This window comes from Acomys russatus, chromosome 28 (genome assembly GCF_903995435.1).
Source record: "Acomys russatus chromosome 28, mAcoRus1.1, whole genome shotgun sequence".
Classification (NCBI taxonomy): domain Eukaryota; kingdom Metazoa; phylum Chordata; class Mammalia; order Rodentia; family Muridae; genus Acomys; species Acomys russatus.
In genome coordinates this window covers 13,077,636-13,221,814 of record NC_067164.1, presented here as the reverse complement: position 1 = coordinate 13,221,814, position 144,179 = coordinate 13,077,636, and the positions used below count along the sequence as shown (strand labels likewise).

Genomic DNA, 144,179 nt, shown 5'->3' with positions numbered 1-144,179 from the left:
ACCAGTCAGGAAGAACAGAAATGGATGGGAACAGCACAGGCAGTAAAAAATAGACTAGGCATGAAACAATCGATGTAATTTAGATTTAGTAGATCCAGCGCTGGTAACTCCACTAGTGGAAAAAGCACCCAAAAATGAGGTGCCTGCAATTCTAATGAAAACTGTGCAAGATATAGATAAAGATAGACTAATGGCAAAAGGCTAGCCATGAATATAGTGAGGAAACAGAAGGATCTGGCCAATCCAACTGAACCCTCATACTCTTTCCGGTTGTAACGACCAGTAAGAGGACTCCAATTAGAATATTGCCAATAGACTGAACCCCTTCAGTAATGGCAACCAGCCCCATTGGACACCGGGAACAGAAGTTAAAGAGTCCAGGCCATACTCCCCACAGGAGTTGGCAGAACTTAAGACGGGACTATGCCCAAAATGGTCAAAAAGATGCACAGTACATGGTCAGACTGTGGGAAAAAGGGGCTGACACAGTCATATTACATGAACAGGAGATGAGGAAAATTAAGGGGATCATAGAGAACCCGTCTATCTATGAAGCATTGGAACATGTGTTGGACACCACTAAAGGTGACACACACCCTCTCCTGGATTGGATTACTGCAGCCTGGCGACTGGCATTCCCAACCCTAGATTTAACACAGTTTGAACAGCAGGAAGGTGGAACACATATGCAGAGGCAATTAACGTATGCAGAAAATTGGTATCCTATGGTTTATATATAATGAGGCAGCAACCCCCCAAGCAGCACCTTTTCTTCCCTCCTTTAGACGCATCTTACTTAAAGGAGCTCCTCAACACCTCAAGATGAGTCTAACTGGAGGCTTGCAAAATTGCCAGACAGTGGCAGACAGTATAACCTGCTTCAAGGGTTTCAGAGAATTAGAACAGGAAAGAGTAATCTCTTTCCAAGCTAAAACTAGACCAAATCCCCCACAGAAGCAAGAGTTAGACCTTTTCAAAATATTAAAATTAGACCTTTCGGTAAAACAAATTTAAGAATGCCAATAAGATACAACAATCAAAGACCAGGAATCTTTAAAAGATTCATAGGTCAGAAGGTATCACCATTTAATAGACCAAGACCCATCAGTGGAACCAACAAAGACAACAGAGACAACAAAGACAACCTTTTTTAGGCCAACGGGGCCGCAGGGGCCCCGTCCCTCAAAACCAAGCCAGACGCTGGCGATCGAAACCAAGGTGGCAAATAGTAGAAGATACCAGACCATTTGTAAATTTTCCCATAGAAATTAATGGATTACTTAAACCAGTAAATGGCTTCTAGATACAGGTAGCCAGATAAGTATTATAAACTGTCACCCTAACCAAAATAAGGGATTTAAAGAAATAGAAATACAAGTGTGAATGCAGTTAAAAAAGTACCAGTAATTAAGGTACGTATAGATTTATTTGGCAAAAAGTATGATTTAGATATGGCAAGGTTTATGGCACCCTCCAGTGTTTTAGGGTATAGAACATATTAAAAAATTATTTCCAAATTTTACAGATAAAAACAATTAAAAAATATTTTAGTAATTTAGAGCAGAAGTAAAAATAGAACCAGTAAGATTACCAGATATTAAGCCATCCTTCACACCACAATACCCAATTAAAGGAGTATAGAGGATATTACAAAAACCTTACAGGAATTACTAAAGAGGGAATTGTTACACCCACCCAGAGTTTTAATTATAACTCCCCTGTGTGGCCTGTTTTGAAACCAAATGGAAAATGGAGATTTACAGTAGATTATAGAAAAATTAATGAACTTAGCCCAAAGATGCCAGGGACATTGCCGGATGTAGAGGATATATTCCTAAGAATTAGACAAGCCGCCCCTAAATGGATGGCGACTATAGACCTTTCAGATATGTTCTTTGGAATACCCTTGCACCCAGCTTCACAAGAAATAACAACCTTTACTTGGCAAACAAAACAATACAAATTCTTAAGATTACCCCAAGGTTATTTAAATAGTCCAATTATTGCACACACCACCCTGATGAAAACTTTAGAAGATTTTGAGTATCAGGGGGTGGAAATAGTATCCTATATAGATGATTTAATGATTTTTGGACAAGATGAAGATAAAATTCAAGAAACAGTAAAAAAATTTATACAACACCTGAGAGACAAAGGCTGGACCATAAATATGACAAAGGTCCAAGGGCCCCAGTAAACAAGTGAAATTTCTGGAGTACATTGGTCCACAGAAGGACCCAAGATCCCTGAAGAGGTAATAAATAAACTGGACAGATTAGAACAAGCCAAAAAATAAACAACAGGTACAGCATTTGATAGGATTATTTGGCTATTGGCGCCAACATATTCCCTATCAACAACTCCTGTTGCAACCCTTATATAAGATAATTAAAAAAGCACATGATTTTGAATGGACAGATGCTCAAGAAACAGCGGTCAGAACCATGATTGACCTGATCAGACAATATCAATCCCTTGGCTATATAATAAAGGAGACACAGTAATAATAGAAGTATTATATACTAAAGGATATGGCAATTGGAATATTTTTGCTAAAGGAAATAAGTTAACTCCAATCGGCTTCTATTGTAAAAAATTCCCATGGTCAGAAAATAAATACTCTCTGTTCGAGAGAACCATCTGGGCTACATATGAGGCATGCAGAACTACACATTCACTAATACAAAATAATCCAACAGTGATCCGAACTGAGATGCCTATTATAGACTGGATAAAGGCACCAGGAGAAGCATGGGCAGGACTACCAATGGAAGGCAAGGTCCTCCACTGGAAATGGTATCTGTCAGACTTCTTCAAACATAATAAGGTCTCAACCCAGGGCCGTATATCCCAAACCTCGGAAGATGTTCTAAGGTCAGGGAATACTGAGAACCCAACATGGTTGATACCACCCAGTTTAATCCCCAAAAATACTGAACCTGGCCCAGATCAGACCATTGGCCTGTGGGGCACTAAGGAGTTCAGTAGGGAAATACCAAATGCGTGGTTTACAGATGGATCATCAACAACAACAAACAGTATAGTGAGGTGGAAAGCTGCTGCCTATAGGCCAGAAGATGGTAAAATAATCACTGACCAAGGAACAGGAAAATCAGCACAGCATGCTGAAGTAATTGCAGCCTTATTAGCAGCTAGACAATCAAGACAGGAAAATAGAAGAAATTTGAATTTATACACCGATTCATGGTGTGTAGCAAATGGGATAGCAGTCTGGTCGGGCAAATGGAGAAGGACTGACTGGAAAATAAATGGTAAACCTTTATGGTCAGGAGATGCATGGAAGGGAGTTAGCAGAAATAGGACAGACTGTTAAAATTACAGTTTTCCATGTAGACGCACACACAAATAAACAGGATGAAATGCATAAAATAATGACGTTGTAGATAAACTAGCAGCACTGATGGCTGATGTAAAAATAAGGAAAACATATAGGATTAAGGACAGTGGTCCCACAAAAAAGATAATTAAAACTAAGTATGAGCTAGTTAAACCTAATACTCAACCTATTGGAATTACAAGTAATGAAATTGTTTCATTACATAAGGGAATGGGACACATTGGTGCCCACTCCCTCAAACATTGGTTTGACAAAAGAAATATTAAAGTATCATGGCACTGTATTAGACAAGCCTTAAGGAATTGTGAGCAATGCCCCAATGAGAAGTTATGTTTTAATCATAATTATCATGGAAACATTGGTTTCCGAGCAGGTTTTAATTACCTGGTCCAAATTGATTTTATAGGACCACTTAAGAATTTTAAAAATCGATATGCTTGTACCATGGTAGATGCAACAACAGGCCTAGGACTAGCAAAAGCAGGAACAAACCCGATCAACAAACATGCATACTACACTTTTACAATGGTGTGCACAGTATGGCGTACCACAAACCATTCAGTCAGATCAAGGCTCACATTTTACAGGAAAAATAACACAAAAAACAGCCAGACTACTAGGTATCATGTGGGATTTCCACCAACCATATAATCCCACGGCAGCTGGTGCAATAGAAAGATTTAATGGATTGTTAAAAACACAATTAATACATAGACATAAGGAACCATTACAAAAAGCATTAAATTCGTCCATTTTAGAATTAAATTCAAGACCAAGACTTAATAGGGACAGCCCATTACAAGAAGTAATAAAACTAAATATAGATATAAAATATCCACAGGAAGAAGACAGAAAAATCAATAGACCACATCTGTGCATCCACAAAAATAATAAGGACAACTCAATTGCCAAAGCAGAAATAGTGGGCCCAGGACCGGGAAACAACCTTTGGATTACACAAGGTAAGGGAGATTTACGTTTGGCAAAATTAGAAAATTTAGCATAAATTATGTGGTCATGGAACAAACTAATGAAAGCAATGATGTTATTCCTAATGTCCATGGCAATAACAATATGGATGATTTTCCCGATCCTGGATGCTCTACTAAACCTCTGCGAACAAAGTTGGCAATGGGAATACACAACAAACAAAACATTTGTAATGCATGGGGCTGCAAAAGCAGTAAATTATACAGTATGTTGGTTACATTTTTTAAATTGATACTTATATTGATCTGCATAACACCAGCATATGCTGATGGAGGTTCTTCTACTACTACTACTGCTGGCTCTACGGCTGCTACCATCACAATACCAATTAAATTTAAAACAAGAGAAACATACAATATAACAAATAGATTCCCAGAATACTGGAAGGATTTTAGGGACTGGACATGTCACCAATAGATTTAATAGTTTTTGGCAGAAATACTCTTACTGTATTGAATATCAATGGTATTCTGGCTGTGAACAATATTCAATGGCAGTGGGAGCATCATACCATCATAAAACCTTTATGATGGATATGACCATGAATGCCACAGATCTAGAGGAACAAAATCCCCTAAAATGTCACTGGATAGAATTTTGGGGAAACAAAACAGCCTATGGCAATATATTCCACAGCTTGGAAATCTGGACAAATTTAAAAAACCATTACACTTAAAGTTAATACAAATACAGAACAATGGCCATCCAGTATTATGACTTTTATGCAAGTGATAAACTATTTGAAACTTTCACTTGCGAATGGCCATGAACACAACTTATGCAAGAACTTGGTTTTCACCATTATTCTCAAGTACGTGGGCCAACCTACCTGGATATTGGTATAATAAAACAACAAAAGCATTGGAGGAACAAAATTATGAATATAATGATGAGGAATATGAGGTGGAAACCACCAGCACAGAACAAACAACAACAACAACATGCAATCCATCAAAAGAACTTAATAGAAATTGTGAAATAGTTTAAAGAAAAATTAGAACCAGAATTAGTTAAAAAGGGAATACCACCTCTCCCGAAACCATGGGAAATCGTTGTCCAATTCATTTATTAAACAAATTAACAACACAAATATACAAGCTCCAACATATTATGTGTAGCAGACTTTCCAAACTTACCATTTTATGGAAGTCTCTACCCTATAAATATGAATGGAGACAAATATGAATAAATCATACAGATCCAAAACGAATATACCATATAATTTAAAAATTCCACAGGTAACGGAGAAACTTTGAAATGGGAAGAATGGAAAAAAAATTTTACCACTAGGAGTAGATCATTGGAGAATGCCACTAATTTTGACTGAAATTCTTCCCCAACCATGGACAATAAATAGACAAAGAGTAAGAGACCACAATGTATTAGACCATCACATTTATGCAGTCCAACCATTCAAATTAATAATAATACATGTGATAATAATAAATGTCCATTAATATGGGCATGCATACCAGACATGCATGGTAAATCCATTTCAAAATCAGATAACAAACAAGAAGGAAGTGTAGAAATTAAAATACCAATGGTCAATATAACATCTTATTATACATCGACCCTTGCAAATTCTACAGTATTAATATTAAATAATACAGACAATTTTTATAATACTTCCTCAGTTTGGATATATAATGGTACAGAATTACCTTATCATATTACCTTTAACATGTCTAATACAGCTCATAGATATAAAGACCCATTAAATAATAATAAAGATTTTTATAAACATGAAAGATTTATACACCTTTGTGTATATCAGCTTCAGGATTAGATGAATATCCAATACCATATGATATAGAAACAATAAATGGGACAATTTTTAGGCCCAGTAAAAATATTACTGTATTTGGGAAAAGAAGCAAACAGCAATAATAAATATAACAGATGCCTACGAAAATATAACATACAAACTACCATTAATAGCAGAACTTCAGCCAATGCCAATATTACAAATGGTCCAAGGAAGATCAGAAGGAGGAATAAATTTTGATTATAATAACACCGTAGTAGTTTACAATACAGGAATTAACAAAACCCTTTTGTGGTTTAAAACTTTGTTTATGACCCCTACATCAAGATCAAAATTTTACCACACTGGCTTCCCATACTACTTTTCATCGTGGTCAATAAATCCACAATATGATGAATGGGAACAAGTAGAATGGATTGCACACAAACCAAAGGGAATGAATCAAACAGGATTAATTGATTGGGACGAAGTAACTTATTTACATTACACACATAATACTTGGCCTGACAGAAAACCTCATGAAGGTAAATTAATGTACAGAGGCTCAGTTAGAAAAGGAAATGATGAATTTAAATTATATTCAGCACACTTCCCCCAAGGCTATATATACCCACCACCCAGTACAATGCCTACAGTGGTAGAAGCCCCAATGATTGTGCCAGACCTAAGCAGCCCAGCCAAAGTAATACTTTTCCCAAAAGTAAGGAAGATAGCAATGAAAGTAGACTTGAATAAATTTCAACCACCAAAAATCTATTGTAGCTCTGTAATGACAGAGTTCACAGGACTACAATATACTACACCTATTAAAGCGGGCAGAAAACCTCTACAATTCTTGGTACTGGGAGCAGTACTGGCAGGAGCAATAATGGGAGGTATTATGGGTGGAGGTGTATCAGCAGCAATAGTAGAACCCATTAAAGCAGAAATCATGCACATACAACAGGTAAATAGGAAAACTTCGGAAGCCTTAGCAGCAATCTCCAATTCCATTGATGCCCTAAATGTATTAAACCAACAAATGAGAGCAGAATAGAGATAATCAAAAATGAATTTGCTGCAAAGGAAGACTGGCTAAACTTACAGGTAACACAAAATCACAACACAATGATGTGTTTACAATATAAAATGACAATTGACAGAATGACCAGGGAATTAGACACACTCTTCACCACAGGATCGGAAGAAGAACACCTGAGTTCCAAACTTTAATTAATCCAACAGAAGAATCATTCTGTGAAGAAGGAATATGCACCATACATGTATTACAAATATTTTTAGATAATGCATTCAATGCATACCACACCAGACCCATCCCACAAAGATGGGAACATAAATTAGACCCGTGGGAGTCAGCCAAAAGTAAATGGCTTACTCCACTGGATCATTTCTTGTTCACCCAAATGAATAATACGCCAGTATACATACCACAAGAAGAATGTTACAGTTTAGGGGCAAACACTTTTGTGTATCCACACTTGCCAATAACCAAATTAACTGAAACTCGATTAGCACCAACAACTATGACAGATACAATTCAGGATATGGTGATTGGACACATCTAGTATGTACAAATGACAACATACCAATATCATGTACAAACTTAGATGATGAAACTCTTACGATACAATAACAGAATACAAAATACAACCAGGGTGTTGGTTGGTGCATAATTGCTCTATTTTAACAGCTTGTAAATAGAACCCAGGTCACACAAATATCCATACAAACAACACATTTATATTCATCTCCTACAATTTTTCTAGAAGAACTAGAAAAAGAACATTATAGGCAATTTATAGCAAAAACACAAGAACTACAAAAATTATCAGAATATAACCAAAAACAATTAGATTCAATTCATAAAAAATAAAAACAGCACAAACTAGTCTAACCAGAAGTATGGCAGAAACCCATAATCTGGTAGGTCTGATAAGAACCAATACATATATTCATAAGGACTGGAATGCAAAAATGAATAAATGTAGTTTCTTTGATATAATGGCAAGAATGATACAATTAGACTTTGTGTGTTTACCTTTGTATGGATGGTGGAATGGTTTAAAGAAATAGTCTGTGTATCTGGAATAGCTATTGCAGTGATAATTGTCTTGAGAATCCTTATGTGTTTTAGAAGCAGAATAAATATGCCACGCTGCGGAAACGTCAGCGGAAGGAGGTGTGACCTCCTACAGAAAAATGGAACAAGAATCTTTATCACTTACTTCTATCACAGACACTTCGCTCCAATAAGAGACCTACTCTTTAGAATGGGACTATTATATGGACATATTGGCGAAGAGTCGTGCCACTTCTGTAAACACCGTTATTCCTCAAGATTCCTGGCAGGAACCCCGAACACAGACCGTCTCCTGCTATTAATGAACCATTTTCTACACCACAAAGAAGATTATATAAGTAGGCATCCTATAGACAGGATTTTACATGTATTAGCTAGCCTTATATCTTGTTTTATTTGTAAAGGAAATCACTGTCATTATGAAATGTGTAAAAATATGATAAGACATACACCAGAAAAATCAAGACAATTATTGAATGGTGATTGGTATTGTAAGTGTGTGGTAGAATGTATTTATCAACCAGGAAATTTAGAATCATGGTGTATTAGAATATTAATGAAACCAATGATAGATGAAATGCTTATAGAATTTTCAGCATATATTACCTGGTATGAAATGAATAGAAGATATAAAAGAATGAAAAGAATGACAATTAAGAATAACATGAGAAAACCAATTACTGAAATAACTCATAGCACGCGGCCATATGACTCTGGAAACCCTCGCCCTATGAGGCCAAATGAAGAGGATAATTAAAATTCCCTCTTCTAACAGTGACACCTTTTATGCTGACCACATTTCAGGTGTCAGGGGGTGGACTGTAATGAGCATGTAAGAGCAATGTCAACTGCTCAGTGTAGAAAACCATAATAAGTGTGTTATGAAGTGATAAGGACAGCTGTAGCCAGCTGAGCTAGTAAATATGAGTGGCGTATAGTAATAGATAAGCAGACCTGAGTGTGTGATGTGATAAAGAGTAAAGAAACTCAGTGAAAAGTATATAAACCGCGGTCGAAAGCCATTCAGTATCTCACTTCCACCATGGCTGCATAAATCCCGACTGCCTGGAACGAGATCTACCGAACAGACCGAGACTCTGCCCAAATACCCAAACACGAATGACGGCTCAAGCTCCTAGCACCCTACTGCTGTAATCAGAAGTCGCAGCTCTGGACCTGTCGTCGCTGACACGACTCTCCATCAGGTCGTATAACCCTGATTAGGAATGTTAGATGCTACTCCTATTAGAATTAAGATAGTTATGAATGCTTGAGTATAAGATAGAATAGTATGGAATGGTATTATTATATGATTTTGGCCATTTGTGTTTTTGGACTGATTTGGTGTTGTTTTTGTGTAGTGGTGACTGATATTCTTGAACCCGTTTATGTTAATAAACTTAGCAACTGCAAAACCACTGATCAGTCTCAGATTGAGTTCATTCGGGATCCTGAGTGCGAAGTACTCAGTGCTCGCGACACCACCAAGTTATGCCATGAACCTAAAGTTCTCCTTAAAATGGTGACTATTTTTAGAGAGGGATTTAGAGCTATGGTAGAAAATGAAGGGGAAAACAAACAGGGGTGAAAAATACAGTTTTAAGTGAAAAACTATTGGATATAAGTATAACAAAATAGATATTAGCAGAAAGCAGAAAACAAAAGCATTTTTCTCAAATAATTGAAATGTGTGTATGAAACAGCTTAAAGTCTGGTGGGTATGGAGAGTGGGTCTGTATAGAGACTCAGAATCTCATTAAAGCACGCTCATGTTATATCAATTAAGATAGTCAGAGAAACAACTAGATGTCAGGAGTTGAGGGTAAAGGGGGTAATTACTCAGGTTATCCTAATTTGCCTTTTGTCTTAAGGTATTAGAATAGAAGGCATAATATGCCATGCCAAGTCACCAGGTATATCTTCATAATATGTCAAATACTTCGCATTGGATCTAGGAACTGGTAAAGGTAACATCACAGGACAAGAAAACTAAAGTTGGCCACTGAGTTACATAGTCACTCTTTTCATAAATTAGAAAAAATTGAATTTTAGGCCTTCCAGGTTCATTACTACAGACTCTCTCAGCTTCTAACTCCTGTAGGAATTCTCCATCTTAAGTAGAATGGTATGTATTACTTGGCGACTGGGCGCTTGATAACCTCAAAATTGTCTTGAAAAAAGTTTCAAGAAACTTCTAACCAGTCTCCACAACCTTGGCTTCTGGCATGACAAGAGTTCTTTGGCCATTTTGACCATCAACTCTGAGTAAAACCAGGGAAAGAACAGAAAGCTCTCCCTGGTGGAAGCTAGCCTGCGACTCACGATGTGGCATCCACACAGTAATACTCACAAACTTAAAAGGTATGTTTCACTATGGGTAAGCAAAGTGTGTTTTCTTTTAGTCACCCTTCCCTAGAGAACAGATTGGCCATAACAGTGTCTTCCATTGGTTATTTTAGAGCTTTTATAATGCATTTTGTGGACCAACTTCAGATTATACAGCCCATTTGGTATACTTCATTCACTTCACATTGAAATGTCTCTGAAAGAACAGATTTTAAATATTCTACTTCACAACAATGTGATAATGCTGACTGGATTGCAGAGTAAGATGAATTGTTTCTCTTTGTTCCAAGGCTATAAACTGTTCCTTAATCCCAAACAATTAAAAACTAAAGAAGAACTCAAGTACACACTCTCCAACAGCAAGTTGGAGTGGGTAATTTTATGTGAGAGGGACACTGTAATTTTATGGTTTCACTTGGCCTCAATTGCTGCTTCTGGGTCTCTAGAGACACACATTTCACAATCTGATAAAACAGTAAAGTACCAGTGAAAAACATAATCACTGATGCTAATAGGAAGTAATTTCATTACTTAGTATGTGCTCAAAAATATTTTTGTAACATATGAAAAAGACGTACTAACCAAAGCACACATTTCCTGAATTAAGGAGATCTCATGTAAAGATAAAAGATATGGAGATAGGCAGATGGCTTGCAGCCGGTCTACAACATGCTAGGTTAGTGGATCTGTTGTTTGAATATTATGATCATTAATTTTCTTTCTCTTTCTCTCTTCCTTTTCTTTTCTTTCCTTTTTTTGTAGGATCTGACTGTATAACCAAGGCTAACTACCAGTTTGCTGCTGGGATTACAGAAATGATATACCAGAACCAATTTGTGATGGTTGACTTGAAGTGTCAGCTTGTCTGGCCCAAGATGCCCAGATACTAGTTTCAAATATTATCCTGTATGTTTCCATAGGGATCCTTGAACAAGATTCTCATCTGTCTTTAACTGTTACCAATTGCTAAAACAGAATACATGATATTGGATCATTTATTAAGGATGACTTCTTCTTATGAACTCATATGGGTGCGGGTGTAGAAATCAACTGTGACCCCTATATCTACTGGAGATCTTCATGAATCTTAGTAAAACTGCAGAGGGCATCATCTGGAAAGACAAACATGCTAATTCAGGTCTTCCTCTGTTAATGTGGTTACTAATACCATTGTGAGGGCCACACCCTCATGACATCATTGAATCTTAATTCTCTCTTATAGGTCCTATATACCATTAACCCAGGAATTTTAGGATTAAGTGGCCAGCACGTAGGTTCTGGGTGGCACACCAATGTCAGCCACATTTAAACATGTAGACTTTGAGTAAACAAATTTCTCTTTATAATATGATTGAGCCTTCATCCAGCCAGTTGAAGGCCAATCAGAACCAAAAGCAGATGTGCCACTACACCTTGAGAAAGAGGAAACTCTGCCAGCATGTAGCCTTCAGATGAATTTAATGTTGGTTCTTTCTTGGTCTCCAGTCTGCAATCCCACTCCACAGATTTTGAGTTTGCCATCCTCCATAATTACAGTTCCTTTTTTAAAAATCTCTCTCTCTCTCTCTCTCTCTCTCTCTCTCTCTCTCTCTCTCTCTCTCTCTCTCTCTCTCTCTCTCTCTCTCTCTCTCTCTCTCCCCATATGTGTGTGTATGTATGCATGTATTTATGTATAGTTGTTTGTACAGATGTATATACACACATTTATATGTGTGTGTGCATGTGGGTATGTGTATGCATATACATTGTAATATAATGCAAACAAACTTGTCAAAGGTTCTAGGAAAATGAGAAACTTCCTTAAAACTGACAGATACATTTTAAGTTTCTACTGAAAATGTATAACTTTATTCTTGATTTGTTCTTCTAGTATATCAACTACTGCTTCCTGGCTTGAGACAGAACAGTGGCAGTAAGTTTTTTGTTCACAAGAGTATGGTTGTTTTCTATAGGTAGAGCTATGGGGATCTATTCATGAGTTGGATGAAGATTGTGTGTGATAGAGGAGGTTATTATTCTCCTTGTTCTCCTTATTTCTTTTTTTAAATATTTTATTTTTTACTTTTTAAAATTAATTTATTCTTGTTACATCTCAATGGTTATCCCATCCCTTGTATCCTCCCATTATTCCCTCCCTCCCATTTTCCACTTACTCCCTTCCCCTATGACTGCGACTGGGGGGGGGGGCTTCCTCCCCCTTTAAAGAGGCAATGGAAAAATCAGTTCTCCTTATTTCTGCCCTTGTCAACTCTGGAACAGTCAGAGCCACTCTGCTCAATGCAATACTGTATCATTACTCTTCTCAGAAGTCCAGCTGACTTCATGTCCATCATAAACCCAAGGCATCTGGCTTCTGTTGTTGCCCTTCCCCATCCTTTCTCCTCGCCCTTATGTACACTGTGTTCTAGCATTTCTCACTCCTTCTTTTTCTCTGAATACATTGGTGCTTGCGTGACTTGAGATTTCTGTTCCTTCCAACTAGACCAAAATTTCTAGATGTCTACTGCTTTTCTTTCAGATCCTTCAGATACTTAGTATTTCTTAAAAACTTCCTTGACCATCAAATCTGAAATGTACATCTACCCACCCACTTTGGCCTTTGTGATGCTTTACTTTCCTTTACAATATTAATCCATGTGGTTAGGCAGAAGTCTTTCCCACGTCTTCACCGCCATTGCTTCAATGGTATTGTGCTTATAAACAGGTTGTATTTGCAGACATAATTAAGGTCATCAAGTATTTATACATAATTAAGATATTCCTGAATTATCTGAACGTGTCTATGGCAATAACATTAATACTTAAAAACGGAGAGCTAAACGGTTTTTCACCAGATTTGAAAGATGTTGTTGAGATTATTTGTTCTAGCATGTAGTGTACCTAGAATGCATGAAATTTGCTTTGACTACTCCCCAGGGCCAAAGTAGGGAAGCCCCAACTCAGTCAAAGATCTATGTAATCAAAGATCAAATAGAACATACCGTTTCACAATAGAAATGAAGGTGGGGTTTGCAAATAAAACCCTAAATTGAAGATTTGTCATGACAAACATTATGCATATATTTTCTTATTTTTTTATATCTCATTTTTTATATTTTATGTGTATATGGTCTGTATGTATAGACATAGGCATGCCTACTGTCCATGGAGGCCAGAAGAGGGCATCAGATCCCCTGCAAGTAGAGGTGTAGACAGTTGTGGGCCATGATGTGGGTACAGGGAATTGAACCCTGATCCTTTGGAAGAGCAGCTAGTGGTCTTAAGTGTTACAACATCTCTCCAGCCCTTATTTATTATTTTAAAAAACATTTATATTTTTATGTATTGTGTTGAGGGGCACATAAGTGTACCATAGCAGACACATAGAGGTCTTGTGGGGATTTGTTCTCTCATTCCAACATATGGATACTAATCAAGTCATGGGGATTGGGGCTAAGGTACCTTTACCTGCTAACCCCGTCAATTCTAAAATATATTTTTATATCATAATTTCTATCACCTTTTAATAATTTTTAAGGTTTTGGCAATTTCTGAAAGTTAAACGTTTAAACGAAGAAGGAGTACTAGGGTCCATTTGTTGATTTTTTAAAACAAGCTTTAAGCACAAAACTGGGCAGGTTTATACGATTTATGCTAATTGTCTAAGCTAATGTGACCACCTCCCAGCCGCATTCACTCCTTAAGTTACTTGCCAGTATTTGTCCTATCTACTAGATCTGCTTTATCAGGCCACATCCTCTCTCACCATCTTTCTCCTTTCCTCCTCCCTTTTCCTACTTGTGGTCTCTGCCTGAGACTCCAAGCTCAGAAACTGAAGCCCCACCTAGCTACAGGGTATCCAGCCTTTTACAATTAATCAATCGGAAATCACTGGGGAGCAAAGTTTACACAACAAACACCAGTGTACATGAGAATGCATTCTGGACTAACAACCAGATCTTGGGGCCCTTAGCATTTGTATACATAGCATGAGGCCAAACCCCAAGAAATTATTTCTCTTTTTTGATTTTGTGGGGGTCTTTATTGTTTGCTTCCTTGCTTGTTTGTTTATTTGTTTGGCTCTCTCTCTCTCTCTCTCTCTCTCTCTCTCTCTCTCTCTCTCTCTCTCTCTCTGTGTGTGTGTGTGTGTGTGTGTGTGTGTTGCCGCTTGTTTGTTTGAGACAAGCTCTTATCACGTAGCCCAGACTGGCTTCAAACTCACAACCACCTCCTGAGTACTGGGATTATATGTATTATCAACCATGCCTGACCCTAACACTTTTTCAAAACTGATCAATAATCATATCCAAGAGTTTATGAGTTTATATACTGTCTTTGAAATATCTAATATCATTTTAAAAGGCACTTTATTTTTTTAATCACTGATCAGAAAGGAGCTAGGCCCACTACAGGCTCATAGTCCCAGCTGCTTAAAACCCAAAGCAGGAATATGGCAAGCTCAAGGCCTGCTTGGGAAATTTTAAGTGTGACTTCTCAAAAGGACAAAGAAGTCTGGGATGTAGCTCAGTAGTAGAGAATTTACCTACTATCTGGGTCTCTGGTTTAATCCCCAGTTCTGTGTTGTGTGTGTATGGGGAGGGGAGCTTTTAAGTTAAATAACAAGGATAGCAAACAAATGATACAGAGAGAAAGTGAATTAATCTCATATCACACTGTTGGCTTTAGAACCTAAAAGGAAGACATTTCATAGAAAGAAAAAAAAACCATAGCTTATCTGGATTTTATTGCTATATGTCAAAAGACTCATAAGACATGGCTGATGGGATTGCCATCATTTTTCAAATTAGGAATATAATACAAAGTAATTGATAACTGTCTCAATGAAATGCATATTTAAAAAAGCATCAGGCTAAAGGAGACTACATGTTGATATAGGTGATTTACCTGGTGGTCACAATACCCCCAAATAGTGCTGTTTGTGAGGGCCTTTTGGGAGAGGTGAGGCAAACCTCTACCTGGAATACATGTTTTCATATGAGAGTAAAAACTCGTGCCTTTTTTTTTTTATTGTGAAAGATGCCCAATATAATCAACTTGCAGCTGAATGACCAGCTAGTACTTGAGCAATAGAGCTGTCTAGTGTGGGCTGTTTTTTTTTCCTCTGAGGATGGTGCATTGGCCATTTGGAAGAAGCAGTAATGGACTAATGTTTGTAAGTGAGCCTCTGTCTCTCCCACTATGGTCTTGTCTACCCATCACGGCAACACTTAGTGATAATGTTCTAAGTAACAGACTATGATAGTTTGCTCAGAGTTGTAGGTTTCCTGGATGCTAGCTTTTCCATTTTATAATGTAGTCAGGCCCAAGGAAAGTAGTGTAAGTTGGTTCCACACAAACACTCCTCTCCGGCATACGTCTAATGTTCTTCAGTTGCTTATCTGTAACTCCTCATGAAACATAATTTTCTGATGAGTCTTTTGGCTTCACGTAAAATATCCATTCCACTGTGTTCATTATTCTGAGCCTTTTAATCCCTTGCCTCTGCTAGGCCCAATAATAATGCTGGCATTCTGATCCTGTTCCGAAGGGACCATCATTAGTTCCAGGCTCCTAGGAGGCACTCCCACAGCACAAGTTTGCACTAGCTGCTTATGCTGTGACTTGACTTTGAAAATAGACATGACATTCAGAAGAGATGCTCATAGCTCCTGGAAAAGTTACCTATTATCGTTTACAGAAAAATGCTTCTGCAATGTCTTTTCAGAGTGCTCACTTTCAGTGAAAAGAGTGGGACCATATGCCCAAGGTCAGAAGACCCGAAATAAGCCTATAGGCTGAAGACCTCCAAAGACAGAGTCAGATGGCCACATGTCGGGTTCTTGGTGTTCCAATCAGTGCCCTGGCCTTGGGCAATGGAGTCATTGTGTTTAGTCTCTCTGTCCAGTTTTGTGTACACTCACATTTTCCTGCTCACCAAGCACGTACAATGAAGACTTCTCAATAGTCTAACCAAGATCACCTGTTTCCCACACTCAATTTTTAAATTGTGTTAATTGTCCTCAACTTACTATTTTCATAGCTCTTGTCAACTTGATATCTAAACACTTCATTTTAAATAATAATATTTTATTGAAGGTCCCCAGCCTTTCACATTTGTGTAAAATGTACTTAGTCAATCCCTAAAAATCTGCCAACCACTTTTTTGGACTGCCTATATAATCTTTTCATGGAGTTAGTCATGGGAGTCTGGTGGGATCAACAGTAGGTAGACAACTAAAGGCTAGAGCACCTCTAATCCCAGAATACTCCCATAGCTAATCACGGAGTTTATCATTGAACTGTGTGACTTTCTGTGTCCAATCCCCATCAATTCCTTACTCTTGTCAATTCCATTCTTGTGTAGACCCTGTGCAGGAAACCACAGCTGGTAATTTTGTAAACATAGTTCTTTTACCCTGCTCAGAAAATGGTGTTTTGTAGCCCTCTTTCTCATCTTCTGTGTTCTTTGTAGCCTGTCAACTGCAATGTTCCCTGAACCTTAGAAGGCATGTGTAATGTGTTGGTAGGGCTGAGCAGTCAACAGTCACTGTCAACACCGTAAACAACCTTAAATCTCGACATTCACTAGAAAGAGAAGCCTCTCTGATTAAGGCTAAGAGTAGCATTTGCCCATGAGTATGAACACATGTATTTTTATGCTTCTTATGCTATGTCTGTTTAGTTGAAAACAGTATTAAGTTCCCCTTGTAGTCTGGTGATCACCTCTGCCATGTTTTTGGCTCTTTGTCTGTTTGTTTGTTTTACTAGATTTACAGCATTATAAATATATTCCCTTTTGTGCAGCAGTCCTAAAATAAAATCAGAGAATAGTTGATTACTCTGATAGCAATCATGATGCTATTACACAATTGTGCAAATCTCCCTGGTTAAGTTGCTATTGTAGTTCTTATGTTTCAAAGCTGAGTAAAATTCATGATGTCTTTTCTCACCCATAGTAGTGTCTAGCACTATGAAATCCAGCCAGCAGGGAGAAAGTTTTCAGCTCAGTTCCAGATTGACTTCTTTGGTGTGTGGTTGCTTCAGCCACAATGTTTTCAGTTCTTAGGAGGAACTATGATGGTTTGAATAAAAATGTCCCCCACAGGGTCATGTGTTTGAATTTGTGATCCCCACTTGATAGAGATGTTTGGGGGAACCATTAGTAATGCAGACTTGTTTGGAGACGTGTGTCACTGGAGGCAGGACTTAAGAGTTTAAAGACTTCAACCAATTCCAGTTGCTCACTCTGCTTCATGCTTGTTGTTCAAGATGTGAATTCTCAGCTAACAGCACAAGCTATCATGCCTGTCTGCTGCCATACATCCCTCACTGTGATGGTTGATAAACTCTTATTTCCATGCAACCATAGGTCCAAATAAACCCTTCTATACATTGCTTGGTCTATTTTACCAAAGCAGTAGAAAAATAACTACCAATTAGGTCAACCAAGAGACATGACTAAACCTGTATTAGCTCATTATCCAACAACTCATAAGGAGGTATTCCATTGGGGTTCTTGTTCAAGTCACTTCTAGGAATGTTGTTACAGAGATTTACAGAGTCATGTCTTCTTGTTAAATTGTATACTTCTAATTAGGTTATAAGCTATTAGGTTTACCTATGACTTTCCCAAACGTCTTTTGATTTGGTTGACCCTCCCTCACCACTTTCGTCCCCCATCCTACTCCAATCCTACTTAAACCTATTCACTCCTAGTAGTCTCTGTCCATATTTTCATAGACTCTACATTCTACTGTTCTCTCCTACATAAGGCATCCTCCCAAAGGGCTTCAACAGGTACTCAGCATTGAACATACAAAATTAGAAAATCAAAATTAGGATCCATATATGAAGGAAAATGTGTGGTATTTCTCTTTCTCTTCTTGGGTCACTTTTCCCAGTATATTTTTCCCCAGTTCCATGCTTTCTTCTGCAAATTTCTTAATTCCATTTCACTTTATAGCTGAATAAGATTACTTCTCTCTCTCTCTCTCTCTCTCTCTCTCTCTCTCTCTCTCTATATATATATATATATATATATATATATATATATATATATATCACATTTTCATCACCCATTCATTAGTTGATGAACAGCTAGGCTGATTCCATCTTCTAGCTAGTGTGATAGGGTAATGATAAACACGGATGGTGTCTTTGTAGTAGGATATATAGTCCTTTGGATATGTGCAATTTGAGATTGGGTATGATAATGCCTCTAGCATTATTCTTTTTGTCCGGATTGCATTGGCTGTCCAAGGTCATTATAATTCCATACCAATTTTAAAGAATGTTTTTATAATTACTGTAAATAGTTTTACAGGAATTTTATTTGGGATTGCATGGAATCTGTATGTTACTTTTTTGACAGGATAGTTATCTTTCATGGTATTAACTTTACCACCTCAAGAAAATAGGATTTCTAAACTACTTTATTATTTTTGAAGCTAGTGTGAATATTATTTCCTGCATTTGTTTTTCAATGTGACTGTCATTGCTATGTGGAAAGACTGTTGATTTCTCTGTCTTAACTTTGTATCCTGCCACATTACATTATTGAAATTAATAATCAGTTCTAAGAATTTTCTTGGAGTTGGGGTTTCTTATATAAAACACCATATCATCTGCCAAAAGGAATGATTTGACTTTTCCTAATTGTAAATCTTTTATTTCCTTGTTTGTTTGACAGTGATCAACCCAGCCTTGTTGCTGAATTTTACAAAATTGCCTCAAGTTTTTCTTCATTTGAGATGATGTAGGCTACATTTTTATATATTACTTCTATTTTGGTAAAATATGTTCTCTCCAACCCTATTGTCTTCAGGACTTTATCATGAATGAATTTTGGATTTTGTAAAGGCATTTTCTGTATCTATTGTGATGATCATGTTTCTGTCTTTAAGTTCATTCATATGATGTATTTCACTTATCAGTTTGAATATATTGACCCAACCAGGTCATGGTATAAAGTCAATTTGAATAATATTTTTTATATTTTCAGGCTTGCAGGTATTTTTAATAATATGTCATTTACTCTTTGAAAATGGCATATATTTGTACAATATATTTTCACCATATCTACCCTTACTGTCCCGCAATTCTTTTTAAGTCTCTAACACACATGTCTCCAAACTTCATGTCATCTTTTTTATAACCCATCGAGTACACAGGCTGTCTACATGTGCATGGGTGTGGGGCTATCCCCTGAAGCTACCTATTAGTGTTCATCCTCCCAAAGAAAAACTGATTTCCCCTTTCCCAGCAGCATCAGTTAAGTGCTGATAGCTTCTAAGATAGCTGTGGGTCTTAAGAGTCCCTCTGTCATCCATGCTGGAATTTTGACTGGTTTGGTCTTGTGTGGTCTTACAGGAAATTACATTTTCTGCCAGTTCATGAGTCCTGTGGCTACATCATATCCAGAAGATAGCATTTCACAGCACCTCTCCCCATCTTCTAGCTCTTACACTCTTTCCACCTCTTCTGTTATGTTTTCTGAACCATGCTGGAGGGGGTGATATAGACAGAACACTCATGGCTGAGCTCTCATAAATACTTATTCTCACAACTTTCACAAGTTATGAAATTTAACATAACCACTACAGAAAAATGAAATGTCTCTGACCCTGGTTGAGAGCATTACAGTTCTACCGTTACAAATATGAGTATATTTAGAAATTGTTTAACAGCATGACCATTAAGCAAAACAATAGAATCCCCACTATGCTCAGTCAATGACTTCCCAGCTATGAGATTTGGACCATGTTTACCTTACCAAGCATTAAATTTTCTTCTGTGGAACAGGCCTTAAATCCAACCAGGAAACAATTAGTTACCCCCATAGCGGTCCTGCCACTGTTTTATCACTGGGTACATTTCTCTTGGTAGGTTGCTGTTGCAGCATACTGGGTTCAGGGCTGAGGTCTTGCAAGCACTTTGTAGAGAAATTTTACATCTACATCCATCAAAGATATTGATGCATAGTTTTCTTGTTGTTATTACGTCTTTATCTGTTTTACAACTAAATGCTAACTTCACAGTAGATCTTACACCTTTGATCTAGAACTCTTTTCCATTTTTTATGCACATGATTCATAGATATGGTTTTATCATGGTTTCCCAAAGATCCTGCATATTCTGTGGGATTTTTAATTAATCATTTTGTTTGATTGAATGACTCAATTTTTCTACTTCTTCAAATCTTAATATTCTATCTTCTACACAATCCATTCTGTTAGAAAGGCTGTCTAAGAGTTTTAACTGACTTATTGAAATTTTCATTTTAGTTGGGGTTCTCTTCAGTATTTCTATGCTATTATTCAATTATACTTTGATGTTATGAATTGTCCTCATTATTTCATTTTAACTGTTTGCATTTTCTTGGCCTTCCATCAGTTTCTTTCTGTTTTCTTTAAGTTTATTCAGGTGTTTGGGTCCTCTTTCAACTCTTCAACTCTTTCAGCAACTGTAAATGTTCTTTTGAATTTCAAGTTTTGAGTTTATTCTAAGTTATTCTTAATACTATGGAATTGGTATGTGTGGTGAGAAACAGCATATTTTATATTGACATTTTGTATTGCTAATGTTTTTGTGGTGGGACCTAGGCATGTAGAATTAGGTTGGTGGTTGCATATTTGATATGCAGCTTAGGGATGTGGAGGGCTGAGTGGAGTGGAGCTGTCTTGGGTGACTTCTAAGAGGGGGTGGAGGTGAGGTCTTGCTAGGGTCTCATAGGCTCACCGGAGATTTTGTGATAGTCAGTGGGGTGAGCTCTGGGAATTCTTCAGGATATCAGGGGAACTTTTACCAGGCCTTCAAGGGCTAGCTTGAGTTTCCCTAGTGTTTTTCAGAGGAGGGTTGCCTTAGGAGATTCCTGAGGGAGGGGGAGAAATCTCTTACCAGAGCCCCCAAAATCTAGCTAAAGCCTTTTGACAGAAAGCAAGGTGAGGTAATCTTGGGAGAGCTTTTACTTGGACTTGTGGGCTGTCTAGAGCTTTATAGGCAGTCAAGATGGTAGGCTGGGCTTCCACAAACTCTTTTAAAGGTGACAAATAGTTGAACCATGTTAAGTGCAGAGTCTAACATAATCTCTTAATTGTAAGTCTCTACCAAACAAAAGGTATGCTATTTAATCCTAATGTTCAATGGCACCACATACACATCCCAATTTCAAAAGGAAGGAAAAGAAACATAGCTAGGAAAGATGAGGCCAAATCAAATCCAGAAACCAGCAGGAAAGACAGCACATGTTGCAGTTCTCTGTTCTACAACTGGGGTTATTAATGGCATCATTAATGTGATGTCCCATAGACCTGGCATCTCCAGCATCTTAAAGTCGTCAGTGCAAGTCAGGCTTTCCTCTTACAGCTTCACACAGTGGCTTCTCTAGGCCTCCTTGCAGGGAACCTGGCCTTGCCATACATTGCCTAAAAATCTTAGTGTTAACCTCTTTGACCCCAGAACTCTTATCTCTGCATGTCTATAAAGCTACAACTATGTGGATATCATTACTAAGTTCCTCCACCTACTCAAGATGTAGCCTACCTTCATCCATCACAGCTGTAGTGACCTCTGTGGACTTTAGCAGATGAAATTTAGAACACTGTCCCAGGGTGGTTATTTCTGAGCAAGTAATCTCTCTATCTTCAGTAGGATTTTCAGTTCAGGATCCCTTGTTTTAGATGAGTGTATATTTCTATAAGTTAGAGACTATGACATGTGGAGTTTTGCATTTGGGGAACCTCTCCTGTTGTCTCAGCGCAGAGGATGAGTTGCTCTTTAAGAATGGAAGAGGCTATCAAGTCTCTTCTTGATAGCCTGCTATCCTTCCTCTGAGTGCCACCAGGCCTCCCCATCCAGGGGATGTGGTCAAATATGGGTCCCTATGAGCATATACAGGGAGAGGAGGTCCCCCTCAGTCATAGTCATAGGGGAGGGGAGTAAGGGGAAAATGGGATGGAGGGAGGAATGGGAGGATACAAGGGATGGGATAACAATTGAGATGTAATATGAATAAATTAATAAAATATATTTTTAAAAAAAGAATGGAAGAAACTGGGCCTGGTAGTGCACACCTTTAATCCCACCACTCAGGAGGCAGAGGCAGGCAGATCATTGTGAATTCAAGGCCAGCTTCGTCTAAAAAGCTAGTCCAAGACAACCCACGCTACATAGAAAGACTCTGTCTCAAAACACAAAAACAAAACAAACAAACCAACAAAAAAGAATGGAAAAGATGAGGGATGGAAGGACAAGGATGGGGGTGGGTGGGGGTGTTGTCAGCAGCTCCACAAGGAGACTGTCAAGGCTGACGGATGTGGACCCAGGGCGGGCCTGCACAAATTGATACACCAACCAAGGACATCACAAGCAGAGAACCTAGACTCCCTGTTCAGATGTTGCCAATGGACAGCTCATTCTCCACATGGAGAAGAGGCAGGGGAGGGTGGGGACTGCCTCTAACAGGAACTCTGGTGCCTGTGACTTAATCACTGCCCTTTGACAAAGAGGCCCTGTGGGAACACAGAGAGGAGATGCAGGCTATCCAAATGAGACCTGATAGGCTGAGGTCAGACTGTGGAGGAGGAAGACCCCACCTGTCAGAGGTCTAGGGGAGGGGAATAGGGTGGAAGAGTGGGAACAGGAAGGTAAGAGTAAGGAGATTACAACTGAGATTTAATGTAAATAAATTATAATAAAATGTATATTAAAAAAGAATGCTGATCTATTTAACATTCCACTCTTGTCTCAGTGTTGTCATCCTTTCTTCACCTTTTCCTTAACTTTCTGCCCGATTTGCTGCCCTCTTAGATTCCTTGCCAAAATATAACATGATTGGCCCCCAGCCCCGTTCCTGATACAATCCTCATTCTTTTCTGAAAACTCATGAGCTACCTCCCATTTTCCACATTTCTTTTGGCATTCTGGTCTTCCAAGCTCCTGGTAGAATGATCCAATTTATTTTCTGCTCTGGACACTCTAGGATTTCTGTAATCCACACCTCCAGGCTCTCTTATGCTGCAACCTATTTCAAAGGACTAAAAGTAGCAATGACCCTACTCAGTGCCATTTTTTCACTGCTGTAGTCAGATAATAGACAAAAGGAAATTAAAGTGAGAAGGGTTTAGTTTAACTCACAGTTGAAGGATGCGGTCCACCCTTGTGGGGGACACATGACAAAGACAGTGGCTCTAGCAGAAGGTAACATTTCATCAGGAGGCAGGAAGCAGAGAGATGCAAATGTTGGTTCTCCACTTGATCCTCTCTTTATTTGCTCTGGGATCCCAGTGCATTGGATGGTACTGCCCACCTTGCTGGTCAATCTTCCCAGTTCTGTTAAACCTCTCTGAAAACACACCCAGACATTTGTCTCCTAGGTGATTTTAAGTTTCATCAAGTTCACTCAAGATGAACCATCACCTTTTATAGGAGAAACATAACATGCAATTTAACGGGGACTTGAAAAGGATAAACGATCTATTATTTTCCCTTTTTCAAGATAAAAAAGGCTATTAGTAATATGATTTTTTCAGAATTTACTGTGAAACTTAGTTAAAAGTAGTATTATGAGGACATGCAAGAAAATAGTTAATTGCCAGCATGAGAGCCATGCCAGGTTGTAGTGAATGCGATTTTTATTTTAATTTTTTAAATTTTTTTATTAATTTATTTTTGTTACATCTCAATGGTTATCCTATCCCTTGTATCCTCCCATTCTTCCCTCCCTCCCATTTTCCCCTTATTTAAACCGTGTTTGTATGAAGGCTTTAAGGAGAAGAATGACTTCAATCAAAGTAGTGTGCACGTGTGAGGAGGGCCACTTGTAGGCTGTGTGAGTCTTCCACTCCTCAATGCCTATGACCCTAAGAATGGCTACTCTACAAATGGCTCAACATGCCTGGTGCCTTGTGTTCATTAGTTTCTTTTATTTCATTTTACTGAAGTTAATTTTCATAACTCTATGAGGATGTTAAGTAAACTCCATTTTACCTGTAAGAAAAGAAAAGAAATAATCTTTAGAGGGAGAAATAATTTTTTTTGGTTTTTTGAGACAGGGTTTCTCTGTGTAGACTTGGCTGCCCCGGACTCATTTTGTAGGCCAGGCTGGCCTCGAACTCACAGCGATCCACCTGCCCCTGCCTTCCAAGTGCTGGGAATAAAGGTGTGCGCCACCACGCCCGGCTGAGAAATAATTTTTCTAAGCCTTGTTGTAGAGGAAATAAAAAAAAAAAGTCAAGCTTTTATTTAGAAAAGAGTCTCCATCTAAAAAAGATATTTTCCCTTCTCAATTGACAAAACTCTGAAATGCAGTATTATTATCCATCTTATTTCTATCTACTTACAAGTCACAATTACAATCCATAAAATTACATTTGTTTACAACTAAAATGTCTAGTTATTACCCAAATTTTAAACTCATATTTAAAATGAATTCAAGTATTCGCAATTAAATATAAACTTATAGCTTTTTTCCATCACTTTTTTTTACTCTTTGAGAGTAATAATTACATCATCATCATCATCATCATCATCATCATCATCATCATCATCATAAAAGCATCTCAGTCTGCATTATGTTATTTGGATGTATGTTTTCAAACTGACCACTTGGTATTGAATAAGCAATCAGTGTGCTCTTCTCTGGGGAAGGCTATTTTGCCTGCTCTCACGATTCCTTAGTTGCCTGTAATCCTTAGTGTATATGGTTCAGCCCTGTGAGCTCTCTCCACATCCATGTTAGAATGTCTATTAGTGTTATTAGTGTCACTGTTGTTTAGCTCATGTTTAGGCAGCTGTGTTGGTAAGACTTTACAGTGGTAGCTTCTGGCATTTCTTGGAGAAACAATCTCACAGCAAACTCCCTGATCCTTTGGCTCTTAAATATTTCTATCCTCTTTTGTAATGATTGTTGAGCCTTAGCTTGGAAATTGTATTACCTTTATTTTTATTTTCTGGTTTTTTTCCTCTGTTTTCTTTTCTTTTATAATTATTTTTCTATCATTACAATAACCCTATAGAGGAGGTTATGACAAATCCATGCACATTCATATGACTGTATTTCCCTGAGCCAGATGAATAAACAAACTCCAAAAGCAAAGAAAACACTACTGGTCCACGCCTTTTAGATCATCAGCTTCAGACTCTTGCTGGTTCTCTTTTGATTTTTACTCATAATGTTTTGATGAACTCCACTGAATGAGTCATCCTTCTGTCTAAGCCCAGACACAATAGATATTAACTGATAAATATTCCAAAGCTTAAGAGTAACTGGCGTAAAGATACTCTTTTGGTCATAACTTCTCTCTTTCAGCCTTATCAGGCAAAAACGCCAGAGTCAATATGTCTTCCACAGGTGCATCTTCTTCAAGCTAAATGATCCTTGGAAGCTATGTCAAGCAACTTAGCAAGTTGTCTAAAGAATTACACAACTAACTGCAGGAACAAAACAAGGCCTATGGTGAGTTAATTCTTATGTTTTGTGTATATGATTCTACATTCCCTTTTCTTTCTTTCTTTCTTTCTTTTCTTTTCTTTTTTTTTTTTTCAATTAAGAATAAAACTATCTCTTAAGAATAGAATGTGTCAAGGTCTATCCTGCCACTCCCTGGGGATCTGAAGATTAAGAGTCAACACCTTTGAAACTAGCTCCTATTGTGAACAATTGGTCTCACCAGCCATAATTTCAGCCCCACCCCCTTCTGTGTTGAGCTCATTGTAAGCATGCAGGAAGTCACTTTCAGACTGAATACAGTTTCCCCCATGCCACTCCCTTGACTCATTTTCAAGTTCTCTTGTGACAAATCGACCAATAATAGCAGTAGAGGTACTTAATGATGAATCCACTCATGGTAATGTGATTCATCTTCTATAAAATAGACATCACACTGTTAATGACTGATGAATGTAGGTACTATATTTTTGAGTTTAAAATTATATTTAAAAGTTATAAATATAAGCTACTAGATATAAGAATTAGAAAACAATATTCTTATGAAATAACATTTGGTATTAAAATACAACGAAAATTTTATACTCTGACTCTATTCAAATGCATTGAAGAGATTTGAAAATGAATAACTTGAAGTTAGCAAGTAAATTAAAATTTTTTCATCTAATATGTTTAATTTTAAAGATGAATTTCATTCATTTCATTGAAGACACTAAGTATAGAATGAGGCACAAGATAGAGCATCTAAAGATGAATTTATAATGAGTAAAGAGGGACCAATTGAGTCCTTGTTGTGTTGTCTAGATTATATATTCTATTTTAAAATGTGTGAACGACAGATAACTTGTTAAATTGAAGCCCTGTGGTAAATTCGTCAGCGACTGTCTATCAATGATTTATAAGATAAAGTCAAAGTCTTCTCTAGGAACCTCTTCAGCTGTCCTTTTCTCATGAGCACATAGAAACCCATGAAGGAATATGCTTTGTTTTTGTTTCTTTTTTCTTTTTTGATACTATTGACCGAACCCAGGGCCTCATGCTTGTGAAGTGGGTGTCCTACCACTGACTTACACACCCAGCCTACCTCCTCCTCCCTCTCCCAGCACCTCAAGTTGGTGAAAAGGTTAAGACTAGAATTCAAGTCTTAATACCCATCTGGTTGTACTCCACTTCAATTCTTCAGCATTCAAAGTATACTAGAAAGCAGTCCGAGCATAGCCATATAACTTTACCCAATGCCTCTGCCCAAAACACTAGACAGTAACGTTCTTTCTCGTCTCTACATTATTCTTGCCTGTGCATCTTCTGTGATTCTGTTCCTGCCTACAAACACTGCTCCCAGTCTTGCCTTCTTACCGTAATCCCCCACACATCCACACTCTCTCTTCTGCTTGTTTATCTTCTAGTATCCCTGGGTTATGATGCTTTTTTAGGAGACAATATTTGGAGTAAGAGCAGAGTCGTTTTGGTTTCAGCTTTTATGCTTGCTTATCCAAAGCCGTGTGCCCTGCCTAGTCAAGTTCTGCTCTGTACCTTTGCTTTACACACTACGAGGGGAACGTAGTCTATCATAGAGAAAGGCATATTCAGAGGGAGTGTCTGTCAATGTCTGGGAAGTATTTTCTGATAGCAATTGGATTTCTGTAGTGAGAAATAAAGTTTATGATAATAAGCAGAACTGTCACATCCTCTTGAATAAAAAAAAACTGACACTGAGGCACGTGAAGTGGTCACAAGGTTGGGAAAAAGTACCCGCCACCTGTAATCGTGTTTACTCACTACTTACCAGAATATATGGCATCGTTTCTGATTCGTAAGGTTCCCCACCTCTGATTCTGATCCACAAGTCACACTATTGGCTCAAGTTGACTCTTTCAGACTTGTTTTGCAAGTTAGGCTTTAATTACCTGGGATTTCCTCCTCTGGCTTCAGGTACACATAACACGAAGGAGTCATTCAGTTGAGTGGGGAATCTCAAAGCAGTTGGACACACAGAGAAAAGGACCTCATCCCTATTCAGGGGTAAAATGTATAGGTAAGACCTGCTTTTGCCTCTGTAGCTTTACATGTTTTACTGTGTCTTAAAGCATGTAAAAAAAAAAAACATAGATGCTTAAGAAATTTGAGCTGTATAAAGCAATTCCAGTCACTTCTCTTCAAGCTCCAGTGAAACTGTTGGAGACTGTTTAAGTAGCATGCCTGAGGTTTAGATAACATGCTTGGCTGGTTCTCTGTTTTGGGGGGCGTATTTTTTAAAAAACCAAATGAATAAACTTAAGGAAACGATTTAGTATTACTACATTATATCTAAAGAATGAGGTGTTTTTGTGTGTCATGTTTCAATTTTCAGAAACTGATGTGTAGGTTTTAAAAATGTAATTAGTAAAATAACTTCCTCTGTTGCTTTAGAACTTTTTTGAAAATTAAACAATTTGATTTCTAGTGGTGTCATCACTGGCTACTAAATATGACATGAATCCTAACGTCATTTCTAAGAAAGTAAAAACAACATTTGTCTATATTTTATGCAATAATGATATTTATATATTTTGGTAAATATTGCTTATATTTAAGAAAACTGTCACTGCTCCATTTTCCTTTTGGTTAATGAACAATTTATTTTCATAAACTTTTATGTAAGAAGTATGTTGCCTCACTTAAATGCATTATTTGCTTCAAAGTGGCCCCATGTGGAAGAGAGATGGGAGAGGAAATCATTTATCCAGCTAGCACCCTGAATTACTCCACAGAAGTCATTTATGTGTATTAATTTATAAAAAAACACTTGAATATCATAAATAAAAGAATTATTCTACAATGTAAAATTACTAATTTAATGTTAAAAAAAAAGAAGTATGTTGCCTCATAACCTGCCATCAGGCAGTACAAACTTAGTTAACATAATGAAAATTATTATACAAGTGTGTATATTGTCCATATTGTTTTTCCATCACTGTAGAAAAAAGACAAATTACACCAATGGGCAGACTATGTCAAAAAGAGGGGGCACATGTAGGTATAAGTGCAGGTGAATTTTTCTTTAATCTCCAGAACATTAGAAATATAAATTTAAAAAATCAAACCGTATTGAATAACAAAGTCTCAAGTCTATTTGAGCATACTTGTTGGTAAGTGGGAAAAGATTGTTGGAAAGATTTCCAACAGTAGCATAAAAGTAAATTATTTCATAGTTCTCTTGGAATTTTGGTTTCCATAGACTGCACTTTTGACTACATTTTGTCTCTTAGATATCTACTCCAATCATTTTCCTTTAATATGAAATATCTATAATCAATAATTATGCAAAATTTGTGAAATTCTAAAATTTGAGAAAGCATGGCTGGGAAACAGTGTACCCTGTCACTTTGAGTCACGCTTAGAACTCCAAGGTGTAGGGTTGAGGAATGTACTCAAATGGCCTAGAGAGTTCTTTTAATAAATTCCAATTTCCTAATTCCTTCATATGCTCTGAGAGATCAGGGCATCAAGTCAGGTAGGGAAAGGGGAACAAACTTTTATAATATAGTTTTTCAGTATGTCTAGGCAATTTTTACCCAATTTTAGATGCATCTTCAGGTACTTCTGAAATACTTTTGTCTGACAATGGTATTCTTGGGATATTTGATTGCTCTTCTGTAGAAGCTACATTCTCAGATTTTAGCCAAGCTGCCATTTCCTGGAGGTTGCACACATGCTGCGTCCCTTTCTTTATCCGAGGTCTTGTCATTGAGGGCAGAAATTCCAACTCAGGCCCTAGAACCTAGGAAACTATGTTGTGAAAAAAAATTGCTACTCATGTAAGTTCTGTGGTATTCCTGAATTTCTTGGGTCCACTCTGAGCATTCATATCCACTAGGATTTCATAAAAATCACAAGATGAGTATGAGGTTAGAAAACAGGATGAAGATTAATAAGTTTAAAGAGAGATTCAAGGTGAATGAGCACATCTCAATCCGGCACAGGCGAGTCTTGGCAGAACTCCTCCTTGCATAACAAACCACATTTCTGTTTTCTTCTCTTTTGTCACTGTTAGTGATACAATTAGCTGAATAGGGAGACATGCCAAAGTCAATCAGAATAAGAGCCTATAAGAGGAGCCTGAGAGAACATGAAATAAATTGAAAATAGACTCTGTCAGTAGCCAAAAATGTATTTTACACCTTGTCTACTGTTTCCATTTGTTTCCTGGGTTGTTTCCACTTGCAAAATCCACTTTTAAATATATAAATCATTAGGCAGATGATATATTTCTGTATGAAAATTAGGCATGTGGGCACCAATATATCTCTGTAATCAAGGATCCCATTAATGTTGATATTGGATGGGGAAGTGATGATGTCATGATGAGACAGAGAAAGGTCAGTTCCAGTTCATCATCCAGGTTATAAAGAAAATTATCATATATAGCAAATTTTTTCATATTTACTGCCAATATGACCATCAGAAATCACTCACAAGGTATTTCTTTAAATTTTCTTTTTCTCCTGAAACTTAAGCTGCTCTGTAACCCATGAAGTCTATGGTTGGTTCCTCTAGAATAAGTTTGCCTAACTTAATATCTCAAGGAATTAAGATGCACAAGCTTCTGCTTCTGGGTTAACTCACTCATTATGATCATTTCTAGCTCAATCCATTTGTCCACAAATTTCAGGAATTCCTTGTTTTTAATAGCTGAATAGTATTCCATAGTGTATATGTACTCTGGTGTCTCATATTTGACCATGTCCCCTGGAGGGGGAGACCTGGTAGCACTCAGAGGAAGGATAGCAGGTTACCAAGAAGAGACTTGATACCCTATGAGCATATACAGGAGGAGGAGGTCCCCCTCAGGAACAGTCATAGGGGAGTGGAATAAGGAGAAAATGGGAGGGAGGGAAGAATGGGAGGATACAAGGGATGGGATAACCATTGAGCTATAACAAGAATAAATTAATAAAAAATTTAAAAAAACAAAAGAACAAAAAAAGATGCACAAGCTTCATTCTTTGCTGAAATACTGTCATTAGTATAAGAACATGTGGATTATACTCATTTAAAAAATTCCTTCCCTCCTTCAACATTTGTTTTTTTTTAACCACGATTACTTTGCATCTCCTCTGCTTAGTAGCAAAACTCTTCTAAAATCTTTTTATATCCGAATCTATCTCCCATTGTTTTTACTTTTTAAATTTTGTTATAAAAGATATCATTATGAACTATAATGTATATAAGGTCTAATTAAGTATAAACACAGACAATGATAATATAATAATAGTATACCATATATAAAAAACTTAGGAAGGCATTTGAATGTTTTTTTTTGTTTGTTTGTTTGTTTGTTTTGCCATAAGAAAAGCATAAATTTCGGATTTCCTTGTTTTTAATAGTTGAGTAGTACTCCATAGTGTAAATGTACCACAGTTTCTTTATCCATTCTTTGACTGACGGATGTTAAGGTTGTTGCCAGATTCTGGCTATTATGAATAAGGCTGGCCTGGTGGCTCTCAGAGAAAGAATAAGCAGGCTACCAAGATGAGACTTGATAGCCTATGACCATATAGTGAGGGAGGAGGTCCTCCTCAGTCACAGACATAGGGGAGGGGAATAGGGTGAAAGTGGGAGGGAGGGCAGAATGGGAGGATACAAGGGATGGGATAACAATTGAGATGTAATATGAATAAACTAATTAAATAAATCTTAAAAAATAGGAAAGCATAAATATTTTAGAACACACATACATACATATATATCACCTAATTTAAGCATTACATAATATGTACAAGTATTGAAATATCACAGAGCACCATATAAATAAATTTTTCTCTTATATATATATCTGGTAAAATAAAAATAAAATAATAATCAAACACAAAATGAGCTATTCTTTTAAAGTTTTGCTTTTAATTAAAAAAATTTTTTTTTTTTAGTTTGGTTTGGTTTGGTTTTGGGTTTTTCTTTTTTCAAGACAGGCTTCGTAAAAAAAAAAAAAAAAAAAAAAAAGACAGGCTTCGTCTGCTTAGACCAGGCTAGTGTCAGACTCACAGAGATCTGCTTCCCACTGCTTTACCCACTGAGATTACAGGGTGAGCCACTGAGCCCATCTGTTTAAAAATTTTTAACATACATTTTGGTTATATTCTTTCACCTCACTACCCACTCAACTTCTTGTTTCTTCTCTCTTTCTAAGGAAAAAAACCCCACAAAACAAAACAAATAATGAAGGTAAAAAACAAACAAACAAAACAGTAAAAATATAAATACAACTCATGGAGTCTGTGTTGTGTTGGCCAGCTACTCCCTGGGCATGGAGCTTCTCCTGAGTGTGGTTGATATACTCAGTGACACTTCATTGGAAGAAACTGGTGTTCTCTTTCCCAGGATGCATCAGTTGCAAATCGCTTCTTGGTTAAGGGTAGGACTTTGTGTCCACTCCCCTTCTCAGTGCTCAGATTTCCCTGATTTGAATTGTACATACAAGTCTGGTGTGTGCTCTCACAGTCTCTGTGCATTCATGTGTTATCAGCCCAGTTGCATCTGGGAGACACTATTTTTTGGAGTCATCCATCACCTCTAGTTCTGAAATTCTTTCTGCTCCCTCTTCTTCATATATCCTGAGCCTTAAACTTTGATTAAAAGCATCCCAATTAGGGCTGAGTACTTCAAAGTCAAAATGAGCTATTTTTTAAAATAAAATCTTTAGCATTCATTCAAAATATGCACGGAATATTTATTCAACAAATAACTGCAGATAACTGCAACACAATATTCAAAACACAGACTTACTATATAGCAGTTTAAGCAGATAATTCAGAGGCAAATCAAATAATGTCTCAGAAAAAGGCTACATAATAGCGAACCTTACAGGCAGTACTTTGGTTCATTTTTAAAACTATCAAAACAATACTGTATTTAATTCATGAATATAATACTCAAGTATGTGAAGGTCTTACAAACAAACCAAAAAGAGAGGAATTAAATTCATTCTTCATTGTTGACTATAAGATTGGAACAGGTTGCCTCACTGAAGATAAAAGAATATAGGGATATATATTACCTGTGATGTTTTAGTTCTTAAAAAAAAAAAAAGAAGATAAAGTGGCAAGATGTTGACAATTTTCTATTCTGAATGCTGGAGCAGGAACTGTGAAATTGTGCTGGTAGGTATGGAGTTACTCATTAAAAACAACCTATGGAATCCTTTCCAGGACATACCACTTAACACAACATAATGCGTATGAGTAAAGTTAGACCTGACTGCATAGTTAGAAAGGGCACTTTGATGTGAGCTGACACAAACCTAACACTGAAAAGGTCCAGCGTCTGCAATATCTGCTGTTAGATTTACAAATGAATTTACTTATGTTGAATGTTTTTTTTTAAATACAAAAGATTCAAAAGTTATAATTCTAATAAACAAAATAACGATTTCTCAAAAACACGGGTGTTTGCTTATGGCTAGTTAATATCACTTAAAAGAAACAACATCGCTGATATCCACGGTCTTGTGGGCATCAACACAGATGTACCTCCAGCTTTCCTTGCTTCACCTTCCCCGGTGTAACTGCTGATTATGGGTGACATCCTAATAACCATCACTTCCTTCACGTTTTTCCACACTTGGGGCATATCCATCAGAACACAAGTTCTACTTGCAAGCAAGGCATAAAATGTGCTAATAATTGTCCTGTAAAGTCTATGATACTGTATCCATGACCGTAGTTATCAGCATTACATCTTGAGGGTGCTCTACACTGACATATTTCTCTCTGAGCATTCCTAAGCAGATTCGATGGCACAAATGCACAGGCATCCTTTCAGGACATTCTTCTACAAATTAGCTGTCTGTGACACACAGTATGCACGCTTATATTTGCAAATAATTTTATCATGGTACAAATGGCTTCTCATTAGAACACGTCTAGAACAGCTTTTGTTAAGCTCTTAATGATCATCCACATTGCAAAGTCTCATGTAGGTCCCCATACTTACCTTACTTGTACTCACTCTGTCATAGCCTGCTCCCTTCAACTCTTAGCTTGTAACAAGCTACTTCTCATTTTTTAAAAAATTATTTATTTATTTATTTATTTATTTATTTATTATGTACACAGTGTTCTGCTGAATGTGTGCCTGTATGCCAGAAGAGGGCACCAGACATTATACACGGTCAAGAGCTTCCATGTGGTTGCTGGGAATTGAACTCAGGACCTCTGCGAGAACAGTCAAGTGCTCTTTACCTCTGAGCCATCTCTCCAGCCTGATACTTCTTATTTTCCTGTCTCTCAAATTCAGAATGCTTTGGGGAACTAGTTCTTCTATTCCCCAGCTGGGTCCACCCTTGTGATTTTAACACTGTGTAAGCTAGTGGCCTTGAAGACAATTAGTAGTCCCTGGAGACCATAACCATTCACTGAAAAGCAAAAAAAAAAAAAAAAATTCTTTATTGAAAATATCTTTAATAGCTTCTTGTTTGGGGGATTGTCCTGCACCTAAGGCAGGAAGATGGTGGCTACAAAGAAGACGAAAAAGTCTCTGAAGTCAATCAGCTCTAGGCTCCAGCTTGTTATGAAAAGTGGAAAGTATGTCCTGGGATACAAACAGACTCTGAAGATGATAAGAAAAGGCAAAGCAAAATTGGTTATCCTCACCAACAACTGCCCAGCTTTGCGGAAATCTGAAAAAGAATACTATGCCACATTGACTAGAACTAGTGTCCATCACTACAGTGGCAGTAATATTGAATTAGGAACAGCGTGTGGAAAATACTACAGAGTATGCACACTGGCTATCATTGACCCGAGTGATTCTGATATTATAAGAAGCATGCCAGAACAGACTGGTGAAAAGTAAACCAGGAAAAATTTCCTTTAATAAAACGTTGCCAGAGCTCATTTTAGAAAAGAGAAAAGAAAGAAAAGAAAATACCTTTAATAGCCTACAGCAAAATAAACCATATTTAACTGACTTATTTAATGCCTCCTTTGTACTGTGGGTCTTATTATTCCCTCTCTCACACTTTATATATTCATCACTTGAACATAAGGCTGTTATTATTTTGTGTAGAAACCGATAGATATGAGATATACAGAATTAGAATAAAAAGGGCTGAGCCCTGTTCTTGTCTTATTTATTAGAAGAACAAGCACTAAAAAATTTAAATAAGCAAATCACTGACCAAGTCTAATTATAGCAATGTCACAAAGGAAACTTTAAAGGTTTTGGATAGTTAAGGTGAATGGAAACAACTGTTAAACATTTGCTTTGTGGAAATTTCAGCAATCCAGGCATTATTTACTGAAAATCCCACCCAACATTATTAGCTAAAAGACAGCCATATTAGTGACAGAGAATGTTTAATTTTATTTTTGTTAGTAAGAAGATACTGAAATGTGTATTGTCATGAGAAACATATCAGTCTACATGTTAATGAAAAATGTCGTTGAGGACAGACTATTTAAACAGAAATTGAAATGCATACAGAACAGGTTGCATACGCTCTTAAGAACAATTAAAGAGTGTGGGTTACATCCTAAGATAATTGTAAAGCTAGGGAAGGCTTGTGAATATGGACATTATATGGTAAAGTACCTCGAGCAACTTGCTTGATACCGGGATCACTCAATAACAAAGAGAATTTGAGGCAATGCCTATGGGGTTGGGGGAGAAGGTTGTGAGAGTTAGAAAGGGTAAGATTAGCACTTCATCTTGGAAATACTCAATGCTAAATGCCAAGTAGAGACGGGTGAGGGCTGCAGTTGGACACTGCAGTGAAGAAATTATGCATAGATCTGTGATATAAACATTGGTTATCCTTGTCTATCAGATTTCTAAACATAGATTTGTGAATAGTGCAACCAGATCATTTGAAACTGTGTTGATGGTAGAGATAAAAAAAATCTGCAGTTTCTAAGCTCGTTCTGTTCGGATGCACATGATTGGCTTAAATGGTAATTAAATCTCTCTGAATTAGATACGCTAGAAAAAATGGGGAGAAAATAAACAGAGCATGAAACAAGAGTAAGCAAATGAAGCCGAAGCAGCTAGCAAAAGCTATTTAAGAGATAGGACAATACAATAGTAAATTCGAACCACTACTCTGATCTAGTCAACGGACAGGACATTCTCCACAGTTGTTCCATATTTGACCACCTTCTCTGGGTGGGGAAGCTTATTGGCAGCCAGAGAAAGACTAAGCAGACTACCAAGATGAGACTTGATAGCCTATGGCCATATAGTAGGGGAGGAGGTCCCTCTTGGTCTTAGACCTAGGGGAGGGGAATAGGGTGAAAGCAGGAGAGAGGGAGGAATCGGGAGGATAGAAGTGATGGGATAACAGTTGAGTTGTAATCTGAATAAATTAATAAAATAATAAAAAGGAGCAGCAATAACTCTTAAAAAAAAGATTGAGAGAGAGAAGGAGAGACAAAAATTAAGACTATTCTAGAAAAGGACAGTTAGTTCTCAGCCTAGGCCGAGCAGCAGAGTGCCGATGACCTTCATTACTGACTCTAATGGAAAAATGGACCACAGAGTAGGTCCTTCCATGTCCAGTTTCTAAAGTATACAAATACAATGTCTGATATAAGTAAGCCATGTGATACAAGAATACAGACAGCCAGAATCCCAGGTTTGGAATTTAACTTTTGTTGTTTGTACTAAACACTGCACATACATGGTGCTGACTGACCATTTGATCTATTTACTACCAGTAAAAAGCCTGTTAATCACCAGGTGTGGGGTGCACACCTTTAATCCCAGCATCCAGGCAGGCAGAGGAAGGGGGCTCACTGTGAGGTCGAGGCCAGCCTGGTCTACAAAGCCAGTTAAGCCATCTCCTATCATGCCTCCAGTGCCTAGTAGAAAGTTACGTTTAAGCACTCAGTAGCCACAGGTACTTCCAAAAGCCGTCACTCTATTTATGGAGCACCCATCATATACTGAGTTACAAAAAAAAAAAAAATTAAGCTTCAGAGAACAATCTGAGTCAAAGATCAAGAGGCCTAAATGCTGGCATTTGTAGTCCCACTTGGCCTCTCTTACATATCAGTCAGTTTTTCATCTACATAAGAGGAAGGAGACACTTTGAAAGCTCCTTTCTGTTGCCAATATTCTGTCATTCCACAGAATGCCACCAATCTTTCAGCTATTACTATAAGAAGTACTAAAGTACTGTGCTATACAATTGGGTTTTAATTCTTTGTCAGTTAAATATTATAAGTGATGTGCCAATTTTATTGCATGATAATATGACAATATTGCCAATGAAATAGAGGATTCACGTAGAAGAAAAATATATAATTTACTGCTTATTGGACATATACTGAGTTTTTAGTACTTTGTTTAATCCTTACAACTTCTAAGTGATTATCCTTGTTTTCTTTTGCATGAGGAAACTAAAGTTCAGAGAAGTTTTGTCACTCTCTAGTAGTCAGCTAGAGCTGTGTAATTACAAAACCCCTAGTTGTCACAATTGTACTTCCTATATCACCCGTGTAATAATTTAAGATACTAAGTTTTGTATAGTGTTTCTTATGCATTTTTACATAAACTCAGAAAAAAATGAGTAAACAGATGTATTGCTCAAGAAAAAAAGTGTCCTGTTTACACCTGGCTTTCCACTCAGCGTGAGCAAGTGTGGGAGGAGTATAGACTGGACAAGGCATCACCTCCGTGACACCCTGACAGACTCACACAGGATGATATGGGAGGAAACAAATCAGTCTCTGCCAGTATTTGCTTTTGCTGTGTTTTTGACTTAATATACTAAATCTGAGTACAGAGCCCATCAAGAACCAAACATTATATTGCTTTGCTTTGACAAAGTTTTTTTCCTTATCTTTTTTTTTTTTTTTTTTTTTTTTTTTTGGTTTTTGTTTTTTTTTTTTAAGATAAAATCATTCATATTACATCTCAATTGCTATCCCATCCTGTGTATCCTGCCATTTCTCCCTCCCTCCCGCTTTCACCCCATTCCCCTTCTCTATGACTGTGACTGATGGGGACCTCCTCCCCGTGAATATGACGCTAGGGTATCAAGTCTCTTCTTGGTAGTCTGCTATCCTTCCTCTGAGTGCCATCGAGCCTCCCCATCAAGGGGACATGGCCAAATAAGGGGCACCAGAGTTCATGTGGAAGTCAGTCCCCAGTCTCCACTTAACTGTGGAGAATATTCTGTCCCTTGGCTAGGTCTGGGTAGGGGTTTGATGATGACTGCACATATTGTCCTTGATTGGTGCCATAGATCGAGCAGAACCCCTGGTCCCAGATCTGCCCATCATAGTCTTCTTGTAGGTTTCTAGGACCCTCTGGATCCATCTATTTCCCTATCTCCTATATTTCTCCCACCTTAGGATGTCCTCACCACTATCCTATTTTCCTGGTAAGTGAAGACTTTCATGAGACATACTTTGACAAAGTTTTAACTCATTTATTCTTATAAAATTCGAAGTTAAGTCTTATTTCCTGGTATTAGCAGTTAAGGAAATTAAGGGATTAGGTGACTTCTTAGGTCCACCTAGCAGGTAAATATCAAAAGTTGGATGTGAATTCAGCTGGGTTAGACACAGCCTAGGCCTTTAAGTGTACTGTGTCATCTGTCTCCCTCAAGCCCTCATTGAGCTTACAGTCTAGTGCAAGATAATTGAAGAGACGGATAGACAACTAATTGACATGTAAGCAGACAGGCCAGTTTTTCTTTTTTAACCAGTATACAAAATTATCATTATTTCACTTTTAAAATAAAATATTATTTAGCAGATGTTTCACCCTTTCTCCTACTATATACTCCTGTTGGAAATATAGTGCTGACAAAAGTGGAAAGCCTGTACGAGAGGTGAGAGCATCTGAGGAGGTCCCTTTGTGGCAGTCACCGGAAACCTCAACAATTCTTTGTTCAAATGACAAGGAAGAAAACCGAGGGGCCTCCGACCTTTGTTTCCTAGACCATGGAACTTTGCTCATTTCATTAAGAACTGAACCGTCCTGGGAAAATGATACAGAGCAGCCCAGTTATTTCCTCTGATTCTGAAAACATCATACAAGATGGTGTTTTTAAAATACATTCATGAAAATAAATATTACTTAAAAGAATTTGAAATAGCTAATCTTAGGCATGGTCCATGATTCACTGGAAGCGACCTTTCTGCTTTGTCTATGACAACAATTGTCATTTACTAGCTAGGACAATTAAGCAAAACTAATCACAATAAATACAAATGAGACTCTACCCCCACTAAGCACAGGTAGGAACTATTATTCACCTTTCTGAAAGGATGGTCCCAATACATCCCTACCATCTCCCTTGACTTATTTTACTCAATGTATCTTGAAATATCTTTTCTACTTCAAAGTCTTTATCCATGGATTTTTACAGCTAGAACTTGTACACTTTATGATCTATTTCTTCTGTATTTCTATGACTACATAATCCATAGCATTTCACTTCCTAGCTCCCCAGTACTGACTCCAGTACTTTAAATGAATGTTATGTGCCTGGCTTCTATCCTTCTATTCAAATTAAACAAGATTATCTTCTTGACAATTATTGAGAACATTTTCATATCTAAGTCTATATTTAGCAAGACACACTTTCAACTATACTATCCCTGCCTGGTAGTCGAGATTGCTCGTGGAGAGTACCAGTTCTTCATCTCCTTGGGACACTTTGTAGTGACAGTAACAACAGGAAACAATACAATTTCATTCTCATGACCTGAACATAGGCATCCACACTCCTTCTTTCCTTCCCTTTCTATATAAATTAAAATATGCATAGCTACATTTTAATGGAGCAGTCAGGTAAGGCTTGAACATCTGTAGCAATCCAAAAGAAAACATGTCTAATTGATGACTTTGGGAGACAGAAAACTAGTGTATGTCAATAATAGCTCTTTATTTTGTCTTTGAATTTCTGTAATCTAATTGTTTCTAAAACCCCTGCTGTAAGATAATGTAATATTTAGGGATAATTTAGAACCCATTGCAAATGAAGAGTCTTGCACCAATTTTAATTTAAAACATGACTTTTAGCATACAATTTAAGAAGAACCATAGGAAATGGCTGTTTTATAATTCGTTACGATAGCTTCTAATGTTCCCAATATGGAGATGGAGTGTATAGCAAAACATTTCCTTGTGTATTTAAATATAAATAAGCATGTTCTAAGCCAGATGTGCAGCGCTTTCTTTGCTGTCTTGTGCAAGTCAATAAATACTTAAGTAGAACTTCCTAGAGCTCTGGGAACACTTTTAAAGTGCTAGGTACGTTAGCCCAGACACAGGAGAGAAGAAATGGAGCTGAGAAATAGTCACAGGACTATTTTGCTATTAGCAGCCTGGATGTAATTCCAACTTGTTTCTTCTCCTCAGCCTTTCCTCCACTCTGACACGTGACAGGTGACGCAAATACTTGCTGCACCTTTGGAAGGCTGACTGGGTTCAGGAGCAATCTCTAACGAACTGTTTCTAACTCCACCCAGTAAAGGAAAATGCAAGTGAGTGGGAGGAACACTGTCCTGGAGTTAAGAGCCTTATATTTTGTAAGAAGATAATTATTCCACATCTCTGATGCTTTCACTGTTATGTGTAACCAATTGCTTACTATCACCAATACCCTCTCCCCCATTTAATGTCTCTCTTAGAGCTGTTGCCTGCCAGGTGGCATTGAGTGCTGAACCGAATGGGTTTCTGAGTCATTTTTCTACTCCTTAACTTTAAGTCCACCTTTATTATCAATGACTTGCAGAAACCTTGGCAATTCTATTATTGTAACATTTTGATAATCGTTAAAAGATAAATTTGAATAGTTTATATACTTAAGGTATGTAATTAACTGGTCTCTAGTACCAAAATCATACTTCAGAGCATTTTTATCCCAAAAGACACCCAAGTATTCAATATACTCATTTCCAAAAGAAGCATTTTGGATAGCACATACCACCTTGAAAATTCATAATTTCCAAAAAAGCTGGAAAATAATAGTGGTGTCAGTAAAAGTGAAAGAAAATCTTCTAAAAAAATAAGAATAAGGAAAAATAAAACTTACCTATTTGCAAAATAAATCCAGATTGAATATATATAACTTTGGCTGTCTTTAGAAACAGGCAAGGAGCAAATCTTCAACCTGGTAGTTGCATCTTCCTTCGAAAGTCAGTGGCCTTCATAGGTTTGAAATGGCTATACTTTCTGGAATTCAGAAACACAATACTAACATTGTACAACAGTGCCCTCTGGAGTACATGTATTGCTCCCTCAAGCTACCCAACAAGTTAAAGTATAAAACACTAGGACAAGTTCTTTGATAACAATAGAGACAATGAAATAATTGCTTCCATCATTTTAAGAATTATAATAACTGGAACTGGGGAGGTGGCTCAGTGGCTAAGTGTTTGCCAAACAAATGTCAGCTTCAGTTATCTAATTGCCAATGCCCAAGTAAAAGCCTAGTTGGCACAGAGACAGTAATTCCACCATAGGAAGCAGAGACAGAGAGTTCCTGGAACAAGCTGACTAGCCAATCTAGGAATTCCTGATCTTCAAGTTCCTTGAAAGACCCTGGCTCTGGATGTCAGATGTAGAGTGATAGAGAAACTCACATGAAGTCAACTTTGATTTTCCTCACATATGCACATGGACACACTCCAGCTCACTTTCACCCACACATGTGTAAACACAAACACACATCACCACACTTACATACACATGCAAAAAATATGACTTCTAGATACATGTATATGAAATACTAACAACAAAATGTTCTGGGAGTGTGTCTCTTGTCCGTAATGCTTTCAGATCATCCAAGCTGGCTTTTTAATGGTGCATTAAATCATAATGCCATTGTGTTCATTTGCATGCAGAAGAGGTTTCACACTATCACTTATGGGCACAAGATCCCACCATTGTGTAGCTCATCATTTGTGTGGTACCATCAAAGATAACCTTCTTAGAAAAACAACTGTAATATGTATTGCAATAAAGCGGTAAGAAAAACATCTTCAAGTCATTAACTGACTCTTTACAGAAGTGTCACGTAGTCTTTAGATGCTGTCTATGAATAAACATAAGAATGACTGTCATGATATATGATATGGAAAGTTGAGTGGGGGTGACTTCACGATTCTCACAAACCTGTGCCCATAAGTATTCTTCAGTAGTCCATGACATCCTCCAAGCTGGAACATTTGGTAAGTGGGGCAAAAGGCATTATATTGTTAGTTGGTTAGTTAGTTAGTTAGTTTGTTAGTTAGTTAGTTAGTTACTTAGATGGACAGATAGATGGATGGATAGATGGATGGATGGAAGGATGGATGGATGATAGCCCTCTTTTGTCTAAGATTTTGGACATTTTCATTTTTCAGATTGTGATTTAAAAACTGTATCATAATTCTGATTTTAAAAGGGAGCATGTTTAAGTTTCTTTGACTAAGCCCTTCCACAACCAAGGAATGTCTTGTCTTCAAGTTTATTATCACCAGAAAGGGGGCAGATCAATGTCACGACATGATGTGCTAATATATAATAAGCCATAAGCACTTCATCTCTATATTATTATTTCAAAAATCCATGCCTTCAAGGCTAGAGAGATGACTCCGCAGTTCAGAAACTGGCTGCTCTTGAAGGGAACCCAGGATCCGATCCTAGGACTCACATGGTGGGCCCAGGATTCTGCTACTTTCTTTTGACCTCCACAGATCAACACTCACATGCATAAAAATAAAACAAATTTCAGAATAAAGATTCTCCTCAGCACATGTGGCATTCCTTTATCTTTTTGGGTTTTTTGTTTGTTTGTTTGTTTGTTTTTGTTTTTTTGTTTTTTTAACGAGACAAGGTTTCTCTTTGTAACCTTGACTATCCTGGACTCACTTTGTAGACCAGGCTGGCCTCGAACTCACAGTGATCCACCTGCCTCTGCCTCCATTATTTTTCAATATCAGAATCAGTTCTTTCTCCGAACACCTCTTGAGCAGGTTGAAGATTAAGAAACTGGAGCAAGTGGCCTTGCCTTTTTCTTATTGAGTGGATGCCAGCTTGCATTTTTCAGTCTTGAACTCACAATTATGAAGCAGAACACTACACCTTCTATTAACCTTCAGTTAAATTGCAGAGTTCTGATGAAGAGGTATTTGAAATAGATGAAGAAATTGCCAAACAGTCTATGGCCATTACTATCTGTTAGAAGATTTGGGGATGGAAGATGAAGGAGATGGTGAACCTGTTCCTCTACCAAATACAGCAATATTTAAAAGAAAAAAGTCATTCACCCATCACAAGAATGAACAAATGGAAGCAGAAAAGCAGACACAGTATTCCTGTCCTGTATGGGACCAAGATGTCAGGGAAAGTGGTTAAGGAACAATTTTTAAAACCTATTTTGATGCAAATTCCTTAGATAATAAGGGATTGCTTAATGATGTGTGCAAGACTGTTGCCACCGTGATAAAGGGCGAAACTCCCTAAGGTATTTACAAAACCGTAAACACCTAACATGCCATTATGAAAAAAAGAAAGCCCAGGAATGCAAAGATAAGCACTAGTATGGAGAAGAGTGCTGTGGCCAACACTGTAACCCTAGAAGGATTGTTCCAAATACTAGTTGCACCACTGTGTTTGTAACTGTCCCTGTTAGAGAACAGTAGACACATCATTGTCTACCACATATGGTTGTCCACACGCAGCCTGGTCCTCACTGCATACAGTTCCAGTACGGGTCAGTTCCATGGCTGCCTTTCTTCTTCTATGTGTGGAAGTTTCTGTTTTTTGTTACTCTGAGTAAAACTGAACTATGGGTTCTTGCCAGGAAGTGGAATTTTGGGCTTTCCTACTTTTTTTTTTTTTTTTAAAGCAATTTCTGCCTAGTTCATTGTCTAGTTAATTTCAGTGAGCTTTTTGAAGGTCACATTGTGTATAAAACAACTGTAATAGAATTTGCAGAAGACAATTTCTGTTCCTGAGTCAGAGCCGGAAACTAGTGATGTGGGATATTCTGAGTGAGGTTGTAAAGGTTGTTCTCCGGCCTGGAGTCATGTGGCATCACTGCTGCTGTGGTGAGCAACAGCCTAGTTCCTTCATCTGGGGTTGGGGACTTGGATTTGTTGTTGTTGTTGTTGTTTTTGTCTTTAGTATTTTTATTTTTAATTTTCTCAGCTTTGGCTATGTTGTCTAGATACTTAGTTTACCGCCTGGTTTATGGGGTTGGTTTTTTTTTTGTTGTTTTTGTTGCTGTTTTTGTTTCCTGTTTTTTGGAATGGGGATGTAACTAGACAATTTGCCAGCTTTTCAATTAAAAAAAAAAAAAAAGACACTTCAAAGGAAAATGAAAAAGAGCCAGAGCAATTGGACAAGGCCTTCTAAAATAAAGGCTTTACTTATGGGTTAGAAGGAAATTAGAATGTTTTCCCTCACCTTCAAGGAGCTTCTAAACCAGTGTGAGGAAATACACAACAAAATAAGTAAACTGTCTTGGTATTAGTAACTTAAAGAAGGCAAGAGTGGTCCAAGCTAAGTGGAGAGAAAAGTCTCTAAGCCAGAGAGTGCCTGGTGTGCCTAGCCCAGATGCCCAGAAGTGTGGAGCCAAAGATCAAAGTGGAGAGAAGCAGAAAATTGCTTGTGACCTATAAGGAAATGTGAGACTGTATCAGAAAGTCCTGCACAGTGACTCTCTAGGGAACTAAGAATAAAGAAGCAAAAACATTTCAAGACAAATTCCCAGAATTTTGCTAGATATCAGATAAACATAATTACATCAGCAACTTTATTGTTGAAAAAACTAGAATGTATTAAAATATACAAAAACACATCATGAAAAGCATGTGGTTTCACCGTGACATAATTAGTGGAGTGATCAGTGTAGACCACAGGTGATGTAGCCTTGTTCCCAGACCATCTCACTCAATTCAATGTTTATTTCCTTTTCTTTTTATTTTCCTCCCCCACCCCTTCCTTCTTCGTGGAGAAAATGAATTACTGCAAGAGCAGCACTTATTTGAGAAAGCAAATGAGAAGTCTCCAGCCTATAGCTAAGAACTAGCAGGAAAAATAAAGTATCCAAAATTCAACCTTTGACGCTAGGCTCATTATGCCATGCCCTAAGTACAAGAGATAATCCTCTGTGACTGACACTTTAATGATGTAGGTGTGGTCCTTAAATAAGCACACACCTGAGCACTGAGCATGAACATTTAGTTTATTTTCACTCATCACCGTAAGTTATTATATTAAGAATTAGCATTTCCTACTAAAGAGTTCAGACGGAAAATCCCAGTTCCCTCATTTTGTTTTTTTTTAAATTATTTACTTAATTTATTCAGAGTACATCTAAATTGTTATTACATCCCTTGTATCCTCCCATTCCTCCCTCCCTTCTGCTTTCACCCTATTGCCCTCCCCTAGGTCTACGACCGAGGGGGACCTCCTCCCTCACTATGTGGTCATAGGCTATCAAGTCTTATCCTGGTAGCCTGCTTATTCTTTCCCTGAGTGCCACCAGGCCTCTCCACCACGGGGAAGTGTTCAAATATGGGACACCAGAGTTCACGTCTGAGTCAGTCCCTGCTCTCCACTCAATTATGGAGAATGTCTTGTCCCTAGGCTAGATCTGAGAAGGGGTTTGATGTTTACTGCAAGTATTGTCCCTTGCTTGGTGCAGTAGTTTGAGCAGAACCCCTGTGCCCAGATCTGCCCATCATGATGTTCTTCTTAGAGGTTTCTAGGACCCTCTGGATCCTTCTGTTTCCCCATTCTACCATACTTCTCTTACCTAGATTCCCAAGAGGATGTCCCCACATCTATCCCAATCTCCTGATAAGTGAAGAGTATTATGTGACATGCCTCTTGGGTTAGTGTCCAATTATAAGTGAGTATATACCATATGAGTCTTTCTGCTTCTGGGTTAACTCACTCATTATGATCATTTCTAGTTCCATCCATTTGTCCACAAATTTCAGGATTTCTTTGTTTTTTATAGCTGAGTAGTATTCCATAGTGTAAATGTACCATAGTTTCTTTACGTCTGGAAATAATCAAACTCAAGGTAGAAATCAATAGAAACAAACAAAGAGAACAATTCAAAGAATCAGCAAAACCAGGAGCTGGTTCTTTGAGAAAAATCAACAAGATAGACAAACCGTTAGCCAAACTAACTAAAAGGCAGAAAGACACTATGCAAATCAACAAAATCAGAAATGAAAAGGGAGACATAACAACAAACACTGAAGAAATACAAAGAATCATAAGATCCTACTTCAAAGGCATATATGCCACAAAAATTGACAATCTAAGAGAAATGGACAATTTTCTTGATCAATTCCACTTGCCAAAATTGAGTCAAGAACATATAACAAACTAAATAGTCCCATTTCCCCTACAGAAATAGAAGCAATCATTGATAGTCTCCCAAGGGAAAAAAAAAAAATACAGCCCAGGGCCAGATGGATTCAGTGCAGAATTCTACCAGACCTTCAAAGAAGAGCTAATACTGATACTCTTCAAGCTACTCCATAAGATAGAAATGGATGGAACATTACCAAATTCAGTCTATGAAGCCACACTCACGTTGATACCTAAATCTCACAAAGACCCTTCCCTCACTTCTATTGGTAAACCATAGTAAAGTTCCACTTGCTCTGGATCATGCAGCACTAAAATTTCAGTCTCGTGTGTGAGACAGGATCATGGTGTTGTATTTTTAAATATTAATTCATGGCTGCCTAAATTTTCTATACACACACACACACGCACACACACACACTATTATAATTGAAAAGTGTTTGTACTATTGGCCATTTTAATATAGAAATTTATATAGTAGAGTATATATTTTTAATCTAGTCTATTATTTTTATTGTAGTCAAATTTGGCTTCTCATAGTATTTTTCAAAGCTTAAGCTCTACATCTAAGATAAGAAGGCATAGAAATTACTTCCTGTCCTAAGACCATCTCAGCCTAGACTTTCTGTCATTAATATAGCCTACAATATTACTTTATTTCATAATTATTTTACAAGCCTAAAGTATATCATTCAAAACCCAGGGTGCAGAGCTGAGGAGAAGGCTCTGTGAGTAAGATCTTTCTGTGAAATCAAGAGCACTAGCACCCATTTAAAGTCAGGCATAAGCGCAAGTGTCTATGACCTCTAGGCCGGAGAGCGCAGAGACAAGTGGATCCCAGGAGTCTGCTTGGCAGCCTAGTAAAAAAGGTGAGTTTTGGGTTCAATGAGAGACACAATGGAGAGTGATAGAGGGAGACACCTGACATCCTCCTCTAGCCTCCGCATGTGAATTCATGGGTGTGTGCACCTGCACATACACATCAGTTGATTATACACATGCACCACATGTGCATGTGCATACATGCACACACACACACACACACACACACATACACACACACACACACTTTTAAAAATTAGGATGTAGTGTAAATATTTTCTTAATTCTGTAAAGCGTCTTGGAACACATTCCAATTATACAATGGAATAATGGTGACATGATAATATGAAGAAGCATAGCAAAGGACTTACAGGCCATGAAAATAATTAACTTAAAACCAGAACCATCTAGAAGTTAAGTGTAGCCTGTGCACCAAATGAAAGGCACTTAGTTCCCTCCTGGGAGTAAAACAGTTTGTCTATTGTGACCACACACTGAACACAAGAAAGCCAAAACAACCAGCCTATGAAGCAACAGAACTTGTATGCCAAGGCTCATGGGCAGCAGGGATTAATGAAACATCATCGGCTCCCCTTTTCTTAACCCGTTCTTCACACACACACACACACACACACACACACACACACACACACACACACTCTCTCTCTCTCTCTCTCTCTCTCTCTCTCTCTCTCTCTCTCTCTCTCTCTCTCTCTCTCTCTCTCACACACACACACTCACACACTCACGTGGGCATTCACACAAACAACATGTACGTGTTAGTCCTTTGTTTGCATTGTATCTTTATGAGAATGTTAATCTTCCAGGCCGCAGTCTGCAGGGCACTTTGTTTCTACTTTGCTATCTGTAGTTGTGCAGTTTGAACAGTGTACAGATTATGTGGCTTTCCAGTGGAAGTCTGGGGCTAACATGAAGCCTGTGCTCCTTGCCAAGCTGTCTTCCTCAGAACAGAGCCACATGGAAACTAAAGGAAACCCCTTTAAAGAAGTGGTCTTTTTCTGCTTCTCATGAAAGCGTATCGGCTTTCTGACTTCCTGTGTCTGTATCTTTAAGTTGTATAGAGTGGTTTACATCATCAAGAAAAACAATGAATTTGAATGCAACTCAAGATAAAAAGAAATAAGAATACAAATCACTAAAGTAAAATAAGAGATTTTAACACAAAATGATACAGATTTTTCATTCAAGTATAGAATTATTCCCTTCCTGAGAATTCTCTATTAAGCAAATACGTTCAACAAGCCATGACTCTGGGCTGGCTGCCATCAAGTTATGCAATCCTGAGATTGCATAAAGCTTTCTTTCTTTCTATGGAGTATTCTATGTGTACTTAAGATTATTAAGGAAAATAAAGCAAAGAAACAAACAAAAAACAAATGAAAGAGCTCCAACTAGTAAAACAGAAAAGAGACCTCATTCCACAAACAAGAGCCTCTATTTTGATCTGCTTTAGAGTACTGAGCTTCCAAATGTGACTTCATTTATACAAAGCATTCCTTAATGTAATAAAATAAATAAATAAAAGTAAACACTAAACCACTTTATTGGATAGTCCCCACTGCCCGCCTTGTGGTGACAATCTGCCTGGAATTGAGGCTGAAGTAAATTACCTTCATATGAACGTAGTTTTTATATTCTTCACAACCCAAACATGTAATATAAAGACATTTTAACTTTGTGTTCTATAAGAGAAGGCCTGGAAATTATGTTTGGATTTTCCATCTTATAATGTCAACAATAGAGGTAGCAAGTGTGATGAGTGTTAACCATAACATATAATTAGCGGACACTCTCCTCCCATCTGATGTGGATCTTGGCAAACTGAACTTGCTAAACCTGGATTCATAGGACAGCTCTGTCACTTACAGGGTGAGTAACTGAATCCCTTAGCCACTGCTTCCTCATCCATAAAGCACGTTTTCTTATGAGGATTAAATGAGATGGTGTAGGAAAGGCCAGGACAGTGCAGACACATGGTAAACATTTAATAGTTGGTAGAGATTGTTCCCTGATTTATATTTGTATTCATCAACTTCAAAACCATCATGCACAATGTGTACTTTAAATTTCAAAAGTACCTTCAAACTATTGTGAAATTATTTAAAAATAATCTCTGTGGAATCATTTGTTGACTTTTCTGTTAATAAGACCTGTATAAAGTCCATGGTCTTGTACTGGTCATAAAAACGCAGATTAAGAAAGAAGATTCGGTGATGTTTTTCATGAGCAAGTACCCTGTAAGTGAAAACTGGTAAAAATGCTTTTGACATATGAACTTGGAAAAGAAAATAGTAAAATGTACCAAGCCTTATGAGATCAAATGAGGGATAGCGATGGGAGAAGAAAAGAACTACCCAGTGGGGAAGAACAATGCATAAATTATCTTAAGGATAAGTTAAGGGACTTAAACTATAAATATTTTCAAGAAGGTGCCAAAAATATAAAAGATAAAAAAAGAGGGTGCCATGCACTGACACTGAGAATGCCACAGAAGGTGAAATGGCAAGGGTCATCATCATGTGTCATAAATGTCACATAAAACATTAAAATACTATCTTATAGACAGGCAAGATTCATATGAGTAAGGGGAAAGGAAGATTTTCTTTCAAAAAATTCTTTGCTGTATTTTCAGAAGTTTACTAGAAGGAAATAAAAATCTGATGTTCAACTTAAGTTTAACCTTTCAAGAAATCACTCCTAAATTCTCTAATTTAAAAGACTAAATTCTCAAAATTTAATCTTTTAAATTCTCAAAATTTAAAAGACTAGACTCTGACCATTTCCTGGTCACTCGGCATCTTATCTAAAATACCCCTGTCTTTGAGCTTGAATGCTGGATTACCTCCTACGTTCTCTCCCGCTCCATCTCAGACCTACCCATCCTACTAAAAGAAAAGATCTGCTGCTGTGTTCAAAACCTCAAATGCTTTTCTCACTCAAATGAAGACCTTTACATGCCCCGCCCCAAATTATTGTCTCTGTCACAATTTCCTAGTCCAGTCTCTCTGAACTTATCTCCTTATACTGTCTTTCCCCCTCTCCCTCACCCTCCCAACCCACATGGTCATCAGTCTAGCTAACCCTTCCTCCTTGTTGTTTCCCAATACACCAATGGGTACTCCTGCTCAGGGCTTCTCATTCTCTACCTCGGTCATTCTTCTGTTGCCTTTGTGTCCAGTTTACCACATTTTTTCATCTTTACTCAAATGTCAGCTGTTTGGTAGGTCTTTCCTGGCCACTCTAACTTTTCAGCACCTCATACAGACTCATGTTCTCAGTCCCCTGTTTTATCCTTTGCTTCGCCTGCTTATCTTCACCATTTCTGCCACTCTTGCCCCCATCACTAGGGCAGGATCTTACTCCGTGAAGGCTGATATAAAAGTGTGGTGTATAATAGGTAACTTAGAGACAACAGAAACTTATTCCTCACAGTCTGGAGGCTGGGAGGACCACATCAAGGTATTGGCAGCGTTGTGTCTTTTGAGGGCCTGATGTCTGAGATGCCCAATTTCTCACCATAGCCTTAATATGCACATGAGAAATCCATGTAGTCTCCTGCATCCCATCTATGATTTCACTGTCCTCATAACCAATTCACTTCCATCCACTCTACCACACAATGCCACATCAGCTTAAAGGCTAAGACGTCAACATATGAATTGTAAGAAAATGATAACATTCAATCCATTACCATTAATATGCTCACTTGGTTTTGTTTACTGGAACACCAGTGCCTAAAACAATCACGAGAACATAGCAGACTTTGACCAAATTTTTTGAATTAAATATTTGATGAGTTATAAAAGTCAAGGAGACTAGTCGAAAGGTATTTAAAGTATCACTACTGAAGCAATTCTCAAATCAGAGTTAAGATATAGGGACAGACTTACATAGGGGAATAAGAATTGACTGGTGACCTCTTGTATTTGAGACATAACTATGAGAGAGCAAGTGAAGCTAACTCCTGAGTGCCTAGTATAGGCAGTAATGTTCTCCAACATGAGAAACAGTGTGTCTTGGGGAAAGGGGCTATGAACTCTTACGTAGTTGTAGACATCTGTAAGCCGTCCTGTGAGCAGATGGAAACAATGGTGCAGGGCTATAGACAAATGTGGTATCCTAGAAATATTCTAGTGGGTGCTTCTTAAAACTATGACATGGGAAATGCAGCACTTTCTGTCCCCTCAAGTGTGCTGTAATTTAGGACATGTACCTTAAGAAGTTTGTGTTTCTTAATTAAAACTGTCCTGATATCCATTTCCAGCTCTGTCGTTCTTGATCAAGAATTTACTTTCTCAGCCTCACTTTCCCTATTTTCAGAATGGACTCAATTAGAGAGTCCATGAGACCACTGTGAAGGTTAGCAGCCCACATGTGTAATGCCTGACAGAAGCTTTCAAAACAAGGCTATAAAAAAAGGCTGCTAGAGAGAGGAGAGAGAGCTGGGTAACCATGTTACAAATGAATATTTGCTTTTCTTTTTAATGCAAGCACTGAAAACCTTGCTGGCCAAGATTCCAAATTAAAAGCAAACTATCTCCTTACACAGACTTCAACTACATTATTAGCCAAAATTCAAACAAATGTTTGCAAACATTGCAAAATTTTTCTACAAGTTTACAAAGCGTACAATTCAGCTGGAATTACCAGAAGCTTTATAATCAGAAGCATGCAGAGCTTTACCTCTGAGTTACACAGCAGATCCTTCCTCAGCTGTTTCTACAGGGTGGAACAATTGATTTTTAGGTAATTGTCCCTTGAGAGATTAAGGTAATGTAGGCTCCACACCCTTTGTTTCTTGAGTCAGACGTCTCCTGGTGCTTCTCAGTCTCTCAGTTTAAGATGTTTTCAATGAACTAAAGGCAAAGTTGGCTCAAAGTCATTCCCATGGGAGGCAAGACTCATCCAAACCAAAGTGTGTGTTGACTCCAACCTTTGTCTTTTGTTTTGTTTTTCTTTCTTTCTTTCTTTGAAATTTTACTATGTTATTTTTATTCTTTTATTGAAAACAGATTCTTTTCTCATATAGTTTATCATGATTATACTTTCCTCTCCCTCTACTCCTCTCAGGTCTGTCCCAGCTCCCCTCCCCCCAAGATCCACTTCCTTTTTATCTCTCATTAGAGAAAAATAGACTTCTAAGAGATAAAAACAAAAGATGACACCAACACATATAAGACAAAACAAAAACAGTCATATCAAAGTTGGACACAGCAACCCAACAGGAAGAAAAGAGCACAAGAACGGACACAAGAATCAGAGATCCACTTGTTTTCACAGTCAGAAATCCCATACTAAGGTGATGTCTAACATATATACACGAAGGACCTAGTGTAGACCTCTGTAGGTTCTGTGCTTGCTGCTTCAGCCTCTGTCACCTCATATGTGCCTTGCTTAGTTGGTTCAGAGGGCCATATTACCTCATGTCCTCCATATCCTCTCTGGCTCTTACAGTCTTTCTGCCTCCTCTTCTTTTGGAGTCCATGAGCTCTGGGGGAAAGAATTTGAGGGAGAGCTCCAATTTAGACTCTCTCTCTTCACATAATATCTGCCTGTGGGTCTCTACATCTGTTCCCATCAGCTATTGGAGGAAGCCTCTCTGATGATGACTGGCTAAGGGACTGGTGCCCTCACCCCTATATTCTAGTCCTTTTGGTGAGGAAATATACTCTGTAGGCTGCCAAAAGAAAAACATGGACACCAACTGAGCCACAAAAACTTTGACCTACAATCTATCCTACCTACAAAATACGCTAGGACTATCGTGGCAGAAAATGTGTGTAAGTAACTGACCAAAGTCTGATTTGATCTAAGGGCAATTCCACGAGAAGGAACCCACACCACACACTGCTTATATAACCATGAATCAGACTAGATAAGCCAGAAATCTAGGGTTAAAAACAAACACTGATATTTTTTTAAATCAGTAAAATAATTCCTAATGATATTCTGCTATACACAAACTTTGGTTTTTAATGGTCAGGCTTTGTTGGCCTTCAACTTGCTTCTTACTTTAGATTACCTGCTACCCCACACCAGATTTCACTTATAGAAATACAGTCTGCCCATAGTTATACTGGGAAAGACCAACCCATTGGAGGCTGAGGTTTACGCTGGCTTCCACCTCTATCTCCTACCACTCAGCAGGAACTAATATTTACTGAGTTCACAACTCCCAGGTGCTGTGGCCTGTGGTAGGCTCTAACTGGCACAACAACCCACTGAGGTGACAAATGAATCCACTGATGCTCACAGAGTTAGTAAATTTTAAAAGTCCAGTTTTCCCTCAACTGTTGAACTCAAAAATCCAGTTGTCATCAGTGCATCAAAATAAACACAATGAAGTAGAAGAGATTAGATTTAACATCTAATGTATCTATCCAATTAAAATTCAAGTTAGCAAATTTACACCCACCTTCAACTGACCTCTAAATGGTCTTATGCTCCCATCCACAGCAACTAATGTTCAAAGACTATTGCAGCAAGGAGAAGAGCACCTGTTGGCTGAACATAACTCGAGCACTGCGTGGCAATCCTGTCATGAAACCTAAAGTAGAGAGATCAATGATTACCTTAGAATATTCCTTTCTCACCTCAGAATGTCGAAAAACAAACAGAAGAAAAATGGAAGTCAGATCAAAGTCTGCCTAATGTAACTGAGCCCCAGTTTTGTCAAGGTTTTCAAATATAGAACATACCCAAGAATGTACATATGTGATAAACATTTATAAATATCACAAATATTTACAAAACCCCTAAGTATGCCTAATCCTTTAGAGTGTCAGAAGCACCAGCATGAAAAATATCTATTCTAAAATAATTCACACATCAGCTTATATAACTAGAAACATTTTTATCATGGTTTGCATAACCTCACTTCCTCACCAAATACCCTTGTGAGATATGCACTGTTTTTCTCATTTCTTCAGATAAATGACAATATGACCATCCAAACAAGGAGCTGCCCTGGTGACCTCCCCATGAGAGTGTCCCCTGCTGAGTCTGTTCTGATGGAAAAGAGACAGGGAATCAGATTATTCTAAATGATATGCCTACAGTAATATGAGATAGCATTATGATACAAATTGATTGATTGGCCTGCACTGCAATTTTTGAAATCATGGAAAAAATAAGTCACACACATTTTCTTTGTTGGAGAAGCTCTAATCCAGTGGTTCTCCCACCTGAAGAGGTTGAATAATCTTTTCACAGGGGTTGCATATCAGATATCCTGCATATCTTATGTCTACATTAAGATTCATAACAGTAGCAAGTTTACAGTGTGAAGTAGAAATAAAAATAATTTCATGGTAGGGGATCAACACAGCATGAGAAACTGTACTAAAGGGTTGCAGCAAAAGGAAGGCAAAGAGCGACTGCAGCTCTTGTTACTTTCCTTACCCACATCATCATCTGTAATAATGTGAAGTAACATCTTGAAGGAAGTTATTGTTACAATCCTCAATCCCATCCCTGGCTTCTTTCTCCTTTTTCCCCCTTTACACTCAGTGTGATCTCTCTTCATCACACCCTTAATAATGGCCCCTAGTTAAGATGAGTTGCAGTGACAGTACCAACTTTGGAGTCTTGGAAGGCAGTATGGCAGAAGCCTTAGTGGTCAATCTTATGACCATACCAATTGTGGCCTGGGCATTGTGTTGCATATGTTTAATCCCAGCATTCAGGAAACAGTAGCAGGTGGACTTCTATGAGTTTAGACCAGCTTGATCCACACAGGCAGCTCCAGGCCAACCAAAAGCACAGAATAGGACCCTCTCTCAAAATCACAAACAAATAAACCTCAAAGTACACTTATAAAAGATCATATGTCTTTATTATTTTACCGAACTATTTTTTTAAAGTCTGAAAGGAAAAATATTAAGAATATCCTAGTTGGGTTTATGTTAATTCCTAAGACTATACTTCTATGGTTAGATCCATGGATAAGCTAAGAGATTCAGAAAGACATAGTATGCATTTCCAAGTGAACTGAATGACTTTTCCCTTCTTTTATTCCTGTTCTCAGGCCAAGACCAGTACTATGGCAGTCAAGATTCTACAATCCGTTCGTAGTAGCTCTCGTTGTCATAACAACAGTAGGAATCCTAGCCATGATTGTGGGTCTACTTATTCACTTTTTAGCTTTTGGTAAGTATTTTTCAGATTAAATAAGTAAATATACTCTCAGATTAAAAAGTAGTCTTCCATTTTATGGCTATATATTTCTGAACACAAGGCAATATTGCCTATAATTACTCTCTAAACATGCATTTACATATGTCTGTATTTCTTCTCAATGACCACTTAAAATTTTTGGTTTGATTGTTTTTGGGGGGGCGAGGTGCTTTGTCTTTTTAAATATACAAACTATTCAATTGCTTGAAATGTTTCTTACTAATGGATGAACAATCATATATTATTGATAGCTATGAATTCTCATTTAATGAGTAAATCAAAAGATCACTCAGATACTACTAATGCAAACTATATTTCTGTACAACTTTGAAGGAACCAATGATGTTCTGCTGAGTTATTTTACCTTAACAATCTTAGCTTTGTCAGTCTTTTGAAAGCCCAAAGGAAAACAATTGTGATATGGCTATACTATATATGAATTTTTCTTTCTTTTAAGGAATACTATTTTAATTGTATAACTGCTTATAGTGCTATACAAAATAACAATTAACTTACCTAGTAGCATTAGAGTACTCATGCTTCCCTTTCTTTCCAGACAAGAAGACTTACTTTTACCATAGCAGCTTTCAAATCCTGAATGTTGAATACACTGAAGCTTTAAATTCACCAGCTACGCAGGAGCACAGGGGCCTGAGTGAAAGAATCGAGTCTATGGTACGTTCATAGTTGTCTTTGTCCTTTATTTCTGCATAAAATAAATACAGTAAGAAGCCTGATGTGAAAACAATATTTTATAAATAAAAAAAATGTTACTGGATATTCTGTCTTTTTCCCTTGCCACAAATCAAACACAAATCAAGCATTTACAGACATTAAATTATAAATAAATTCAATGAGCACACGAAGTAATGTGTGTTAAAATTATTTTTCTCTATGAAAGGAATAATGTAGCTTACATATTACCTTGGTGATAATTCTTCAGTGTATCCTTTTCCAATTTATTAAAGATAAAAGAAATTTGCATACGAATGAGGTAGATGTTCTCATTCACTTTTACTTAAAGAATTAATCTTGGCTGAATATTGGATATAGAAAAATTCTAAGTATCTGTCAGGTTTTCCAGTTGACTGATAATTTCATTTTGTTATATTAGTGATACTACATTCCATATAAAATACTAAAGCATGTTTAGGGCTTATCTAGTTAGATTTTCTATTGCTGAAGAAACATCATGACTAAAAGCAACCTGAGGAAGAAAGGGTTTATTTTACTCACAGTTTTATATAACAGTTCATCATCATAAGCAGTGAGGACAGGAACTGAAGCAGGGCAGGAACCTGGAGGCCATGGAGGGGTGCTGCTTACTCGCTTGCTCCTCATAGCTTGCTCAACCTGCTTTCTCATAGAACATAGGACCACCAGCCCAGGTATGGTACCACCGACAATGCCTTGGGCCCTCCCCACATCAACTAATAATTAAGAAAATATCCTATAGGCTTGTCTAGATATTGGCCTTATGGAGGAATATTTTCAATTGTGACTCCCTCTTCTCAGACGATTTGTACCTTGTGTTAAGTTGACGTGAAACTAGCCAGTATACAGAGACAGTTGAAAAATTATTGGAAATTCTCTCAATCTCAAGCCACAATTTATTTGACTTTCTTAGTTTAAATGAGCCTCAAGCTAGAAATGCAAGCAACAACTTTTAAAATTGAGCATTCCCACATATACAATACAAAGATGCATTCATTTGGTATCTAATTACTATGTAGTAACAGTGGGGAAGTATTAAATGTCTTTGTTTCCAGTGAATAAATAAGACCTACGCTAAAAATGCTGTCACACATAGTGCAATAATCTCAACCTGATCCAAGATGTTCCCAGCAGCACTGCATAACACAAAGACTAAGAGTCCGAGCACCGCACATCACTGTGAGCATAGCAACACTCCCTTATGCACCGCCGCCTTCTCCATTATATCTCTTCTTAAAAGTTAAATGAAGAATTTATTTACACCATTTGTATTGGGAAACCATCAGTTTGATTATCAAAGCCATGAGCATCCAAAAGTTCTTGGAGCTGTTGGAGATCCAAACCTGGAGACAACTGTAAACAGTTACTTGTGATAAGTCTTTGCATTCACACAACGCCGTGTAGTATTTCAGCATGCATTTAGCTAAAGGCAGGGATGAGACCAGAGAGAGAGATCATACTGAAAGGGTCCAGCTTCTTATTAAGCTAGCAGATATCTCAGTGAAGTCATTCAGTTCCAGATAGATTAGGTCAGATATGTGAGGTCAGCTCAACCTTAGAAGAGCACACTCAAAACTGAGAGAAGCTAATAGCAAAGGAAAGAAATGGCATAGGAAGCAGTTTATGTTCAGCCATATAAATGGGCATGAGATAAAAAGAAATTCTATATATATTTGCAAAAATATTTAATATTATAATACATACATATACATACATACACAGATACATGCATGCATATGGACACAGTATTAAACTTTGACATACTTAAATTATTCTCATTTTTTTAAAAAGAAAATAAACCACAATATATGTGTATACCTTCTCCCATTAAGATGAAAGTAATTTTAGTGTTTTATTAAGATTCTAGAAATATGCAAAAACTTCATGACACATAAAATGTAATGAAGAAAATATACAGAAGAGCCTAACAGTGGCACACACCTACGAGTAACCATTTCAAAGTATGAGAAACCTTCCTGCGCAAACTGAATCCATCACACAGACACAGTCTAATCAAATATATGCTGTTACTTCCTTTTCCTCAAAAAACAAATATTAATTCAATTTTATATATTTAAATATTAGTGGATTCAAAATCATACCACTTAAAGTATCTAATAAACAGTACAAAGTGTAAGTAAACAATATTTTATTTGAACATTCCTTTATAAGCAGGTCTTTAAATTCCTTCAGTAGGTTTTTGTTTTGCCTTTTCTGCTTCATTTGGTTTGTTGGAGTTTTTGGTGCATCTGATATATATTGCTGTCACCTTTATCACATGTTAAACTCCCCCCTTTCTTTCTTCTGTCCTCTACTCTTTTCCACAAATCAATCTTTCAATGCCTAATTATCAAGTTTGAAGTACTCTCTCTTGATAATATATTTAATACTTTAAATTTTCCTTTGAGTTTTTGTTGTAATAGTCCCATAGTCAATATATACATTTATCCCTCTGTAAGAATAAATACTTATTGAAGGACTGGAATTCAAACAAGGGTGTCATGACTCTAAATATAAGAGTTGGCACTTCTCAGTGGCACTAAGATGCAATATGTCCCTGCAAACCATAAATATTGTTATCTTCAAAATATGCATAACAACATTCCTATAACAAAGTAATGGGAATTCTCTGGGAACTGAGATCAGAGGAGTATGAGTTCTATGACCATTTTTTAAAGAAATGAATAAAGGGTTCAGCTGTCAAAAGTTAAGCAACAAAATAAAGAAATACAGGGAATGTTTTTGCTTTGTATCTTAAGCTTAGTTTTTAATGACAGTGAGATTATTTTCCCATTTTGTTTCTACAGATTACTAATGCATTTCGAGAATCAAATTTAAGAAGTGAGTTTATCAGAACACATGTTGTCAAACTGAGGTAAGTGTAATTGTTCTAATAACATGTAAATAAAAATAGTAAGAAAATGAGGCAGCTTAAAAAGCTATTGATATAAATATCCTATCACTTTATTCTTAATGAGAGAAGGAAGAAAAAGTGCAAGAAAAGTTGGTGTGGGGACAGTAACAAGACCATGATATAGTTTAAACCCACTGACTATCATAACGCAGTCTATGTAAACAGTACCTCCTTGAATTGCACAATACTTGGGATGTATTCATCCAAGATTAGAACACCATGCCATCACCACAAGTAAGTAAGTTTTTGGCTTTACTTGCTCAGGATGACATAATAAAAAGAAGATATTGTAGCAAACTCCATGACAAGTCTGTAGTATGCAGGCTTTGCAGGAATCTGCTGCTAATGCCTTAGTTACTACATATCCACGTGATGTGATAAATACAATCTTTTCCAACAAACAACAGTCACACTGAGTAATAGTGCCAGAACTGTCTTAAATCCCCACATCAGGCAATCCTTCAAATGACAATGTTAACAAATTTTAATATGCAAAAAGGCAAATGGATTCTTTCTCAAGTATTGTGAACATCAAAAATAGCCAGGGTTATGGCTAAATTGAGCTTTGATGAGGAATTGGAGGCTGAGGAAGAAACTATGGGAAGAGTACAAAGCACTGTCTACCTGTTCAGTGCACATTTTTTTGAGTGTTTCGTTGTGTTTGCAGTAACTTGCAATGCTCAAAGTTTTATGCTAGCACTGAAGGAGAAGATGGAAAAAACCACCAACACTTTTGTTCCATTTGTTAACTTCCCACTTGCCACAAACCCACTGTGGTCTGCCTTCTAGCCACACTCCAAAATACAAGATGTTCTGGCCAATTTAATCAACAGCACCCAAATCACAAAATCCAAGAAAATCACTTTAGTTCTATTCTTGGGCCTCTGACCATCACTTGACATTGTTGGCTTGTCATTGAAATGGTATTCCCTACCTCTTAGGACTTTACACAAACATTATTATCCTGTTATCTATCTAGATTACCCTCACTATTTCCTTTGCTAGCTCTAGTATGTTCCTCACATGTTGAACATGTGTGTGCACTGTGAGCCACATATGTCAGTTCACACTCTCTTTTCAGTGGCTAAAGGGCCATTGCTGATTACCTGTTGATTAGTCTTGAACTTTCATCTCTGACATGTTGATCTTCTATCCACAGAAATGAATAAACACAAGCATATTTTAGACAACTTAACATTAGTATGCAGAGACCTGTACCTGCCTAACCACTGTATCAAGTGTATTAGTCTCCTAGCATTATTCACCTCAGTGTTTGGCATCACCATCAGCCAGTTGCTTAGGAAAGAAATCTGGGAGTCATCATCAATTCTTGACTCCCACTCAGATCCACATACCCAGTTGCCAAGTCCTCAAGTTCGATTACTGAAATATTTCCCAGCTCCATAACTCTTACTGGAATGCAATTGCCCTTCTCTAATTTGGACTGTAACAGTCTAAAAAGGGATCTCCTTACAACTAGTCTTGCTCCAATAAACATATAAAACATAGACATTGTTTTAAGCACAAACCCACCATTCTATCCCATTAATTAAAACGATTTTAATGGCAATAATTTACTATTATTATATATGAGATGATTTATGTATTTGTTTATGTTTCACTTATAAATACGTAAGTATACATATTTATATTATTTATATTTACATATTTATTGTATAAATGTATATACTTGCATATTTAAATAAGGGAATGTTAAAGCACAATATCTACAAATGAATCCTGATACATACATATGTAAATTATACATACAGTCATAGATGTGGGTCTTACATGCACATGTATATTAAGAATCTCTATATCAAAACTTAGTTAAATTTCCCTTCCTAATACCTTGGCTAGTTTTAAGAATTCTAGAGCATTCTGGAGTAAGAGACTCTACCCCAGTCACCTTATACTTAGTCTGCGATCATTGAGGTGGCAAATAGTGGCTTGGAGTTTAAAAGCCAAAGATGGGAGTTATTTCAAGGTGAGGACTCTGGATGGTGTGCTTTCATTTAAAAAAAAAAAAAAAAAAAAACATACTCGGTGGTTCATTTTTTTCTACATCAAGAATTTTGCAAACCCTAGGAGAGGTATTCTCCAAGAAGGAAATGTTCCAAAATGTTAAGCCCTCAGAATACTGAAAATAAGCCACATAATTAATGCACCCTCATTTAGCCATTTCTTACTAATGTTTAAGATCACAAACGAACCCTCACTGCTACTCACCCAGAATAGTTTAACACTTAGAAAAGTACACAAAATAATGGTTCAATTCCTGTGTCAACCATTTATCTTTATCAACTTCAACATTTTACTATACTTTAGATATTTTTTTCAAGAAATAAAAACTTGTCAATGTGGTGTAAGTCTCAATTGTACTTGGCTCACCCCCAATGCTATTTCTTCTTTTACCCCGAGTTGTGATCTACTAAATGGCTCTTTAAGAAGTGTTGACGATGTATCATACGCTAGATTCAGTTCCAGGGGTAGAAAAATGCATTTTGCAAGGAACAAAATTAGGTTACAACTTTGAAAGGGAAAGTACTCCAGGGATAGAGGTTAGATAGAGAAAACAAACAAACAAAATAATAGATGTGTGTCAGATGTATTATGTTTCACAAAGAAGAATAACGAGTTCAGGGCTAAAGATTGTATAATCTTCAGAAGCCTTTCATGATGAAATGATATTTGAACACAAATATGGGAAAATGAAGGCAAGCTTTGAAAATAACAAATTTTTCAAATAGTAGCATGCACAGAGTCAAAAAAAAAAAGAAAACCAGTAAGTGTGCCTGTGAGGGTATAATGGAGTCAAGGTAATGGTCGTAATCTAGAGGTCCAGACAGAAACAAGATCATGCAGGTATTGTTGGTCATAGGAAAGGATTGGGAAATCAATTCTGAATGACATAAGAAGCCACTGCAAAGAGGTGGTATGGTCAATTTAAAAAGTTAAAGGATCAGGGGCTGGGGAGATAGAAATGTCAGGAAACTGCTTGCCATGCACACATGAGACCTGAGTTTGATCCCCTTGAATTTATGTTTTTTTTAAAAAATGGGCATATTATAAATGTACCACAGTTTCTTTATCCATTCTTCAACTGAGGGACACTTAGGCTGTTTCTATGATCTGGCTATTATGAATAAGGCTGCTATGAACATGGTTGAGCAAATGTTCTTGTTGTGTGCTGGAGCATCTTCTGGGTATATTCCAAGGAGTGGAATAGCTGGGTCTTGAGGAAGCCCTATTCCCAGTTTTCTGAGATAGCACCAGATAGATTTCCAAAGTGGCTGTACTAGTTTGCATTCCCACCACAGTTGAGTGGAGAGTGGGGTATGACTTTCACACGTACTCTGGTGCCTCATATTTGACCATGTCCCCTGGATGGGGAGGCCTGGTGGCACTCAGAGGAAGGATAGCAGCCTACCAAGAGGAGACTTGATACTCTATGAGCATATACAGGGGGAGGAAGTCCCCCTCAGGCACAGTCATAGGGGAGGGGAGTAAGGGGAAAATGGGAGGGAGGGAAGAATGGGAGGTTACAAGGGACGGGATAACCATTGAGATGTAACAAGAATAAATTAATGATAAAAAATTTTTTTAAATGGGCATATTGTGAAATCCTTATAATTCCAGGAAGAGGCAGATGGATCCTTGGAATTCAATGGCCAACTAGTGTAGCCTGCTCACTCTAGGCATTCCAGGCCAGTGACAGACCCTGCCTCAAAATCTAGACTTGGTGGCTTCGACAACGCTAAGGTTGACTCTGGCCTCCCTAAGTGTGTATGGGCACCCAAGTGAGCACACACAGATGTTTTACAGGATCCCTACACAGCTGGGTGGAACACAAAGAGGAGGACCCGCACTAAAACCAGGAAGCCCCTGAGGCGTAACAGAATAAAAATAGGGATGCTGGAAGCCTGAATAAGATCATAGAGAGGATATCAAAAAGTAATGTGATTCCAGATAAGCCCTCAAAGCAGTATTGGCAGGACTGGACACTGAATGAAAAAGAGTTTTGTTCTTATACATACTTTATATATTTATCATATAAATGTACCTATAATTGACATATAGAAGTGTTGTAAACATTTTTCCAAAATCTTATCAGTATGATTATAAGATAGATTTCTATTAACTTGCTCAAATTTTTTATATGAATCATAGTTTAACTTGGTTATATTTTCATCAATTGTTTCTTTTATTGAGACTTTCTACTTTTTATACCTAACCAGCTGTTTTTCATTTTATAAATCTCACTTCTAATCTTAAAATGAGTATACTGGCTTTCCTATGGTTTTTATGTATTTAATATATCTTTACACACTTATTTCAAATGGAATGATTTTTTTTTCTACAACAACCAGAATGAGATTGACATTTCTGTACTTTGTAACCAATCTTACCATTTCCAGGCACCTTTAGTCAATTCTCTTTTATTGTGATAACATGTGTGTGTGTGTGTGTGTGTGTAAAACACTTTAGACTTATTTATATCATAACCTTTCACATTCTTTATCCTCACAGTTCTTCTTCCTACTGCTTTGATTTATTCTGGATAACTGAGTTATCTACATTTTTTCTTTTATTTGTTTAGAGGCTTTCTATTCTAGTTATCCTATGTTAGTGGATATCAATAAAATAAGAACAAGAACTGGCATAATTCATCATCCTTCTTCCAAATGATACAGAGAACTTGACAGTGTTGTTCTTATTATTATCAGTGATGTCATAGCTACATTTTGTTTCCTTTTACACATGACTGTGTGTGGTATGGAGCTGTGTGTGTGTTGTATAGACACACATGTGTGCAGGTGTGCATGTGGCAGTGTATGAAGGCCCAAAGTTGTTGTTGAGTGACTAGTTTGTTGTTGTCCACCTTATATACTGAGGGTCTCTTTCTGAATTTGGAGCTCATCTTTCAAGCTAGTGTGCCTAGTCACCGTTGTCTGGGAGTTTCCTATCTCTGCTTCTCAGAGACTGGGATTACATGTAGGCCACCACAGCTACCTGGCTTTTGCATGTAGTCTAGAGACTTGGATTCTAGTTCACTTTGGATATAAAATTCTAAGTGATTTTCAGTACCTACAATATTTTGGATAAAGAAAGTAATATAAACCTACCTTACTAAATTACTGAGAAATGCTAAATTTAGGCTTCTGTTTTTCCATTAACAGTCTTTCTGTTTAACCAGTCAGGGTTCTTCTGTTTAGGACATTGTCACCAGAACTGCCATTTGGGGACCCACTTTGGACCTACCATTGTTGATATGATATAAAGTCAAATTTATATAGGTTTTGATATCACCAAGTTCATTATGAGGAATGCATCTCTGTGGTCACTCAAAACAGAAATAATATCCTCACATATGACTACAAATGTGTTGTCATGGTCAGATGAATGGGTCTATGGAACAGAAAATTAACTTCATGTTCTAACCCTAACCTCATCAAATTTTAAGTTTGTTTAAGACAATAAATATTTTTCTCAAAGATATATTAAATACATTAAATAACAGTGAATTGATAAGCATTATTCTACTCAATGAAATGAGCCAATCCAAGCTTAATTAGAGTTAATAAATGCAGGTTAACTAGGAGCAGCTCTTGGTGGATTCACCAGTCCCAAGGAAGGAGGCCAGGGAAGCTGCTATGCAGGGGAAGACAGAAAAACAGTAGGAAAAGAGAGAAAGTACACATGCAGGGAGAGAGAGAGCAGAGGGAAGGATAGAAGGGGGAGGGGGCAGAAGGGAGAAGAGAGAAAAGAAATACAGAGACAGGCAGATCCAAAATGTCTGCATTGCATAGTAAAGATCCTCTAGGGAAAGAGACAGCCCTGCTCCTGGGCTGGAAAGTTCAGGGTAGAGGACCTGTTATACCAGCCATTCCCTGCAACAGGGAGGGACTCAGGCATGCTGGGAGAACCTGGAAGTCAGGTCCACTTTGGTTAAAAAGGCACCTCAACTATTTGTCCCGGGTCTGAAGCCCAACACTAATATTACTTACAGTGCACTTAATGTTGTCCATGCATTCTTTCCAAAAGTTCGATATCAATTTGTGTATATACTCTTCATGAAAACCCATTTTAAAACAATAAGATTTTTTTGGACACAGTGTATTAAGAAATTTAAATTAAAAAAATAATAAAATAAATAAAAATATAAAAAATATACAAAAAATAATTAAGAAACTTAAATAATTTACAAAAAGTCATATGGTGGTAGCATCCTGACTTCAATGCCAGCTACACTGTATGGTGATTGCAGTGAGTTACGTTAGAATCAATTTGGATTGTGATATATCATTAAGTGTGCACTGTTAAGCAAATATGTTCTCACGTGAATTCTTGTAATATGGTTTACTCAAAAAAAGATATATAAGCAGTACAAAATTACAAAAAATGTCTGTTTCTGGTGATTTACAGGAAAGAAGGGAGTGGTGTGATTGCAGATGTTGTCATGAAATTTCGATCTCGTAAACGTAGCAATAGAGGGTTGATGAAAAACAGAATTCAGTCTGTGCTTCAAAGACTGAGTAACTCTGGAAACCTGGAAATATCTCCTTCCAATGAGATAACATGCAAGTACCACTTTTTATGCCTTTTCACAATAATATATCTTTCAAGTTAACTGTTTATTCATTTCAATCCACATATTAATAAGATGAGACTCATCTTATTCTTTGTAACTGAACCATCAAAAACAATTCTAAATATTATTACAATTCTAAATATAGTATATAGCTTTCTAACATAAAACGTGCTAGAATTTTCATTTTTACTTCTTACTAGTTTTAAGTTTTTTTTTAATATTTTATTTTCTTCCTCGATGTAATAATAACATAGGAAGAGATCTATTTTCTAGTGTCCATATGAGGGCAATATATTTTAATGTGTTTTAGGCTGTCTTTCTCTATTCTGGTTTGAGTCTTGTATACAATGACAGAACATGATAAAGAGAAGTTAATCATTTTCTTTCTGAAATTGATTGTGTAGGTTTTTTAAGGCTGCTGCCATAGCAGTGAATTTAGAAGACTGGAATGTAATGGCTTCCAATGGAATCTAATGGGCTAATGGCTTCATTTTATCTTTGTAAAATAGAAAACATAATTCCTGGCTGATTATCTCCAATCTGCTCAAGCAAAATGTGAAAATGCCCTTTTGACTTTTTAATTTTATAAAATGTATTAAGAAAAAGCCTTACAGATAAAAAATGTTTAAAACCTTTTAATTGATACATAGTCACTGTCCTTATATATGGAGTGCAGAGACATTTCAATACATGCGTATGTTAAACAATGATTAGCTAAGAAATTGGCATATCTAGCACCTCAAACAGTCATCACTTCTTTATTACAGGGAAGTTTAAAGTCTTCTCTGTAAAATGATTTTAAATACGCATTAATTGTTGTCAACCATAGTCCACTACACCTGTAGAGTACGGAAAGTGAGTCTTCCTATCAGTACACACCTGCCAGCCCACTGTCCATCTTCTCCCTGCCCTTCCCTCTTAAACACCCTTTATAGAGGCAGATTAAAAAAAAAAAAAAAAAAAAAAAAACTATCCCAGCTGAGCATAGTGGTTCATGTCTGTAATCTCAGCAATAGGGGAGGCAGAGGGAGGTGGGTCTCTGTGATTCCAAGGCCAGCCTGGTGTACAAAGTGAGTCCAGGACATGAAGGCTACACAAAGAGACCATGTTTAACTCAGTAAAGAACTCCTAGACCAGGGATTCTCAACCCCTTTTGTGGTCAAATGATTTTTTCATAGAAAGCAGATATTTATATCATGACTCATGGAAGTAGCAAAATTACAGTTATGAAGTAAGAACAAAAATAATTTTATGGCTGGAGGTCACAACAACGTGAGGAACTATATATAGTAAAGGTTGAGAGCCACTGTCTAGACACTGCTCTAACTCCATGGTTCCACTGTGTCCTGACTGTAATCACTCACACGCCGCAGTCTAAATAAGCAAATATTACCTCCTCTCCTACGCATTATGGGATACTACCAAAGAGCTTCTTGGATACTTGTTATTTGTTCGGCAGTTTGCTGGGCAATTTTGCAAATCAATAACAGTTTCTACCCCATAGAATCTCATAGACAAGTTGTATATATGTGTATGTATAAGACCCTGGGTTGTTCTTGCAAGACATGAAAAAAATGAAACAAGAGAAGTTATCTGTCAGATCAAGCTTACCCAGTGTAAAGACAGCGACTGCTCCAGGGATCCAGAAAATAAAGAGACTAGAGTACAGATGGACTTGCAGACATGAGAAGGACTTTTATATCATAAGATATGGAAAGAAGAAACTTTTCCTGAGAAAGAGAGAAATGTAGCAAAAAGCAAGTGTTCTAATGAACAGAATGCTTTGAAAGACAGTGAAGCAAGCAGCTGGTGGATGCCTCATGGCTACTCTTGTTGTCTCCACTAAGGGCCCAGAGTCAGAGTCACCATGTTGGCAGTTAGGACTCAAACTCAAATCTTTCTTGTTCAAAGAAGGAGGATAAATGATCAGTTGTTTTTGTTTGTTTTTCCTGCTTCTGACAGGGTGACTTGGGCCTACCGATACTTAAAAAAACAAATGAAACACATAAAGTTTATAAAAACTTCTAGCTGGAAATAATTTTGCATAAACCAGTTGTAGAGACCATGAAAACCTGTCTCAAGGAGTTTGGTCTCATCTTATTGAAAATAAGAAGAATGCACAATAAAAATTTTCAAGTCTGGAAGAATATAATCTGACACTGTTTTAGAGAGCATCAGTCTTATAAAGTAACAATGGGGAAATCACTTCGAAGACATTATAACCATTCAGATGTCAAACTTGTACAAATGTCAAACAACAAAAGTATGGCACAGCAAAGGGATGAAGTTCATTCCGTGGGATGAAAATGAGAAAAGGGAAATTTAAAACCCTTTCTAACTGCCTACTGATACAGTACCTCTTACTAAATGAGGAAATATAAGAAGCACATTTTAGATGAATCATGTTCATCCTAAGATTGTCATGACTATTAGACCTACCTAAGAAAGCTGTTGTGAATGCAGACCAGGAAGGATAATAGGCAGACTGTCACTATCTGATACTGACATTGTTGTCTTCCCTGGTGCTCTCAACACACTTGCATGTGACACCTATACCAACTTGATGACTATTTCACAACACACATAATCTTATCATCAGCCATCCCTTAGAGTTTCAACATATAGTGCAAATGCCATTTCCTTCCCGGTGACATCTGTGACTTTCCTGGTACTGTTATCCTTTTATCCGATTTAACTTTGCATTTGAGTAGTTTTTTGGTTAGCATCAATCTGTAAGTAATACATTAAGAGTGCCTTCGTTTTTTATCAATATGGAAGAAACAGCACATAATATAGCGACAATAAAATAATATACACATATACCAATGTCTACTCATAAGTACATTCAAAAAATGAACAATTAGCTTCTTCTAATGAGGTCACACTGTACCCTAATACCTGCTTAAGCCTTCTTTTGCCAAGAGAAATGAGTGATTTCAGAGCAGGGAAGTCTGTTAAGTACCTCATGAAGAATGTAAGCACAAACTTCCAACAGTTTGTGTGCAACAACAAACTGAGATGGAGTTACAAAGAGAAATTTCTTGGTCGCGTGACTCAGGCTATTTCCATAAGCCGGAGGTGGAGCCTGGGAATCTGAATTTCAGCAAAGCCTCCCAGGGACTGTGTTTCCCAGGGAAGTGAGCTTCATGAAATCGAGGCGAAATGATTTCCAGCTTATATTTTATCAATCTTATTCTCACTTTTCCTTTTTTAATGCTAGCAATCACTAACCAGGATACAGAAAATTTTTTGACTCAAGGTAAGTTCTTAAGTTATTTTATGACTATTTATTTATACTTATAGGGATTTTAAGTACAAGTCTTTTTTGAGTTCCTTGACACGGCCATGTCTGTGAGGTTGGTGCCTTCATTCTGAGTTCACTCTGGAGGGCTCTTCTTGAAGGCAAGTAAAGCTCTTCACCCTGGCTAATGGAACGATGGTCAAGCAATTCCTCCTCCTCCTAAAAAAAATGGAACTGCAGTGGAGTACAATCCACTTCTCACTCAGTGCCAAGCTCCTGGCTATTTTCTTCTGAAAAGCTTTGTTCCTGTGGTGCTAAAGTAATGTTTCTGGAGACTTATAAATCATGTTTGATGACAAAAATCATGTAGCTTTGTGAACTCACAATGGCTCGCTTTGTTGTGGTTTTGGGTTAATTATAAGGTAATAAATTATAGACGTCTCATCACTTTGAAGCCTATAACTAGAAGGGAAAGTTTCTGTGTTCCAATGTCACTCCATATATATACTCTCGGGCTAGAGGGACAGGTATAGAATTCCTAGAAACATGACATTTACTTTTCAGACAAGCCAAATGTAGTTAGAAACTAGTTATATATACTTGGGTTTCTGATTTATTTTAGACACAGGAGATTTTAAAAGGTAGTGATACTCAACTTAAAGATATTTTTCAATTCAGTTCTGTTTTTAATTTGTGATTATTTTAAACAAATCTGTAATAAATTAATTATTAAGGAACTTATTTGAAGAAGGCAGGTAAGGAACCTATATCCATGTATATTCTTAATGAAAGCCTAATTAATCAACCTCTTTTGGGAAATTTGTAAGAAAAGCAAATGCTTAGGGTTAGCAACCAGTTACTAACCCAGCAATAGAAATTATTTGTGAAATACTTCTAATACTAGTAATAAATATTAGGCTAAATATGAGAATAACTATCATAAGATTTTGGATTGAGAAGAAATGAGCAAATTAACCCATTCCAGTCCATTTAACCTCTGGCATTGGAATGTTTGTAGGTTTTTAAGATATTTAAATTAAGTTATATGGTGGGCAATCTCCACAGTAATTTTCTAAAGGAAAACAACCATCATCTTGCCAATGTGTTAATATGGTTGTTGTTGTTGCTGTTGTTGTTAGAATGTGGAGCCCGTCCAGACCTTATAACACTGTCAGAAGAGCGAGTCATTGGAGGCATTCAAGCGGAGACAGGTGACTGGCCCTGGCAAGTCAGTCTACAGCTCGATTACGTCCACCACTGTGGAGGAGTCCTGATCAGTAACTCATGGGTGCTGACAGCAGCTCACTGCTTCAGAAGGTGAGACCACAGCTACTGTTGCTGCTGGGAGTAATTAGAAAAGAAAGCTACATGAAGGTCACCCACGACACTTAGCACTAATCATAATTGTATTGATACCAAAATAATTCAATGGAAAATATTTGAGTCTTTTTTTTTAGTTCATGAAAGCATAATTACCTTTTCTCCTCCAACTTAATGGTTGGCTGGTAATTCTGTTTCAAATGACAATATTCCATCATAGCAAATTAACAAAAGGATCCTACACTAGCATGCTTAATTTAAAAACTTGTTATAAAAATTTATGGAATTTATACAACTTTTCTCTGTTGTCAAAATAGGGGCAGCACCATTATATAAGTGTTAGTGTTACAGGAGGAACTGGTTAAAGTAATTTTTAAAAAGTTAAATTTTTGTTGTCCAGGCTGGAAAGATGTGTATTTGGTTAAGAGCACTTGATGCTTTTTCAGCCCCCATATGCTGGCTTTAGTTCCAGGGCATTCAACTCTTATCTGACCTCTGCAGGCACCAGACATCTATAGTGCACATAGATATAATCAGGCAGAACACTCATACACATTAAATTAAATAAATAAAATAATTTTTAATTTTCACTTTTTTCATTGTAAAGGATTCTCACATTATATCGCAGAACCTAACCAGAAGACTAATAGTCAGCCTAGAGATTATAATCTCATTAATCTAATTTGACAAAATGGATTTAATACCTATATTGAACACAATATTATACATGATGGAAGCACCAAATACAAACAGAGCAGTACTTCCACCTTCAGAGTGCTTATATTAGGCTTTTCCAATTAGACATTTAGAGTGACTGCAGCTACTACCTATATTGCACTGGTGTAGAGCAGCTGGGCAAACTTTTTTAGTTGGTATAAGATGAAGGTCACACTGCCTCTAATAGAAGGATTTTTAATTCAACATGATGAAAAACCTTCTAGTTTCAGGCATATGTTGGTACTGGAGGTCCAAGAATTTAAAAAATTAGGGAAACTAAAATTTAAAAAAAAAAAATCACCCAGAAAAGTAAACTCAGATGTGCCCCCTAACTGCATCTATTCTTTTCTCAGTCTTTCTAAATTAGTAGAATACAGAATCCTTATCATATAGACAAATCTACCCTCAGTCAAATCAAGACATAGTCATTTTCCAGAGTATACACCCTACGCTTCAGGCTCATAGCAATTTTATCATCTGGCTCTTTGCACATCTCTCCCATCTATCACACGTCTCAAACTGTTGTTTCTCCCGAATTGTTATTCTTTCCAAATCCCCATTTGATCATACCAGAATTCTTTGAGATACTCACAATTCCAAAGAAACACTGTTGAGATCTGAGAGCATGGTTTTTTTTTATTGCAGTGCTTTTTCCAAATTGTTTATTATATGAAGGAGTAAACATGAAAACAACTAACATGCAGTTGCTAAGCAAAGATTGTAGGAAACCTCACATTTTCCTGAAGTTTCTGCTGCTGTTTTATTACTCAATGTTAGTGAATAAAACTGAAATTTATTTGAGAGATCCTCCTAAAATCACACCATTCTGGTTTTAGTGGACACACTTGCTGTTGCATTTCAGGTAACACAAGGAATAAAATTCATAAGACCCTTTCATTCATCAGTGTCACCAGAAATGCCAAACAGTAAGACTGGCACTATTTGCTTTCAGCCACACCCTTAGTGTGGAAACCAAAGGTGTAAACACCTGGACTTAGGAGGCATTTAAAACAATTTGAGGATGCACTAGAAACAGGAGTAGATCTGTACTCCATTAGGGCCTAGTTATCAAAGCTAAGGAAAGAATGTCGCTATTTCGAAAGATAATCCTAATTATACCAATGATATGCAGGAAATACCTTTTCATTTTGCCACCATAAAACTACTCACTATCCTGGTGAAACCACTAGAGATGGAAGACTGTGTGGACCAGGTCCTGGTACCCCACTAGGGATCTGAGTATCTCTGAGAACCATGAGCAGGGACTGGTTTGGGACTGGCCAACCTTACATCCATGCACACAGAAGTGATGGGGACCTACTGAAGGTTATTCTAGTGCTATCTCCTTGGTAGAACTTTTATGATGATATCTTACCTTTTCCAGTAATCTTTGTGTTTTCTGATAGTATTATTTTGTCTTCCCATAGTGTATTGGACTCCTAAAGGATAGAGATCATTATTATTTACACTTTAATCCCAGGGACTTTCCTTATACAAAATAGAGACACAGCTTATTGAACTATGAACGGAGAGAATTACAATGCCAGGCTTGTCATAATTCTGTTTCATTTGTACACATTTTATACATTAACTGAGGATGAAATCTTAAGTTGCCATAATTACAGTGATGATAATGCATGGCAGAGATAAGATTTGCATGTAAATGTATGCGTATTCATTTTAGTTTTAACTTGCAATTTATAACTTTCCTCTGAGTGCCTTAGAAACTGGATGCAAAATCTTAGGTTGTATTTTTCTTCCTTCTTCCATTCTTCAATCCTACTTCCAACTGCCCCGGTTCCCTCAATACCCTTGCTGGGCATAGTATATTTGAAATATTTTTAAATAGTCACATACCTGTTATACCTATAGCATTACTCTTGTGTGTATATGCTTTTAATTTATGGTGACAGCAGTGTGTATAAGTCCTGTATTGTTCTATATGGTTTTCACCTAATCATAGGCATTCCCATCTTTTTGAAGTACTGCATAAGAACCCATTATAAGAAGGTGTTGTATGAACTCTGGTGCCCCTGATTTGATCACTTCCCCTTGGTGGGACAGCCCTGCGGCACACAAGGGAAGGGGATGCAAGCTATCCAAAAGAGACCTGATAGGCTGTGGTCAGATGGTGAGGAGGAAGGCCCCTTCTGTCAGAGGTCTAGGGGATAGGATAGGGCAGAAGAGGGAGGGAGAGTGAGAATGGGAAGATACAAGCAAGGGGATAACAACAGGGATGTAATATGAGTAAATTACAATAAATTTAAAACAATTTTTAAAGATCAAATACCCATATATACAATAAAGAATATTTAATAAATGCATAAAGTATATATATATATGAGTGTGTATATATAAAGATATCATATTTATGTCATCTCACTAGGTTGCTGTAATTTCCCACTGTCACAAAAACAAGTCCCCATCATATGCAAGTGCATACACACAAAGGAGTGCTATCTTTCTATAAATGTTTAGAAAATTTTCTGATATAAATATTTAGAAAATTTTCTGATATGTACCCAGAAGTAAAAGCAACTTGATAAATATACCATAAAACTTTCCAAATGTTTAATTTGACCAGTAAAAGAGAACACCTTTCCACCTAATCAACACTTCATAATGTGCTCCTGCTTAATTTTTTTGTCACTGAAATACATTACGTATATATTAACTAATATACATTAGGTGTTCGTTGTTGTTGTTTCTATTGCATGATAACCAATGGGCTTGAACATCTCATATTTAGGAGGTGTTTGGACCCCCTCTTGCGTAAATTTTCTATTAATACTCCATGTCCATTTACAATGGCTTCCCAGTTCATTTTCCATTTGTTAATAGACATTATTGTATAGGCTTCATGCTTGTAGCCCTTACCTGGCAATAATGGCAGTATAATACAAGCACTTGGAATACAGAGACAAAAGGATCTACAGTTCAAGGTAATCCTTGGCTATCTAGCAAGTTCTAAGCAAACCAGCTTATATGAGACTATCTCAAAATTCACATATTAAGCATTGCTAATAATATCTTGTGGTTTCACATTTACCTGATAAACTTGTGTATGTTATACTTAATTTTGATTTAATAAAACTTACCCACTTTTTATTGTAGATGTGTCTTCTTAAGGTATACCTAAAGAAAATGCTATAGTTCCCAAGTTACAATAATAATTTCCTAATGTAAAAATGTAGGAAATTATGTCTCTTTCATACATATGTTCATTTTCATAACACTATATACATATATACAAATATACATATATTTCTATTATATTGTATATAATATATATATATATATACACAAAACATACATCAACAGAAAAATCATTCATTTATTAGCAAGAAAAATAGTCTTCAACCTTACTACTATTTGAGTGGATCTTCCATCACAAAACAACAACAACACAAACCCAACAATCAAAGGGAATGAGTTAAAAAGATAACTATTTCAGCATCCTTTGTTGCTTGGATATGAATATCAGGGAAGAAGAAGAAACAATAACATCCCTCTCCACTAGTTATCATTACTGTGCTAAGATATGCTCACTGGGATACGGAAAAAGTCAAGATAATTTAGTACTCCAAAATGTGTTTTCTAAAAACTGTTCTCTGTTTATTTAGAATAAAATGACTATTCAGACTGCTAGTAAACCTCTACCCAGATCTAGCCAATGGACAGAATATTCTCCACAGTTGAGTGGAGAGTAGGGTATGACTTGCACACGAACTCTGGTGCCTCACATTTGACCATGTCCCCTGGAGGGGGAGACCTGGTGGCACTCAGAGGAAGGACAGCAGGTTACCAAGAAGAGACTTGATACCCTAAGAGCATATACAGGGGGAGGTAATCCCCCTCAGTCACAGTCATAGGGGAGGGGAGTAAGGGGAAAATGGGAGGGAGGGAAGAATGGGAGGATACAAGGGATGGATTAACCATTGAGATGTAACAAGAATAAATTAATAAAAAATTTTAAAAAGAGATTTCAATACAATTTGGAGATTACAGTTCAGGAAAACATATCAATGGGATGTTGATAGTAAATACATAACACAATATATGAAATTTTCAAAGTTTTTAGGTCTAGATAAATGCTTTAAGTTGATAATGACAAGATGTGATGGAGATTGGTTTACATTCAGAATTTTAGATGCACCAAGATAGGAAAGATGTTTTCTTTAAGGTTGTGTCAAATACAAATAGCCAAAACACCAAGAATGGAACATTTATATAATTCCTGATTATGTCGTGGTTCTTCTTGCTATAGGTAGTTTATGGTATATATGTGTAATAATATAAATGTATATATATATATATATATATATATAATTGTTTAATTAATTAAAAAGAAGATTTAAAACTTAGTGGATGAGTAAGATGGAGCCAGGGCACTAGAGAGTCAGGAAAAAATAACCCTTTCCTTAGGAAAGCACAGAACTAAAATATGAAAGAAAATTGAAGTTGGAGAGAGTTCTCCCTTTCTGAGAAGGAGAGGAAGGAAAGGTGGAAGATAGTGAGAGGGCGGTGGGACTACAGGGGGAGGAGGGAGGGTGCTGTGGTCGGGATGTAAAGTAAATAAGTAAATGAATTTAATTTTAAAAAGAAGAAAAAAAGAAATTCTCAAAGAACTAATATTATTAAAACAAAAGCCAAAATATAAATACCAGAAGTACTGTTGAATTCCCTATGTAATAGCATGTTTTGGTTTGTTTATTTGTTTTGTTTTGTTTTTAGCTACTCTCAGCCTCAACAATGGACTGCCACCTTTGGTGTTTCTACGATTCGTCCTATGTTAAGATTAAAAATAAGGGCTATTTTAGCCCATACCAATTACAGCCCCATAACGCGTGATAACGATATTGCAGTCGTACAACTTGACAGACCTGTAACCTTTAGCCGGAATATCCATAGGGTGTGTCTCCCAGCAGCAACCCAAAGCATCATTCCTGGTTCTGTGGCATATGTCACAGGATGGGGCTCTCTCACCTATGGAGGTAAGTGCCTTTGGAAAATGAAACAGTTTAACAGCAAACCTTCTGTTCTTTGTTACTATGTAAATTTGTTTGTTTTGTTGGACATAGGGTCTCACTTTAATCCAGGCTGGCCTCCAATTCATAATCCTCTGAAGCACCCCAGCTTTGTAAATTCTTGATGAGGAAACAGCCTGAGGGCAGCCTCTAATACAGAACCATCTACACCGAGGTCATCACTACCTCTGGCTACAGCTGCTGCTGCTGCAGGAATGTAACACAAGCAATGCCCATAGACATCATAGAAAATTCTAAATACCATAGCAGGAAAGTGTGAAAGAAAGGAATGAAGAAAGTGCAGGGACCTGGAAGTTGGCTCAAGACACCCAGGACCAAGTTCTCAATATCTAAGGAGATGTATTTGCCCCAGAGGGACAGATGACAGGGATAAAGGATAATGACAGGAGATAAAGAAAAGGAGACAGGGGAGGGAGGGGGAGGAAAAGGGCAAGGAAGAGAGGGGAGAGGTATTTGTCCCAGACAGACAAAGAACTGTGAATAAAGAGGAGACAGATGTGGTCTATACGCAAATGGAGATTTTTAAAGATAGAAGGGGGAAACCCTGTGTTGGGATAGGTTGATTAATTTTGATTGAGCATGTTAGTTAAGGTGGCCGGGGGGGGGGGGGGCATTTGATTGTTGGACTTTAATATTTGATAGCTGGACCTTGGTAGTCAGCCTCTGGAGGAGGAAGTGGCCAAATAAAGGAACAGACCTTGGTGGCTAGCTTTAGGAATGTAATCTTACGGGTTTTAGCAAGGCAAGGGAATGGGAGAAAAGGGCACGGCCTTGGTAGAGCCATGTTCCTGTGCTTAGGCCAGCTAGTTCCATATTAAAACAGAATGGCTATGCTTGTCCATGAAGAAAAGGAGACATAAAAAGATTATGACCTAGGGGCTTTAATAACATTTAAGTCACTGCCCTTAAGTTATTCTGGGATGAAATGAATCCTGAAGCCACAGCAAGGAACTCCAGTTATAGATAAAAACTGAAGATGTTTATTCATTGAATAAATAAAATTGAAATTAAAATAAACATAATTTGAAAGAATAATTAAATGGAAGAGAAACATTGGCAACTTCCTTGAGCTATTAAAACCATGATAGTGATTATTTCTTTAGGGAGTTAAAAAAAAATCTCAATTGTCTCTGAAATTATTTCATTGTGTTCTTTTGATCCAAGTGACTTGATGTAATAGGTAAATTTTATACCAATTGTGGAAAATTGTGACAGCTGTTCCGAGGGAGCATTGATATCATAGATTAGTTCTTTAACCTTAAAATCAGACTTATTTCTCTTTTGCTGCTAAATGTTCACTGATACATAATTTTCTAATCCAAAATCTATCCGTGAACAATTTAAATAGTATAAGTCAATTTTAGCATAAATATTGTTGTTGCCATTTGGTTAGGTGTTTGTTTATCTGGTTTTTGAGATGGAATCTCATGGTTGGCCTCAAATTTGCTACGTAACTGAAGCTGACCCAGAACTCCTAGTCCTTCTAAATTTTTCCCCTACAAGTTGGAATTACAGGCATGTGTCACCATTCCCACAAGTTCTTTATTAACTCTAAGAGTATAATGGAAAACATATCACGAACTCAAAAACAAAAAGAGAAACTCATCTCCTTAAAGAAGATGCCACTTCTCTCCTACCAGAATCTTTGCTCAGATTTGCTCTTATGCACATCTTCTGGTGCCTTTCCCTCATAGATAATGTTTGTAGTGTTTATATTCATTCTCAAATTAAGCATAGAGTCCTTAATCCATAGTTCCTGAGGTCTGTTTCATGTCTGTTTTTATACTAAATAGGCAACACAGTGGCAGCTCTCCAGCAAGGACAGGTCAGAATAATAAGTAGTGACGAATGCAACGAGCCAGCTGGTTACAGTGGAAGCGTCTTGCCTGGGATGCTCTGTGCTGGACTGCCTTCAGGTGCAGTGGATGCGTGCCAGGTAACAGCCTTATCGATGCCACCACCAAGACGTTTATAGGCATCTTCAAGCATAGCACCCTGTGACGGGCATAAAGATAACAACAGTTACAGCATACAACTCTGCTCCTTGAAAAATTTATGCCCTTAAGTTTAAAGATAAAATTCTTTTCTGGATTTCACCTGTCATGAAAATATTCATTTTTAACTGCTATGGATAGTCAAACAAAGGTTATACAACATCATGGATATAATTAATAATAAAGTATAGTATATTTTGAATTTGCTAGAGAGTAAATTATTATGTTATTATCAAAAGGAGTAATGTTAACTTTTTGAAGTAGTAGAAATGTAACTAGCTTGATTTTAGTATTCAATACTATACTCATAAGTCATAGTATCATTTTGAATCTTATAAATGTATATTATAATCAACTCAAAAAATAATCAGTCATTTAAAGTCATAAATAATAATTAAGTTTTATCTTATACTGTTTTATTTGTAAATACATGGACCCACCAAAAATGTATAATTTTTAAAGTACCTTAAAGACAGAAAATTTATAGGATATCATTATTATTTGAATCACAGGAGATCCTAAATTGTATAATAGCAGAAAAGAGAAAGAAAGAGATAGGGGAAGAGAGGGGAGGGGGGAAGAGGGGAGAAGTCGGGAGGGGAGGGGAGGGGAGGGAGGGGAGAAGATGGGAGAGGAGGGGTGGGGAGGGGAGGGGAGGGGAGCAGAGAGAAAGAGGGAAGAGAAAGGGAAATGGAGAAAGGGGAAAGAAACTTTGTCTCTAGACTATAAATTTTTTAATTGAGTATTCAAAAACAAATAATAAATGTATAATTGTCTCTTTATAGTGAGCAGTATAAAAATTAACACTAAAAGTCGAATGAAATTAATGAAACTTAAAAGCTTCCATTCCTTTCTCTGATACTAAGCCAAAGTACTCACAGGAGCAAGTGGTTCAGAAAGTAAACATCATTATAAATATTCTAGTTCTTTCAGGGATCCACTACCGTTTTCCTTGATGAATAGTACGCAACATGAAGTTTATTCTCCGTGTTCAGTGCTATTAGCTTTTAATTTCGCATACATAATCTTGAAAACATAGAAAAGCAGTGGTGCTGACAGATTACCAAGAATGCAAGCAGAACTCTCCCCGGATGATACATTTTTATCTATTTCAACTTAAATAAGGTGGAGACCTCTTTATCAGCTTTCAAGGCACTGTAAATTCTCTGCTCGGTTCTCTGTCCGCTTTAAGTGAGGTATTTTTGTGGCATGAAACCCTCGCCCACCTTCCATAACAACAAATTCTCAAGTTTCACCAAAATTTTCCAAAGATCTCACCAGTCAGGTAATGATCCAGGTTGACAAATGTCAGATCCACTGAAAGTATCGCTTACAGCAGCTTGAGGAGATGACATGCTCAAAATGCTCTTTTCAGTTTCACTGGCCCATGCCCTTCATCGGCTTCTGATTAAGCCAAGTCCCCTCTTCATTTCAGGCAGGTTCACTATATCAGTACTGTGAAACTTTTCCTCGGCCCTCTCCAGATTGCTACTTGAAACACTTCAACACAGAGAGTTCATGTCTCAAAAATAAAATAAATAAATAATATTCTACATAGAGGCTTAGAAGATCAGTTCCACACATTCTTTCCAAGAAATATCTCTTCTCGTGTCTGTGTAATATTCCTTGTGTGCATGCAACTACCTAATCCCTATATTCATCAGGTTGAGGAAAAAGAATGCAAGTTCAAACATATGACGCTAGGCAGCAAATCTAACGAGGTACAACATGTTACACGGAACGCATAGGTAGCGTTCACTTGTCCACGGTGGATAAGATATAATACAGAAAACTTTGACACTGTAGAAATATAGCACAAAAACATAACAATAAAATACTGAGAACTAGCCAGATGAAGCATGAATACCTCATCCAAAGGAATGGGGTACCAGCCGGCTCCACGCAGTACTTGTCAAGCAAGTTGGTGATTCACAGAGTAACCTTTTCCTCCATCTAAACCATTAATTAAGTAGGTATGGAAAACCTAACTACTAAGAGCAGTCAAATGAATGGCTAACTTTTCTAGACGTACATCTGGTAATAATAGCTGGGTTTTATTAGTACTGGCTATCCGCCAAGCTGTGCCCAAAGTGCTTTGTGTGTTAAGCTCACTTAAATGCATTAAAAACACCATTATTGATAAGAGAATTTCAGTACAGATTTGTTAAAGAACTTCCTGGAGTTCACATGGCTGATAGGCGGAGGACTCGAACTCAGACTATATAGCTCCAAAATTCACAGACTTACCTTATAATACAGTATATTCTAAATGTATCTCCCTAATTGGATGATGGCATGTGTAAGTGTTTTCAGGCAGTTAGTTATTGCCATTGGCTGGTAAATATCTCATAAGAAAGGCTCTGCTTATTTTCATAAAAATTTCTTTTCAATTATTCACAAAAAGAATACTGGCGGCTGATTTACTATGCATCAGGCCTCATGCCAGGCAGTAAAAGAAAGGTAGGCCAGCAACACATCTATAAATTCATTCACTTGAAAGCTATTTCCTTAGCATCTTCTGTGGGCTAGAAATCAAGGTTGTGGCAGTGTCCAGAAAAAGGATGCTCCCTTCCCTGACGGACTGGCTTGACGTCAGGACGGCTAACGTGGACACTGGCCAAGCAAGCCTTTAGAAGTGACAGAGATTCCACAGGGAGAAGCTAATGGATCTCCAAGCCAGAAGTACAAAGGAATGCAGCGGGCCATTGAAGGCAGCCAGGAAGTAACTGAAGGAGGCTCACTAATGAGCTTCACATCTTCTCAGCTTGACTTGCGTGTTTGAAGGATTTCAGTAATTTTTTTTTCCCCCTGCATGGCTTGGCCGGCATGTTTGAAAGAAGACTGGCAGGCTGGTATAATGGCTCAGACTTCCTATATTGACATGCAAATAAGTTGAAGATTGCCAGATTGCTTTTCCATTTAAATAATCATTTACTTTGTTTTCTTCAGGGTGATTCTGGTGGCCCGTTAGTACAGGAAGACTCAAGGCGGCTTTGGTTTGTTGTGGGGATCGTGAGCTGGGGATATCAGTGTGGCCTGCCCAATAAGCCAGGAGTGTATACTCGAGTGACAGCCTACCGCGACTGGATCAGACAGCAAACTGGAATCTAGGGCAGCCAACGAAAACATGCTGTGAAGTCTGTATGCCTGACTGAGATGCCATAACTTGCTTTTCAACTGCATGGGCAACTGGAAATGTCCCATTTTAACACCCTCTTACATAAACATGGCTTAACAGTGTTTCGTATTTCTTTGTCAGTGCGGATTTTTACTTTTTCAAGAAAAACCTCATGAACATTGTCTCGTATTATGGCTAAAGAAGTGAAGGGATGTGTTGAACTCGTTACAGGGTTAACAGTTTTATTATGGGTGTGGTGAGTTGTAGTAGTGAGGAAGGAGGTACCTTGAGAGTAGAGGAGCCTGAACAGAGACGAAGGGCCGGGCGCACTCTCTGAGGAAGTCGCGCTGAAGCTGGGAGCTTATAGCATGTAAGGAATGTGGAAAGAAAGTTAGAGGACAGTGTGAATAAAAGGGCAGTCTCAGGACAGAAAGGCAGTGTTTACCTAGAATGTCTGGTTAGCCAACATGTTATAGGAAAAGTTAGTCCTAACATTAAATGTGTGGGACACTGCACAAAAATAGGCATGTTTAAGTAACACGTTAAAAGTTAATGCTGAGGAAGAGTTAAAGAACTAGTTTGCAAAGACAAACACTAAACAGATTAATATCAATAAATCTGGAAACAGAAGCATCTCAGATTCATAGTTTCTGTCTCTGTCTGTCTGTGTCTCTGTCTCCATCTGTCTCTCTGTCTCTATCTGTCTCTGTGCCTCTATCTGTGTCTCTGTCTCTCTTTTCCCTCTCTCTCTCTCTCTCTCTCTCTCACACACACACACACACACACACACACACACACATTCACTCACATACACAACTACTATCACCATCATGGACAAATTAAACAGAATCAATTAAAACCTAATGCCACAGCAATCTATATAACCTGAATCACAAATGGTCCAAGGTTTTATGGGCTCCCGGTATACACGCTTGGTCAGTCATGATCAGCTGTGTGCCACGGCTTCGCTCTAAAAGCAAACTCCTTACACCTGGAGATAAGAAGCTCAAGACACTACAATGAAAACATTTTGCTCTTCCTGAAGTAAAGTTGTGGGAATTGGATTAAAGCAAATTCTTTTGACATAAAAGGATTTGAAAACATAATCAACTCTTGGAAAGATGTATCCACATTGGTACACTTTATTTCAAATAAACTCTTTTGTAATCTTTTCTGCCTAATTATTTCTGGAAGTTATGATTGCTAAAGGAGGATCAAAAAACAATTTATTTTAATTGGCTGTCTAATAAGAGAACTTCTAGCCAGACTCTAAAGGCTGGGTATGTTCTACCATCTGTAATCAAGCTCTATAACTCAGGCTGCGTCCAGCTTGACACTCCCTTGGTACATCCTGTGAAGACAGCATTAAAGTGCTTATTTAGAGAAAGCCTCAAGGGGAGGGTGTCTGTGCGTGAGTGTACATGTTATTTGTATGTGAGTGCACTTATGTCATCATGTTTTAGTCCTATGTTAGAATCTACTTAAAAGATAACATTTATTTTGCAAAAAATAGACCAAGTGCATTAAAATGCTAAAATGTTATTTAGCAAAATATGTACTTTTTACATAGAGATATTTTAAAACTATAAGAACATGTGCAGGCTGGTTCAAAAGCCCCCTCTTTCTCTCTCACCCTCCCTCCATTCCTCCTTCCTTCCCTCCCTCTTTTTCTCCTTTAGTTATGGATAGATTCCACTTTAAGCAACTTTATGAAACTAAGTGTGAACATTTACAGAGAAATGGTAATTGATAAATTATTGCAGATCTTAAAAATTCATATTGGATTCTTTAAAAATTTCTCAGGATAATTATTGATTTGCAGAATTTATTAATGCTAGGAAAAATTCCCATGTGACAGTATAGTCATGCATATTAGTAAAGTGAGTATTTGATATTCAAACCAGGGTTAAAATAGTAAACAAGACAAATGAAAAGACAAATAATCTAGGAAAGTGTGGAAAAACAATTGACTATGAATTGGCCTTAGTATAAATGTCTATTTCATAGTATTGTTCATGTCACAGCTTGTTCATTTCCTAAATGTACTCAAGCCTAGTTCTCTGTACTCTCTCTGAGGTGGGACTGAAATAAAGGCAAGGGAGTGTTACTCTTCTTTATTATTATTATTAGTTTAATTTACTCACTTTACTTCCTCATTCTGGCCCCCTCCTTCATCTCCTGCTGGTCCTACTGTCCCTCTCTTATCCTCCATCCCCCTCTCCCCTAGTCCTTAGAAAGAGGGAGCCTTCCTTCCCTATCATCTGACCTCAGCCTATCAAGTCTCATCTACACTGCCTGCATCCTCTTCCTCCGCGGCCTGGCAAGGCTGCCCTGCTAGGGGGAAGTGATCAATGAGTGGGCACCAGAATCCATATCAGAAATAGCCCCTATTCCCCATAGTGTGAGAGCCACAAGGAGACTGAGCTGCCTATTGACTACATCTGAGCAAGGTGCCTGGGTCCTCACTGTTCACGGTTCTTCATTAGTGCATCAGTCTCTGAAGCACCCCACCCGAGGGCCCAGATTTGTTGGCTCCATTGGTCTCCTCGTGGAACTCCTGTCCCTTCCAGCTCTTTCTATCCCCCAACTCTTCCATAAGACTCCCGGCGTTCCACCCCAAAGTTTAGCTGTGAGTCTCAGCATCTGCTTTGGTCCCTTGTTGGCTGGAGTCTTTCAGAGGACTTCTATAGTAGGCTCCCATCCTGTTGCCTCTCTTTAACCACTTCTAGTGTCTATTCTATTTTTCCCTTTGAATGAGAATTAAGCATCCTTCCTAGAGTCCTCCTTGTTAAGGGCTAATATCCAAAATATATAAAGAACCAAAAAATTAAATACCAACAAACCAAATAATCCAATTTTAAAAATTGGGTACAGAGCTAAACAGAGAATTCTCAACAGAGAAATATCAAATGGCCAAGAAGCACTTAAAAGAAATGTTCAACATCCTTAGTCATCAGGGAAATGCAAATCAAAATGACTCTGAGATTTCATCTTACACCCATAAGAATGGCTAAGATCAAAAATGTAAGTGACAGCACTTGCTGGCAAGAATGTGAAGAAAGAGGAACACTCCTCCATTGCTGGTAGGAATGAACACTTGTACAACCACTTTGGAAATCAATCTTGTGCTTTCTCAGAAAATCGTGAATAGTTCTACCTCAAGACCCAACTATACCACTCCTGGGCATATACCCTAAAGATGATCTACCATACAACAAGTATATTTTCTCCACTATGTTCTTAGCAGCCTTATTCATAATAGACAGAATCTGAAAACAACCTAGATGCTGCTCAACTGAAGAATGGATAAAGAAACTGTGGTACATTTACAAAATGGAATACTACTCAGCTGTCAAGAATAAGGGAATCCTGAAATTTGCAGGCAAATAGATGGAACTAGAAAAGATCATCCTGAATGAGGTAATCCAGACCCAGAAAGACACACATGCTATATGCTCATTTATAAGCAGATATTAACCACATAATACTGGATAACCACACAACACACAGACCTGAAGGAGATAAATAACAAGGAGCGTTGCTCTTAAGACAGTCAGGTAATAAAAATGTATATGTTGTGCCATATAATTAATAAAATAAAGAAAAGCACGTTTATTTTAAAAATAATAAAATAATGGGTAAGACCTTAAAAGTAGTAAAAAGTGTAATTATTTTATAATAAAATGAAATATAAATCTTCTAAAGCCATGATAATCACCCTCTGGACTGGGAAAGGGAAACTGGTAACATTGCAGAATGTAAATCTACATCTTGAACAGGACCTAACCTTCACTATTCACTTCCCTTTTTCCTAATTTTCTAAACATGAAATGATTCAGAATGATTTTTCTATATTTTTACATTTATATTTAATCTGTGACTCAAAAATAAATTCTGAGCTTGGGAGATAACTCAGTGAATAAAACATTGGTTGTATCTGCATAGGAACCTGATTCCAATCCCAAGATTCCATGAAAAAAATGAGTTTAGGGTATGTGCTTGTAATCTTAGCACTGAAGAGGCAGAGCCAGGTGGATCCCTTATCCACCTAAGTGATCAGCCTAGTTGAATTGGTGATCCCTGGGTTCCAGTGAGAGAGCCTGTCCCCAAAACACTAACATGGATGTCTGTTTAGTAATAGTACCAAGACCTCCATGTGCATGCTCACACATACACAGGAATATCACACACACACACACACACACACACACACACACACACACACACACCCTAAATCTGTTCTGTTACTAAACAATTAGTTTGACTAATCTTCTAAAGAAAAAACATTTCTTATTTCTGGTGGTTCACTTCAATGAAGGAGCAGCTCTCTTGAAGGATAAAGTTCATTTTCATGAAAGGTTGTTGAATAAAATTTGGATTGTTACATGAAGAAATATTGAGGAAATTTTTTGGATTAGCTAGATTTAAAGTGAGGTCATTTTCCAGATTTTATCCCAATCTAAAAGGCTACCAAAAATAAGCAAATAATTTTAGGAATATCTCTGTGAGAAAAAAAAATGCTAATTATAGGTGGCATCTATTTGCTTGTATATCTAATCTAATAAACAACCACAAGACAAAAACAAATCATTTACTATATCAAACCAATCACAATTATGAATAAGCTTCTGGAAGTAACCAGTCAGTATCTAATTGAGATAGAACCCACTCCCCATACTGTTTGGATGGCTAAGAAACTGAGGATAGATAGCATGGGGATCCAGGGGAAAAGTAAATACTACTGTTCTGCTAAGGGATCATAGCAACAAATGACTCTTAATGACATTCTGTTATACTCGTAGATTAGGGCCTTGCTCAGCCATCACCAGAGAAACTCCTTTTGCAGAAGGTGAGAGCAAATCTAGAGGCCCACACCCAGACAATATGGAGAGAGCGAAAGACCTGGTAACATTCAGCTCTAAAAGGGATGTCTCCATCAAATCCTTACCTGCAAGGGTAATATAATATCTGTGGAAGAGGAGGCAGGAAGAGTGTAAGAGCCAGAATGGATGAAGACGCTAAGGAATCAAGGCCTTCTACACACAAAAGTGTTTGGCAAGCAAATAAACTCAGAGAGACCGTGGCAGCATGCACAGGGCCTTCTAGGGTTTGTTTGAATCACATGGGTTTCTAGAGCTGAAAAAAAGAAGAGAACACACGGTCACTATCCTTAATCCATAAGCTATCTCCATTTGATGGCCACTTGAAAATAAAATTTTGGTTTTATTCTAGAGAGTATACTGAGGAAACAAAAACATTCTTTGGGGTTTTTTTGTTTGTTTTTGTTTTTGTTTGTTTTTTGGTTTTTTGATACAGGGTCTCCCTGTGTAGCCTTGGTTGTCCTGGACTCACTTTGTAGACCAGGCTATCCTCGAACTCACAATGATCCGCCTGCTTCTGCCTCTTGAGTGCTGGGATTAAAGACATTTGCCACCATTCTTTTTTTTTATTATTATTATTAATTTATTCTTGTTACATCTCAATGGTTATCCCATCCCTTGTGTGTGTCCTCCCATTCTTCCCTCCCTCCCCTTTTCCCCTTATTCTCCTCCCCTATGACTGTGCCTGAGGGGGATTACCTCACCCTGTATATGCTCATAGGGTATCAAGTCTCTTCTCGGTAACCTGCTGTCCTTCCTCTAAGTGCCATCAGGTCTCCCCCTCCAGGGGACATGGTCAAATGTGAGGCACCAGAGTACATTTGCCACCACTCTTAAGGGTAGGCTCCATGCCCAACAGTAGATGGCCAACACAAAAAGAACCCAACAGCATCTTTGGAGGTTCTTTGTCTCATAATATTAAATTGTGTTGTTGGTTTTTGTTTAACCTCATCGGTCCTTGAATGCATATTATTGCTTCTGGTTTTGAGTTTTTATGAAATTTCTGTGTGTGTGTGTGTGTGTGTGTGTGTGTGTGTTTGTTTCTGTGCCTTTTCGGTGGCTCTTTTTGTTGTTGTTGTTGTTTGGTCTTTCTGCCGATTTCTTTCTTTATTAAATAGTTTTTATTTTTTACATATACATTCATATTCCTACACATATATACCATAAATTATCTATAGCAAGAAGAACCATGACACAATCAGAAATTATATAAATGTTACATTTTTGATGTTTTGGCTATTTGTATTTGAAAGCCTTGAAGAAAACATCTTTCCTGTCTTGGGACATCTAAACTTCTGAATGTAAATCAGTATCTACCAAATCTCATCATTATCAACTTAAAACATCTATCTAGACCTAAAGACATTTTAACTCTAAACAACTAAGGTTAATTGTAAAACTAAACTATCTGGTCTTCAACTCCATCAGAGACTTGAGAAGGTCTTCCCTATTTCAATTTGTTTATTTTTGTTTTATCTAATTTTATTTTTAATCCTTAGATGTCAGTTTGTTTTCTGGTTTTGATTTTGTTTTTTGTTTTCGCTTTGAGACAGGTTTTCTCTTTTGGAGCCTTGGCTGCCCTATAGTCGCTTTGTAGATGAAGCTGTCCTCAAACTTACAGAGTTTGAGTGTGTACTGCCTGCCAAGTGCTAGGGTTAAAGGTGTGTGTTACTGCCACCTGGATGTTTGTTCATTTTCTAACAAGAAAGAGAAAGTGTGTGGATCTGGATGGGAGGGAAGGTGGGAAGAAACTGTGAGGAGTAGGGGGAGGCAAAAATCACAATTAGAATATATTGTATGAAGAAAATTCAGTTTTTCTCCTATTTTAAGACAAGGTTTCTATGTTTTAGTTCTGGCTATTCTGGAAGTCACTCTCTAGACAAGGCAGCCTTCAGACTTGCAGAGATCTGCCTGCCTTTGCCTCCTGGTACTAAGATTAAAGGCCTGCAGCACCACCACCACCAGGCCAAAACCAGCCAACAACAACAAAAAAAAAACCATTATTTTTAATAAAAGAAAACTTTGAAAAATGAATTGGATTAAGTAATAATTCAAAAAACAACTGAGAAAAATTGAAGAAGTAATTAAGAAAATTAATGGACAGTGACTATAAACTTAACCTATCTCCAATCATAAAATTTATACTGGAAAAGCTAAAACACACAAAAAAAAAATCATGGAATTACATATTTGAAGCCTTGAAAGAACTTAACAGCCAATGAAATTTACTATATCCATTAATGGTAACTTTTAAAATCAGTGGAAAGATAAAGATTTTAATAGATAAGCACAAACTAGCCTTGCAGGAAGTTTCTTAAAGGAACCCTACAGAGGACAAATACAGTCAGTCATAAGAAGACAGAAAAGAGTAGATTTTGTGAAAGAAATAAGTAAAGAAGGATAGAAAAAATTCAATCAAATTCAACTCAGCCATCCAGCAAAACCCAATATTATTGTGGAGAAATGAAATAATAAACAACATCTAAATCAAATAGGAAAATAGTAACAAAATTACAAGTATCACCAAACCTCTCTCCATATACATCGCCTAACTAAAAATATAAATTGTCTAATTTTCCAATTAAAAAATGCTGACTGTATGTCTGTATTGAAACTCAAGATCCAAAAGTTTGTGACCTTTAAGAAATCTACATCCATCACATCTTGTGTGATGAAGATTGATTTACATTCAGAATTTTAGACGCACCAAGATAGGAAGATGTTTTCTTTATGGCTGTCAAATACAAATAGCCAAAACATTAAGAATGTATCATTTATATAATTCTTGATTGTGTCATGATTCTTCTTACTACTGTATGCAATAATATAAATGTATATGTAAAAAAGAAAAAAAGAAATCTACCTCACTAGCAAAGACACAAAGAGACTGAACATTAAAGGATAAGAGCAGCCATCCTTATGTCTGACAAGGTAGTTATCAAGCTAAAATTAGAAGAGATATAAAAAGGTCATACATATTAATAAAAGGAAAAGTCCATCAAGATCACATAGCAACTGACTGTTGATGCACCTAATTTCATAAAACAAACACAAACGAATCAATATATGCAAACGTATCATGGATTGGTAACTTTAGTGCACCTTTGGTATTAACTTACCAACCAACTAGACAAAATGTTCAAAATGAAACTGCAGAGTTAAATTGCACCATATTCAAATACACTTATGAGACATCTATAGTATATTCCATAAAACAGCTGCAGAATATGCATTCTTCTCAGCGACTTGTGGAAATTTATCTAAAATAGATTACATTTTAGGGCATAAAGTCTTACCAAAGGTAAAAAAAAAAAAAAAAAAAAAAAACTTACTGTAACTTATCAAATGATAGTAGAAAAATTAGAAATTAATTGTGAGAGAAACTCAAAGCTAGAAAATTACATAGAGATTGAACAGTAAACTGTTTTCAAAATATGTGTGTATGTGTATAAATATGCATAGGAGTTTGATTGCGTGTGGGTAGACATATGTGTGTGTGTGTGTCAGTACATGTGAACACTTGTTTTGTGTGGGCCCAGCACTAATATCTTTAAATCATCCCTCACATTATTTATTGAGATATAGTCTCATGCTGACCTCAATGTTTGTCCATCTAGTATATCTATCTTTGGGGATTCTTGCCTCTGCATTCACAGTATTGGGATTACAGGTAGTTACCGTGCCTTCCAGGCTTTAGGTAGATTCTGGCAATCTGAACTCCAGTCTTCATTCTTGCTTGGCAAACACTTTATCCACTGAGCTATTTTCTTACTCTTGAACGGTGATTTCTTGAATTTTCAATAAATCACTGAAAAAAATTTAGGGTGTTATGAATTCTATATTAAAATACAACTTAGCATGATCTATGAAATATATCAAAGGCAGTTTTAAAGACCATTTTATGACTGTGTATGCTAGCAATCAGAAAGAAATCAAATAAATTCAATGATAGTCTGTCGGCATAGTGTTATTGTACGCTATGTGTAGTTCACCCTTTTACTATGCAAACAGTGATTTCTCTATTGCATTGCCAGTTTCAATCGAGAGACATCTTTGTTATACTTATTCTGAGTATCTCCTATCTCAAATTTGTGTAAATATTCTCACCAATTATTCTCCACCTTGCTAATAAAATGCTCACCAGCCAATGCTGAGCAATAGAGAGAATAGGGTGGGATATCCAGGTCCAGCAAGGGTGGGGAAAGAGAGAAAGTGGACACTGAGCTCTGAAGAACGGCACAGGAGCCATGACGTGATGAGAAACAGAACCAGGCAAGAATTTGAAAAAGGAAAGTATGGTGGGGGTTTGGCTGGCAGGAAGCTAGACTAGCTTGGAAGTTTAGCATGGAGTAATAACTGCCCAGTATTGTGCTCTAGGATAATTAAATAAATCATAGTTTCTTTGTGTGGTTAAACACATAAATAGCTGGCTAAAGATAAACTGCTACCATATTAATTTTATATTTATATTCACATTAATAATCATTCTACGTGTGGCACCTGGCATGAAGGGTGCCTGTTTTTTCTCCTAGTCCCAAGGTCCTGGAATAATGACTCATTAAACTCAAAATAATTTTACAAACACCTAGGCCATACAGCTAGGCTCTTCTTAGACTAGCCCATAACTTAGAAACCTATTTATACTAATCTACATTCTTCCACGTGTCTGGTTACCTCTACTTAGGTACCATGTGACTTTCCTCCTCACATGTTGCGAGAGAATCTCCCACACCTGGTTCTATCCCAGAATCCTTTCTGTCTTCCAGTTTCCCCACCTCCTATTTCCTATGTAAGGTATAAGCCATCAATTTATTATTGACAGGTGACGTTTTTGTACAGACACAAGATATTCTTTCAACACTAATAAAAATAATAATGATGACAATTATAAAAGTTATTTTATGAATCAGACTTCCCAACCAGTAAATCTGGAAGAAGTGTTGTTTTTAACACTATATCTTGAAGAAGAATCACCTGAGGTTCAGAAAAGCCAAATAACATGTATAAGATCACAGAGTGAAGTTAAGGTTAGAAATCAGGTTTTGAGACTCTAGCCCTGTGCACTAGCCGCTTAAAAAAAATAATTGTTGGTGTCAACTGAAATGTTCACATATAAATCCAATTCTTACTTCCTAAGCTGAGTTTCCAGCCTAATAATCACTAAATCCAATTTACTTAATACAATAATTGCCATACTCCTGGGACACCCAGATAGGCCAGCAATCAAAAGCACTTACCACCAAGCCTGATGACTTGAGTATACCATTAAGTAGTACTTGAATGGTGGAAGCAGGAAAAAAATGACTTTTGTAAGCTGTCCTCTAACCTCAAATATTCATGGACTACATGCATTCACACACATACAAACACATGTGCAAACAAACGAACAAATGTGGTTGATAGTCATCATGCCTTCAGTGGCCGCCCCATGATTGGAGTCATAGTGTGCTGATCATCTTATGTTCAAGGCTGAGGACCCATGCTCATTCCCTATTGCTGACAAAACCGCACTGGCTTCATTTGAAGTCAGAGCCTTAGGCCATGGCACCGGTCAGTTTCATGTACCTGTTAAGTTTCTCTAGGCTTTTCTACGTGCCTCTCTATCTTTTTGCTGGATGAACATGGTGTAAAACTGCCTTTTACATATTTATTCATACCCACAAACTAGAGCAGGCCTCTGCCTTTTTTTGGAGAAGCCTGTTTTGGCTATGACCGATGGACAAAGGGGACACACACAAGGAGCTGTGAGTGGCTGTGGTGAGCTCAGCTGAAACAGGACATTTATATCCCACCCCGCAAGTTCTAGGAAACACTGCAGAAGAGGAAGCAGAAGGATTTAAAACCCAGACAGTGGGGAGACATGCTATAAAACAGTCTCAGATATGACGGGACTGTAGCAGTCATTGACACACGATGACTGTGATCACCTTCAGAAGGGGCTCACTGAAAAACAAACAAAAAAAAACACATAAAATGGAAAGAAGACAGGCAGACAGACAGACAGACAGCTATGACATTAGAGAGAATATTAGTTGGGAAGGACGCGGTCATGGGTAGTAGGGGGAGAAACAGAAGGGGAGGAGTTAATATGATTACAGCTAAATCGTATGAATGCGTGAAACTGTCAGAGAATTAATTAGGAACTACTTTATTTTAAAAGAATGTGCTGTGTGATTGGGACAACAGTAATGTGAAGGAATTACAAACTTATTTAGGGCCAGCAGGATTTTTCAGCAGGAAAACATACTTGCTGCCAAGACTAATGACCTAAGATAAATTTCCAAACCTGTATATGGAAGGAGCAATTCAGAAGTTGTTCTCTGTCCTAAACATGCACACGCACACACACACACACACACACACACACACACACACACACACACACGCACACACACATGTGCACACACCCACCAACATGCACAATCATGCACACAAGCATGGAGGGAGGGAGGGAGGGAGGGAGGAGAGAGAGGAAACATACATACATTATTTAAATTGTTTAAAGATCAGTAACAATAAATAACAATTTTCATTTTCATATATAAAATAAGAATTATGACTAATCAAAATGTAAAGAAAATTTTATTCTGTTGTGCTCCTTTTATATTTTATATCCTCAGTCATTCTGTACTTATCAAAAATATTTTTTCTTTTTGCTTCATTTTAATTTTAAACTTATTCTCTGACAATTTCATACATGTATATAAAATTCAGTCCCCCAAAACCTCCTTTATGCCCATTCTATTCCTTCTCCCTCCAGAGTCAGCCTCCCACATTCATCTCTCTTAAAGGTTGTTTTCATGTAGTTTGTGTCTTGTTACACTGTAATAATATAAATATTTGGGTTGAACAACATAATTTGAATCCAACAGTCAGTAGTTGGTTGATTTTAATGGCATTTTAAAGATGGACAGTAATATCATTTTTTAAAAAAGGAAAAGAGAGAATAAAGAAAAATGCTAAAAAAAAAAAAAGTTTAAAAAAAGTAAAAAAATACAATCCAAGTTGAGAAATGCTCTGATTTCTATAATCACAATTGTTTAAAATGATTTTTAAAGCATTTTCAAAGTTCTATGATTTTTAAAAGAAGATTAGAATTACAATTTCCACCTAAAATCACAAATGCCACATAAAATATTTCTATAACATTTTCCTACTCTAGAATGTTACAGGTATAGTCCATTGTTTTTCCTTGAATTCATTGACATACCCAATTGGCTCCCACCAACACAAGGATTAGATCTGCTTCCGAGTTCATAGAGTGCTTTGTGTGTGTTCCATCTCGTGTTTATATTTATATGTCCTAATTTCCAGCTCACCTCACTGCCTTCAGGGGAAATTAAAAGCATCTAAGAGCATGGCTTAATGCCAAGTCCACAAAGTTGTGTGATACGCATCATTGATGAGGGAGAAAGCATCATCTCTGAGGATCTCATCTCCATTGTCCCTGGCCTAGCATACCCCAAGCCCTGTGTCCGTTGTGTAGCAAAGTGCTAGAGGTTTAATAGAGTCTATGAGCTTCAAATGATAAGAAACCTCAAAGGATACATATAATGTACAGAGATAAAAGAAAGTATCAAGAATACCCTGAATGTTTTATGCACATACAATAAAGTACTGTTTGTGATGATCAATTAAACACAATTAAGGTAGAAATGCTTACATCTCTATCAAGGTCCTATCAGCAAGCAAAATGCATTGTGAATCTTTTATCATTATTCATACTTATTATCTCTATAGTTTTATCATGATATGTCTGATTGTAATTCCCTAGACATGCTTTGGGAAGAATACAGGCATGGTCATGGTGAGTCAGAGCCTCTTTTAAAATGACTGTTGCCTGGTGTGTGTGTGCAGCACACCTGCAATCCCAGCACTTGTAGGGATAGCGAGTTCAGGGCTTACCAACGCCATATAGTGAGACCCTGCCTGAGAAGAAAGAAAGAAGTAGAAAGACTACTCAACAAGGAAGCTTCTTCTCCTGCAGCTTAATAACCACACCCCTCCTTACACCCTTACAGTGTCCCTGGCCTCCAGCAAATTCAATTTCTCCCACATAACTGAACGTTAAGATGTGTCCTATCTTGCCTCAACACTGATATCAAAATTGGCTGCAAAAAGCCGGGATGATGTCCAAAACCTGGGAAATTGCTGGCTAAGCCCATATATCTTTTAATTAAAACTCAACACCCTGTAGGTTTCAGAGTATCAAACATTCTTTAAAAGAGCACTAGAATTAAAGTGGTAGTAAAAATTTCAGAAGGGAATTCATGTAAGGATGATGCATGGTTGCAAGAGAGTTATGGGTTGGAAAATGTTCAGATCCTAATGGAAGGTTAGGGCTTCAGGACCCATTGGCCACTCACGGGAGAACCAATGAGAAAACGCCAGGAGTTTTAGAAGTGAGGCCTAAGCAAGGAGTGGGAAAAGCAAAGACTGCCTTTTGATGCAGGACATGCTAACCCACCTTCTAAGGCTAGTCCGTCTGGCTGCTTCCTTAGCAGCACCCCAACTGGGGTGATACGACTATTATTTATGGATCAGCACATACACAGCTCACAGTTTACTAATGTTTTAAAGTTAATTGGTGAATGTTCGGAAAGCACTTTGAAGATGAAAAGTTGTGTAACTGCTAAGTATTATCATTATGCCATTATCATAAAACACATAAAAGCCAGAGATTCTTGTAAGGTAAATAGGTGGAGGATGACTGTGCCACGCAGCACTCAAGGGGAAGATGGCAAGGGGACAGCCTCGACGGAGCGAAGAGCCATGGACATCCTTACAGAACAGGTGTGTGTAAGGGTTGGGGGAGGGGGCAGCAGGAGGTTTTGCCATGGCTTACCAAGGTAATGCTGAAAGGACTAACTAGCTATCTAATTAACCGGACTTTAAGGTTCTTAAAAATGAGCAGTTCCTTCCTCTTCTTGTGGAAATAGGAGCAATACAAATTCAAAACAAAGAGGAAATGATTATAATGGATAAGTCTTCATCGTTAGAGTTTACTCTAAACTTCCTAGGAAACCTTTCGGTTACAAACAAGGTGTTCTGATGTAACTGCAAAACTTGAAGACCATTCCACTATGAATAAAGAAAGGGTACCAACCAGATGTGTATTAAATGTGTGCCTGTGTTGCTAATAGTGTGGGGTGATGGAGATGTGGTTGTGCTCCTTGTTTTATATATAGTGCTATTCTCCTGCTGCTTGGAAGTGCTAAGACAACATTGAAGTCTTGTTTTTTAAATTATTGGAACACTATGGTGCTTCACTACTCTATACTTTTGAGAGGCATGACTTAACATTCAGTTTGGAAGCAAAGGCAAAACTAAGAAGACTTTGATTCCTAACATTAGCAATGATGCATTAGCTAGTAATCGGTCTGGAAGCCAAAGAAATGTGGACCACAAATTTCACATTCACATTTTAATTTTTAAGCTAATTGGACTAACAGAAAGCTAAGTGTTTACATACACATTAGTCTTTCTAGCACTATTACCAAACAGAGATATTGATAAACTCATTGGGAACTACTATATTTTTTAAAAATTGACCCAAGTCTGGATAAAATCTACAAACTGAGTGGCCAGAATATTGGGATATTGCAACATCTCGATATCCAGCTTTAATGATGCCACTTTTCACATTCACCTTAGTATTTAGCTTTTTTTTTTAACTATTAGAGAAGCACAAATATTTTCAATAAAATTAAATTACTGTTTATCATTTTGTTTACTTACCAAAGTCTATACAATTCTCCGGCCCTAAGTAGTATATTCTGCTTCATATTAACTTGATTGCTTTCCTATACTCTGGAGACAAACTCTCCAGAGTACTAGAAGACAAACTCTACTTTTCCCTCATGGAATTAATAATTTTAGGCCCAGGCCACAGTTGAAGGCCCCTGTGAGTCCTCTATAAGTAATCCTTTGCATCAACAATCTTATGATTGTTGCATCTGAATGATTCTAATATAAACTTTGTTAGTAAAACACATGTGGAAAATTGACATGTGCTGTTAAAAATCAAACCAAGTTTTTCTGTTCTTTACCTCAACTTCTTACTAAGAATCAACTTGTTTAAAGTTCTGCAGTTTGTTTTTCAAACAACATTCTGTCTAGTAATAAGAATTTGGGGATGTAGAATTCACATACCTGACGCCTAACATTGTTTATAGGAATATTCTAGAGAAAAGAATAGTAACAAAGTGGAACTTTCCTCTTGAGTTTAGGAATGTGCTGCTCCACAGTGAAACCAATAAAGCCTTTGGGAATTAGAAGGATTTCTGGCATGTGAGGAAAGTCCTAATCCTCACTCCGACCTATGTGTACGAGGATAGCCAGAGGGAGCCCCTCTGCTATCCCCCATACAGGAAGACCACTATAAAGGTTGGCTCCTCTTCCTTAAAATCAGAAGCATAGCCTGGGTGGTTTGCAAATCCTTCTATGTCCAAACTAGGAAGTTTCTCTTCCCAGGAAATTTACATTAGAGAAGTTTGGAGTCAAATGACGATTCACTACCAGACAAATCCCTATACCCAAGAATTATTTCCACATAGCTTTACAGGAAATCAGAAGGTAAAACAGTAAATAGTCTCCAAATATCTATAAATTATGAAATTATTATAAAACTGTTAGTATTCAGTTTTTGTTTATAGAAGCAGAATTTTACATGTATTAGTCCTATCTACTATAAGGACACAATTCAGAAAAATAGACCCCAACCTTTTGCCACATCAAAATTTTCATTTATAACATTTTCATTGGGACTGATTTTGTGGCTAGCTGTGTGAGTAAAAGAAATATGTATGCTTTTACTGGTAAAGTATGGAAGAAAATGTCTGAGGGCACATGCTCACATGTAGAATTAAATTACCAAGTTTTACCATAGCATTTAGACAAGTACTTCACTTAAATTATAAACACTATCCTAGATTCAATATGTGACTTGATCAGACTAGGGAAAATATATTTTCCATCTAAACGAAAAGAATCTTTGAACCCAGGAGACCCACTCAAGGCTAACCTAGAGAGAAACAGGAAGAAGGGACTCTATATATCTGGAATAATTCCTTTTTTTTCCTCTCCCAACACCAAAAGTTCATAGACATCATGTAGAAACATTGTGAGACACCAATTTCTATGTGCAAACAACTTAGACAATGTACTCCTTAACAATGAGAATCTTATCTGAGGTAAAATGAAACTTCTGTGAAGACATGGAAATGTCAATGACATTGGAACCCTAGCTGACACTTTCTTTAGAAAAAAAAATTCACTCAAGAAATCAGTGCCAATAAATAAAAAGTGGGCTTCCTGAGAGATATATCATTTGCTTACCAACCAAAAATCAAAATAATATAGGCACTAATATAGGTTATTAAAAGTGATTAGTATTAATTATAGTCACTAAAATATATATTTATGCTTCTTGATGTTAGAAATATCCTACAGACATCCATATAAGCATGTAAATATTTAGTACGTGTATATAAATAGTATATAGACTAAGTAAAATATAAAATATGAAGTATGTGATATGGCATATAAAACAAAATATGAGTTTTTCTTAATATAAAATAAAATACTGATATGTGTACATGTATTAATGGTAACTCATAATGTTAATACAAACATATATACATAATATATAAATATATATATATATATGATTGAACTGTACCCTCCCATTCAAATATTAATATCCTAAACCCTAAAATCTCAGGACATATCTAGGGAAAACTGAAGTGGCATGATTAAGGTAAGGTTATTGGATAGAATCTAACAAGACAGTATGACTGTGCTTATAACGTCAAGGAGTCAAGATATGAAAACAAAAGAATAGTGTGAAGTCACAGGAGGAAACCCATTATCTACAAGTCAAGCAACATAGTGTCAGGGGTGTGAATCTGCCAGAATCTTATTTTCTGGCCCGCAATGTCCACAAGCAAGAGCATGACTTTCTGCTCTGACCATGTATAGTCTGTGGAACTTGCTATGGCAGCGCTGCAAGCCGATAGCAGTACAAAGCACACAGAACAGGTTGGTTTAGTACAATTCTTTCATGTTACATTTATATGGAAAAATGCAAAGTGGTTAACAAATATGGGGACTACAGCTTCTTCTTTTAATTTCTATAGACATTTCTTCCACATTTGTGTATATCAAAATAAAATAGCATTTTACAGTGCTAAAAATAAATATATTTTAAAAATTGCTTCCCGGTCTGTAAATAACAGGACAGTTTCTTATAATAGCTTTTAAAGGACAGGGCAGGGCTCACTAGGTGAACTTTTTGCTATGCAAGCATGAATGCCTGAGTTGAGAACCACAGCCCCTACTTAAGAATCCAAACTTGGGGCACAGTGCCTATAATCAGTGTAGAAGAGGCAAGGACAGGCAGAGTTTGGGAGTGGGGCTGATGGGGTCAGAAGCTCCAGGGCAGGTGAGTGACTCAACAACAAAGGTGGAAGTGACTGAAGAGACACTTGGCTTTCTGAGGCTGTGGCTTTGACCTGGGTGACTTGCTGGGTTTTTGTTTTTGTTTTTGTTTTTGTTTTTCAAGAAAACATTACACATGACCATAGCTGGGTCCTCACTAACTTAAGAGGTTTTTAAACACATGTGCCCTTAAAAATAACTTTAGATCTGCTGATTTAAAAGGTGGGGAGAGAAAGGCACACAGCATTATTTCTGACCTCTGTAAACACACCCACAGGCATTTGCACCCCATCACATACACACATACACACAGAATGTTTTTAATGAATTCGGTTTTTTTATATTCTTTTATACTGTTCATCTGTTGTTTCCAATATGTACTTAATGCCTAAAATTTAAAACTCTGTGATTTGAAAATAATAGTGAACAAATTCAATAACTGAGTGAAAAACAGCAGATCCCCGGAAGTTACATGTTGAATGATTTTATTCTATAATGTTCTTGCAGTACAAAAGCACAGAAAGGGAGAATAGAATGGAGATTGTCAGGGGCTAAAGAAGGTGGGGAAATAGGGGATAAGGCCTATCATCATCAGGGCTTCCCATGATAGAAATGCTCAATATCTTGGCTATATTCATATTAATCAATGTCCAGGTTGTGGTATTATAGTATAAATTACCATCAAAGATAACTATTTAAAAGGGTTAAACGATTTTATATTATTTCTTATAGTTGCATAAAAGTCTGTAATTACTTCAAAATGGAACACTGGTTTGAAAAGTTTTAAAAATACAGAAACATATCTAAGAAGAAATTCTGTAAAAATAATTCAGTCAAAGAATACAGCAGACCAATGTCATGAAGGAAAAGAAAAGTAGAATTTGAAAATTATACCAGGCTTTAAAAATTGACACACACAACAACCAAATGTAATAGAGAAACTTTGATTTCCATTTGGCTCCAATAAAAATATGGAAAAGACACTTTGAAGACACGTTTAAATGTGAACTTGGTATCAGTGGATATTTGGACATTAATGGTGGCTTCACTAGCTGTATGAGTGGGCATAGAAAAAGTACTGCTAATTTTCAGATGGAGTGTAACTTACCTCGGGTTATGCCATGACTTTATTGTACTACTTGAAAAACTTTCCTGCAAACATCAAGTAAATATTACTATACAATATTAATAGCTAAGTTATGAAGGTTATAAAATATGTGGCCATCTGTCCAACTAGTCTCTTTTTTATGTGTACTTGAGTTTTTTTAAAACTATGGTTCTATATTTTCTCCTTTGTTCCTCTTTTCTGCAAACTCTTTGAAGGAAAGATCAGTGGTCAGGTCTCTATTTGTGCTAATTACATTCTCTTTTAACCATGTTATTCCTAAAGCTTTCTGTCAAGGTCACCTTGATGATGCTCATCTTTGACTACCATCTCTCTTCCATATTCTATCTGAGCTACCTTCTATCACAGCGTTGACTGTTCCCTGCCCTTGGGTGACCACCATGGGCCTCCAGAACTGACTTTGCCTGGCTTTCCCATGTCTGTTGTCCCCTCTAGCACACATCCCCTGCCAGGTCTTTTTTCTCTCTGACGGTCTAACAAAAATCTACACAGGTGATAATGTCTTGGTCTTTTTCTCTACCTACAGTTATTCCTGTCATATTTTTATCCATTGCCTGAGTGTAACCTATGTGCTCAGGAATGACAAGTTAGTTTGACTAACTCATTCTCCTATTCCAAATTTCACATTTATATATCTAACCCAAATTGCCATGTGAATGCCTGATGAGCGTCTCTAACAATACTGCTGCAGAAAAGATTTCTTCATCTTGCATGATGACAATGCCATCTTGTAAGTATTCCAGCTAAATACCTAGAAATCATCCTCAGTTCCTCTCTTAGAACTCATTTTTCTATTAAGATATCTCTATCAGGTTTATACTTAAAATCTATATAAAATGGAACCTCTTTCTTCCAGCTTTATTGCGCTGGTCTCGGACAGTACCACTGTCTGTTTCTGTTGTTGTAACATTCTCTGTCCTTCCTTCTCCTTCTATTTTTCCTCTGCAGTTCATTTTTTTAACATCCAAAGGTGTCTCATTAAGACATTAGGCAAAGTCCTCACAATCCTATCCTTAAAGGTGCTCAGAGAAAAACCAAAGAGAGCCTCAATGCCTCTCAAGCTCATTGTGTCATTGCTACCCCTCATTCTCCTCCGACTGCACTACGTAGTATATCAAGGCCGTCCTTGCCTCCGGGCCCTCCTGGGTCTTCTCTTTGTCTGGAATTTTCCAGCTGTCAGTATTCATAACTGCCTCATCTGTGCTAACTATGGTCACACTTTACCTTCTGGGATCTAGCCAGACCACCATACTTAATTATCAGTTTATCACTCCTGCAGCTAATACAAGCAGCCATATTTCTGATCTTTCCCAGTCCTGCTTTTCCTGTAGCACTTAGTACCTTATGGCCCAGCTATACATTTCATTTATTTATTTATTTTTGTCTCATCACGCTCTATTCAGTAGTTTGTAAGCTCCAGGGAAACAGAGGTAACGGTGCCTACAGTGCTGTCTGGCAGAGTAAAATAATTACAAATACTTTTTGAAGGGATAAATGATTTAGTATTTAGTATTACCATTGTCAATCATAGGTAGTGAAAACTAAGCAGCCTCAATGCTATATCTGCTAACTCTCCACAGTTTCTAAACTCATCAGTCTCCTGAACATATCATTAATGTAAAATAGCACAGTTTTACATTTAATATTAAATTCATATGTCTTTCCATGAGTCCCAAAATGAGCTCTTACTGACACTTTCCTGTTCTTTTACTCAGAACAGAGTGCAAAACACAAATAAAACTCACAAGGTGTGGCAAGATTACCCTAGGCATCTTAACGGCTGTGACTGCTGCAGTAGTAATTGGACTCACTGCCTATTTTGCCGCCTGTGGTAAGTATTCATGATGCTTGTTGTTTCAGTCACATGGGTTTGTTGACTATACACTGGGAAAGCTAAGAATTTTACCCTTATGGTCATCAACACCTACCTCACTAACATTTAAAACTTTATTGAGAATTAACTGATATATGAAAAAAATTCACATATAACATATAGTAATGAGTTTTGGCATATGAACATTGCACGTATATCTTATAATTAAGATAGTAAATACTCACTCCAAAAGTTTGTCCTCAGACTTTGTCCTCAAGTGACTTTATCCCAGCGCAAGAGGTGTGGTTTTGTTGCATTTTGTTTTGTCTTTTGGAAATATTTTGGGATTGAGACTACATTGATGAGGAAAGTAGACACAGTCCCTATTTCTTGAGCTTAGTAGTTGTAGAAGGAGACAATGAATGCACTAACAAGTACATATAAAAGCTAAGGACCCGAGAGTTCTTACTACAGAATATGATTTCTTACTCCAAAGCCTGTGTTTCCTCTATACAGATACCCTACTCATAAAAATCTTCCTTAAATGTAGATTCTTCTACAATATTAGACAACAAATGGTAAATATCTCTAAAATTTTTTCATATATTTTATAAATAAAATAGGAAAACTTATGAGGTCACTGAGTTTATATTTTTCTTAAAAAAAGAGCATCATGTCAAGTTTTCTTTACCTTGTTCTCATCACTTTAAGCATGATGATATTCTTATCATTAAAAACAATTTATTTAACCTATGAGGTGCAGTGTGATAATTTGATACATGCACATGTTTAATGATTAAGAGGATTACTATGTCCATCTCTTCAATTGTATCACTTCTATGTGTATATAATCTTCAAGTTTTTTCTTCTTGTTCCTTGTAAAACATCTAATTATAAAATACAGTCATCTTAGTGACTGCAGGACACTAGAACTTATTTCTTTTATCTGACAGCACTTAGGCACTTGTCATCTGATGTCTCCTCATTCTCCCTTTCTGAGCACTTCCTGGCAACCACTGCTCTGTTCTCTGATTTTATATAATCAATGTTTATAGCTCCCACAGATGAGTGAGAACATACAATATCTATCTTCTTACATGAGGATTTTTAATAAAAAGTGTTTTCTATATCCATATAGCAAATATTTGACAATAATCACTAAAATATATAAAACTAAAAATAATGGTAAATATAGTGGTATTTATTTTCAACTCAAGTGAAAACTTTACTTCCTAGTGGTTCTCCTGATAAATTTTCTGTCTCACCAATTGGTGAAATACAAGCAGGTCCAATATCTACAGGAAGGTACATGCTTACATAGAATAGGATACAAAGTGCTTTAGATGTTTCATCTGCTGCCTCATGGCTTTTGTAAATTGTCATAATAAATGCTTTTTAGAACATTGGCAATAGACCCCAACCTTCTGGTTGCTATTTGACTTTTATTAAATACCCACATAAGCAATAGTGATGCTCCTCTGTTTATCAGTAACTTTACAGTTATTCTTCTCCTAGAAGCCAAAAAAAAATCTCAAGTCAGAATCCAGGTTCATACAAACCCCTTTTTAGAAAGTGTTAAAAGCCTTGGTATTTCTAAAGATAAGTTATGTAACATTTGTGCAAATAAATATACAATGACAAAAAATATACTTCTTTAGAATAATTCTGAATAAATCCTGTGACAAGGAAATAATATATATAATATTTAAGACAGATGTCAAAAAATTAATATAGTAATAAAATGTTAGAAATTGGTAGCTAATATACATAATTACAGAGAAAGGTTTCCCTTTAACATTGATTTTCTGGACCAGCAAGGTGGCCCATGGGTAAAGGCCCCTACTGCTAAGCCTGATTCTACTCCCAAGACTCACATGATTGAAGGAGTTGAATGACTCCCACAACTTGCCTCTGACATCCACATGCGTTCCACAGAGCACACTCCCACAATCACACACACACACACACACACACACACACACACACACACACACTGTACTAAAATGTTCTTCAAATTATTTTTCTAATTAATTTACTATTTATTGATACAAATAAGAAACAGAAAATATTTAAAAAAAATAAACTGTGCTGGAAAGATAGGTCAGTGGCTAAGAGCATTTGTTCTTGCGGAGGACTTGAGATAAATTCTCTGCACCCATATGGTTGCTAACAACCACCCATAACTCCAGTTCCAGGAGATCCAATGCCCTCTCTGAATTTTATGGGTAACAGGCATGCACATGGTGCACGGACTTACATGCAAGGAGAACACTCATACACATAAAATAAAATAAATAATTAATAATTTAAAATAGAAACTATCAATAATCCCACTTTCCAGTCACAACAGTGTTATATCCTAGCCAACTTCCTTTTTAGCTTTTTTCGTTTCTTTTCGTGTGTACTTTATTAACCTAGTATTTTTCTAAAACATGATTGTAATGATGAAATAATATTCTACTACAAACTGGACTTATTCATGTATAAGCAGCTTATTTTGTAAGTTCCATGCTCTTATGCACAATGTTATAGCATTGTTTTAAATAGCCCCTCTTTTGTGCATAGATTTATGTGGAATTAATTATATGGAGAATACAACTGAAAGGAAGAACCAGAATGAAATCTGAGAATATATTTCAAGGTTTTGGGGACCTTACCAAATCGTCCTCCAAAAATGTGTTCTGATTTCCATTCCCCTGACAGGCTACAAGAGCATATAGATTGATTGATTGATTGACCAATTGATTGATTGATTGCTTTGTCATCTTTGTTAACTTAATCTGAAACAAACAAAACTGTGGGCTATGGAGAGGACTTGGTGGATAAAATGCTTGCTGTGTAAGCATGAAGGCTTGAGTCAGAACCCCCCAGGACGCACATAACAAGCTGCTCCTGATGTGCTGGGGAACAGAAAAGGCAGATCCAACATCAGCCTCTGGCCTCCGCATATACCCCGACATGCACAAACACATATACATCACAAACACAAAGTACTATCTTATTTTACTCTTCACTTTTTTTTTTCTTTTTTCTTTTTTTTCTTTTTTATTAATTTATTCTTGTTACATCTCAATGGTGATCCCATCCCTTGTATCCTCCCATTCTTTCCTCCCTCCCATTTTCCCATTATTCCCCTCCCCTATGACTGTTCCTGAGGGGGATTACCTCCCCCTGTATATGCTCATAGGGTATCAAGTCTCTTCTTGATAACCTGCTGTCCTTCCTCTGAGTGCCACCAGGTCTCCCCCTCCAGGGGACATGGTCAAATGTGAGGCACCAGAGTACGTGAGAAAGTCATATCACACTCTCCACTCAACTGTGGAGAATGTTCTGACCATTGGCTAGATCTGGGTAGAGGTTTAAAGTTTACCTCCTGTATTGTCCTTGGCTGGAGCCTTAGTTTGAGTGGGACCCCTGGGCCCAAATCTGCCTATCATAATGTTCTACATGTAGGTTTCTAGGACCCTCTGGATCCTTCTACTTTGCTATTCTCCCATGCTTCTCTCATCTAGAGTCCCAATAGGATGTCCTCCCCTCTGTCCCAGTTTCCTGGTAAGTGAAGACTTTCGTGGGACATTACTCTTCACTTCTTTAGTCATTCGAGAAAGGCATGGCAGACTACACTGGCATAAAAATTTTTCTAAAAACACTACATATTTTTACTTCTTTCACAGTTTTTTTCCTGCTGTTTCAATTTATCCTTCTTCTTTTCTCTGTACTCTTCACCTTAGCATATAGGCTAGATGTTTACAAATCAGCCTTGTAACATAAGAAGAGAAATTTTCATTTTCCTGTTAGAGGGATTTGAGTGGTCCTGGCCAGCCTCACCCCTGGCCTATTTCATTTCTTTGTTTAGTTTGCTTAATGGGCAGGGCTTTCAAGTAATGCCTCCTTTCATTTTCTCCCTTTTTCATTTTAATTTCTTAGTTTTCTATGAGTAAGAAATCCTATGATTTGTCTGATTTTTTGAAATGTAATGTATGGCAGTCACAAATACCAAGATAATTACTATATTTTAATGTAATTTTGTTTCACGACATATTGCCCAAACTTGAGAACTGACATATTAAAAGTTTATATTTTAAAAACTTGAATAGATTTTTGGTGAAAGGTTATAATTTAGCATTCCTCCACCTGAGCATTTTCCACAATCACTGGGCATCCACACTTTTAGATGTCACATAACCTGACATTTTATGGACACGTGACTTCTCAGAATGAACTGCTTGTGCACAGGGGGAAAACTATTCTCATTTCTCTCCTCAGGAAAGCCACCTTTCTACTACCATGTCAGCTTTAAGGTTAACAACATTGACTATGACAGCAAATTTGCAAAGCCATATTCTCAGGAATACATCGACCTAAATAAAAAGATAGTCTCTTTGGTAAGTTGAATTTTTTTTTCTGTGCATTTCTAAAAGTGTTAAGACTCTAGAAGTTTCCTTCCAAGTTCAAAACAACTTCTAATCAATACCTTAGTTCTACATATTATGAGTCAGCCCTTTCAGAATAGTATGCAAAGGGACACATTTGAAGAAACCCTATGAAAAATAGCACATAGTCGTTATTTCTTAGTAATTAATCAATTACATAAATAACATGTGTTTTATACTTAAGATACACAACTAAGGCCATGCTACCTCGGGTTCCAAAATTAACCAGTCGCTTGAAGAAGAAGCCCTGCTAATCTTAAAGGCAATGTGACAAAAATAAAGATCACTTTGAGAGTCCTCACTGTTGAGGAAACATTGTAAATCGTCTGCTTAAGAATTGGCTTTCTATTAATATTCACCCGGTTACAGGTTCAATCAAGAGTCCGAGTGTGTTTAGCAAGAAGCTTCTGTTATCACAGACTGCTATAACTAACTGAAGTAATTTAATAACCCAACTGACAGTGTTAGGAGCACTGATGACATCATTCATCTGTCATTTCTCCTATAATCTCCTGCTAGGACATTGCACACCTCACGATCTGATATAAATGTATAGTCCTTCAAAGCATCCCAATATGTACAAGTTTTAAGTAAGTCAGAGTACATGAAAGTCTTGGTGTGTTTTTGCCATTGTGGAAATAATTAGAAAATGGAGGCAGAAAACTGAGCCTTTAGCGTTAAGACAAAAGCAAAACAGAACAAAGCAATACAGTACAATGGATGAGAAAAGGCCTTCAATGAAATATGCTAGGCTCAGTGGGACTATTTGGGAAAGAGGATAGAAACAAGAATGAGGAATAGGGCAAATACATATATAATATGCCTATACGGAAATACCATAATGAAGCCAGCCATTTTATACAGTGACTACTACTAATAAAATACAAAAGAGAGAAATAAATGCACTCAAGGGCTTAGTCAATTCTGAAGTTAGGACTTTACTAGCTGTATGACTTTAGGTCTTTAGTTTCTCTTCTCCTCAGTGTCTTTGCATGTGCATTAGATGCATTAGATCACCAATAACAACACAATAATGTGATGCAGATGTTAGAAAGATGAAGTGTGTTATAAGCCAAAGTCCTGTTGTTCAGTCAGTCCCAATCAGAGGCTAGCCTTACTCCGTGAGTATGATGGTATGGCATTAGAGGTCATCTCCATTTAGCAGTACAATAGGAGTAGGGTCTCTCCTAGGGTTTATGATGTCTAGTCATAGGCTCTTGGCCCAACAATGAAGCCAGGTATGGGGTTCATCTTGTAGAGTGGAATTGAGTCTCTAAGAACTTATCCTAAGAACAGCTCTACCTTCAGACCTGTTCATTCAAATCAATTTGTCCCTGATTACTCTAGAACAGTGGTTCTCAAACTTGCTAATGCTGTGACCCCTTAATACAGTTCCTCATGTTATGGTGACCCCAGCCATAGAACTATTTTCATTGCTACTTCATAACTATACTGTACTACTGTTATGAATCCTAATGCAAATATCTGATATACAGGATATCTAGTACTCAACCCCTGTCAAAGTATCAGATGACACCTCTCCCCAAGGTTAGAACCCACAGGTTGAAAACCACCGTTCTAGAACAATTGGTGTAGCTAATTATCACATCATCCTTGCCTGATAAGCAGTGGTCATGATGTCTTCCTTCAGGCCTAAATAACTCTATTCCCAGTTGCCAACACATATGCTTGAAAACAACATATACCAAATATATGTTGTGCAACGCCATCTCTGTGTGTGTGTGTGTGTGTACCTTTTTTCTGATTTATTGAGTATAATTCATTTATTACACTTATTACCATATATACATCATTCATACACATAACACTCTGATAATAATATGTACCAAATGGAGTTATGAGTCATTAGACAAATCTCACAATCAGTACAATAATTCCTGTAGACTCTGTTATTCTGATTGCCACTAAATAAATTTTTCAATGACTCACTCTAAAATACATACATACATATATGTATGTATATATATATATATATATATATACATACATTTTTTCAAGAGAAATTCTGCTTTCACATAAACTAGAAGAAATGTCTTGATAGAGAACATTCCCAAAGTTCATCTTTGAATAGTTCTCCAAAGGGTAGTTGAACAAATCTCCATGTCTTCTGTTACTATTTTAAGCTCTTCAGCAGGTATGATGCATAAGTGAAAAGAAGATCTAAGAACAATTAACACTGGGACAATACCTGGGTCATATAATTGTCTTTACGAAATTTCAGTGTAATATAGGTACTTACGCATCAATACTTAATCCTCGGAATGTCCCTATGCCATATAAAGAAACCGAGACACGAAGAGATTACGTTGACCAAAGTCAAACTTCGTGATTTTTTTTTCTCTTTTGGTCCTCTATTGAAAGACCACCAAAGTATTACAAGATTTTGAGCACACTTCAAACTGTAAGAAATTAATGTGAGCAGGTAAATAATTCAATCTGTTTAACAAAATGCAATATGGTTTTCACCACATAAATGCTTTGGGTTATAGATGGTCAAAACACCCAGAAAAGCAGTCAGTCAGCCTTATACATTAAACCATTTACTGGAGTATCCAAGAGTGGGGCACATGTTAGCTCACCATACAGCCACGTCACTCATCAAGTAAAATCCCTCAGACTAACCAGAACATGCTGGGAGCATATGCTCCTTTAGAGCTTTGCCTCTTTTTGATTCAGCTTACCAAATGGCAGGTTCTCTGTGGTATTCATAAGATTTAAAATTGTGCATCCTGCTATGTTCCTCACTCCCAGAGAGCTAAAAAGCCCCCAAAGGCTCTCCTACCCTGAATCCCAGCCAATCAGCTTAAAATACTTTGTCCAGCCAGCGGCTTATATTGTGCTCAGAACAAAATTGATTCTTCTTGTGTTTAGCTAATAAAACTACCGTAATGCTGCTCTCCTTGCTTCCTACCTGGTTACCTAATTGTTACATAGCTATGTTTTTTCTTATGAAAAGCCTGTCTTAAAAGCAAACCAATGTTATGATCTAATTTTCAAGTTCAGACCATGGCCCTAACTCGTCAGTTCTTGTTACCAATGTCATAGTCTAAATTTACAGACTGTGGCCCTAACTGATCAGTTCTTGTTACCAATGTCATAGTCTAAATTTACAGACTGTGGCCTTAATTTCTCAGTTCTTATTTAACATCCAAATAAACTTCTATCAATCTAAAAAAAAAAAAAAGATTTAAAATTGTGTCATTTAAAAAGATAACAATAAAGTAAATAACAATAGTTATGTTATATTTAATATAGGTTAGCACATTTTTCCTTCCTCTTGTAATTACTTATTTTTGGCACACTTTTCATTTCCTGGCTTTTAGAACACATCCTTTGCCACATTTCTTCACGTTCACCCACTCTTTCCCCCTGTTGGTTTTGTTGATTCCTTATCATCTGCACACGTGAATCCTGACCCAACCACTGCTATTCAGAGCCAAGTTCACTTTTCCCGTGTCTCCTCTTTCTTCACCATTCTCTGCATATCTTCCCTATTCCATAAAACCTACACTTTAAATGCCATCTCGATGATCTTCACACACAAAATCTAATTTTCCTTAGTCTTATCCATCTCAGTAAATAACAAAAAAGCAATCAAGTTACTCAATCTAAAACACAATCCATAAATCAAGAGTGTCCACCTCCAAAATACTGCCTACGTTTCTCTTCTCCCCCTCATGACAACTACTGCCCCAAAATCCTACTATTGCCTCTAAACTTCTGTCTTTGCTCTTATCCTGATGTCCTAAGAATCCTTTCACACAGTAAAGAGACCTTTTAAAAAAGAAAATAAAGTCAGAAAATCACCATCTTTAAAATTCTATAAACCTACTTATATAAAGTAATGAACAATAAAATGATAAAATATACAAATCTCACAAGAGAAGCTGCAATGAGCACTTGCTGTTCCTGTAGAGTATACAGGTTCAGTCCCCAGCATCCACTTCAGGAATATCTAGGTTCTGACACCCTCTTCTGGTTGACAGAGACATACATGAAAAGAGGAAGAAAATGATACTAGACAAAAAAATTTATTGAAAATAGAAGCTTTTCATATGGTACCTTCTGATCAATTTCTCTGCCCTCAATTCCTCCCAGATCCTTCCTACCTTCTAACTCACCCAAATCCATATCCTTTCTCTCTTTCTCTTATTATAAAACAGATGAGAGAGAGAGAGAGAGAACAACAAAGAAAGAGGCAAGAAAAAGATATATATATGACCCATAAGATTTAAAAAGCATGTGCAGACAAAAATTTAGGAGACAAAAAAAAAAAAAAAAAACCCTCCAAAAAGACCATAGAATTATTTTTCTGTTGGCCGTCTACTGCCTTAAGTATGGTTTGTATACACATTGAGAGTCTATTGGAGAAAGCAAATTTTTCCATGAAAGAAGTATGTTAAATACAGACTCCTTTTCTCCCTCCCTTGCCTTTTCCAAGTCTCTCTTCACAACCATCCCTGGTTTCTACCCACATTTACCACGATGTGATGTATGTGTCTTCCCTTTTTATCTCCTTACTATGTTCTCATGTTTAGAAAAGCAAAACATAGAAACATGAATATTTTTCAGTATTTTATCAAAATGGATTCATTATGTGCAGTGTCATTAAAATTGTTTATTTTTCTCAGCAATCCTTATAGAGTTTCCTCAAAGTTAATAGGAAAGTCAATTATTCTTTTCAACAACCCCAAAATATTCTTCAGTGTTAGGTTTTCAGATGCATCTTTTATTTGTGGGAACCTGCTGGATCCAGGCCTTGACTAATATAAATAGATACTGTAAAAAGGAATCTTTCTACATACATTTTTACATATTTCTACATTTGCGAAGTTTCTAGATAAGGCTTATAAAATTAATAAGATTATAATTTTAAGAAATGCTGCCATGTAACTAGTGAAAAAGTTAAAACAACTCATATTTACCACAGTAGCTCAGTTGACTACCCTTCCTCCACCTCCATCAACAACAGTTTGTTTTTTGTGACACCACTTGGTAAATGTAGTACAAGAATATTAATGATAATTTTGAAATATTAGGTATTAATTCCATTTAGCATTTCAAAACATAAATTCATACCTCAAAAATAAAAATTAGTGTTTTTAATTGATCTACTCATTTTATTTTGAGACAAGATCTCACCATGTAACCCCAGCTGTCCTGATAACTCACTTTAAAGACCAAGCTAGCTTCAAACTCACAGAGTTAAGCTGCTCCTGCCTCCCAAATTCTGAGGTTAAAAATATGTGCCCCATGCCTGTCTGAACTGCTAATATTTTTATTAAATATTTTTTATTTTTTACATATACATTTGTATTATTACACATATGTACAATAAACTACCTACAGCAAGAAGAAGCATAAAACAATGAGGAATTACATAAATGTTATATTCTTAGTGTTTTGGCTATATTTATTTATTTATTTACTTATTTCTAATGTATACAGTGTTCTGCCTGTATGCCAGAAGAGGGCACCAGATCTCATTATAGATGGTTGTGAGCCAACATGTAGTTGCTGGGAATTGAACTGAGGACCATTGGAAGAGCAGCCAGGGGTCTAAACCTCTGAGCCATCTCTCCAGCTCTGAACTACTAAATTTTTATTCTTAAAATTTTTGTTTTCAGTAACAGCTTTTTAACTTTCTCTTTATATAAGTATTCTTAAGTGTTGGGATTTTTTTATCTTCTTGTTTTTGTTTTATGTGTTTTGCAATTGTTGTCCAAGTGGCAACCATTGCTTCACCAGGTCTGTTAGGATGAGTACTTAGTCTGTCTTATGCTCTTAGCCCTCTGGGCCCCTTTATTTTCACTCTTGTTCTTCTTCTTCTTCTTTTTTTTATCTAAAACAACTCCATGAGATGGAATGGGAGGTGTTCTTAAATTCCACCAGCTTAACTTGGGGCAAAGGCATTCTACTTCTCCACACCAAAGCCCAGAAAGAAGCTTCACACTGCACTCATAGAAGAAAGCTTCGCACTGCACTCATAGAAGGAAGATTCACACTGCACTCATAGAAGGAAGATTCGCACTGCACTCATAGAAGGAAGAGTCACGCTGCACTCACAGAAGGAAGATTCACACTGCACTCACAGAAGGAAGATTCACACTGTACTCGTAGAAGGAAGATTCACACTGCACTCATAGAAAGAAGCTTCACACTGCACTCGTAGAAGGAAGATTCAAAGATTCACACTGCTTTCATAGAAGGAAGATTCACACTGCACTCATAGAAGGAAGATTCACCCTCATCTTGCAGTACCTTATTAGTTTGTTTTAGTTTTTGTGGGAGGAAGGGGATTTGGTTGGGTTTTTTGTTTTGTTGTAGTTGTAGTTGTTGTTATTGTTTTTGTTTTAAGACATGGTCTCACTATGTAGCCTTAGTTGTCTTGGAGTTTGCTATGTGACTAAACTGGCCTCAAATCCTTACTTCCTTTTATGGAGCTACAGAAAGTTCCAGAAAAGATGAGAGTCAATTTTATTCCTGGATATCCATAGATATCTTCAATCTTTCAAAGGGCTGATGTGGGTCCTTCTTTACAGAAGGTTCTAAGGATTTTTGTCTCACCTGTGGTAAAAAGTTATTTTATTAATCCAATGTTTTCTTGACTTTCATAAAAACCAATTGTATCTTCTCCCATGAGACGCAGCTATGATGGAAATGAGAATAGAAGAACATATTATTATTTACTATTTTCATGATCTCTGCATTTGTTTTATTTACAAATAACATTCAAATTAACTTGGGCTATAAGAACCTCTGAAATGGCATCCCTACATATTTTGGCAAATACAATATATATGATGTCTTCTGAGTCACAAATCCCTCAAATACACCAGCCTTTTCTTACCTGGGACCTTCACAATTGTTTGTCCTTTCAGCTAGAAAATTATACCATCGGCATAATGTTATTATGTACTGTGTGAAGATTCAAACGATGATTTCTGTGTCCCAACATTTCACATCTGTTTGAAAAACTTGTTCTGAGAATCTCCTGTCTCAATGTTGTACAAACACTGGTCCCCAATTGTTCCTTGATATGTCAATAAAACTCTTTAACAGCCAGTGACTGAGCAGGGGAGACATTAGGGCTGGCCTTCCTGCCAGCCAGGGAGGAGAAGAGAGAGAGGGGGGAAGTAAGGGACTCAACCAGGAGCAGAAGTCCAGGAGACATCAAGAGAGAAGGGCTGAGCAGAGGAAGTCATAAAATACGAGTATCTTGGGATTCATGCTGGGAGGAAGCCATATTAGTTTAGAGGGTTAAGAATAGAATAATACCTGCTCAGTATTGTGCTAGGAAGCTTACTAAACAAATATAATAGTTCGGTCTCAATTATTTGAGTGCTACCTAGGTTAAAAGAGAAAATGTAACTCACATTTAAAAATGTAACACTAATACTATACTCCTCCCTTTATTTTTGACTTTCGATCTTCTGGGTCTCGTTCACATATGAGACCTATCTGAGGCCTGAATCACTCCATTTCATTATTCCACAGTCTTCATACCGAGCATATCACAAATCACTGTACTGTCGTGTTTATTTCTTAGCATGCTTGATCATCCGTCTCCTCCACTGAGCCATTTAAAAAGTATAACTATTTTATTTATACTTCACAAGATAACACATTTATAGAATAAATGCACATATTCCAATTACTTGGCAGCAGGAAGAAAAATATAAATCAAACCGTCTGTCACGTCCGACATGATTATGTTTACAAGGGCTATATTTGCCAACTTGTAAGCTATACTAGGTGAAAATCTTGTCTAGTGATGCTGAGGGTCCTTTTCTAGTAAGTTATCCATTATATTGGAAGTACAGAGAGAGAAGTAATTGAGAAAATGATTCTTACATAAGATTTCTCTTGAGACTTCTTTGTATAGCCTTGAATTCTTTTAGTTTTTAATTTTTGAGAATTTCATACATGAATACTGCATTATATAATTTCCACCTCCTCCACATCCTCTCCTAACTTCCTGTGGCCCCAAACACTCGTCAAATTTAGGAACCCTTCTTTAGTTTTGTAGCACACAGACACACAAACACACACACACAAACACACACACACACATACAACCCACTAAGTCTATGTGGTGCTCTTGTCTTTATGTGTTTAAGACTGACCATTTGGGATTCGATAACCTGTCATGTGTCTTATCCATAGAGAAAATTCATTCTCCCTCTCTCAGCAGTCATTGATTGGCTGTAGGTTTTCATCTAGGGGTGGGACCTTACAAAAATGTTCCCCATCCACGTTCGCATGTTGACTTGTATAGTCGTTATGCAGGGCTTTGTTAGGCAGCCATGGTATTGAGAGTTCACAAATACAGCTTCCCTATTAAGTCTAAAGATCACTATCTTGCAGCAGGCATCCTGAGCCTCTGACTGTTAAATTTTTTCACACCCTCTCCTGTGATTTTTTCCCCCAAGAATTAGGTATAGGCCCTGTAGTGCAGATGTACCAACTGGGGTTTGGGAACTCCCACTGTCATTTATTCTCTGAAGGTTGATCGCTTGAGTCTCTGTAGAAGTCTCCATCTCTTGCAAAATGAAGTTTCTTTGAGGCGGGTAAGAGCTACACTTACACATTGATATATGGATAAATAGAATGTAGGAAGAAATCATATTATCTTATAAAAATGGTAAGAATAGTTTCCCCTCTAGAGTCTGCGATCACCATAGCCATTGGAGGTTGGCTAGGTTTACGGTAGCAGGCCTGAATTCCCTCGTCCTGAGCAGCCCAGATGGACAATTGTTGGCTACCCTGCCCCTAGCTATAACTGCCACATGTTGCACCTTTGGGGTTCCTAGGTTTTATAGATTGGTAGTAGGACTACTGATTGCTTTTCTCCCTCGCCAGCTTGTATAGCATCTTCAGCAAGATAGACAAACCGCTTGCCAAACTAACTAAAAGGCAGAGGGATACTATCCAAATCAACAAAATCAGAAATGAAAAGGGAGACATAACAATAGACATGGAAGAAATACAAAGAATCATAAGATCCTATTTTAAAGACATATATGCCACAAATTTTGAAAATCTAAGGGAAATGGACAATTTTCTTGATCGATTCTACTTGCCAAAATTGAATCAAGATCAGATAAACAAATTAAATAGTCCTATTTCTCCTATAGAAATAGATGCAACCATTGATAGTCTCCCAACCAAATTTAAAAAAAAAAAAAAAAAAAAAGCCCAGGGCCAGATGGTTTCAGTGCAGAATTCTATCAGACCTTCAAAGAGGAGCTAATACCAATACTCTTCAAACTACTCCAAAAGATAGAAATGGATGGAACATTACCAAATTCTTTCTATGAGACCACAGTCACGTTGATACCTAAACCTCACAAAGACCCAACAAAAAAGGAGAACTTCAGACTAATTTCTCTTATGAACATAGACACATCTTCAGATATTATGGGAGCTAATCTTCAGGCTTAGGTCAGTTCTAATCTGATTCTTCTAAGTCCTATGTCCATAGAGACTGGTGTCTGGCAAAAGGCTCTGACCCTCAGATTCTGGGAGGCAACCAATGCTGATGACAAGAGCTTCCATTGCTTGGAGAGTTTCTTGGAAGCCCCTGACTAACAACTCAAAGGAAAGTTTCACATGTTTAGGACTCGCGTTTCTATTAGATAGTCTAGGGTTCTTGGGGGGAGTATGCGGTTCCTTAACACCCCATGTGGAAGTAACTCCAATACATATAATTTAGGTAAGCTTACAAAGTAATGTGGTTCCCTGTGGCTTGTTCAAACTTTGTTAGTGTTACTTGTTCTCTCTCTATCCGTTATCACCTGCCCTACCCTCTCCTCAGTTAAAGTATCCCAGCAATTTCCCCTTTCCCTTTGCATAATATCTATGCCCTTTTATCTCCCTTTAAAACTACCAACAACATATACTTGAAAAAGGAAAAAATAGATCACCATATAGGCATTACAGGGCTGCCATAGCACATACATACATGCATACACACACACCACATGTACACGCATGTGAGTGTGCACACACACACAATTTAGAAATATCTCTATATGCACTGCTGCTTTCTTTTATTACATTTTCTTCCAATAAAATTTGCAGATGGAAGAAAATTAATATCTACGGGTCCACTGAATTCACCACTTCAAAATGAATATTATAATTAATCATGCTGCTCTTCATGACTTAGGAAGACATGAACATCGCATATTTTATGAAATTTAGGAATAATTTAATTGCCATGATTCATAAATAAATAAAATTAAATGTATTTGGCCATATGAGGTCAAGCTGGATACATATATTTTGTTGTACTATTGTTAATTTTCAGTTATATTTCAAGTTTTCCGAAGTGATGGAAGCCTTATTTTTAAAAAGCTGAAATCATGTCATTAACCTCTTTTCTTTTTAATAGATGAATGAAACATTTCATGAATCAAAACTGAGGAAGCAGTACGTCAAATCTCACACAGTCCAAGTAAGGTATGCACAACAGTATGAGAAGTAGTTTTGACCTTCATGTCTAAATTGTTTCTGTTGTATGCAACTTCACGTTTGAAAGTAAATTGAATTCAGTGTAGTAAAACTCTCTTCATATATGTAAAAGAAAAGTTTTTATCACTTGTTAGAAAATGATTTCATGGATGGAGGAATGACTCACCTGTTAGTCTTAAAGAGAACGTAGGTTCAATTCCCAGCACTCACATGGTGATGCACTACCATCCGTAACTCCAGCTCCAGGGACCCAATACCTGCTTCTGACTTGCATGGGCACTACATGTACATGGTTCACATACATACATGCTAGCAGAGACTCATACACATAAAATAAAATAAATAAATCTGAAAACAATAAACCACAACCATAATTTCTGACTTATTTGAAGGTACAAAATCAAAAAGTAAATGAAAAAATTAGAGTATACTTAAATTTTTAATTGAATTAGAGACAGTCATTAATAGAAGTGCTGGGCTCAGCCTGATGACCCAAGTCCCCTCCTTGGATCCTAGAGAGATTTGACACTAGAAAACTGTTCTCTGACTTAATATACCCTTGACATAACATGCGTGCCAACAAACACAGACACACACACAGCACAGAGTCACACACTCACACACACACTAAGAAAATTTTTTATTTAAAAAAATAAATAAGAGAGTATGAGCAGAATGTCTGGATTAATTTGGGAAAATAATTTTGGGAACTTATAAACAAATTAAAGCACTGGATTCAATATCAAAGTAGGAATATTTCACATAAAAGTACATTTAGAAAGTTTGTTTAAAAATCAAATTTACATACCACCCTGGTCCTCCACTCTACACAGGCCAAAGCTGCTGTGGCACAGCAGAACATTCACATAACCCATGACTAAAAGGCTGAGGAACGGAGGGAATCACTGGTTCCAAGCCAGACAGGTCTACATAGTGGGAACTTCTCTAGTTAAAAAATATATGGAAAAAATAAACAGATGAATAATAAATGGGAAAATGCCTAGGAACTGGGTATTTAGAAGTTTGCAACAGACTCTAACATTCACATTAATGCATGGCCAGTGCGTCTCGGTGTCCTTCTCTCACTGTTAGGGAGGCCACAGAAGGAAGGTTTTACAGATGTATCCCTTGTCAAGATGGTCACACACATGTTAATAAAGAACAAGGCATCAGGGGAATTGGTATGAACAGAAAGAAGCTCAAGCAGTGACAAATTCACAGATTTGAAAATGCAGGAGTTGTGTCTCTAGGAGTCCCACCTCTGTGACAAGGTGCTTCACGACAAGGAGAGTTAAAGGAGACAAATTTTCTGCCACCAAGAAAGGGATCCCAATTAACATCAGCTCTTCAAAAACTGTTTACCACCTATTTGCACAAACACAATTTGTCCCACCTCTCTAGATTTTTTTAACCCAACAGGAAATAATGTCCAGAATATTCTATCAATATGCTTAGAATTAAGATAATAGAATTTAGTTTTTAAATATGTATTAATTTTTATCATTGAATTTTATCATTAAGAAGTTAAAAAAAAAAAAAAGAAGTTTCAGTAAGAATTAAATACAACTCACGCTGTCATTGCTAAACAAGAAACCATTTAGATAATTAAATCGTCAAGTAGTGCCTATGAAGGTATAAAGTATGTAAAATTGATAATCTAGGTACCAGACACTTTTAGTTTCTAAATCCTAGCATAACACAGTCACATAGACAAAAAACAAAAACAAAACAACATGGATTTTGTGCAGTGTTGGACCCCAGATGGGAGCAAAGCTGTGATCGTGGCTTAGAGACATGGGCTTGAGCAGAAGTGGGAGACTGTTACTGAGCTCCGCGCAGAGACGGTGTCCTTGGGTAAGCTAATCTTTCATTAAGTTCATCAGATGGACTATCTACCCTTTTGTAGATTATCTATGTCATGGTGTCCCTCGCTTCTTAAATATCATATCATTAACTTAAATAACATCATTAACATAAAATACAGTAAGAATATCCTGCGCATGATGTTATGTGGGAACTGAAAATTAACACCATGGAGGCTCAGTAGTTTCCTTTGCTGCCCTGTGAAAACCCTAACACAAGGCTAGATAAACGTGGAAGCATAGCACCAAACTCCACATTTCAAATGAGTCTTTAGGATTAATTAGATCTGATGAGTTCTTAAAGACAAGAGGTTCACGGGAAAAATAGAGACAGCATCCAAAAAGGAACTGGTCAATCATTCATGTAGGGGAAAACATCCTTGAAATGTAGTAATTCCATATGCCTATGAGAACAATCACACCAATTCCAGCAGTTTCTAAACCTTCATGTTCCCCCAAAATAGCCAGCATTCTAAAACTATATTAAATCTAGTTCTCTGTATATGTGGCTATTGAAATGGCTATAAACTTAAATTTACCTTTTTTCCCCCTAGACATCTTCAAAACTAATACAATTTGGGAGTCAGCTTGAACATATGTAGATTAAATTTAATCAAATCTATAACACACTAAAATAAATTCTTCAATAAGGAGTAACAGAGAAATCTTATTTATTTAAAATATCATAGAAGAAAATAATGTAAATAAGTTTTGTAGTCACTGAGGGAATCCTGGATCCATGATTTCCATTTTCCTGTTTTGTTTTGTTTTGTTTTGTTTTCGAGACAGGGTTTCTCTGTGTAGCCTTGACTGTCTTGGACTCGCTTTGTAGACCAGGCAGGCCTCAAACTCAAAGTGATCCGCTTGCCCCTGCCTCCCAAGTGCTGGGATTAAAGGCATGCGCCACCATGCCCGGCTATGGTTTCCATTTTTGTTCACACAGGTTTTGAGGATTTTGAAGAGGTTGTTATTAGGATCTTCTTAAGTTACCTAGAGTCCTAGGTTGTTGATTTTCAGATGTGTAAGTTCAGGTAGGTCCTGGGAAGTCACTGAGCCTTATCCATGGATCTTCTCTAGAATCAGTTCCAGTTGCTTCCTTGTAAAATGTATAGCTTTGTGTGTTTGCATCTTCCTAACGGAATGAACTCATTCTTTGTTACGCTCAATCTTGATAGCCAACAGAAAAACAGACAGTGACTCACTATTGCAAACTGCAACTCCAGTTAAATCAACACCAAAACCAAAAACAAAATGCTTCATTTTGGCCTGTTTCTCTGTTTTTATTTTCTATTAGTTCTTCCTACAGAGTCCATACTGATTCATAATAAATAAATACATTTATATTAGTGAATAATTTTCTTTCATCGCTGTGATATTAAAAATTCTTCTGTATCCATTAAAAAGAAGTTCTCAATCTATAATGACTTAAAAAATAAATGATTATCATTCCATTCTGGGGATGAAAGCCAGTGGTACATATAAAATTCAAACTCAGTTTCCCTGGATCTAAAAATGGAAAATTGTTTTGTTATCTCCCCTCCCTTTGGAGGAACTGGATAGTTTACAAAACATAGACTAGTTCTGTGGTATTGTCTCAGCCTCTGCCTCTTTATAAACTCCCCATTCCTGCTACTAAGAGTGATGGCAGTTCTGTCCTGAAATAACAATCTTCTTGTCTGTTTATGTTTTACAGCAAATCCAGTGGGAAGGTCGTGATACACGCTGTACTGAAATTTAAAGCCTGTTATAAGAATAATGTTGAAAAATTCTGGGACAGCATTGAAACCACTTTGTATCAGAAGCTCAAAGGCCAAACTGGATTACTTATAGATTCTTCCTCATTTCAATTTTCAGGTAAGAATATGTATGGTATGGAATGACTTTCGTCTTTTAAGTTGAATGTGGTGTTTTGTTATACGCATCAAACAGAGCTTCTTTCTTTAAATATCGTAGCACATAAAATGACAGCAATTTTTGTGCCCCATGAACGTATCCAAAATATCAAATAATATTTTTTGTAAAGCACAGTAGCTTAAGCCATGGCTCACGCTGTGGCCATGATAGCCCTTCTATTCTGATAGTCTCAACAATCTGGACTGCCAGGATTGGTAAAGCTTTTTAAAAATCAAACTCCCTTCTTGACATACATTTAATGGAACTCGTCTTATTCTTCATGAGGAAACAGCTTATCACACTTGGAGTGTGATAAATGTGCAGTCATCCTGAATGGGACAGGATGTAGTCTTTACTATGGTTTCTGTTACAAGAATGATCTAGGTGCTGGAGAGATGGCTCAGCACTTAAGAGCACTGTCTGGTCTTCCAGAGGTCCTGAGTTCAGTTCCCAGTAACTACATGGTGGCTCACAACCATCTATACTGGGTAAACATGCCCTCCTCTGACATGCAGATGTACATGTAGATAGAGCACACACACACGCACACACACATACACACATATATATAATCATTTTTTAAAAGATAATGCAGAAAATTTGGGGACAAAAGTGAAACTATTTTCTATCAAAAGCTGAGTTAAGGGGGAAAAGTATTACCACCTTTACAGGAATGACTAAAAGATTGAGGCCAGGGGTCCTAGGACAAGCATTCATTTTCACTGATCATCAAAGTATCAAAAAACAAAATCTGAACACGCTTCTCCTGGATAAGAGGCCAGCCATCCTTGCTGAATTGTGGCTTCCCTGAGGTCCTGAGATGCTCTCTCTCACAGCCTTCCTGCTCCTACAGCTCATTCTATGCATAGTGGCCTCAAAACAGGAGGATGAAATCAGCCTTCCAACTTGTAGAGAGCTCACATTCAAAGGTATATTTTTAGAAACTTCTTGCTATATACCCCATAAACTCAAGTATAAAAGACATATTTTATTCTTATCATCCTTCCAAATTTTAAAATATTGCTTAAGATCACAGGGAGATATACCCTCTGGTGGTCTCTTCCAGATAACTGGTTTTTCTCAGGGCTCATGGTGAAATGCTAAGCTATTGTTGGGAGCAGTTCAATGAAGTAGATCAAGTACAGACTGTGCTCTGGTGTTGTCTTAGTCTTGGAAACTCTCCGGCCCTCCCTGTTCCTTCATCAGAGTTAGGTCCCTCATAAAACTTAGTGAGGTTTCACCTATGTGGTAGCAAACCCAACAGCTGACAAAGCCATTCTTCCAAACCACAATGAAACAAGTTAATACAGGGCTTACATCCATGACAGCCCTCACCAAGATGAGGTTTTAAGCATCAGTCAACACCTAAGTAGGTCTGTGCCATAGAAATGGTGTGAAATTTATTTGGCAGCCAGGTGGCTGTTTCAACACTTTATTAAATAGCCTTCCTATGATGACTAACTAGCTCAGTTTCTTATAGCAAATGTATCAAGGCTGTGAAATACATTTTCATACATGCTGCTTGACATACAGAAAAATGTCTGTATTTTTAAGATAGACTTAGGTACCACTGGCCAGAGATGTTAATTAAATGAATCAGCTGATTATAGCACCAATATCCTACAATGTAACTAGAAAAAAAAAAAAGCAACAGAAAGCAGTGGTTGACATCACTGATTCTAGATGTGATTCTGGAGACTCAGTAGTTGTCTTGACATTTAGATTTTCATTTTCTATATATTAGCTGTGTGACTTTGGGACATTTCCTTAGCATTTGAGTGTTACAGTCTAACCATGGCATAATAAAAGCAAGAATACAAATTTTTAAAATACTTCTTAAAGTTGTGAAGATTTCAGAGAACTGATATAAAGTATGTAAATGTTTAACAAAATTATTATCAGTGAGTGAGATTTTTATCCAGAGAAAAGAAAACCACTCAATAAGTATGGTTTATAGATTTGGGAGTTGTCTTAGTTAGGCTGTCTATTCTTGTAATAAAACTCCACAGCCAAAAGAACCTTGGGAAGAAAGGGGTCTGTCCTTCCTCTTACAACTCTCAGGTCACACTCCATCACTGAGGAAGTCGGGGCAAGAACTCAGGCCAGAAATCCGAAGCAAAAGCCATGGAGGAAATGGTGCTTACTGGCTTGCTTCTACTGGCTTGCTCAGTGTGCTTTCTTATACAAGCCAGGACCACCAGCCCAGGATGGCACAGCTCATCACAGTAAGCTGAGTTCTCCCACATCAATCTTTAATCAAGAAAACGCCCAACTGACTTTCCTACAAGCAGTCTGATGGAACATTTTCTTAACTGAGGTCCCTTTTGTGAACTTGTCTCACACACACACACACACACACACACACACACACACACACACAGCACAACTATCATTGGGGGTTGGTGAGATGGCTCAGCAAGTAGAAGCATCTGATGACAGATCTTTTGGCCTAAGATTAATTCCTGGGATCATGGTGGAAGGAGAGAACTGATGCTCACAAATTGTCTTTTGACCTCCACATGCTCAACACAGCATGTGTGAATGAATAAAATAAAAAATTTGAAGTCAAAAGAATAGAAGATAGATATATGGTAGAGAGATAGACAGACAAATAGACTAGAGGGTGGGAACAGAGGGTGGCTGCTTCTAAGGAAAACAGAAATGGTATTTTTCCTACTCCATTCTTAGAGCTCTGTTTCCTCTCATTAGTTCATTCTGAAGGATACAATATGTTACTTTTTCCAAAACCATGTGGCTCAAAGCCTTGTGCTTATGGTGACATATTCCTCAGATTTCCCTGTGTACCGGGTCTCTACAAACACCAGGGATGAAAGAGTACTGATTCACATGAGGCTAGGAGGAAATGTGGTTCAACAGGACACAGTAGCCAGTATTGGGCCAAACTTCAAAAGTCTGATACTGGACAGTTTACTGTATATATATTTAAACATTCTATAATTTGGGGGTGGAGGGAAGGTTTTCTGACATAACACAATCTGTGAGCAAAATAAGGTATAATTAATTACCTCAAACCTCTTTTTAAAGTGTATGTTTCTTCTTTCATGAAGATGGACCCTAGAGATAGATTACATGCGTCATGTTAAGAGCCTGGGGGAGGATCTGGCATGGTTTCCGTCATTTAGGTAGTGCAAATGTCACCAGCACTACCTCTGCTATTGTTTGTAAGTAGCTGACGGAGCCGCTGTCCATACAAATGACGCAAAGATCACCAGGCTATCAACCACACCCATGTCCAGTCTTTCAAGAGAATGGACACCTCTGTCTTTCAAGGGACAACAATGCATGTTTAACAGTCCTGGCTTCCCTGGAGCTTGTCTGTGAGCCCGCCGTGGGGCAAGAACAGCATCATAGAGCAACTCGCTGAGGACAGGGGCCTTTCATTTGTACTAGGTCATTTCTTTTCCCTGCTCATTTGACTCTGTTGTATTATTTTGTTCAGCTCTTCGTACTTTCTCTTAACCCGCTATGTTTTGAGTCTAAGACCAATAAAAAAGTAGCCAACATTTCAGGTATCCACTGAGGACCCTGATTAAGTTCTAAGGAGGGGAAGATTACATTAGACAACAGTTTTTACAGATTAAATTATCTAACTTAAGATAAATCACACTGAATTAGGGTGGCCCTGTTTCTATGAACACTGTCCTAATAAGAAGTCTATTTGAAAGAGCAAACACACATCAGGCATGTGGGGATACAAACTGGGTTAGAGGAATTGCTGTAAACCAAGGAACACCAAGGAGCCCTGGGAGCCACAGAAGCCTAGAAGAAGGAAGGATGTGTACCTCACCAGAGCTTCAAGACCATAAACCTGCTGCCATCTTGATGTCAGACATTTAACTTTCATAAGTGTGAGAGATTAAATTGTATTAAGTCATACCATTTGTGCCGGTCATGGTGGCACATGCCTTCAATCCCAGCACGCAGGAGGCAGAGGCAGGCAGATCGCTGTGAGTTCGAGGCCAGCCTGGTCTACAAAGTGAGTCCAGGACAGCCAAGGCTACACAGAGAGACCCTGTCTAAAAAACAAACAAAACAAAAAAGTCATACCATTTGTCATAATTTACTACACCAGTCCAAGAAAATGAATAGAGATGACTTTGTGGAAACCATCTAAAGTGGTCATCATCATCCTCTAAGATTTCTTCAAATACCATGTCATGCCATAACGGGAAAGCCACACAGTGTAAAGCATGTTATTTGTTGGTAAAAGTGAATAAATTGATGATACTGATAAAAGAAACATCTTTGACATTTCAAGATTTTCTAGATATCCAAGAACTAGGCCAGACACAGTTTCTCTGCTCTACTGGCTCTCTTTTGGGCTCCAGTGTATGACATGTAAAGACTTAAATTTATTTGCTCAAAGTAGAATGAAAATTCATCACAACACAGTGCCTGGCATAAAAAAAAGAAGAAGAAGAAGAAGAAGAAGAAGAAGAAGAAGAAAAAGCTGATAAATAGCACTCAATAAGCTTTGTAACACAAGTCTCAACTGTCACATGACAGAAACTAAATCATTTTACTTTGATTACCTCCTACAGCAGTGAAATCAGCAAGCATATTTCTTCTGGCAAGGATAGAGTCAGGGGCTCTAAGCAGGTTAATGAGAACTGTTTTTCTGTTTCTTAGCTCCATTTTAGCTTCATTCGTAGGAAACTTTTGAACAGCTTTTGACTTGCAAAATTCTCCACAGGGCAATTCTAATGAAAGAAGAAATGGGTGCTGATTAATAAGTCAGAAAAATGCACGAATTTCCCCTGCTTGGTCACCAATAAATGTGAACAGGGTGGAGAACACTGTACAACTCGGGTCACATGGCAGTGAAACCCCATGGATGAAGAATGAGGAAGGAGAGACAGTTCTCCCAATAAATCCTAGCAAGCAGCAAATAGATCCATCACTTTCCAAGGCTGTCATCTGGGGTCACCTTGGAGTGGGTTGACACTACCAGTAACTACCCATCTCTTCCTTATAGCTGCCGTTAGTTGTCACAGAAGTTTCATTCTTATGGAGAAAGTAAATCATCAGCAAATGTTCAGTTCTTTTCTGGAGCAAACATTCCAGGGCTAGCAATCTGAAGTCCAGTAGGATGCAATGCTCAAAAGGATGCATTTCAAAATCGAAGTCTAGTAATTTTAGTTCCTGTTTGAGAGCTTTCATCCTGGTTCGCAGGTGGTTTTTGCTGCATTCTAATTTAATAAAATGTGCTGTTATTTCATAACAGTCTTCTACCTAGTCTATAATAAACTCATATTGTTTTATTAATTAAAAGGAATAAAACTGAAATATTTCTAAAAATACCCTCTTAAACGTTGGAACAGTAGAGGAAACTTTGACTTCCTACCCCAAGTTTTTCCAAAAATGAATTGTTTATCCCACTGTCTCTTATTTTTTTCATATTTAAAAAGAAGAGTGTAAATCACAGACTTCATAGCACACACAGCAAAGTCTCTTAGCATAGTACCTGGCACACAGCAAGAATAGAAGAAATGTTATTATGTAAAATATATCAAGAAACTATGCTTTCATTGATTTTTTTCTGATAAAAAATGTATATTAGGTGTTCACTGTACTGGCAACTGAGTCTTAGTGTGTGTGTGTGTGTGTGTGTGTGTGTGTGTGTGTGTGTGTGTGTGTGTTTCATGAATGGATTCAAAGCAGGGCAATAAGCCCTTTTACCATGATTTTACAAGCTTGGGGATGACGTAAATCATGTGTAAAGATCATTGCTCATGTAAGAATAGAAGCACCAAATCAAATAAAGGGTTCACAAACATTTCTACACTTAATAAATACACCTACTGCAGCAAAACCATTTCATATAGATTTGTGTTATTATAATACTAAATCATTACGTGGTAAGATAGGTAAATCACTACATTGATATTTAGAATAAATTCTAGAAGAAACATTTATATATTTCTCCCCTACCCAATAAAGATTTATATCCTTAAAAATAATTTCTTAGCCAGGCATGGTGGCACATGTCTTTAGTACCAACACTCGGTAGACAGAGGCAGCCTGGTCTCTACAAAGTGAGTTCCAGGATATCCAGGGCCACATAAAGAAACCCTGTCTCAAAAATGAAACAATAACAAGATTAATTTAATATTGAACTTTATATCCTCATCATCCCTGTCAGCAGGGAAGGTATGTTCTCTAAAAAGCTAAACTGCACCAATCTGAGGGAAAGCAAATGACACACAATGTGTTACTACAGGACAATTCTCAGTCACACCAGGAATGATGACAAGCAGTTATTGAGGGTAGATGCGCAGTCAAGTGACCAACCAAGCCTACCTTGGGTGGAGCATTCGGGTTCTGTTTAAGCTTAACCCAGCTCCACAGTTTCAATGTCAAACAGTTGCATTACGGCTCTGTGTGTATGCTAAAATATCACCAATGAGGAGCCACGGCAGGAAATAATTTTCTCATCATAAAACATCTTTAGTTTATCTTCCTTAACAAGTCCATATACACTTACAGTTTTAGAGTTTTCTGAAATCCACCAGTTGAATACTTTTAAATGTCCCCCAAGAGAGTATGCCTGAATGTTTCTACATAGGAAAACCAGGAAATGCATCTAAAAGGGAGAATTAATCAGCTTATTTAGAATTTGGACCCATGTAAAGTGATTAATTCACCTAATTAGCATCAAAGTCCATAATCTAAATATTTAGTATAATCAAAGAGCCTGCTGCTATTATAAAAAAAAAAAAATCCTTATTCTTAGAACTTTACAGTTTGATTTTCATTATCACTATCTGTTTCGGAGATGATCTTTCAATGGCAAATATTCACTAGAAATCGAATCGTAGAGTCTTTTTTTTAAAAAATCTTTATTAGGTAGTTACTTGGTTGTTTGGTTGTTTTATTGAGGCAATAGTCCTCTATAACCTCTGACCTTGTGTGTCCCACCTCTCTCTCTAAGTAATCCTCAATGGCCTGTAATTCACTCACTATGCACAGGCTAGGATTAAAGAAACATTCTACCACCCAGAGAAGGGGTCTTTGGTTTTTTGTTTGTTTTTTCTTTTCCATGGGGGGCAGGTGGGTCCTCCTTCTCCTTGTTCTTCCTGGAGACATAATCTCACAGTGTAACCTTGGCTGGCCCTGCAACTTGCTTTGTATACCAGGCTAGCCTCAAATTCACAGAAATCCACCTGCCTCTGTCGTCTGAGTGTTAGATTTAAAGGAGGGCACCACCACACCCAGGACAGGAACCCTCCATCTTATCAATCTACCCAAACTTGCCTCTCACACGTCCCAACCATGAACAGGAGTGATGGATGCTCTGCAGGACTACTGCCCTAGAGAGTGTGTTTCAAATCTAACACTCCACCTCCAACCACGTCATACTTATATTTCTCTGGCCTTAAAAATAAATTCTTTGACTCCTTCTCAAAGGAATATTTTGTCAGCTGTTCAAATCCTCCCTTTTTACTTAACAATTTTTTTTTTCCTAAGGCAAGGTTTCTCTGTGGCACCTTAGCTGTCTGCACTCGCTTTGTGGGCCAGGCTGGCCTCGAACTCACAAAGAACAGCCTGCCTCTGCCTCAGGAGTGCTGGGGTTAAAGGCAAGTACCATGACAACCAGCTCAAGAAAGTGTTTTATTTTAAAGATTTATTTATTATTTATATAATATTTTTGCCTGCATGTACACCAGCAGGCCAGAAGAGAGCATCAGATCACATTATAGATGGCTGTGAGCCACCATGTGGTTGCTGGGAATTGAACCCTTTAGAAGAAAGGCCAGTGCTCTTAACTTCTGAGCCATCTCTCCCACCCTTGTGTAACAATTTTTGTTGGCACATTCAGTTGTCTACAGGTAGGCCATAAAACCAACCACGGGAAAATGGACAGATTTATTTAAAATTTATTGTGAATTTTTGATTCACAGAGGAATCTATGTCTGCATTTTGATAACCTACTCCCTGGGAGAAGACCAATGCATGTGTGCTGAGCTGTTTGTTTTTTGTTTCTTAATTTCCTTGTCTTATAAACTGGTCTGGCCTCAGCCTCACTCCTTCTGCCTCAGCTGTGGAATGCTGGGATTATAGCTATGAGTTACCACGCCCAGGATTCTTACTATCCTTTGATCCATCCCCTCCTGGGCAGAGACAGTGCTATTGTTTCCTCTCACTTCCTCAATATAGCACATTGTAAACAGAGGTTCTTAGGTTACACTGTTGAATTTGTGGTTGTGAGGTCAATCCATAAAACTTCCAACCTCCAAGTGTGAGTCAGGAGACTTAAGGGCAGGAAATACAGAGAGCCACCACTGTGACTCAATCTGAAAGGAAAATGACGTAAGTTATTTCTCAATTCTCCGTAGCTCATCTTCCACATACCCAAGTCAGAACTATTTTGTTGAGCTATGGGGACAGCACAACTTTTAAAAGCAAAGCTACAAGTACAAGACATTTGTTTTCTTTGGAAAGGAACAGATTAAAAAAAAAAAAAAAAACTCAAGAAAAGAAGAAACATATGAATAACACGAATTTTTAAAATTTTCAGTAAAGTATAGGACAATATTTGTCCAGTCATTTAAAAGTTTGTTTTTAGCCAGGCAGTGGTGGTGCACGTCTTTAATCCCAGCACTCGGGAGGCAGAAGCAGGTGGATCTCTGAGAGTTCGAGGCCAGCCTGGTCTACAAAGTGAGTCCAGGACAACCAAGGCTACACAGAGAAACCCTGTCTTGAAAGACCAAGACCAAAACAAAACAAAAAGTTTGTTTTTAATATTCTTAATAGGATTCAATATATGTTACATCACAACATACATACATATGCATATGCATAAAAATCTAAACTGAACTATAGATATCATGTCAAAAAAAAAAAAAAACAGCTGCTGGAAGCAGCAGGGAAGAGTACATGACACTATGGCAGATGTCTCTTCAAGCAAGTGTGGCCCCTTTCTTCTATCCCAGCTGACTGCTAAGTAAGTGCCCTTGCTTTTGTTTAGACAAGCCAATATCTGGTAGAGGATTCTTTCATCTCCCTGATTTATTGTGCAACCAAATGTAAATCTATAACTGTAATTGGCATGAAGAATTGGATACTTCTTCCTTGATTTATAGAAATCAAGAACACAAAATGAATCAACAGAGACATTACTACAGCTGATAAATGCCTTTTGAACTCTTTAAGCAGACCAAGCTAGTGAATTGATAGTTTTTTACATGTGAAATTTGACGTATAATTCATTTGTTTATTCTTTCCTCATACTTTCTCTACATCAATTGAGTATTTTGCAATTCTGTTTACAAATGTGCTGCACAGCAAAACTGTCTCATATAAATGATTTCTTTCCAAATCCCTAAAATGGTTTATCTGCCTAGGAGTGAGAAGAAAAATTTAAACTATGTGTCATTGCCAAATTAAATTCTTTTGATCTAAATTAAATGGGAAGTGACACGGCAAACAATTGGATCATAGTACACAAAAAACATAAATGTTGAAGTATAGTAAAATGCACATAATACAAATAAAACTTGCAGAACTACTACCTGACCCAACTGCTGCACTCCTGGACACACGTCTATAGGGTCCTAAGTCAGTCATCAACATCTATCACAGCACTGCCCACAAGAGCCAAATGTGGACCAGCCTAGATATCCAACAAATGATTAAGGAAAATCTAGTACCTATATAAAATGGAATTTTGTTCATCTGTGAAGGAGAATAACACTATAACATTTTGAGGAAAATAGAACTATACAGTATTATGTTAAGTGAAACAAGCCATATCCAGAGCGACAAACATCACATTTCCTTTCATTTGTGGGACCTTGACTAAAAGTGTTCATGCACCAAGCATAGTGGCACACGCCTGTAATCTCAGGACACAGGGATGTAAAGGCAGATAGATCTCTGTGAATCTGAAGCCAGCCTGGTCTACCAAGTGAGTCCAGGACAGCCAAGGCTACACAGAGAGACCCTGTCTTGAAAAAAACCAAAAAAAAAAAAAAGTACTCGTGTGTGTGTGTGTGTGTGTGTGTGTGTGTGTGTGTGTGTGTATGTGTGTGTGTATTGAGCATCAGGGAAAGTTATAAAAGAGAAGAAAAAGGTCTAAAGGTATAAAGAAGTAGAAACTAGAGAGGCTAATGGAGTATGCGTCAAGAAAGCAGAAATGTGGCCTGTGTTGGGAGGAAAGGGGGCAGCCAGATGAGAGACAGAATAAAAGATTGAGAGGCAACAAGAACAAAGTAAACCTATATGTGTATAAAATTTGACAGTAAAACCCATTTCTTTATATTAACCAAAAAATTCATTTTAACCTTAAAATCGCAGTAAAAGTATCAACATCCTAATTACTACGGTTATTGTTACAATGCTTTCTAGGATTGGTAGAAGGTCACCATTTCTAACATATTTTAGGATATTTCAAAACTAAATTGCTTTGCAAATAAATTATAATGAATAACTTTAGTATTCTTAGAAGTGAGTATAAATATTTTATTTTTTTCTACGTTAATTCATGAACAGAACTGGCAATCAAGATAGATAAGATATTTACAGGTTATTTCCAAAACAATGTAAGTACCATTAATGTTAAAAATAAGATGTGTTTATGGCTGTAAATATTTTCATTTTCCTCACTTTCAGACATTGCAATGCCAATAGCAGAAGATCTTCTCAATACATGTAAGTTTATCAACAAAGGTACTTTCCATCAAAGCTTCCTCCTTCGAATGCCAAGAAGACCTGCAGCTGCGATGTAATCAGAAGCCTGACTTTAGAAATGTGTGTGAAAGTTACTGTAGTTGCCCTTACGTGGGCTGATGTTATGGATTTAAAATAAGAAGCATTATTACATGCCAGAATGGCAGAGAGGACCTAGGGACAAGAGGTGGCAACTAAGAACTTAGAATCTCAAATCAGCTTCATGTGCATTTTGAGTTTCAGATGTGCCTAATTCTAAAAGGAAGAACTAGCATAGTCCCATAACTTCCCAAAGCCTGAGTTCCAAATTAGCGTGAAGATAAAACAATGCAATGTGAATAAATTACCTACCAGAGTGTATGCACTGAGAGCACGCATAGAGGTCAGCTATTCGCATTTTCTGCTTACCTCTAAGAATCCCAGGCCTAGGAACGCTCTCTGGAGTCTGACCCTAGCAACTAATTTTGTGTGCAGGAAGCTTAGCTTTGTGTGCAAGCCACTTTTCCCTTGCTAAGCAAGGCTTCGTTTACACACACACACACACACACACACACACACACACACACACACACACACCATTACTTGTCTTCGGAGATAGATCTTCTAAGTGGCTGGAACTCTGAGGTAGCTGTGAAGGAAAGCATTGCTTTTGTCTGGGAACTAAAACCGGGGTGGCTGGATTAGAGCGCTCACCCTGTAGAGCTGGGTAACACTGACCCAGAATGCCCCCACCGTCAGTTAGTCACCACTCAGTTACTATGTTTTTCGGACCATAAGACACGCAGTGTCCCCCAAAGGAAGGGGGCGGGAATTAGGGTGTGCTTTATGGTCCAATTGCTGTTTTCACTGTTATTCTTGTTTTACTGCTCTAAAAACTGGATGCGTCTTATGGTCAGGTGTGTTTTACAGTCCGAAAGTATGGTATTGAAAGGGAACTGGGGCAAAAATTAAACATGAGGTGTTTAGGGTTTTTCTTTCATAGATCTTGGTTAAACAGCCCACAAGCAACTTAATAAAGCATCTTAAAGCAAATTTTTCCAGTGGAATCTTCAGTATTGGTACGTTGAAAACCCACAGTTGAAAAGGTTATCGGGTTCATAGAAGTCTGAACAGCCATATGAGCAGGGCTAGCAAACATGTCATCCAGTTTAAAATCTACTCCCCAAATTAGAAAACTAAGACCGTTTTATATCAAAATTCAGATTTTTGACTTGACCTATATAGGGTTCTGATCACATTTATAATAAAAAATAGAAGGTATGCAGAAAACCCGACTAAATGTAAAGAACAGGGCATGATGGATAGACCCATCGAAGCGCATTAAAGTACGTTAGAAATGGAAGGGTAGGAGGCAGCAAAAACTCTCTAGCTTCCACGATGCTTCTGAAAGGATCATCCAGCAACCTTCAGTGTATTTCTTAAGGCCTTGAAATTTACCATTGCTCTCTTTTGATATACTAAAGCTATAAGGTGCCACATAGGACTTTAGCAGAGGTAATAACAAGGTAAGGCGGCAGGGGCGGTGGCTGCAAGCTTACCAGACACAGCACACATGAGTAACTGGGAGCTTCGGATGGAAGTGACGGGTGGATAGAAATTAAGAATTGTGAGTAAGGTCAGAAACAGTGAAGTCAAGCCTCCAAGGGAGGTTCCTATCCCACAGGGAAGGATCTTTGTTTTTGTATTTCTCTGAAGGAAGCTGAGTAAAAGCCAACTTCCTTTAGGAGTAACCCAAACAGAAAGGAGAGTAAGGAAGAACCATCACTTCCCTGGATTCTGGATTAATTGCTTTGTCCTGTGTAGAGTCAACAAGGAAGGAGTAGAGAGAAAAAGAGAAGGGAGCGACATTCAGTGAGTCAGTGCGAGAGTACTCATTAGACATGGCAGCCACAGCCAGGTGACTCAGGGAAGGAGATGCCTTACCCTGAGCTTAGCAACGCGACTAGAAAATAAGCAAGTGTTAAAAGTAGTGAGCAAGCCAAAGGGCTTCGGAAGGTCACGTAGGACCTTTAGGAGCGTACATGACTCCCTTTGCTTCCCAGGCCTTCCTGTCTTCAGGAAAGAATGTCTCAAAGTATATATAGCCACTATAATCATACATCAGTTCTGAAGCTACTGACCAGCTAGCATTTCTACTTTATTAAATATTCTTATTTGTGATACCAGACAATTCCGTTGTCTAGGGTATCTTAGTCTTAACACAGTTGACACTGGGGCCAGCTAATTCCTTGCTTCAGTGGCTCGCCAGCTTATATGGGGTAGTTAGCGATATCCTGGCCTTTGTCCACTGGATATCCATAGACATTCCTCCAAGCTCCTCCTCACTTAAAATAATCAAAAGTGTCTTCAACATTACCAAATACTAACTACTGCCTTAATCTATACCTTGAATTAATTACGTTTTTTATTTTTCCAGATGAAGTAATAAACAAGTATCTTTATTTCAAGTTTTAAAGGTCTCCTTTGTACAAATATTTATTGAGTTCCTTTTATGTAATATGTTTCTTATTTCTTAAAAAAAAACTGATCTTTAAAAGTATTTTCCAATGAGATGGTAATCTTTAGTATAAGATAACAAACTTAAAGGACAAATTCAGCACTTTGGTTGGTATAAAATTAAGTTAGTCATGGGCGGGCTGGAGAAATGACTAGATGGCTCAGTGGTTAAAAGCACTGACTGCTCTTCCAGAGATCCTGAGTTCAATTCCCAGCAACCACATGGCGGCTTATGACCATCTATAATGTGATCTGATGCTCTCATCTGCTCTGCAGATATACATGAAGGCAGAACACCATGTACATAATAAATAAATAAATCTTAAAAAAAAAATACCACAAGATAGCCATGGGAACTAGGGTCATTCTGATGAATAACAAATTTGTACCACTACAAATTTGTTTTCAAGACTTCTGAGTCCAGCTCTTCCTATGATTCTAAACTGACACTCTACATCATAAAATTCATATTTCCTCAAACTTTTATATGAATATTTTCATGGCATTTGTTGCTTTCTAGCTTCACTAAGGTTAAAATCCACATAATCCTTGTGCAATTTAGTAACACTGGTCTCTTCCAAAGCCAAACCGATAGTTCTACGTGTGTCATACATTAGGTCATGGCAAGACAAGACATATTCAGAGTACAAATGAATGGTAAGCATAGGAGAAGATAGCAATGTATGTGGAGCATATTTTCAGGAAATCATACCAGCTATTCTAATTTCTCCAAGACAGTGAGTTTTTCTCAGTTCCTAGTTAGTAAGGATATACGTTATGAGTAGTTTATTTACTATAGCAATACACATGCATAAGCAAGATCAACACTGATCAACTCTCCTTTGAACAGGTTGTGGACGACGCACAATTACTCCTGGAGGCCACAGAATAGTAGGAGGCCAGGACGCTGACGAAGGAGAATGGCCCTGGCAAGCTAGCCTTCAACAGAACAATGTCCACCGATGTGGAGCCACTCTGATTAGTAACAACTGGCTTATCACTGCTGCTCACTGTTTCATAAGGTAAGATGTGACCTGTGAAGGCCTCAAAGGCATTCAAGTATAAGAATACTGCCCTATTGATGGGACCATGCAACTATGTCCCCAACTGTTTAATACTCCAGTGAGGTACAGCCTCAAAACTGCTCACTCGTTTAGCAGTACAGTAGTAAGTACAGTAGTCATCTGACAGGATTTTGTCCAAAGCAGAAATATTGACATTTTGGACTAGATATAATTGTTTATTGTGAAAAGCTGGCCTGTGCTCTGTGGAACATGTGGCAGCACCCCTGCCACAGTAATAAATCTCCTGATTAATAACCACAGAAACATAGGCAAAAGTGAGTTGGAAAAATCATATCAATGACAGGGTGGCCTCAAACTTGATGAATAGATTGAAGTACTCACAGACTTGCAATCCTCCTGCCTCTACTTATTCAGTGTTGTGATTACAGGTGTGGTCTGCCACACTAGGATGAAATGATGACTTCTCTAAGAGTTATTCCTCCGAGAGATTGCAACCTCACCATCCTCACTTCTTTTCTCAATTTTAGGGATTGAATCCAGGATCTCGTATATGCCAGGCCAACACTCTACCACTGAGCTGGATAAAAATGAAATTGTAACTCTAACGTGGTCAGCTCTATTCAAAACCATCCTTGCATATTATAACACTATTGGAAAGGTTCCAAAAGGACTACTTTTCAGACATAATATACAAAATACTAAATAACATGATGGCGGACAAAAGTATTTTATTTGTTGTTTACAATGGCTAAAAGAAAAACTTAAACAATATCATTTCCATAAGTTCTTTGTGCTCACCTCCATGCCTACTTTTTATTAGGCTTCTTATTATATATTTTCATGTTTATTTTCTAAATCCCCTTCAGTGTTTTCTATTCAAGGAAAGAAATAAAATTTACTTTCTATAAATTGTCTTTTCTCTTTAATTATTTTTAAGTCAAAGTCTCACTACAAATAGCTGAGAATGCCCTTCAATTTATTGTATAGTCCAGAGTGGCCCCAGATTCAGCATTCTCCTGCCTGTATTCCTCAAGTGCTGGGCTCACAGGCTCAGGTATTGACTATATTTTCCATCATATTTTATAGAATTACTCAAAATGTGTACAAATAACATTGCTTTTATTTCTTCAGTTATATACAGCTTATCTGGGGGGAGGAGCTTTCCATAGTGGCATATGCCTTAAATCTCAGCATAAAGTCAAGAGCAAAGGAGATGGATCCTAGTAAGTTTGAGGCAAGTTTGTTGTATGTAGCAAATTCATACCATCCAGGAATGTACCATGAGACCTTCTCTCTCTCTCTCTCTCTCTCTCTCTCTCTCTCTCTCTCTCTCTCTCTCTTAAAAAAAAAAGTACTATGGAAATGAAGTTTTAAAAGGTTAACACTAATTCCTTTAGCTCTAATATACAGAAGTTTTAATAAATAAATCTATTTCCTTTAGGGCTCCAAATCCCAAAGACTGGAAAGTTAGTTTTGGGCTTCTTTTAAGTAAACCACAAACACAGCGAACTGTCAAGAATATTATAATCCATGAGAACTACAGTTACCCTGCACATGACAATGACATAGCTGCTGTGCAACTGTCTTCGCCAGTATTATATAAAAGCGACATCCGAAGGGCTTGTCTACCGGAAGCAACTCAGAAGTTCCCACCCAACTCAGACGTGGTGGTCACTGGATGGGGAACATTAAAGTCTGATGGTAAATTCCTGACAGCTTTCCATTATAGGATTCCAGCTTTAGGAATTAAAAAGAAATGCATTTAGAGTGACAACTAAGTCTGGAAAATACTTTTACTAGATCATTAAAGACAGTATACTGTGCAATGGGCACTTACTGAGAAACTACAGTTCCCTAGAGCCGTTTGCCACAATGCAATGGCAATGGCAGTTGTCACAGTTTTTTTATTTTTATTTTCATTTGGGCACACATCATTTCCTCTGTCACTCCTTCACTCAGTAGATGTTTATCTTTCATCAAGGAGGCTAGATTTGAGCAAAACCCACCTATCCCATGCATTCCATGACCTTAATCCCGTAAAGAGTAAGGGTCAAAATACATCCAAAATACATTTCTAAAGCGGGAAAATAAAAGCAAGTGATTTTAAAATCTATAACCACTGTAGTAAACTCAACTGAAAATTTATAAGTGATTAAATAATGTACGTTTCTGATGTGTGCATTTTCAAATTTTGCTTTCTAAAACACACATAGTAAATGTAAACTCTAAAACAGTCTAAAAGAAAAAAAAACCTGTCACATATGACATGTAAACTAATTCTAAACATGATTGTCTTTAGCAGTAGTTTAATGTGTTTGGAAATATCTCTTGCTTTAACTAAAATGTTATACATTTCCTAAAAAAACATAATTTTAAAATTAATACTAATTCAGAGAAATTGATACTGAGTTTGTAAAAATTTATTACAGCATGGGGGGCTGGCAAGATGGCTGAGCAGATAAAGGCACTTGCCTCCAAGCCTCAGAACCGGAGTTTAATGCATGGTGGAAAGAGAAAACTGACATCCAAGGTGTGACCTTTGACCCCCACATGCGTGCATTATGCGCACACACACATTTTCTCACACAGCAAATAGATATATACATGTAAAGAATATATAATTCTAAAATTCTCTTCTAAAAATTATGTAATATTCTTTTTTCAGGAGAAAGTCCTAATATACTTCAGAAAGGAAGAGTGAAGATTATAGACAACAACACCTGCAACAGTGGAAAGGCATATGGTGGCGTGGTCACGCCTGGAATGTTGTGCGCTGGCTTCCTGGAGGGACGCGTTGATGCCTGCCAGGTAATTCTTCCAGTCTCTTACACGATTATTTTTTTCTGGTGGCTTTGGATTTCCAATGGTCAGTGAAATTTTCTCAATGTTAAAAGTATAAGTGTGTTTTACAGCCAAATCATCTAACTAAAATGTATATTGATATCAATAAAATACTATGAGTCTAAATCAGCTGTCCTGGGATAAGAAGCTGTATGCAAAGTTAGGGAAAGACACGGTGAGCAGTGAGTAAATGAAATGCATCACTGATAAATTTACTTTAAGCGTCCTGTCTCCAAGAAGCCTTCTGCTCGCTCGCATGCTAATCAGGAGCTTTCGCAGCCTGGCTCCAGCATCCTAGTTTTTTTTTTTTTTTTTTTTTTTTTTTTTTTTTTTTTTTTTTTAACACCATCTTTGTGGAATCCTACGTACCAGGCATGGTCTTAAGATCATTGCAAATATTCACTTACTTTAGTTATGGTAATCTGGAGCATCTTTTAGTTTGAAACCCATTTCGGACGAGGAGTTTGGAAAAAGAGACAAGGTAAGTCATTTAACTTAACTGACACACCAGGGACTTTAATGGAGGTACTTTGATCTTGTACCCATTCTCTGAACTCAAAGCCCAGGGACTTTTCCTTATTAATGTGCTTCTAATATTCCTATGGGGTTACCAAGCAACTGTGCTGGGTTGTCTAGTAGCAGTCTAGGCAGGCACAACTAGTGATAAACCCAGGAAGAACCACACTTGATTCATCATTGTACAGAACTCATTGTGCTGTGTATAGGGTTGTTGAAATGAGTAAGTATATTCCTGTGCTCTAAGGATAAGAAGACGTGCAAATAAGGATTTATAACACACAACCATCCTCTAAAATTACAGGTTTTCATCTTTCTAGTTTTCACACTAAACTAAACCTATTCTTGGAGATTATGAGGAGCTTAAAACCCCATGGGGGAGACCTGGTGGCACTCAGAGGAAGGACAGCAGGTTGCCAAGAAGAGACTTGATACCCTATGAGAATACACAGGGGGAGGTAATCCCCCTCAGGAACAGTCATAGGGGAGGGGAATAATGAGAAAATGGGGGGGGGAGGAATGGGAGGACACAAGGGAGGGGATAAACATTGAGATGTAACAAGAATAAATTAATAAAAAAAAAGGGAAAAAAAAACCCATGGTACTTAATTGGTTAAGAAGGCTTTTGCCTCCTAACCTGCCACTACCTAAGACCCATGCTTCAGCAAATGTATGCACTGCATCCCCAGTGATTTCATTTTCTACTTCTCCACACCTACTAATAATCTCGAATCACAGAGTAATCTGTCAACTTTGCCAGGAACTACACAGTGGATGAAACAGTTTCTTCTTGGAAACCTAAGGTATTTAATAACATGGGAGTCTTTAACTATATAACCCTGATGTATCTTTTATTGTGCTATGTCAAATCTTCAACAGATTCTTTTACTACATATTGTACCATGTCCCAATATTTTGTAGAATACTATAGCTTTCTTTTGTTGTTGTTGTTGTTGTTTGGTTGGTTGGTTTTTGTTTTGTTTTGTTTGGTTTTTTGGTTTCTTGTTTGTTTGTTTGTTTGTTTTGTTTTGTTTGGTTTTTTGGTTTTTTGAGACAGGGTTTCTCTGTGTTGCCTTGACTATCCTGGACTTGCTTTGTAAACCAGGCTGGTCTTGAACTCACAGCAATCTGCCTGCCTCTGCCTCCCAAGTGCTGAGATTAAAGGCGTGCGCCACCACTGCCCAGCTACTATAGCTTTCTTAATAACTGGAAAAAAAAAATAGGAAATCAAATGAAAAGTCTGGAATTTACTTTCTTCTTGACACATTCCTATTTGTACTCTTGTTTACTTTCTCGTTTCAGCAAGTTTCTTCTACTGTGTCCTCTCATATACACAATTATTTGTACTCTCCATTAATGTTAGCTTCCATATTTTTAAACTTCCCCATTCTGTTGACTCCTTTTGCATATTCTGTAAACAGCATCAAGTCTTTCACTCATTCCAAATCTTGAAAACCTCCTGTAACCTACATAAATCAATACCAAAAGCACCATGTTCTGACTTTAAAATGGGCAAATGGTGCCGGGCGTGGTGGGGCATGCCTGTAATACCAGCACTCGAGTGGCAGAGGCAGGCAGATCTCTGTGAGTTCAAAGCCAGCCTACCCTGGTGTACTAGGTGAGTCTAGGGCCGCCAAGCCTACACAGGGAAACCCTGTCTCAGAAGAAAAAAAAGAAAGAAAGAAAGAGAGGAAGAAAGAAAGAAAGAAAGGGCAAATGGCCTAAATAGACATTTTCCCAAAGAAAAAGTACAAATGGTGTGTGAAGAGATAGCTCAGTTGGCAACGTGCTTACCACACAAGTGTGAGAAGCTGAGTTTATATTTCCCAGCAACCCTGGGAAATGTCAATAATCCTATCCCTGGGGGATAGAGAAAAGAGGGTCCCTAGATAGACAGCCTAATGGATTAGTGGGCTCCAGGCTCAGTGAGAAGAGACACCATCGCAAAAAAATAAGTGGGAGAGTCATGAAGGAAGACACGACATCAACTTGTGATCGCCACATACATACAAACATGCACATACCTGTACACACACACACACACACACACACACACACACACACGCATACACATGTTCACACACAAAGAAACCCATGATCACCTTTTCATATGAAAAGGTGCTCAAAATCAATAATCACAGAAATGAAAATTTAAAATATAACGAAATGTCATTTTAAGGTGATATTAATTATGACTAAAAAACTGTCTGCAAAAATATAGAGAAAATTGTATACTTGTGATAGAAATAGAAAATGGTGAAGTCATGATTTTAAAAAAAACAGTACAGTATTTCCAATAACAAATAAACGAATGGAAGAGCCTACACAGAAAGTCATAGTCAAATACAGCATGATTTCATGGAATCTTTAAAAACTCATTAAAACACAATATAATGATGTCTGGCAAGCCTGGGGAGATGGCTTAGCATTTAAGGCCATGCACTTACTGCCCTTGCAGAAGACCTGAGCTTTGTTCCGAGCACCAACATGGTGGCTCACGGCTGCCTCTATCTCCAGCGTCAGGGGATCCAAGCTCCCTTCTGGACTCCATAGGCGCTAGCACACATATACACACACATCTTTAAAGCAAATAGTAACAACGACAACAACAATGGTTATCAAGGATGGGGAGGTGAAAAGAAATGGAGGGACAGTGTTCAAAACGGGGTACAAATTTTGCTTTAAAAGATTGTAAGTTTGAGGATGTAATATATAGCATGATTACTTAATAATAACATTTTCCACTTCAAAAGTGATGAAAGTAGAAGCTTAGTATTCTCACATAAGAAAGTAAATACGTGATGTAAAGAAGTTACTCTCCTTAACATTTGCTCAAGAATGAAAAACATGTCCAGCTTTAGTGGAAGGTGGATACACACCTTCCTTTTCCCGTGAGTGTAATTGTAATATAGGGAAGAATGTTCCTCAGTATGGTGGTGACTGCATAGGAAGAAATACTTTCAACAACTACTTAGTTGATAACTAAGGTGAGAAATTTCATGCTAATTTTCAATTATTACATTGCATTAACCAAAGATCTACTCTGGCAGACTGGGCTAATAATGGGACAGAAAAAAATATGTTAGGCTAGCATCATTTCAAGTATTGAAATATACAGAGTTTTGGGGGTTTAGTTAGGTTTTTTGCTTTGTTTTGTTTTTATTTGCTTGTTTTTGGGGTCCCCTTCCATTTCTACAAAAGAAAAACAGATACATTTTTTGTCATTAATGTCTATTATTGACTATACCTTTTTCTCTCCAGGGTGATTCTGGCGGACCACTGGTTAGTGAAGACTCTAATGGCGTCTGGTTCCTTGCTGGGATTGTAAGCTGGGGCGATGAGTGTGCACTTCCAAACAAGCCTGGTGTCTATACTCGGGTAGCACACTATAGAGACTGGATTGCATCCAAGACTGGCCTCTAGTGTAGTTTTTTCTGTAAATCAAAATTCAGAGGTTACATATCAGTTAAATAAGTTTGTAATCCTCAAACCACATTTTCCTTAAATATTTCTCTTCTTCTATACATTTAAATAGAAATTTTAATGACATGAAACTTTAGATTTAAGACTTGTTTATTAAAGTTTGGCATAAGCTTTAGTGAGTTATGAACCAAAATATATAATTTTCTTCTTTACCCATTTTCAGGATGGATACAATTATAGGAGTGAATATAGTTTCAGTTTATTAAGGAAATAGTCTCTGCTACTTTGGAGGGACAGGTATTTGGGTAACGTATCACATAGCATTAGGTAAACATGATTCTGATTGTATAAGCCATCTTTTGCTGACCAGTTCATGGATTCTTTGGGATCAGTGTGTTTGCAGAGGGAGTGCAGCAGGTGGTAGTAACACTGCCCATAAGGACTACTCGGAAAATACATCTTTTTTTTTTTCTGATCTTCATGTCAAAATTAATTCTTCTAATTCTTGTTCATCTTTAGTGATTTAAAAAAAACCAAAATGACAACCCTATAGTGTATGTTAATAGACAACAGTGTTTCCTGACTTTTCTTTCTCTCTTGAGTGTGAAAGTGAAGTCAGAAGGTGATTCTCACGTAACAGTAACATTGTCTGTATTGATTTTGTTTCAATAGGTGGCTTTAATTCACAATGCAAATAATACCAAACTGTCTCCAAACTCTTAAAATTTCTCAGTAAAAATTACCAACTAGATAAGCAATATAGAAGTTTTGTTTTCATGTCATTCTGATTTTGCTCGTAGAAAAGCATTCTAGTGAAAGGTATACGTGTCTGTAACTGCAACGTTATGTTAATTCTGCTGCTCAGTTGTCATTGTTCTAAAACAATATCTAATCTAAAGGCTTTCTCAGACAGGAGCCCGGCACTGCCTCTATAGGACTTTACATTCCTCTCCTTTATCACTAGCAAATTTACAGCTTCTGCCATACCCATCATGACGTAAAATTTCATAATGCCTCCTACAAATTTTATTAATAATATTCATTAATATTTACTAGTATTATTAATAGTGCCAGGCAATTATATACATAATTGAAATCAGCTGACAACTCCAGGGAAACATTCCCTTTGGTATTTCAATTTTATAGATAAGTTAGCTAGAGTAGAGAGAAGGTCAGCAATTTCCTGAAGATCAAAGAAGTCTCTAATTGACTTGGCTGGGATTCAAATCACATAACTCTGTTTCACAGCTCACAATTTTAACAGCTTGCTATTTTACATGATATTGTTATGACCTAAATATTCTGAAAGAAATTAGGAAACACAAGTCAGTAAAGAAAATATGACTTACTGACTGTTTAACCAAACCAGGCTTCTCATACCATATTCTAAAAAGTAAAATTTTTCAGAAACAGCATGGATAAATTGTAGGTTTACTACATAGATGCTTTTATAATATTCAACTTATCTTTTTATGTATTCCTAAAAGTTAGTATTTCTATTATTTGTATTTTAGAAAATAGTCATAAGTAAAAAACAAAAATATATGCATATTGGTCAAGACTGACCTAGCTTGGGTCCAGACATGACTCTGGTCATGGAAGAAGTGGGGGCTTCTGCTTGACAACCCCTCAAATTAAGTAGAGGCAATCCAGAAAAAAATATGATTAAAATAGTTATTTATAAAATAGTTATTTACTACCCCATGTAAAATCTGCTATGTTCTGAATTAATGGAAATACTTTCAGAGTTACATAATAAAGACTGTATTGTATTTATTATTGTTAAGTTTTAAGTTATATATTCTGTTTCCATATACTTTCTGGTGAATTAGAAAAATATCACACACTAATGACATAAACTACCAGGACTCTCCTTCACTTAATTTCTTTATATGTGCAGATGCTATGAACTGCCTATGTTAGAAAAGTATAAAATATTTACTTTTTGATTCATAAAACACTTTCACATGAAGATACATGTATTATCAGCAAAATTCTAGAATATATCTTCAAATGAGGATGGTTTAAATCACCCCACCTACATGATGATACAATGTATAATAATAGGTTCTTTTTTTCCTCAAAGTAAAAACAGTGATAATGGTTTCTCTCCATCTGGGCACCAGTGTCATCATTAATTGGTCTCCCTTCAGATTCAGGCATAATAAAATTATGCAGTTGAATAAAAGTTTTCTTTTTCTTGTTTCATAATTGTCATAGCACCAGTCTTTTAATATGATATTATGTTGTTTCTATGAAAAAAAATGTTTCAACCAAACACTTTTTATCTATTCTTTTAAAGACCCATTATTTTTCTCTTCTTTCTTTCTCATTGGTAAGGATGTATGAAAAGTCTATGGCTTATTACTCTCACTCATTTCCAAACCATCACCACTCTCTTCCTTGAGAAGTTGCATTTAAATTAAAAGAAAAAAAATAGTCAATTAGGTTCACGAAGATCATAAAAAAAGGAATATAACAAGACCAAGTACCAATTATTTTAAAATGCTTTCCTTTGTCCATTGTGTATTTCTGACTTCTTAATAAAAAATCAGGTAAGATCAACAATTAATAAGTGGACCTCATAAAACTGAAAAGTTTCTGTAAGACAAAGGACACTGTCAATAGGACAAAACAGCAGCCTACAGAATGGGAAAAGATACTCACCAAATCCTCATCCAATAGGGGGATAATAACCAAAATATATGAAGAGCTCAAGAAACTAGACATAAACAAACCAACTAATTTAATTAAAAGGGGGGGTACAGATATGAACAGAGAATTCTCAATAGAGGAATCTCAAATGACTGAGGAACAAAGAAATGTTCAACATACTTAGCCATCAGGAAAACGCAAATCAAAACTTCTTTGAGATAGGTATAGGAGGATACAGGGCCCTGAACTAGCCGTCTTCTGTAACCAGACTAAACTGCCAGTGGTGGGACTGAGACACCAACCCTGCCACACAACCTTCAACCTTCGACCTACAACTTGTCCTGCCTGCAAGATATGCTGGGTCAATGGTGATGCAGAGCTCCTGGGAGTGGCCAGCTAATGACTCCTCTAACTTAAGGTCTACAATACAAGAGAAAGCCCACTCCCAGCACTGCCTTGATGGTCAGAAACCAGAAGCTGGATGGCCCAGAGACCTAAGGTAGGTCCAAACACAGCAGGCCAAGCAAAACAAAAACAACAAAAAACCAGAAACAAAAACAAAAGAAAGTCAATTAAATAATTCCTAATGTTACTGTGCTACATTCATAGGTTGATGCCTAGCCCAATTGTCTTCACAGAGGCTTCC

At 37.2% G+C, this 144,179-nt stretch overlaps 3 protein-coding genes across 3 annotated transcripts; all 3 read left to right on the top strand.

Annotated features, from left to right (window-relative positions):
• The first annotated feature begins 34,447 nt into the window (after positions 1-34,447).
• Positions 34,448-34,795, top strand: LOC127210998 (60S ribosomal protein L30-like). The gene has a single exon (XM_051170811.1). It carries the CDS (start codon positions 34,448-34,450, stop codon positions 34,793-34,795), a length of 348 nt encoding a protein of 115 aa, XP_051026768.1.
• Positions 34,796-55,125: 20,330 nt separating this feature from the next.
• On the top strand, positions 55,126-80,939 carry LOC127210494 (transmembrane protease serine 11D-like; the record flags this gene model as incomplete). Its single annotated transcript, XM_051170153.1, has 9 exons — positions 55,126-55,261; positions 55,845-55,963; positions 58,810-58,877; positions 65,343-65,497; positions 68,729-68,767; positions 69,889-70,066; positions 75,521-75,780; positions 77,628-77,770; positions 80,778-80,939. Coding segments are annotated over 9 exons (1,260 nt in total), but the record flags the coding sequence as incomplete, so codon positions are not given.
• Positions 80,940-94,563: 13,624 nt separating this feature from the next.
• On the top strand, positions 94,564-140,878 carry LOC127210965 (transmembrane protease serine 11C). Its single transcript, XM_051170758.1, has 10 exons — positions 94,564-94,619; positions 101,106-101,221; positions 105,470-105,588; positions 116,054-116,121; positions 119,689-119,849; positions 130,521-130,559; positions 133,924-134,095; positions 135,540-135,799; positions 136,764-136,906; positions 140,717-140,878. The coding sequence occupies exons 1-10, from the start codon at positions 94,564-94,566 to the stop codon at positions 140,876-140,878; spliced, it is 1,296 nt and encodes a 431-aa protein (XP_051026715.1).
• Positions 140,879-144,179: the final 3,301 nt, after the last annotated feature.

What these genes read in the sequence shown, in the direction of transcription:
- LOC127210998 (XM_051170811.1), top strand. Translation starts at nt 34,448, where the DNA reads ATGGTGGCTACAAAGAAGACGAAAAAGTCTCTGAAGTCAATCAGCTCT.
- LOC127210965 (XM_051170758.1), top strand. Translation starts at nt 94,564, where the DNA reads ATGGCAAGGGGACAGCCTCGACGGAGCGAAGAGCCATGGACATCCTTA. An exon ending in TTCCTCATTTCAATTTTCAG is followed by an intron (nt 119,850 to 130,520) that starts GTAAGAATATGT and finishes CCTCACTTTCAG; the next exon opens with ACATTGCAATGCCAATAGCA. An exon ending in GCTGCTCACTGTTTCATAAG is followed by an intron (nt 134,096 to 135,539) that starts GTAAGATGTGAC and finishes TATTTCCTTTAG; the next exon opens with GGCTCCAAATCCCAAAGACT.